Source organism: Canis lupus, chromosome 6 (genome assembly GCF_003254725.2).
Source record: "Canis lupus dingo isolate Sandy chromosome 6, ASM325472v2, whole genome shotgun sequence".
Lineage (NCBI taxonomy): Eukaryota > Metazoa > Chordata > Mammalia > Carnivora > Canidae > Canis > Canis lupus.
The window spans coordinates 76,378,704-76,522,882 of NC_064248.1; positions in this window are offsets into that span (position 1 = coordinate 76,378,704).

Here is a 144,179-nt window from a genome sequence, read left to right on the forward strand (position 1 = left end):
CCAAACAATTATGAAACACTATTTTATTATATTCTAACTTTGAAATAATTGTAAATAACTTGCATATCCTAAAGTAAAAGATAATTAAATTATCTCCTTAATAGCATATTGAACTGTAATTAAATACGATATTCATAATTAATTTTCAATTATCATTAAAAATGCTTGTATCATATGATAAGTGGGAGGTAAGAAAGGAATTAAATTCTACAAACAATAGGATTACAACTATATTCTTTTTTTAATATTAAAAAAAATCATATCTGGGGAGAAAAACATCCAAAAAACCCCACATAGATAAAAATAATAATTATTTCCATAAGTTAAGAACATGGCAAGATGGGAATGTCTCTGCTTCTTTTGGGCTTTATGATTTTTTTTTTTTTTTAGGAGTATGTACTCTTGTTACAACAACAAAAAAAAGAATCTCTCATTTTCTTTAAAAATATGATCAGTATTTCTAGGGAGACTCTTTTTCTATCTTCAGGGGAAAATATCAAGAAAATGTGAGTTAAAAGCTCTGGAGTTTTCAGCAAAAGAAGGAATTCAGGCATTTTGGTAATCTTTCTCCACTAGGAAAGTTTCCATGCCAACATTCTATTGGGGAGGATAAATTAGCATCTCACAGTTTAGATCAGCACCTCTGAACCTTCTCTCCACCCACAACCATTTATCCTAAGGGCTCCCATTTCACCTTATCATGGCAAGCTCTAACACTTGCCCAAGGTCTGAGGGGGTCAATTTGCTGTAGAAAATCGATTAGATGCCATCCCTACAGAGTACTTAAGTTTCAAGAGAGCCTTAAAAAAGGCTTGTATGGAATTGTTCACATGGTGGCTTTAAAGGGGTATGTGCTTTGAGGAACTGTCAGTACTGGAACTGGTATTGATCTACTCCTGGCAATAATTTACTGAAATTACATAAGGTGCTTTGTACAATTGTGAGTGTGGTGAAGAGAAAGAGAAACATAACTAGACCAGAAAGTACCTCTTAAAGGGCATATAGTGCTCTGCTCTACCCAGAAAAAGATTTTGATGAAAAGCTCAAAGCCATAGTGTAGAAGATTGCATTGGCTGAGTCAGTTTTCTTTTTCTTATTTCTCATTAATACCTTTCCAAAGCTTACACTCTTTTTTGTTTGTTTCAAGTTCTTATTTAAATTCCAGTTAGTTAACATATAACATAAGATTAGTTTCAGGAGTAGCATTTAGAGATTCATCACTGACATATAACACCCAGTGCCCATCACAAGTGCCCTCCTTAATGTCCATCACTCATCTAGCCCATCCACTGCCCACCTCCCCGCCAGCAACCCTCAGTTGCTTCTCTAAAGTTAAGAATCTGTTTTATGATTTGCCTCCCTCTCTCTCTTTTTTCTCTTATGTTCATCTGTTTTGTTTCCTAAATTCCATGTATGAGTGAAATCATAGGGTAATACACTCAAGCTTACACTCTATGGAAAAGCAGTAAAGTGGCCACACTTCCCCTTGGTCAAATTCACCCACTTCGCTTTATCTGGAGAAAGAGTGCTCTTCGTCTGCCCCAGCCAACAGAAATTCTTACTTCCAAGTCTCTGGTTGGGAAGAAGAAAGATCAGTGACCCCAAAATGTTTGCTCTGCTTTCCACCTGAGTTACCCCAACCTAATGAAGTAGCAGGGTAGGAGACTGGCATTTAAAAAACCACCACCATGGTAACAGAATACAAACTGAATTAGAATAATGTTTTTTTAGGAAGTGAGGGTGGCCCAGTCAGTTGACCATTTAATTTGACTTGGGCTCAGCTCATGATCTCACCATCAGGAGATCAAGCTCCAAGTCTGGCTCACACTGGGCATGGAGACTGCTTAAGATTCTCTCTCTCCCTCTCCGTCTGCTCCTCCACCCCCTGCCCTTTACACTTTCTCTATCCAAATAAAGAAAGAAAGAATAATTTTTTACCTATAAACTTATAGGAATTAACAGAAGTGTTAGTGAAGAGCCATATACCTGTGAGATCTATGTAAGTACTGTTTGACTCCTACATTGGACCATGCATAAAAGGGGAAAAAATACCAACCATGAAATAGACTTCTTACTCCTGAGACCCTAGCAATCTGGAAATAAAGGGAACAAAATTCATGGAGAACCTAGGTGGTCAGAGTCCGTGCTGTAACATTTGTTAAATATTTTGAATATCACTTCAGCTTTTCAGGCTCTAGACACTGCTAGTTGCTTTTCATAAACAAAAAGAAATCATCTCATTATTTTATATGTTCTTAATATTGTCATGTTCTTGCTCAAAGACACATAACTACTACAGTATAGAGATGGAAAGTGAATCCAGGATTTTCAAGTAAAGATGATGAACTGAATGTACATGTTCTTTTACCCCCTTTCCAAACTCCACTGAACCCACAATAAAGGAGTTTTTAGGCACAAATACACAGAAAGGGGAGAAAAGTGGAGAGAACATCAGCAACAGAATTATACAATTTTTTTAAGATTTTATTTATTTATGTATTTATTTTTTTTAAAAGACACATTTATTCAGCGTCATGATCAGACTATTACATTTAGCAATCAACAGCATGGGTGCAAAAAAAAAAAATCTACATTAAAACCCTTTGTTGGAATACTTTACACTTTCCACGGAACAGAAACTAAAATAACCTGTTATACAATTAGTCACAAATACAGTTCTTAAGTTTTTTGCCCATACACATGAGTATTGTCTAAGACGTGTCTTCTTTGCAGCAGCGAGGCCCTGCCACCACTGTGACTGGCTGAGGTCACAAATCTGCTGTAACCTGTAGCTTCCCTGTCACTTCTCTGGCTCTCCTCTCCTGCTAAGCTTTGTTTTCTGGCAGTAATGAAAACCTTCCGCCACTGCCATAGCTGCTGCTGCTGCTGGAATCGCCACAGCTACCATGGTTGTGTGGTTTGGCAAAGTATTGGCCTCCACCACCATAGGGACCAGAGCTTCTGCCTCCAAACTTTCCTCCTTTCATGGGTCCAAAATTTGAGGATTGATTGTTGTAATTGCCAAAATCATTATAGCTTCCGCCACCTCCAAAGTTGCTTCCATCATTACCAAATCCATTCTGGCCATCCCACTGCCACCGTATCCACCGCCACCTCAACTGCCACTGAAGCCACCTCGACCACTGAAGTTCCCTCCACGACCAAAGTTGTCATTCCCACCAAAACCACCTCCACGACCACCACCAAAGTTTCCAGAACCACTTCGGCCTCTCTGGCTGGATGAAGCACTAGCCTTCTCTTGCTTCGATAGGGCTTCCTTACTTCACAGTTGTGGCTGTTCACAGGATGGTATTTTTGAATGACAATCTTGTCTACAGAGTCATGGTCATCAAATGTCACAAAAGCAAAACCTCTCTTTTTGCCACTGCCTCGGCCAGTCGTGATCTCCGTCACTTCAGTTTTCCCACACTGTTCAAAATAATGTTCTTCAGTGTCTTCTTTAATGCCACCAACAAAAATCTTTTTCACAGTTAAGTGGGCACCAGATCTTTGAGAATATTCTCTTGAGACAGCCCTCTTTGGCTCCACAACTCTTCCATCTCCCTTGTGTGGCCTTATGCTCATGGCTGCTTCTACCTCCTGCACGGTGGCATAGGCGACAAACCCAAAGCCTCTGGAGCTGTTGGTGTCTGGAACTCTCACTACCACACAGTTGGGAAGCATCCCCCATTGCTCAGGATGGCTCCTCAGACTCCCATCGGTTGTTTCAGAGCTCAAACCTCCAATGAAGAACTTCCGCAGCTGCTCAGGCTCTTTGGGAGACTCTGACTTAGACATGACGGTGGTGGGGAGGGGAGACTTTAAGGATGCTTACTCGGCGGTGTCCAGGGGCAGAAAGGGGTTTTACTTATTTATTTTAGAAAGAGAGCAAGAGAGAATGAGCAAGGGAAGGGTGGAGGGAAGAGAGTGTGAATTCCAAGCAGATTCTTGGCTGAGTGCAGTGTCCAGCTCGGGGCTCAATATCACGACCCGTAAGATATGACCTGAGCCAAAACCAGACAATCAACTGAGTGAGCCACCCAGGTACCCTCCCAAATTATAGAATTTAAACAATAGATGAATGAAGGGTAAATAATTGAGGAGATTTGGGAATGGTGGGTCACAGGCTGACAGAGGTGAGTGGAGAACCTAATCAACTTAGGGCAGAACTTTCAAAAGGCTCAGGAATTGGCAGCTTGAGTACTCTGAAAGAGGGGGTAAACAGGGGCTACATTAGGAAGACTGCTTGAAAGTCTGTTTAGGGATCAGTTATAAAAATCAGATCCCTTACAGCACTCCATGCAATCAGGCAACCAGTTACCACCCTTTCCCTGGCAAAAACAAAACAAACAAACAAAAAAAAAAACTGAAGTTTTATTTTCTAGAAATAACGACAAAATCTTTGTAATGTCTAACCAGATAGAATTGGGGCTTGATGTACCACACGGTAAAGAAGAAATGAACATGCATTGTTCGTTTGGATGTTGAGACCCTGAGCACCCATCCCCAGTGCTGGCAGGAGGGCCTATACCTGGATCCCCCAGACAGGAAACTGGCAGCAAACTCCCTAGGAAAGTGCTCAGCCTAAGAAGGACTTGAGAATCTTAACATTGAAGTATCATCAACTGAATGGGCCGGCTAGGCCAACGTAGTGAAAGTCATAGGAATAATGTCTATGTGCACGCGTACAGCCCTCAATCTGCTTTTTAAATCATAGATTATCAGATGTACAATAGTTCTCACAGTAAGGTTAAGTACTCTTACCTAAACTGCTACTCCTGTGTGATGTGTGAATGCCTGTGCCTGTGTGATATGTATTGGATCCTGATATACAAAGTATTTATCGAGAGTCATAGTCAAACATTTTTGAAAGTCGAAGCTCTAATTTGAATGATAACTAGAAAAAAAAAACTGATAAAAAAAAAAAACCTGGAAGAATCAGAGTCTATACAAGTAGAAGAAAACTGAAATGGATTAAGAATAAAAGACCCTTAGTATATGCAGAAAAATTATCATCACATTAATGAAGTAAGTTACGAAAAAGCAAAAGAAATACTTATAAGATCAAAAAAAGCCTTTGGAAGTTACATAGTACCATAAGCCACAATAGTAATTTTAAACACCATAAAACAGTAGGAAGATAATGTGAAAGAAATTTCCCAAAAAGCTAAGTGAAATATCGAAACTTTATTGAGCAGTTATTATTTTTTAACATGTATTAATTTAAATCCTCACAATAAGCCACAGGGTCGACACTGTTATTATCACCATTTTATGGGTGAGAAGACTGAAGCATAAAGAGGTTAAATTATTTTAAAATGTTCACACAAGTAATACGTGGTAGACCCGTAACTTGAACCAAGTTATTGCAATTCTCCTCTGCAGACTAAAATTCTGAAATTATTCTGTCCATTCTAGTCCTGATTTTCTGTCCCACTCAGATACTTACTGAGCATTCTGCAAGTGTTTTGAACCCTTTTCATAGATAGATAGACTATGAGTGCATTCAGCAAATGCACACCCGAAGCCAAGCACCTTGCTAGGCTATGAAGATAAAAGATGAGTAAGCTGTTATTTCAGTTAAGTTATATATATAGTGAGAGAAATCCACGTATTTCCCTCACTGCTGTAATTCTTAATTCCAGATTTATTGAGACGTACTTCACATATAATATTATGTAAGTTTCAAGTGTAAAATGTAACAATTTGATACATATATATGTAATATATAATATATTAATATTGTATATTATATATAATATAATATATAATAATTTGATACATATATATGTATATATAGCAAAATGTCCACGGTAAGTTTGATTTAACACACATTTCATCTCATATAATTACCATTTTGTTGTTATTATGGTGAGAACATTAAAGCTCTACTCCCATAGCGACTTTCAAGTACACAACACGGGATTGTTATCTATTATCACGGCGCTGTACCTTAGATGCCCAGAACTTATTTTTCTGGTAACTGAAGGTTTATACCTCCCACCACCATCTCCCCATTTCCCCCACCCCTCAGTTCCTGGCAACTCCTGTTCTACTATCTGTTTCTAGGACTTTTCGGTGTCCATATAATTAAGACCATATAGTATTTGTCTTTCTTCATCTTATCTCACTTAGCATAATGCCCTCAAGGTCTATCCTTGTTGTCCTAAATGGCAGGATTTCCTCTTAATGGTTGAGTAATGTTCTGTTTTCACCTGTCCGTGTGCACACACATACACACACACACACGCATCACATCTCCTGTATCCACTCACCCATTTACAGACACAAGACATGTTTCCATATCTTGGCCTCTGTGACTAGTGTTGCAATGAACATGGAAGAGCAGATCTCTCTCTAATAATAGTGACATCATGTCCTTTTGATATAATGTTTTTGAGAAAAGTAACTTATTTTGATCACCTAAAGCTCACCAAACAACTTTCTGGGCATAGTAGAGACTCAGAAAATGTTTATTTTTAAATGAGTTGAACATCCCACTGAGGTAAAGCCTAAGTAAAACTATAATGCAGAAAATGAGTTGATTAGATTTGCGTCCTCCTAAAACTAGTAAACACCCCTAATTGTTTCTATGCCTTCCTGGCCAGGGTAGAGCTCAGCCCTCCTCCCATTTACCTCACTACAGTGTCTTCAGAAAGCACTGCATAGGCCACCTCATCTAAGCACAGGGGACGAGCGTGTGGTCATGAGGCCCTGGCTCCCAGATGTGGGCTTCAGTCCCGGTAGGATTCCTAGCTGTATGTCCACACGGGAGACTTCTGGGTCTTCACTGCCCTCAAGGAGTCCATTCATTCAGCCCCAACTCCCTCACCAACTACCCCTCCTACTTAATCACGTTTGGCAGGCAGCTGGTCGATCCTCTGAATGAAAAGCCTTATGTATTTTCTCATGAGGATTTCAACCTCCTGGGACGCTGCCTGGAGATGGAGAGGCTGGAGTCACTCTGGATCCTTTCTTATTTTTATGGAACAATAGATGTAAAAATAAAGTGGGAAGATGACGATTTGCTCAAAATGCAGGCTTTAAAAAAAGGCCCCTCCAAAAAAAAAGCCCCAGAAGAGAAGCGAAGACAATACTGCAATTCCACTCCCGGGACATGGAGCTTGCTACTGACCCCTCCCTGCTCCTCACCATACGACTCGGTCTGCCCTCCAGTGGATGAGGCGGTTGGGCCGCAGCTCCGATTAGAATCTCTTGTATGGAGCCCTAGACTTTCAAGGTGGTACGTGGTACCTCTGAGACCAAATGAAATAGGGGATTAGGAGAGACCGAGAAAGCAGGCCCAGGGAACCCCACCCCTCCACCAATCCGAGAAACTCTGTGAACTCTGTTAACAAATAACTTTCTTATTTGTATAAAGTATCACTTGTGGGAGGAAGATTCTGCTGCAAAAGAAAGGGAAAATACCATATTCCATAATATCTAAAATCCTCACCAATGACTCTGTAATAGTTCTATGGACAAAGTACTTCTTAATCGTCTTTATTTTGAAAAAAAAAAAAGGAATTATTCAGACTGTCTTAACATTATTAGGCATCTCTCTCTCTCTCTCTCTCTCTCTCTCTCTCCTGTTTTGAGTTATTCCTTTGAGTGTAGGAGACTCAGAAAGAGAACATGCTCAATTGATATTTTCTTTTTTTTTTTTAAGTTAATTTATTTTTTATTGGTGTTCAATTTACTAACATACAGAATAACCCCTAGTGCCCGTCACCCATTCACTCCCACCCCCCGCCCTCCTCCCCTTCTACCACCCCTAGTTCGTTTCCCAGAGTTAGCAGTCTTTACGTTCTGTCTCCCTTTCTGATATTTTCAAATGAGTGTTATTTACCTGGTGCCAGGACAGTTATTTTAAATTATGAGTATATCCCCTAGGATACCATCCCTTATCAATACAGTACACAATCCATGTATTTTGAGTGAGAATTTGTAAAGCCAGGGGTTTTAGTTCAAATGACTGAACCCACAATAGGGAAAGAATGGAGAGAAGGAAGACAGCAAGAGAAGGTAAGAGAATGAAACATGGGAGAGTCGGATAATTAGCATTCTAGAGCATTACATAGCATTATATATTGCATTATAATTTGCACACCTACATTGAGCAAAGTCCCACAAGATGTAACTGGCGTTACCAAGACTTGAATCCTACTTGGACTAGACTCTTACGTCTATGTTCTTTCTTCTCCTCCCATTGAGTTTATATGTTATTAATAAACATTACACATCCCAAGGCAAATGCTTAGTGTGAATTTACTTCTTCACTATGCCTTTTCTGGTTACTTTCATGATGATAATGAGCAAAATTTTTATTTAAGATACTTTTTTTTAAAGACTTTATTTACTTATCCATGAGAGACACACAGAGAGAGGCAGAGACACAGGCAGAGGGAGAAGCAGGCTCCCTGCAGGGAGCCTGATGTGGGACTCAATCCAGGGACCCCGGGGGTCATACCCTGAGCCAAAGGCAGACACTCAACTGCTGAGCCACCCAGGCACTCTATTTAAGATACTTATGGACTTCACTTTGGTCACAATCTCATCAGTCTTCTGGTTCAAGCACTTTTCTCACATATTCATGTATCTTTTCTATGCAATCTCAGTCTCTTCCATGGTTTAATCTAGAACCTATGTTCCTTCCACTCTCAACTCTAACTGCCACTCAGAACTCCTTCCTAAAGTTCTAGACCCATTCAGGACTTCACCTGAGTGTCTTAAAGGACAATAAATTCAATGCAAAATTCATTGCCTTCTCCCAAATTTCCCCAAACCAGCTTCTCTGCCATTCCCCACCTCAGGTAACAGCACCACCATTCATAAAGATAGAAACCTCAAAGTCAGTCATGACTCTTACCTCCCCAACTTTTCATGTTCAGTCATATCAGTTTCTGCCAAAGTGACTTCTAAATATCTCTTTTTCTTCTTTGTATCTCTACTACTATTGTTTGGTTGATGTCATCTTCCTTTCTCTCAGAGTATGATGACTTCAAGCTGATTTTCCGGTTTCAAGTTTTGTTCCACTTAGTTCCATTTCTAAAAGCAAAATTGATTATATTTTATCCCTGTTTCAAACTCTTCAAATTGGCTATTCTCTACCTCGTGAGATTTTCTTTCCCCTTAGCCTTCAGGTTACACATTTCTTGGTTCCAACCTCTGTAACAGCTCCTCCTTATTTTTATTCATTGGCTTTATTTCGTTTCCCACTTTAAGTGTTCTTTTCTTTTCTTTCAGAAATTTTCCTGTTTGTTATACACTCTTCTCCTTATATTATCTTCTTCTTTTACATGAATTTAACTACATCTGTGGACAACACCTGCATCTTTATTTCTAGCCCTGACATCTCACTCAAGCTCAAGCTCTGAATTTCTACCTACCTACTGAGATCATTATTTTTCCCATAAAACCCAACCTTCTGAATTATTATCAGTGCCAAACAATATTACAGGTCGTCTAGTCTCCAAAATTAGAAGCCTAGAAGAAAACCCAAATCTATGTTAATTCTTCAGTCCCAGAATCAAGCAAGTCATCTACTACCTTCAAAAGTCTCTTAGGAATATCTTCAAAATCTAGACTCTTCTTCATCTACTTTGGCATTGTCTTTGTCCAGGTCTCCACGATCTTTTACCTGAAATGTGGCAACTATGTCTCTGAATAGAACCTCTCACTTATTTACATTTATTCACCTATACCAATGTTACTTTCCTCAAAAATAAACCTAGGCAGCTGAGTTTGATCTTTTAAAAACCTGCAGTTACTCTTAATTATAAACACTATAGAATCAGATTTATCATACAGGGTCCTTCACAATTGCCTTGTATCTTTGGGAAAGAAGCTGTGGGAAAGAAGCTTTGACAATTTGGACTAATCAGAGTCTAGAACAGTGATTGGTTACAGTTACTAGGGAGTGAATTCATTATTTGTAATGGTTATTCTCTGGCTACTCAGCCTTCACACCCAGCAAGGTCTTGTGCTTCACTTTCTCTGCACTGGGAATTAAGTGAGTAAGGTGAGTTGGACACTGGTTTGTAGAAACAATCATGTCAGGTTCAAAAGGGGAAAAACAAAAACAAATAAAACAATAACACCACCAAAAAACAAAACACAACAGAAAACAAGCAGGTGACCTTACCCCTAGCCCGTGAAATGTTCCCCAAATGAGGTTTTGCAAAAGAGTACTAAAGTAGTACCCTAGATGTCAGTCTTTGCGCAACTATTAATAAGTTTTAAGAGTATGTATGTATTTGCATAGATGTTCACATATACATACATACATACAGCTATTGTCCTTCATGTAGTCCTTTTGGTTAAAAAACACATGGGACAAAGGGAGAAAACTACAATAGAAAAAAGTATTTCACCTCTCATTCTTGGCACCACAAATCAAGAAGGAATCTATTTTTTGTGAGGCCAGGCATTTATGTAAATTTGAGGGTCTTTGCTAAGAAAAATTTACATAATTATAAACACAAAATCATGATAAATTTTTAAATTTAGAAAGTTGAAAATCTAAATATAAAATATAATCCAGAAAATTAATGTTTTTTTATTAACTAATATCCTTTGTTAATTTCTATTTTTCTAAATCTGGAGGCTGGCTGCAAATTCTTTGATTGCAATGATTTTTAACATTTTCTGTGGAATGTCAAGGTTTTCTGGATAGAAATTCAGCATGGTTGATCTGGATTTCATTATTACTATTATTATTATTATTATTATTATTGATAATTTAGGAATGCTCCTTTTCCTTTCATCTATAACTTTGTGGTTCTGTTCTGGTTCTACTTCTGGCTCAGCAGCAAGCCAACTGAGAACTCAGTTGCTCTCCCTAGGTCTAGCACAACCCGGGCAGCTCCTCACTTATCTCAGCACCCCTCCCTTGATCCCATAATGTCCTATTGTGATGATCCTGGAAATAGGGGAATTAAGTTGCCATAATTGGGATCAGAGTGACCTGGGATCTAAGATAGGACTGGGATGATCAGTGAAGCATTCTGGGTGCAGAGTGCTGATGAAGACCAGGGAGAAGGAGAAGTAGTGCTGGCAACCTTCTGTCTCCACCCAAAGTCCCAGGACCATCATCAGGGGCAGATTTCCATGTTTTCAATACCCCATTTTTCTGTTGATTCCTATCTTCTTAGAGAAAAACACATGGAAAAATAGAAGAGGAACACTCAAACAAGAGGTCCTGAAATTTAAGCCTGTATGTTTCATAGATTTACCCCTTGCAAATCTCTTCCTACTGGTTCTTTTTTCAGGCATGGGAGTCTCCTTGCTTTTCTCTATTTGCCATATCCCGGCTCTTTGTTCCATATGCAGCTAACCTATTAGCTCATCTCTGGAGATGCCTGCTGTGACATGGCATCGTATAGTATTTTCTCATACTTTTATCAAAATATTTACCTTGGAATATTGTGATTTATATCACTATATATGACAAATGTCTACCTCTACATGTCTACCTCTCTCACTAAATTGAAATGTTATAAAGGAACTATGTATATTAATTTTATATTCCTTGCCTTTACAAGCTCTGTCACAAAGTCGACTTTTAACAAATGATTGCTAAATGAAAAGTAAAATGTCTTATCTCCAAGTGTTACCACCTCTAAGTTTCTGTGACTCGTTCACACAGAATTAATCCATTATGTCCAGCAGTGTATACATATTGAGTTCTTAACAAATTCTACAGCAGAAGTTTGTGTATGGGGCACTTGGGTGGCTCAGCGGTTGAGCCTCTGCCTTTGGCTCAGGGCATGATCCCGGGGTCCTGGGACCTAGTCCCACATCGGGCTCCCCGTAGGGAGTTTTCTTCTCCCTTTGTCTATGTCTCTGCCTTTCTGTCTGTGTCTCTCATGAATAAATAATAAATAAAATCCTTTTTTAAAAAAGAAAAGAAGTTTGTGCATGTATTTACCATAACCACGAGAGTATTAGAGTATGAAAGAAAAAATCTAGCTCTTGGTCTTTTCTCTCAATATCAAACATAACAATTGACATGGTAATGGAATCTGAATCTATCTTAGATAAAGGAATGTGCTGCTTTACTGAGATAGAAAAAACTGACATTAATTGAGTATGCATTGGGTACTAAAACTGTTCCAGGTGCTCTCCGTGAAATATTTCACTTGATCCTTGTAGCAACCTATAAGCTAGGATTTATCCCTCTTTTAAAAATAAATAGTAGCTTTGTGAGGTTCTATAAACATACTAGTCACATAGTCAACAAGTAGAAGAAAGGGAACTCAGACATTGGCAGGCCGAATCTATAATCCCTGCTCCTAACCCCTTTATCACACTGTCTTCTAAGACATCAGTATTCAGTGGTCCAGGTCACTATATGACCTATTTTTACTGTTGCTCATGATTATTGAATGTACTCTGTGACTTTTATTTAAGTCATGTGCCATAAAATATCAGTCAGCTAGAAAGCTTGTAGCATCTAGCTAATTGAATTTTTTTTAACATTTTACTATCCATTCCCCTGCCTTTGTAAATAGAATACAGAATTCAGTGGAATTCTTATTTTCAAATTTAGAATCTCCTAGGTTCCCAAGCACATAATTTTAAATCTTAGTAATTACTGTTCCACGCATAACTGTAGGAAATCTAGAAAATTTTCTGGATATTAGATAAACTAGAGACAGAAAGAAATGATTCAGAAGGGATGCTATAAGTTCTAAAAAATGTGACACATGAGGAATGTCTCAAAAAGCCTTATGAGAAGACTTTGGTTGCCAGTTAAGTTAATCATGACATATTAGCATCATTGGTCCACTTAGTGCAGTGCTTTCAGGTCTCACCTGCTCATTTATCCATTCAATAATTCATTTCATTTTTTTTCTTCATCCTCCAGTCTTGCTCCCCTCCCCCCATGGCAGCATTCTAATGAATTTAATATATATTCTTTTCTTTTTATATCCTCTTGCAAAAAAACATATTGGCATTTTGTGCACATATATTTCAAGTTTATGTAAAAGGTATTTTATTAAATATCTTGCTCTTTTCACTCAGCACAATTGTTCTGTGTACTAATCTGTTTGTAACTGTGGCATAGGTCTTCATAATGTCCATCCACTATATTTTATCTATTCATGTTGTAGGCCTCTGAATTTCCTCCAATTCTCTGCTATCACAATGACCTGGAGTTAATATCCTTTTCTCTGTCCCTTACAGACCTATGTAAGAATTACTTTGGGTCATAAATGCAGGCAGATGGTGGTCTTCAAAGAGTATACCTAAAGGGCTATCATGGACTCAGTCTTTGCTCACTAGTGAACCCACAATATCTAAAACAGTGCATATTTATAGAAGTAGGCCTCAATAATGGACTCTGTTCTGTCTTCAGATTATCTCTATATAGTATCTGCTTAACAGACGAATAAATGAACAAATATTCTGACCCCAAGAGCTGACATTCTAGGAGTGGGTGATAGACAGTAAATGAATAAATGCAAATGCAAATAAGGTGATAAGAGCTATAAACAAAAATAGAGCAGAGTATAAAGAAAAAGAGTGATGAAGATCCTCAGTTTAAATATGAGGTCATGGAGGGCATGTCTGTTAAGATGATTTCTGAGCAAAGACATGAAAAAAGTGAGAAAAAGAACCATGGGGATAACTACAGTAAAAGTTTTTCAGACACAGAAAGCAACAAAAAGAACGACCCTGATATGGAAGTGCTCTTGGTATGTTCAACAAACAGCTCAGAGGTTCAGAGGTTAAGAAACAGTTTGAACAGCACAGTGGAGCTAGATTAGAAAAAGTTAGGGGGAAATAATTGAAGAGCTGTACACCATGGTAAAGACTTCAGGCTTTATTCTGTAGGACAGAAAGCCACTGGAAAAAATTGAAAAGACAAGTCACATTATCCAACAGGCTTGTAAAGAATCACTATGGTCTCTGTGTGGAGAATAGACTGTAGGGGAAGCACATAGTGGGTGATGAAGTAGAAGGCTAGAGCTATTTTCCAGCCGAGAGATGCTTGCATAAGGAGGAATGGTAGAGGTATTGAGAAGAAGCAGATTTGTTCTGGATACACTTTAAAAGTAAAGCAAACAGAATTTGTTGTTAGAATAGATGTGGGACGTGAAACAAACAAACAAAAAAAGAACTGAGTTGAGGATATCTCCAAAATTTTGCATAAGCAACTGGGTGGAGAAGAGGAATAAAGAACAGATTTAAGGTAGGAGTTAGATCGGGAACTTAATTCCAAATGAGTTAACTAGGAGGTTAGATATAGGACTTAGATGTATGGGATCAGGGGAAAAATCTCAGTTTGAGTAACACTTCTGAGAGCCACCAGCATATAGAGATAGTTTTTAATCTCTGGGACAGGATGAGATGACCTAAGGTATGAGAATAGATAAAGCTGATTAGATGTCCTGGGATTTGGAAATTCCAAAGATAGAAGATTCAGGTTAGAACAAAAACAAGCTACTAGCAAAATACAAGAAAGGCTAGGAGAATATGATATCTAGGCAGCCAAGTTAGAAAATCCAGATAAGCTTTTGAAAAATCAAATAAGATAATATCTGAAAAAATTGATGTTACAGACTGAAATGTGTCCCCCCACAATTCATTCATACTGAAGCCTAACCCCCAACCCCCACCTAGTACCTCAGAATATAACTTTATTTGGAGTACGGTCTTTTAAGAAATAATTAAGTTAAAATTAAGCCATTAGTATAGGCCTTAATCCAATATGATTGGTGTCCTTATTAGAAGAGGAAATGTAGACATAGGCATGAACAGAGGGAAGATCATGTGAAAACATAAGAAGAAGATGGCCGTCTACACGCCAAGAAGAGAGGCCTCAGGAGAAACCAACCCTGCCAATACTTTGATCTCAAACTTCTAGCTTCCAGAACTGTGAGAAAATGAACGTGTTATCTAAGGCTCCCGTCTGTGGACTCTGTTGTGACAGCCCTAGGCAATTAACACCGCTGCTCATTGTAGTTAGTGATGTGGATGGAGGTCATTGGTGACCTTGAAATGAGCAGCATCGATAGGTAAGTGGACACAGAAGCCTGACCAGGTTTTAGGACACCAGCAGAAGGCAGTTAAAATATGTCCACTAAAGAAACGTTTATAAGGAGATAGATTTTCTTTTTTGGCATTTATGTCATTTCTAACAGCCTAAATGCTGAATGGGCTACGTAAAGGGGCTGGGACTCAGTTTATGATTAAGAGCAGAGTTTGGACAATTACTATGCCATTAATTCCTTTTTTTTTTTTTTATTTTGAAAGTCTTACTTTATTATTATGTTAGGACAATTATAGAAGGAAACTTTAAAGTAACCAGATCACTCATCTTTTAATCTACAGAAGTGAAGACTATGAGGAAACATATGATATTCTGTTGATTGGGTTTTGATTATTTTCAGCTTCATTGAGATATAATTAACAAATAAAACTGTAAAATATTTAAAGTGTACAATGTGATTTGATATACATATCCACTGTGAAAGGACCCCCTGCATCAAGTTACTAACACATCTATCCCCTCCCTTTTTTACTTTCTCTTTTCTTTCTTTTCTTTCTGTTGTCTTTTGGTTTAGTTTGGTTTGGTTTCATTTGGTTTGGTTTGGTTTGGTTTGGTTTGGTTTGGTTTGGTTTGATAAGAACATTTAATTTCTATTCTCTTAGCAGATTCCAATTATAAAATACAGTACTTCAATTAGTTACCATTAGATTCTCAGAACTTTCTCATCTTATAACTGAAAGTCTGTACCCTTCTGGCAATCTCTCCCTATTTCCCCCAGCAACCAGAGAAAGACAAATACTGCATGGTATCACTTATATGTGGAATCTTAAAAAAAAAAAAAAAGGAGAGAGAGAGAAATCCAACTCTGATTAATTACTTTACCTTCCACAGATAATGGGACAAATTTCAAAGGCCTCTTATGAACCACTGAGGTAACTTTATGCTGGCTCATTTTCAGGTTTATAAGGTCAATTCCTAACTTACATCATGATTTCCAGATACCAAGGGTTCATTCTGTCAAAAATATTCTGCTGTGTATATATATATATTTTTTTTTCTTCCCAAACATGAGCTCAAGAGCACAGTCTTTGCTGGTATATCAAGTAATAATTTAGAATCAGAACAACTTTCAATCGGTTTGTTCATTCTACTCAGCCACATTTGTGAGCATTAAATTCCTTGGAAGCAGAAGAGAAGATTTGTGTTCTTCCTGTTTTTGATCCCAGAATTCATTCCTATGATATGCCCAGAATGCTTCTGATGCATGGAATAATGACACTACTCACTACTAGGATTACTTTCTCTTTCAGAGGACATTTTTGAATCAATCAGAGAAGAATGTTCTCTTTTTCTTGGTGGGTTCCAACTCTAATACCACATCACTATGCTCCTGGCCAAAAACATGATAATAAAAATAATAAGAACTCCAAATTTTTAAATATAATCTGGTATTCTGTTACAGCAACCTGGTCCAACTGAGACAGAGGGTGTCAGTAGTGGCCAATAATGTGAGGATGTTTGACTTGCTGCTTGGCCCACGATCTAGAGGCCGACCGTGTTACCCAAAGAGACCCTGTGCCTCTGAACCATGGATGCAAGTTGAACATGCAGGCAAAGATCCTCCGTCTTTGCTTCTAAACCATGACCCCAAACTGACCCCAGTATTTTGTTCTGGAATATGGATCAGGATGGTATAAGTAAGACACTGAACTGAGAAGGTATAATGAATATTGTTGCAATTTGGAGGGTCCCCGAGGACCTATAACTTAGGTCAATGTTACCCTAGTTGACTCCTTGAGGCTGGGCTTGAGGTATTACAGCATGTAGTTGAATGATTCATAGTCACCATAAAATGTTTTTAAGGACTTTTAAGCCTGACTGGTCTCTGGTATCTCATGGAGGTCACAGCTATAAGAAGGATATAAGTAGGAAGATTCACACGCCATTAAAACCTTATCTCATTCCACGTAAGAGGTTATTACACAAAACAAGGACTGTTGTCACTACCTTTGACAATCCTCTGTGAGTAGCTAGCCTTTTTTTTTTTTTCCCCCTCACAGAGCAGCAGAGGTGACACTAAGACAGAAGGTGATAAATTAAAAACATACTTTGTTCAGTGTTTCAGGCTTCATGGTAGAGGTAGAAAGATGTTCAATAGTTTTGGAGTTAGAAATCTGGATTCCAACCCATCTTCCCTAATTCCAATTGAATAATTTATTTATCTATTAATAAAATATTTATTTAAGCCAAGTCTCAATTTTTCTAGCTACAAAGTGAGGGCAATAGTGAGAAAAAATATCTGTAGAAGATCTAGCACAATCATTACTATACATTGATACTCAACGCTATTTTTATCTTTATTCTTTCTCTATTTAGATAACTTTTTGTGGAAATCAAAAACAATATAAAACAAAAAGCGACAGATTCCATGAGGACTGAAAAGGACAAAGAAAGATTAGTTATAACAAAATTCCATACTCAGAACGTCTTTGGTGGAAAATAACCTTAAACATCATCTACATACTTTCAGAGTATGAAATTTTTGTTGTCTTTTTTTTTTTTCTCTTCTCAGTCTTCCTGGAATCTGTAGCTCTCTCCCTCTTATTAGATTTCCACAAAAACTTATCTGTAACCATTACAGGGGTGTCAATTTTTTTCAAGTCCACCTATTTGAAACTATGCTTTCAACCATAACTGGAACCCAAATCACAGAGGAAAGGAACTGAAATGCATGTAGCCCATGAAAATTAGGTATGTTCTAATCCCATTCTTCACGTTGCCTCCCTACTCTGTGTCTGACATGAGATGATAAAATGATGGCAGATATTCAGCTTTTACATGTTCTGTAACAGTTTATAAAGCTCTTTTTACTTGTGTCTTTTTTATCAAAATATTCTTGAGAAATCTATGAAGTAATCAAGGCAGATAGTATTACTATCTCCATTTAATTTCATTGATTTTTTTTTAAAGATCTTATTTATTTATTTGAGAGAGAGAAAACAGAAGGAGAGCGAGAACCAGGTTCCCCCCACCACCACCAGCAGAGAGCCCGACATGGGGCTGGATCCCAGGATCCTGAGATTGTAACCTGAGCCGAAGGCAGACACGGAGCCCACGGAGCCACCCAGGCGCCTCATACTACTCCCATTTTAGATGAAAAAAAAAAAAAAAAAAAACCCAGCCTCAAAAAGTCAAAGTATCTGGCCCAAGGTTAGGTACTGAAGCCAGGATCCAAATTCAGGTTTAGTTGATATTCAAGCATAGTCTTTGTCCTTTTTTGCAGATTCGCTTTAGAATCAGTTAAATCCCCTAAAGCTTCTTTCTCCCTTGAGTGCTCTTAAGTCAGCTTCCCCACATACAGAATTGGTATAGGAAAATGCTGAACCTAAGTGAAAAATGTCATGTGTATCCCTTTCTAAGTTTCACCTTGATAATCTCGAACAAAGTTGTAGTCTAGGAATCCCTTTGAATCTCGTTTCCAAAGCTTTTTTTTTTTGTTGTTGTTGTTGTTGTTTAATCCTTCCCAGCTTTTGTCATCTACAGATTGACCAGTTGACCAGCAGGCGGGCCGAAATGCCTCCATCTGGTCATTCCAAGGGTTACCTGGCGGTACAGATATGGGAACAACATCCTGTAGCGCATCATTGAAGAGACGCTTCAAGTTTCACACCATCTACTAGTCAACATGAAATACAGATTAATAGTTGAAATCATGGCTTCTAGAGTCCGGAGACCTAGATTTTACCCCGGGCCTGCCACCTATGGCATAAATTTTAAGGAATAATTTCACATGTCGAAATCCTAAGGGCTTTCATCTGTGTGATGGAACTAATAAGATATCCTCACGAAACTTTATTGAAGAATAGATTAAAAAATAAATTATGTCATAAGCAATAGCATCGTGATGGCACATATTCAGCTTTTTTTAATGTTATTATTGTTCTGATTGACAATATACTTTTTTTTTTTTAATGTTTTCTCATCTCATGTGTTTTTACAGCCTGGTTTTTAGTTCAAGTCATCCTGCTACTCATAACATGTCCTTCACCCCATTAACAGGGAAGGTGTGGTCAACCTGGAGATGGTCACCAGATCCTCTCTAAGAAACACTTTCCTGCCTAATTTCAGAGAGAATAACGAGCAACTTAGAACTGCCTCCAACGTTTTGCCTGGGCCTCAGGACCACCCTGCCTGGCCCCCCGGGATGTGGGCCCCCGGGACCATGAAGACGCGGGCACCTCAGGCCACCGGAATCACGCAGACACTAGTCTTCCCAGAGCCCCGGACAGGTGCGGGCATCCCAGGGCCTCCTCCTCCCGCTGGGTCGGCCTCAGTCCCTACACCTTGCGTCAGCATCTGCTTCTGCAGGACTCAACCCATGACCCGCGCCGTTGCTGAATGTGTGGCTGGAGCCCAGGCGCCTCGTGTGCCCCAGCGCTCCTGCACCCCCAGCACACAAACAAACAAGCGCACACACACAAAGTCAGTAAGCTGGCAAGCAAACACGAATGGCTTTGTTCAACTTGATTTTTACCTGAGAATCTCTTTTCGTGACCTGGTAGTTACCAATTTTTCCCAAGAACTGACACGCAACTGCTGAGCAACTGCCCAAGGCCTCGAACCTTCCCTCCCTTTCCCGCCTGCCCTGTCCCCCTCTACCTCCTCCCGCAGCTCCAGTTCAGATCTTCATCTTTGCTTCCCTCTGCGAGGACTGTCATAGCCAAGTACTGCAGACCGGGTGTCTGAAACAACAGAAACTCATTTCCTCACACTTCCGGGGGCTGGAAGCCCCCAGTCAGGGTTATGGCCTTAGGTGATCCCCTCTTGGATTTGGGCTGGATCGGACAATTTGTGTCTAATGAACAAAACATGGCAAAATTGATGAGCTTTCACGTCCAAGAGTAAGTTACAAATAGACTCTGTTTCCTGCCTTGCGCATCCTCTCTCGTTTGTTCTGCGGGAAGTCAGTAGCCCCCCTATGGAAGCTTATGGGTCAGGGAACTGATGCTTTCCGACCCCAGCCACCAGAGACCTGGGCCCGGGAACCAGTCACAGGAACGAGCATGGATGCCTTGAGATGACTGCAAGCAGGGCCAACAACCTCGTTTCGGCCCCATTAAGTACTTTGAGCCAGAGACACCCCGTTAAACTGTACTGGGATTTTGACCCATAGAAACTTTGAGACTATAAATGTTTGCCGTTTCAAACTGTAAGTCCAGGAGTAATCTATTATACAGTGACAGACAGCTAACATATCATCTCTCCTCTCTCGTCGACATTACTACGATAGCCTTCAAACACTTCTCTTTGCCCATGGACTCGACTCCTCCCCGTACATTCTTCATGCAGGGTCAGAATTATTCTGGCATAGGTCAAATCTGTTATCTTCTAACTTTAACAAATCAATAATTCTTAATTGCCTCTTGATTAAAGTCCAAATTCTTACTACGGCTCTTCAGAATCTGATCTCAATCCCTTTTCCCCGTCACTATCTTCTATTATGTCCTTCCAGAACCCTGCTAGGTTCCAGCCAGAACAGAACAACTTCTCGTATTTTCTATTTCATGCTATATTCTCAGTTGAGCCTGCTGATATCCATGTTCTCCTCCCATCAAATTCCTTATCTTTCAAGGAAAATTTCAAATGACACCTTCTTGACAAATGGACTCAAAATAACTCTGATGAAATGAATTTCCATTATCCTCTGTGTTTCTCCTATCCATTGATTTTATTGCAACAATAGCTCCTATTTTAGTTCACTTTGTATTGTAGACTAGGATATCCATATGTGCTTGCCTATTTGAAGAGCCTCTCTGAAGAGACAAACTCTGTACTAATAATCATCTTTTTTACCTCTATATTTTCAAAAGGGTATTTTGCTTCTGGTAGGTAATCACCAGTCAGCTGATCCAATTAACTCTAAAATTATCTTAGGGAAAGATTTATCTATCCATGGTCTATGTCTTGCTTTCCTAAATAAAATATTCTAATATCCCATAGGCCACTCAGTTTATACCTAAATCTGGGCCCCTTGTCATCCTACTAATTATAAAATTTGCTTTGCTATCCACTCAGCCTAGGGGTTAATCAAGGTCAAACAGAAAGAGAGTAATAGTGGTGCCTGGGGACCTCAGTCAGCTAAGGATCTGACTTCAGCTCAGGTCATGATCTCAGGGTCCTGGGATCAAGCCCACATCGGGCTCCCTGCTCAGCAGGAATCTGCGTCTCCCTCCCCCGCTGCCCCTCCCCCACCATGGTCTTGCTTTCTTTCTCTCAAATAAATAAAATCTTCTTAAAAAAGAAAGAGAGAGAGAGAGAGAAATGTAGGGGTGCCTGGGTGGCACAGTTGGTTTGAGCACCCAACTCTTGGTTTCTGCTCAGGCCCTGGTCTCAGAGTCATGAGATTGAGCCCCACGTGGGGCTCCACACTTAGAGCAGAGTCATCTTAAGTTTCCCTCTTCCTCTGATCTTCCCCCTGCACATACACACCCTCTCATAAAATAAATAAATCTTTTTTTTTTTAAAGAGAAAACAATGTATATTTAAAAGGTATAAGTAAAATCACATGAAAGAACAAGAATTTTTCATCCAATTCCTTTTCAGCATGGTGGTGAGAGGGAAAAAAAAAAAAAGGAGATTTAATGTAAAATAGACCTAAAAAACAAATACTAGAGACATCTTCCAACTTAAGGTACATTGGTCTCAATTTCTTCAAGTGGAAAAATGAAAGCAATAAGAATAGCTGTGATGTAAGTTGTGAGGGAAGTGAGAGAACCTGGTTGAGATATTCCACAAGGATGGGTGTTCTTTCCCTTTACTTCCCTGAATGGTCCTGGAACTTTATTTCATTTCCAATTGTTTCAGTGTTGTTCACTGGCAACCAAATAAATCTTAAAAATATGCAAGAAGTAAATGAGAGGGAAAGAAAGCTGTGGGGGAAAGTGGGGAAGAGAGGAAGGGCCAGAGAAGAGGAGGAAATAATGAAGTACCCACAGATTTATAGGGATACTTATGCATTTTATATTCTCCAGCATGGCATGGGGACACTTTGGTATTACGAAGAACCATCCCAGCTACGTATGGCATGTAGAGAAGTCGTGCTGGCAGAGCAAGAAGCCCAGCAGGAAATCTTTGTCATCACCTGTTGTAGTTTTGCAAAACCCACGGTCACTATTTAAAAAAAGAAAAAATTGAAGTGGTGGGTTTAATCTGCCAGCTAATTTCCTTGATCTCATAGAGACTTCAAATCAATGCAGAAAAGATCACATCACGCAGCATCTTAACTGTAATTTTCAAGAAAAAATCCCCCATTTTATACTCTGTGGGGCTCCCAAAGAAATCTTGCAAGCAAATGGGTTTCCTCCTACAAAGACTGATAGAGCGCAGGGCCCTGAGGCTGCACAGCACTAAAGAGAGTGAACTGGTGGTGCTTCGGAGCTGAGTGAGTTTGAGGCACAGAAGTAAGAACTGACGATAGGTACAGCTTGAGGTTCTCCAAACTGGCCTGTTCCGTCCTCTCTAAGTGCATGTCATGCTGCAGTATTGAATTATCGCTCTTTTTCATTCTAGCATCAGGGGTTTTTTCACCATAAAATCGACCATTCTGTTTAAATGGCACATTCTACTCTGTCTAAAAATGGAAACTCAGAGAAATATGCTATTTGAAGAATCATAAAATTGACATTTTTTAAAAAACTCATTTCTCCTCCTATAAGCACGAAATCCTCAAGACGATCATGGGAAAAAGTATTCTATCCCGTAAATGAAATAGCATCCTTACTTATTTTATGGATGACAAAATTCAACAACTTATAAACCAGCAACGAATATTTCATGGAGACCTTCAGAAAGAAGCTATAACTCCCAGGGGTAACCCTATTATACTAAGAGACCCCATTCGTGGTGCTGCTTCATCTCTAAAGCGTCAAAAGCTGTCGGGCAGTTTCCCGGGATCTGGACTCACCAACGTGCCCGGAACCGGGACAGCACGAGGGGCTAGGTGAGGGCGACGAAGCGGGAGGAAGGCCAGTATTCTGAGGTGCGAGCCCTGGCCCAGAGCGTGGCTGCAGAACTGCCCCACGACAGACGGGGGGATAACGGCGACACAGCTGGAGAAACAAGCGGCTTTTCCAGAATATGCAATTATTCCTTTTGACTTTCTGTACTCCAGCCCCAACCCCAAGGAACTTGATGGAGTTTCCTGGACTTAAATGCCCAGTCACTCCTACTCCTAATCCATAGCCATGCCTTCTAGGATAAAAATGAAAGTTTTACAATAAGACTGGTGTTCAGAGCTCTGTGCCTGTACGGGGGCCATGGCCAGTTCTCTTCTGCTGCTTAGCCACAGAAGGAGACATGTGACGCCGATCCACGCATCCGCTGTAGCCTACGGCCAAGCCCAGCCTGACAGCCAAGATCCGCAAACCTGGTCCCTGACTCTCAGGTCCATGATGAGAAAAATAAGTATTTGTTGATACGAGCCTCTGAAATTTTAGAGGTTGCTCGCCATGTAGTATCACTGCAGCAATATCTACTACACTGCCACAGCAATCTTCATGAAAAATAGTAATTTCCATGCTTACACCTTTGAAAATTTATCTAATCAACAGAGAAAATTCCAGAAACTGCTCCAGAATAATTTAAGGAGACTATATGCTGCTATTGGAGAATGGTGTTCTTATCTCTTCTACTCGAGCTCTCCTAAAGACACTTAGATAAGTTTCTAATCAATGATCCTAGGGGTGAAAAAAACTACAGTTAATAGAAACACAAAGAAATGGAGACGTAAAGTGATTAATGCCCTTTACAGCCATGATATTGAAGCATCGTTACTGACCTCTGACCGGGTTGACTATTATTGAAGAAACGCATTTGTGAATTCCTTTATTTGAAAAAAAACAAAAAACAAAAAACAAAAAACCTTTGTCTTCTTTAATAGCTGAATTATTTCTACCTCCCATTGATGGAACCATTTTTCCTTCTTTTACTTTCATTAGATACTTTGAACTGAGATGAAACCTGTGTATCTGAGGATCTGAGAAAAAAAACATCATAGTTGTTTTTACTGTGAACTATGCTTTAGAATCACGTGAGAAGCTTTTCTTAAAAAATACAGATGCCGGGATCCCTGGGTGGCGCAGAGGTTTGGTGCCTGCCTTTGGCCCAGGGCGCGATCCTGGAGACCCGGGATCGAATCCCACGTCAGGCTCCCGGTGCATGGAGCCTGCTTCTCCCTCTGCCTGTGTCTCTGCCTCTCTCTCTCTCTCTCTCTCTGTGTGACTATCATAAATAAATAAAAATTAAAAAAAAAAATACAGATGCCTAGGACTCTCTCCCAGAAATTCTGATTTTATTGATCTGGGTAGAGCTGGGGCAAAGGTACATTGTGATGTACCTTCTAGGTGATTCAAACAGGTAGCTAGGGGTGAAAACTACCATCCTTTAAGGAGGTAAAAGACTGACCCCCTCAAAAAAAATGTTAATCAAAAAAAATCCTTACAATGAAAGATAACATTTTAAAGAACACTTTATAATAACAACAACAAAAGTCTCAGGAAAGCATCCTGGCTAATAAAATGAGAAGTTAAAAAAAAATAAAATTAAAAATTAAAAAAAATAAAATAAAATAAAATGAGAAGTTGAGTTTGCCACCTTTTCAATTAACACCTTCGAAGTAAATCACCAGCTGAGTGATTAACACATCTCACCCATTCTAACTAGGAGAGAGCTGATCCTGACAGCTGGAAACTGCAGTATCTTTCATATTTCTCATTCTTAATCACTGACTCAAGACACGAAATGGATTTTCTTTATTTGAAAAGTCTTTATAATGGAGTCCCTAATCATCAGTGAACTACGTGAAACCATGGGATTTCGATCGTTGCTTTGCAGATGTGGAATATTTTCTGGCTTTTGGAATAAGAACGGGTTGTTGCCCTTTGGCGTTCAAAATATTTATCACCTGTTATCAGCTCGGAGCCACAGCGACATTTCTGGCCCATCCATTTAAAGGAGGTTCTAAGGAGCTCAGTTCCAACACATGACCCATCAGAGCACAGGGGGTTCTTCCTAAGTGAGGTCTGCTATGTAGTCTAAGCACTTATCACCAAGCTTCCAAGATAGTGAAAGAAGGGAAATGAATATAACGCCACACATTTACTGATCACAATTCAGGAGACCTCGAGCTGGAAGGTGTCATTTGCAGACTGAAAATTAAGTGCTGAGCTTATTTCAGAGATCAGTTTTGTTCGCATACTTTTCCTCTACGTTATTTCCTAAATCCAAGCACCAAGTTCTAAAGATTCTCCTCCCTCCCCCTCTCCCTCCCTCCCTCTCAGACCTGTCATTCACGCACAGCTTTGCATCTGCAACACAGTCTTTCTGCCCCTGGTATCATCCAGTTCCGCATCATCCCTGCTGTCATTCCAATGCATTTTCCATACCACCTCGGGGGGTTAGCTTTGTAAAACCTAAACATGACTTGGTAGTGCCATTCATGTAACTGTTTTGGTTTCTTACATCAAACAGTATCAATTCCAAAATTCAGAGCGTCGCATATATGCTCATTTACAATCTGGGCCCAACCCATTTCAACATCACCTCTTTCTGTCCCGTGCACCCGATAGTTACCATAGCACGCCTGCTTCGTGGTTGCTCCAAGGGTGCAGTTACTCAGGGTCCTGTCCCCAGACGGGCCCTTCACTTGGTTTAATGCACTGTTGTTGCCTTCTTGGAATTCTTAATAATTTTATCTTTGAACTCTTGTTTATGTAAGTCCGGTGGAACCATGGGGCGGGTACATGAACAGGGGAGACACACATTGCGTATGTCTGCAGTTCTTTGCTCCTGTATCCACATGTCGCATTTGTGATGCCCCCAGTAAGCACAGAATTCCAGGGAACCCACAATGGGTGGGGGTTCAACAGGACTCAAAGGAATTACAAGCTGTGTGTGTTATATCTAAAAATAATAGTTTCACTGAGAGCTTGGAGAGCGCATGCCTTGTGTTGGAACAAGAACTTACTTCAAATGCAAAAAAAAAGAAGGCAATGGTATTCTGAAAAGCCCAAACCACCAAGAAATCCTACTCTAGCCTTTCTTATTTGTGTTACTTCCCTTTATTAACTGGCTACGTCTTGAATGTGATGATATAGGAGGAAGGCAGAGACAGGGAAACCTTTAATTGCCTTTCAGTGCTTTTTACTCAGCAGCACGCTGAATGTGCACTTATCGAGATGTGAGAAAAGAAACAGCTGAGTGAGTTTTGTGTGCCATTTCGATTGTTATGGTAAGAACACATTATACATGCATGTTCTTGTTCCTTGTTCCTGAAAAAATTGTGTAAATTTTGGTGATTTCATGAGTGAGATGCTATTGTATTTACACTTAAAGCTGGCACTGCACGACATAAAATGAATGGGAAAACTCAAAATATTAAAATGTGTATTTTTCTCCAATTAGGACAACATTAAAAGCCAAATTTAAAAAACACCAAGACAAGTCAAGAGAGAGTCTGCAAGAAGCTTTTAAAAAAATTTTCCCAAGCCGTTAGGATAAAGTTGGGCACTTTTTCCCCCACTGTAGACTGTGAAGCCCTTGAAGGAGGGCCTGGGAACTATGAGGGTATCTACCACACGAGAAGGCATTCAATTAAAATTAGATATGCTGACTAAATTGTGGTCGTGCAAGCTAAGTCGAAAGGGCTTTACGTCCTAAGATCTGCCCTAGAATCCTACACTCGGGGATCGCGGTGCTTTTGTCACTTGGACTCACACTGCTGGTCTAATGAAAGCCCTTGTAATTGAAGATACTTTTGTGCTTACTGAGTCAAGACCCCTTCATATTTTCCTTTGGAGATGAGAGTGTGACTGGTGCAGCCAAAGGTGATCTTATTTCCAGCCATTAAACAATGCTAATTTCATGGGCTACGGAGAGAAGCAGCTTATGCAAATGACTATGATTTTGCCCGCATACAGTTTATTAATATGAATAGGTTAGCAATTCATGATCCATAGCCTTCCCCAATAGGTGTGATTCAGAAGGTCAAGGTTATTTTTTTTTTCCTGAAAAGAGATTCGTATCAATGTGCAGATGACTTCTCGGAGGTAGGCTCAGGACCACTCCTTCTAAATAGCTACGTCTCCCGTATGAGAAGTCAGCGAGCTGCAGGGCACCTATGAAAAGAAAATGCGAATGTCTCAGTGTAATCCCGTGGAATCCGGAGGGAGCACAAGGGTGCTACCTGCCGAACCCGATCCGACTCTCTAACCTATTCAGAAACCTTCACTCTAATATATAACAGTCCTGAGAATGGAAATACAATTTTTCACAATGAAAGATGCTGATGGTACTTCTTGTGCTCCTGCGAAGCCTTAATAGTTTCCATGCATCAGAGGGACGCGCAGGATATGGATCTCTCATGTTGGTATCCGGGCAGCATATAATACGAAATCTATGCGGGAAGAACGAAATGAAAGATCATTTAGCCAAAATAGGTATTTATCATATTGGAGATGTACTCATCCTTCTTCGTTGAAAGCCATTTTTCCTAGAGAGAATACTGCTAACGTGATGGCCCTGAAATGTCAGTTTTTGTGTCGATTCAGTAAAACTGGGTGGGCTGGGGTACATCGCCTGGCTCTAATCTGGTGTTCCTGGAAATTAAACTGTACAGTTTTAGATACTTGCCAAGGTACATTTTGAAACCATAAAATGGATTTTCTTAATTGAGAAATGCCTGAGAATATATATGCAGATCTACTTTAAAAAAATATATTTTTTTTATTTATTTATTCATGAGAGACACAGAGACAGAGAGAGAGAGGCAGAGACACAGGCAGAGGGAGAAGCAGGCTCCATGCAGGGAGCCCGATGTGGGACTCGATCCCGGGTCTCCAGAACCAGGCCCTGGGCTGAAGGCGGCATAAACCGCCGAGCCACCCGAGCTGCCCCAGATCTACTTTTTGATTCCAGACTAATAGCCTGATAGTCTGACAAATCAGGATGATCAACCTAGGCCCCAAATATAAAGGTCGGAATTCTCAAAACTGGAAGGGAGAAAAGCATAGATTATTCAGTCCATCTCCTTAGTGATGCTAGAAATCTCTCTACAGGAGGAGATCAACTGAGGAAATGTAAATAGACAAAACATGCTCGAGGAAGACACATACAATTAATAAACAGAGTCCTGCCAATTCTCCTTTCAAGATTTTACCTGTTTAACTTTCCACCTCAACTTCCACAACTTAAGGAAGGTCAACATTGAATCACATCTGGATTCCTTAAAAATTCCCTTAACGAACATGCCTCCCGACAGCCTTCTTCCAGTTTTACACACTCACTATAACCAAAGTACTACTTTTATTGCAATTATGATCAATGGCCTGCAAAGCTTAAATATCTGCAGTGATCCTTCCATTGTCCTCAAAGCTCCAAATCCTAAATGTGGCTCTGGAGGCCCTCCTGGCTCCCAGTACTGCTTTTATCTAAAGCTTTAGCTTCTATTACTTTTTTCTAAATCTAACCTTTGTCCTCTAAAATTCAGTCAGTCTGAACTCAGATCCCAAATCACCCCTCTCTCCATTGTGGTCTGGCTAACCTCTACTGAAGAGACAAGTAGCCCTTAAAACTGATGAAGTTCAGAGAATTTCCTGCCCTCCAGATTAGATCCGTAGGACACAAATACTCTATCACCTTATATTTCCCCTTTCACAATACTTACCACAATGAGGATTATTCGTCCAATGCCTGTATTTTCTACTGTCTTCAAGATCCGTGAGGGTAGGTATATAACTGGTTTACATAGCTCTCCATAACTAGCATCTAGCAGTGTTGGACAAATAATAAGTGCTTACTATTTGCTAAGTTAATTGAAAAACAAGGTTGCAAATGCTAGCTGAGGTCATACTAGGGGGCTGTGAACGCCAAGCTAGACATTTTGGACTTGATTCCATGAATGAAAAGCAAGTAAATGTGTTTGAGCAAGGAAATTACAGAATAAAAACCATTGTTTAGAAACACTAATCTAACAGCTTTCTGGAGAATGGTCACAGATAAAAGGCTACTACAATAATCCAGTTGGGACGAGACAACTCATAACCTAAATAAATTGTGTAGGGGGTGGGCAGTGAAAATGAAAAAAAAAATAGAAAGATGTCATAATTTCGCCCATATGGCTTGCTCTCTTTCCTTAGGCCACTTTATAAAATTTTTGTTTTGTGACAGTAACGTGATAATCATGTCATTGGCCACCAGAGCTCAGTTATCAGTGTGTAAGTGGGGGTCAAAGCTACGTACTTTAATGAAATCAGCCCAGAAATATATGTGGCAAAGACCTGAAAACTAAATATTTTGTTATTCCCTTTGATTGACCCTCTCCTCCTATGTTTCCTCTGGTATGCCCTCTAGATGTCTTCCCATATCTACATCTGCATATTATTCTTAGAGTTTTGTTCTTCCCTATGCTCTATACTCCCAATCGGTCATCAAGCCAGCCATCAACACCCACAGCTTCCACAATGATTTTCAAATATTCTCCTATGTTCCCCTGTCAGACCTAAACATTGAACTGCCTACCGAATGTCTCCGTTGAGGTATTACACAATCACCCCTGACCCAGTATGGCCTGAATTGTATTTTTTATAATTTTTTTCAGATGTGAATAGACATGGTGAGATATAAGTAATACGAATATATGTTTGTTAATAGTTTGTAGAAATTTATAAAAATTGCTTCTCTCTATAGCATTTAGCACTAAGTATCCTTTTGCCTACTTACTGGTAAGGAAATAAGGCAGAAGGATAAGACAAGCACTTCTCCCCAAGGGACAGAAATTAGTAAAAGGTAGAAACATAGTATTTACTCTAAAGTACTAATTTGAGAAAATACCAACATTCCTTCTGAACTAAATTTAGAAAGGCTATAGTTAAAAAGCCTGAAAGCATTCCCTGAAATGAATCCATTTTTAATGTAATTTCAAAAGCCTATATTATTCTTAAATAGTGTGCAAATGGAAGCTTCCATTTTCTTTATTAATGGACTCAAAATACTCAAAGTGGCTACTCTTACTATTGAAAGATACTAGATGGCCAGGTATTGATCCATGGGAAAGAGGAAAGGAAAGGGAAAGGGAAAGGGAAAGGGAAAGGGAAAGGGAAAGGGAAAGGGAAAGGGAAAGGGAAAGGGAAAGGGAAAGGGAAAGGGAAGGAAAGGGAAGGAAAGGGAAGGAAAGGGAAGGAAAGGGAAGGAAAGGGAAGGAAAGGGAAGGAAAGGAAAGGAAAGGAAAGGAAAGGAAAGGAAAGGAAAGGAAAGGAAAGGAAAGGAAAGGAAAGGAAAGGAAAGGAAAGGAAAGGAAAGGAAAGGAAAGGAAAGGAAAGGAAAGGAGATAAGAAAGGAAAGAAAGAAAAGAAAGAAAAGAAAAAAGAAAAGAAAAGAAAGAAAAGAAGAAAGAAACTACTTGCTTTTCAAAAAAGCAAAACTCTGAGAGTAGCATTGATTTTCAAACATTCCATCTGCTCAAATATTTGTATTTCTCTGAGCTGCTCAGTCAACTTAGGTACCTGTGTGTGTGCAGATGTGTTTATCCATTCTGTTTCTCCATCTTTAGAGGTCTAATCTTATACGTTCCATCTGTGTATTTCTCATGCCGTGTGACTCTTGCAGAGCTCACATGATGTAATTAATACAACCAATGCGGTTTGGCTTTTATGTGCATAATTTAGACACTCACCCGTGCTTGTCGAGGGAGTGAAGCCCTCCAATTGACCGCTAACCCTGAGTGATCAGCTCGCTCCTCACAGAACAACCCATTGATCTCCTTTCATTCCTCAATATTTATCTTTATTTTCATCTGCCATTTTCCTGGCCACTTGGCTTACAGCCGAATCCAGAGATTCCATACTCTGTCCACAGCTTGGGACTGTTTATGCTGCTTCTATTGCCTAAAACGTCCTGAACCACATCCCTGCCACTGTGCCCGTGAAAACTAATCTATCATCAAAGCACCACTCCAAACACTGCCACACCACTGAACCCCTCCCTGTTCACTCTATTTGGTACTTCCTCCCGCCTCCAAACACGTATTTGCGTCTTTCCTACGGGACTTTTCTTTCCACCAGGCATTCTAATTTTCTATAGTTTATCATGCCTTCTAGAATACAAAATTCTTAGAGGCTGGATCCATAGCTCAGTCACTTTTGTCTTACCCTGTGCGTTGCTTTAACGCATAAATATATTTTTTAAAAAGAATTCTTTCTATCTGTTAAGAGAATCTCTTGGATTCATTAAATCAGAAAATACAAAAGGCAAACACAAACCTCTCTAACTATAGTTCACTGGGGCTATTCACACGAGAGCATATAATCCCTATATTCCTGAGGATGCCAGTATGATGCAAGTCACGGAAATAACTGGTGTGCGTAAAATATACCCTGAATCTAAATACTTTAATATGTTATTATTTATTAATCATATCTTAATAATACTAAATTATACTGGTTCACTACATATACAGGGAAACTTTTAATAAATAGTTATAATATTAATACATTATTCATTGTTCAGTTATAATAATTCAATAAATTTTCAGAAAAATTTAACATTTACAAGGCATTTTTATATCTACTAACACTTAATCTTCACTATGAGGCCAGAAGATAGACAGATGTTAAATACACCAGGTTTTACAGAAGAAGCTGAAACTTAGTGAGTCAACTAAGATGTTCCAAGGTCACACAGTTAAAAAGTGAGAAAATCAGGGTCTTAGTGTCCAGCTCCAATGACTAAAACAGACCTCATCTCCACATATGGCCTGATGAGACACTGAAAAGCCGTAAACAAAAATACATGAACAACAAATGAAAATAAATAGTATTTTTTTTAAATTTTCGCTGATGAACAGAGAATAGAACCTTTTGACATAAAGTGACCAGGGAAGACAGAAATGGTTATTTTTAGGCTAAGGCCTAAAGAATAAGAAAGAGCCAGATATGAATAGAAACAAATAAAACCAAAAAAAAAAAAAAAAAAAAGGACATTAAAGTATAGAAACAGACTTGTGCAAAGGCCTCAGGAAAGTTCTGACTTCTTACCATGGCACAAAATACCCTCCGTGAAGGGGCTTCCCGGCACTGATCACGTGCCAGCTGTTCTTATCCCTTCCACCCTTCACATTCAAAGAAAACACCCTGAACATTTTCTGAACTGCATATTCCTTTATGCTTTTGCATATATTTCCTCTACCTGAAATACCCTTTCTTGGCATTTCTACACAGAAGAAAAATGTATTTATTCTGAAGACCTATTCTCAGGTAGCATTAGTTCTCTCATAGATTCTCTATCTCCCCTCATTCAATCTAGCTGAACGAATCTGTCCTGTATACTTTATTTTTTAATTTTTTTAAAGATTTTACTTATTTATTCATGAGACATACACACACACACACAGGCAGAGACACAGGCAGAGGGAGAAGCAGGCCCCACGTAGGGAACCCGACGTGGGACTTGATCCCGGGTCTCCAGGATCACGCCCTGGGCCAAAGGCAGGTGCTCAACCACTGAGCCACCCAGGTGTCCCCGTCTCCTATATATTTTAAAATTCACCATAATTTTTATTAACATTTTTAATGAGGAATGATTTAAATGAAATAACATCACCCATCTGAAGTATACAATTCAGTAACTTTGAGTATATTCATGGAATTACGCAAGCATCATCACCATCTAATTTTAGCACATTTCCATCCACTGAGAAAGAAACTGCAGGCCCATCTACCTTCCTTCCCCATGCCCATCTTCAACCCTGGGCAATCACTAATCAACTATCTCCATAAGATTTACCTTTTCAGGATATATTATATAAAGGGAACCAGATAATAGGTTTTCTTTTAGGTCTGGCTTCTTTCACTTGGAATAATCTTCTTTCTTGAGATTCACCTGAGTTGCAACATTTTTCGAGACTTCATTCCTTTAATTAATGAATAGTTTTCTGTTGCATGAATACACTAGATTTTGTTTATCCATCCACCAGTTGATGGATAGTTAGCATAACCCAGCTTTAGTCTGTTGTGAGTGACGCTGCTATGAGCCCTCACATGCAATTCTTTGCAAGGGGATATGTTCTCACTTCCCCTTGGAAGTATTGGTATTGCGGAGTCACGTGGCACCCCAGCTTTCTTTTACTTCTATGCCTTCTGCACATTCTATTGCTATGATTGATTTTTGTTTTTATGTATCTCCTTTCCCCTCTCAGGCTACAGGCATCATTACCACAGGCAGCACGGCTCAACAATGTCCTTAGCCCCAACAATAGCAGTTATAGATAGACAGTAGGACCTCATAAATTTGCTAAACTCTGATTCCCAAATCCCACTCTTCAGGATGAAGGCATTCATGCCTACAGCTGCATTGAGTGCTGCCACTGAGGCTCACAGATGAGCCCCTCCCCAGGAACTACCCTTTGCCAAGATGTTGATTTGCACAATGGTATTCCCTCTCCCTGGGGGCAGCGTGGATCCAATGGCTGATCTACGTGAGGATACAAAGACCTGATTTCTTGCCTCCATTAGGGGCATGGACATTCCAGCTCCACAGCATTCTGTTAAACCAGCCCCGGCCACTGTTCATACCCTCTTTCAGCCCAACCTCTCTCCTGTTCTCTAGGTGTGTGGTGGCTGAGAGCTCGCCTCAATAAGCCTCCTGCAAGCAAATCTGTCTCAGAATCTGTTCCCTGGGGAACCAGACTGCCCACCTCACCTGGTGAATTCAACCAAGAAAGCCGGCTGTCAAGAAGGTGATAATCTATAATACCCCTTCTTTCCTCACAGGCAATTAATCTAGTCAGTTGTTTGTGATGGAGCTGTAACCTAGATGTGATCTACCGTCCACCTGACCTTTGAGGGCCAGATAAGATCAGTTTAAACCCCTCCTCATTCCACCCCACTTGAAAATCAAAGCTCTGTCTGACAGTTTTATAAAGTATTGACAGATAGAATAGTAGTGTTCTCAGACTGTCACGGTCCATTTGATTAGTTTGCATATTTTACATATGCATAGGTCCTGTCTAGTGTCTTTATTTTGAACTATATCACTCTAGACAAAACCTGCCTCAATTTTTACAAAAACCGCAATCATTGATGAATTGACTTTGTTGAGTATTTGAGAACATCAAGAAAAGATTGACTTTTTTTTTTATGTTTCTTTTCTTTTTTTTTTTTTTTGTAAATAGGATTGACATTTTAATAAAGCAAATATTTTCAATTGACTATTAGATTTTCCTGGCCTTGCATTTTCCTTTGGCCTTCCCATCAGGATATTTTTTACATGGCCATTTCATTCCAGGGAGTGTGGCAGGATTATGTCATTTTGCTGGCATTTGTTTGTAGGACTACCTCTTGTTTATGACCACCACTCTTCTTTTCTTTCCTCTTTTACCCTATCTCAGGAGCATATTCCTCCCATTTTCTTACATAGACATTAAGTAACTCTTTATACTCATTGCCTTTACACTTACATACTCGGTCTCTGTATCCCAAACAGCTTTCAAGACCTTCTCCTACACAAAGAAGGCTATCTTCCAAAAGGAATTCTAGTGCCAGCCATTAAAGAAATATATTTTCCATCTTCACTATATAGAAATACATTAATTCATTCTGGGAAAACATTAATATATTTATATTTTAATATTTCTGATTAAGGAATTAAATAACCTTCCTGACGTCTATACTTTGGGCACTGTACTAAACCAGGGCATTCTACCTTAAAAGTCTTGCTATATTTTGGATAAAAGTACTGTGTCAGGGGTCCATAAGACCCTTTCAGATTTGATGATTCACTACGGGGAGTCCTGAGACTCAGAGGATGGTAGGTATACTCATGGTTATGGTTTATTACTGTGAAAGAATATAGAAAAAATCAGCAAAGGAAAAAGGCAGAGGGGGCAAAGTCTGGGAAAAGCTAGCCACAGACTTCCAAGTGCTGCCTCCTAGTCGTCACCCCAGGATGCACTTGATTCTCCCAGCAATGATGCATGACAATACATGTAAAGCATTGCAAACCATGGAAGCTCACCCAGCCTTGAATCCAGAATTTTTACTGGGATTTTGTGAACTACTTAAACAGGGAGCACCTGCATGACTAGTTCAGCTACTCACATTTCAGACACCCACCCCCGCAAAGCAAAAACAGGTATTCATCTTTAATCACTTTGCTAACATAAATTCTCTGGTCAAACTGCTACAGCATGCCCAAAAACCTCAAGTATACAAAAACACTTCTCAGGCAGACATTTTAAGGGTTCAGAGTTCAGCTCCCATGGACTGGCCAAGGTTCAATCCTGAAAACGGCATTTTCTGGAGAATTTGCAGAATTTGAGCAACCCAGGTCTGCTGAGTTTAACACTTTCCTACACAGGTAGTATGTGACTGAAGAGTCTAATCTCAAGTCTCAAGTTTCTAAAATCCCATTCATTCCATTTCATTTATTCAACCAGGCATTGTGATAGGACAAATATCTCAGAAATGCATCAGAAGTCAGCCATATGGTATGTGTCAGTTATCAGCCAAAGTCCCCCAAAGAGAACATCCACTCCAGAAACGAGCCACGCACCTGTTCAAAGTGGGGGATAATCACACATTCTGAAGCTTTACTGATGGGAGTGCAGATCGGATCCCACCTGATTCTATTGTGTATCTACCAGTGTCCTCTCCACCTAACCCTGTCCATTGTTTTGTCCTTTTGTGTCCATCATGGTAAATGCCATCAGCATCAGTAAAAATACTGAAGCTTTAGAAGGTAGGGAAGAGTATGGAGGTAAATCAACACTCTTTTTCAGGGGCGTTGCCCTTTGTACTAGCACACTGAGAGATAAGGTCAGTATCCCCTTTGTAGGCCACAGAATTTGCTAGGACTTGGGAGTCTGTCTACATTCAATGCTCTTTGTACAAAGCAGATCAATAAAACTGACCCTAGAAATGTAGGGCAGAGACAAAAGCAAGCAGCAAGTGCTTCCTGCTGGTGTAACTAATAGACTGACCATTCTCACAGGGCTTCACTGGCTGAAATCTGTCCTTGCCCCGTCACTTCCTTCCCTTTCTCCTTCTTTCCCTCCCTCTCTTTCCTCTTCTTCGTCCCCTTCCCCATTCTATCTCTTTCTTTATCCTTCACTTTCATCTTTCACAAATATTTACTGAGCTCCACGATGTTCCAAGGACTGAACTATGCACTAAGACTCTAACAACAAGTGAGACCAACAAAGCCACTGTCCTTAGGAAACTTCCTTTCTAGCAGGAAGGAGGCTTCTAGAACACAAAGGCTTCAATGGCCAGCTGCTCTTAGTGTCCACCTACCTGTTTTACCCTCAGGCTTATCTCTGGTCACTGACCATCATCTTCTTAGTCCTTAGCACCTCCAGCCAAACTAGGTAAGAGTCCTGACTTGCAGAGCCTCACCCGTGCAGTTTCTTGCTCTAAGCTCTCCATGTTTCACATTCTGTCTTTCAACACCCTTTCCGCCTCGCCCCTTGCATTTGACCTAACTTCCTCTATAAATCTTTCATGTTTCCTCTTGGTACTGACTCAGGAAAGCCTTCCCCGTCTCCTAAGATCAATGCTACTTCGGAAGTGCATCCATGTTGCTATGTGGAAGCCACAGGCATCGCAGCTATCATTTCAGGCTCCATGCCTGAGCCACACAGGAAAAACCTTTCCTCTGACACATCAGATCCACCCACAGGAAGCCATTCCTTTAAATTCTTCTAATTATAGTATACACTTGAGTGATTTCTGCAGCAAATAACTGCTCTCTCAGGAAATAGGAGAATGTAAAACAAACAAAGAACCAACACCTCATTTCTGTGGCTCTAGGGGAAACAGGCACAGAAAATTCTCTTTTTATGAATCCATTTCCCCCATTCTTCCTTCCCTTTAACCTCATTACTTGTTTAATTCTATACCCCACATACAAATGTTCTCTTCTCAGAGTCTCACACAGTCTTCTTGTCAGCCGCTGTATTCTTTTCCTTTGTTGATGCGATGACAAATTACCATAAGCTTTGTGGCTCAAAATAATGCAAATTTATTTTCTTACGTTTATGGAGGTCAGGAGTCTGAAATGGGTCCCAGCAGGTTAAAACCAAAGTGCTAGCAGGGCTGTGCTCCTTCTGAGAGAATTCATTCCCTTGTCTCTTCCAGCTTCCAGAGACCAGCTGAATTTCCTGGTTCGTGGCCCCTTCTTCCATCTTCAGTCAATCTCTCTCTGCCTCTGTCTCTGTCTCTGTCTCTGTCTCAGTTCTGCTTTCATGGACACTTCACATTCCCTCTTGTTTAAGGACCCTGTGATTACATTAAGCACACTCGGATAATTCAGAATAACCTCCCTGTCTTGAGATTCTTGACCTAATCACACCTGCCAAGTCAGTTTTACTATATAAGATAACGCGTTCCTTCATTTAGAAAGGGGGACATGAACCACTCTGGGGGACTAGAGGACTGCCCACCACAGCCATGAATGCTTTCCTCTGTAGCAGCTGGAGACATTCTTTCTACCTCCTGCCACGAAGGGCTTTTAGACGATCGTGTTCTGCTCTCATACTATAATGAGCGATGATGTGAATTAGTCTTGGCACAAGCTTAGTGTGTTGGTTCTGGGTTTGTTTCTTGTTTCTTCCTCCCCCTGCCTCATTGGCCTTTCTACTAATGCACTGCTACCTCCAGGAGGAGGCCTGACTCCAGGTTACTACATATATTGATCAAGCTGATGCGGGCCTGCCTGATTCCTTCAGTCTCTTGGAGTACTCCTCGTATTGTGACACTTTGATCCTCTGTGGTAACCTAGAGAGTCAGTCTTAGTTTTCAATCCCGCCCTTTCCATGAATATGCTGCGTGACTGTTGGCAAATGAATCATCCTTCCTGGGTCTTAGTTCTCCTCATCAGCAAAACCAGCAAAACCATTATTATCTACTGCAAGGGAGATGATAATATCTACCTTGCAGATTTCCTGTAAAATGGAGGTAACACTTGGAATGCCCCTTACGGGCTAGAGGCTGAAGGAATTCTGTATATTATTGCTATATTGATAAGCATGGTAACACACAGGAAAAAAACCATGAGGTATTAGAGCGAGAAAGTGAGATAAGGTAAGGTTGTGCAAGGCCTGGAATGACCAGATAAACAGGTAATGCGGTACCTAAAGTCAAACTTTAAGGCTTTCCTCAGCCCACATCCCTATATTTTGGGAGCCCTACTCTTGAAGAGTCCCTCTCCTTCACCTCAGACTATTTCTCAAGTCTCACTCCATACCAGCTTTTCGTGAGCAATCAGAAGATCAGGAGTTGTCTCAACCTACTTCTGAAACCACAATTCACAGGTGTCTGCTTTCTCAACACAATCCAAAGGATGCCCTGATAGTCCCCTCCTCAATACTGCCAGTATATTGGACCCAAATAGGTTCTTGATTTTCTACACAACTAATAGTTGTGTAGAACTATTGTTCTAAGAAATATTGTTCTAAGAAACAACCTAGCCCTAGAGTAGCCTCCTATTCAGAACAATGAGTCAATTAAATGCTCACTCGGGTGCTATAGCACTTTTATTTATTTACTTATTTATTCAATCAAATGTTAAACTAATTAAAAAGAAAAAAGAATTCTACGAGGCTACTTCCCAATAGCTATCCCTTCTGACAAGAATCTCATTTCCAAAAGTTTAAAAGTAAGAATAACAAATCTAGGAATTTTCACAGGACACTGGTGTCTCATATTTGTGCCTCCCTCATAGCTTTAAGCTCAAATACAATCAGTTTGCAAGTCAAAACAAGATTTTAGCAACTGCCAAGTCATCTTGGCATCTGAAAAATCAAGCTGCGTTCTGATGTTTGCTTCATAAATTAGAACCAACAATAAAGATTCTGGAATCGGGGCTTAAGTGGCAATTTTGTTGATGATGCATGACGCAGAACAGAATGCATTTTGTTCGGCCACATGGTGCTGTCTTTGCAAGGCTGGCAGCAATAGAATGTTTTCTGTGTAGGATGTTAGCTAAGGTTTGTAAAAGGCCACCAATTATTTACCTTCTAGCCAAGGAGATGTTTTTCATAGCTATTTATATACTTTAATCCTAAATGGCCAAAATTCCAGGGGTTATCAAGGGCAACAGGATCTTTAACAAGAATAATAATCCAAACTCCCTTCCAAATTACACAGATAACTTACACGAAACCAGATGCAATTACTCTGACAAGCTTTGGGAAAAGGAGTTAATTCATCATTATCAAACGACCAATGTGAGTCAGAGAAACACCCAACAAATTGCTCAAGGTCACATAGGTAACCTCAGAACTCTGACTAGGAGTCATGGTTCCTAATCCACTCCTTCTTTTCCAGCTACTTAACCCCAACCACAAATGCAATTGTTTGTTTCTCATTTTGAAAAGTTGTAATTTGAGTCTGGATCTTTGCTCAATAAGACCCCATTTTGCAACTTTTCACTTCCAGACTTCCCTAAGGTAATCGTATCCATATCTTTATTTCTTCATACCATTGTTAAGTCCTATAATCTGTTTCCATAACTTCTTATCCTTACTAAAATTAGCCCCTAAAAGCCTCTAAATTTGTTTCTTTTTGGCAATCAAGAAATATGTATCATCACTATAATTTAGAATTAGAAACCAGAAAAATGGAATTTGACTTCTTTCCGCTCAAAACACATGCATGGTTCCCTAGAGGTGATAATCTCTATTTATTATTACATTTAGTGACTCCTTCCTTGAAGAAGAAGAAGAAGAAGAAGAAGAAGAAGAAGAAGAAGAAGAAGAAGAAGAAGAAGAAGAAGAAGAAGAAGAAGAAGAAGAAGAAGAAGAAGAAGAAGAAGAAGGGGAGGAGGAGGAGGAGGAGGAGGAGGAGGAGGAGGAGGAGGAGGAGGAGGAGGAGGAGGAGGAGGAAGAAGAGGAGGAGAAGAAAGAACAAAAAACCACCAGCAGAAAGCCATAAACAAAATTAGAACCTGATTTAGGATTAAAAAATGATATTAGAAAAAACAAAAGATTTATAGGGCACCCAACCCTGGCTCACCTGAATACTATCACAACTAATACAAGTTTCTATTGGTAGAGAGCAACCCTAAGCCACATCCCAATTTGGCGCCCCAAATCAAGAGGATTCAGCACCTAGCTGGTCTCCCATTTACTCAAACTCCTTCTACATCACCTGCCACTGGAATATGCGTTCTTATCCTGGCCTTGCTTTCCCTACCCATCATGCTTTGGAGAATGCTACCATCCATGGATTTGTTAGATTCTTTGAAGACAAAGCATTTATTGTCTTCACAATAGCATTGTCTCTAACCAAAGGACATCATTTCACAATGAAAGTTGGAAGGCAATGGCTAATGCCCTACAGGTAACTGGAATTATTAGCAGCCTATCATGCAAAAACAAACAAACAAAAAATGCTAGCTTCATTGAATGGTGGAAAGACCTATGTAAAACTTTCCTACTGAGACACCCGGGTGGCTCAGTCAGTTAAGCATCTCCCTTCAGCTCAGGTCATGATCCTAAGGTCCTGGGATCAAATCCTGCATCAGGTTCCTTGCTCATCAGGAAGCCTGGTTCTCCCTCTGCCTGCCCTCTCCCTGCTTGTTCATTCTCTCTTTCTTTCTCTCTCTCTCTGACAAATAAATAAAATCTCAAAAGATAAAAATAAAACTTTCCTACCAAAAGACTGACCTGTGAATTGCTGTGTAACTTTAAAGTCACAGGATTTGAACCAGTGACCCATCAATGATGCAGCTTCTTCCAACAGCCAAATTATATAGGTCTGAGAATCGATCATTTTCAGATTTTGTTTCCCATCCCAACAACTGAACTCTGCTGGCCTATATTTTTTAGTTCCCAAGAGAATGACATATCACTTTAGGCACACAATAATGCTTACGTTGAATTGCAGTTGGGATCGCCACCTGGACATTTCTAGCTTCTTGGGGTATTGATGTAATCACTGGGGAATAGTTCCACTATTGGCCAGACTATATTTAGACTAAGTCTAAAGAGGTAACTGGCTTCTACACTACTTTGTGCTTGCAAGAAGTATGGCTAGACCCTGGAACTGGAAGACGTCCTGTGCAACTCTTTGTATCATCACATCCAAGGGAGCAGGTTAATAGAAAATGACCTCAATTTCATATTGGCAAGACTACCAAGGACTCAGATCCCAAAGGAATTAAGATCATTTCTCTTGAAGCAGAATTCCTGTCCAGCTGCTGTGCTGTCTGAAAGTTAAAGGGATATAGGATGTGTGGCGCTGAAAGACACCAGTCCCCTCCCTCTTTTTGGTTTTAAACACAAGAGCAATGAAGGTAGTCATTACTAGTTTAATCTTCTTTTTCAGCTATTATATATCGGGTATGTGACTAGTGTTGACAGCTACCATTTAGTTTATAGGTTGTGAAACAGTAAGGAGTAACAGTCAGACGGTATCAGGATGGATCTAAAGGAAGAATTAACATCACCTGGAGTTTGTGGAATGAAGATAGAGCTTTTAAAGGGATTTCATGATATAACCACTGAATGAAGTGGTTTTATGTCATTTTGAGCTTCTTACTGTGGACAAGGTGAATGCATTAAAGTTGTATGCTTGATTGCTGGATCATGTGAGGTGATAGCATCTGTAAAGCTATTAGGAAAAGGAATAGTTGAGAATATTTTTAGCCATCTTAATTTGCACATAGTCTATCTATTTTCATTCTCCCTAGACAACCTAGGGAGCAACCATGCTCCAACTGAATTCAGTATCTTTTTAAAAGAAGGCATTAGAATGCTTATGTATTGAGTATGGTGAGTAAAAGGGGGAAATAATTGAAAAGGCACCAGTTTACTTTTCTTATCCCATGTCCTCAGTCCCCAGACAGATTTTCCTGATTTCAGTATTCTTGCTCAGCATGTAGCCTGCAGCAAATTGACGACAATGACCCTTCTAGAACCAATACATGACTATTGCTTGGATCCTGTTACCAGTTGCTTACCTAGTTTTTAGGAAGGAAATGGAGTGGGGCCAATTTGGGTCTTAAAGCCTCCCCTTAAGATGTGCCTTGCAGCAACCACACCTGACTTAGACTCAGCCCTTCCTGAATGTGTCCCTTCCCTTTCCCTCAGTCTGGACCATTAGGACAAAGCCAACTTCTCATCTGGCTTGCCTCTCTCTCCCAAGATGGAAAGCACAGAGCCTGACACAGGGCTGGATCTCATGACTTTGAGATCATGACCCGAGCCTAAATCAAGAATCAGGCACTTAACTGAGCCACCCAGGTGCCCCATGCACTGTATATTTTAAGAGAATCAGAATAATCCATCCATCTCTTCTTCAAGGAGGTGTAGGTGAGAAATATAAAAGCATCCCACGAATAGATCCCCATCAGACAGGCTAATAGCTGCATTTACTATTTCTGCTTCTGACCAAGTTTAGCTAATCACAAACACACTTTACACAATGAAGGATGTGAGAGGATGGAAGTCAAAGGAAGAAGTACACTAAACAGGCTCGTTAAGTTGACTGCCATGCCCAGCTTCCCTCTTCCAGCTGCAACTGTACCCAGGCTTCCTACTCCGGGAGGCAGGTATGGCCTCTGCGCATCAAAAGTAGGCAGATGATCGAGACACAGATAATCCACAGGCTGAGTAGCAAAGTATTTCATGGCCTGTTCCCAAAGATAGTTGAAGTTCTCACGAAGGACGCATGAGAAACTGGACTGAAAGAGTAAGAATTCGCTAGTTGGGAGCAAAGAGAGATTTGCAGGCATTTGGAACACAGCTAAGTCCTATTATGTCTGTGCACGAGGACAAAGGTGCCCAAACTCCTGCTGCTAGTGAGCCACCACATGTACTCAGCACGACCTCTGATCTAGATGCCAAACAACACGACGAGTTCCTTGACCATTGAGATTCTGGATCTGGATTTTCCAGATTTCTCATGTTCCTCATCGGTACATATGTATATTTGAGAAATCTTGAATTGAGTTAACATATATCCTATGCACTAAATAAGCCTAAATAAACTGATGTTTAAAAAATTTAGTTGAGCTCAACACATACTTAGAGTTAGTTAGAAAGAACTTCCTAGGTTTCGAGCTTCGTCTTAGATGCTGGAGACTGGAGACACAGTGATGGAAAGTTCACTGAAAGCCTCTGTGTCTGTTTCTCACTGTCCAGTATGAGAGAGAGAAAATTTCTGTATTATATTAACTTTTATGTTCCAGACACTATGCTAGGCGTGTACTATAGATTAGTTAATTTTATCTTCACATAACTTGAAGAAAATAGTGTTTTGTTTTGTTTTTTTTTTTTTTCACTTGGCACACTGGGAAAAGCAGTTCTGAGAGGTGAACTTGCCTAAGATCACAGAACTGGTAACGAGCAGAGAGAAAGTGTACAGCTAGTTGTTGTCCATTCAGATTCAAGCCGTCCACACTATTCCTTGCTGCCTCCCCCAGGTAACAACAACCGTTTGACATATAATCTGTGAGCTAGATGTTTTACACGTGTGATCTCATTTATTCCTCACAGAAATCTTACAAAGTTAGTATCACATCTCTACTCCTATCTTACAGCGAAGAAAACCAAATAGTACTACAGAGGTTATAACATAGATGGTAAAGTGATGTGTTTTGTGGAGTTATGGCAAAAACTGAAGACTGCATCTGTTTGAAGAGAATTTGGAAACTGGAGAGGCATGGGGAGGTGGGCACCAGGACCATCTAGTGTTGCTTCTTAAAATGTTTCCTCTGCGTTCATTTCTTCCTAATTTAATTGCAAATCCCTTTATGTCCTGTATCTTAAACATCTAGGCATTTATAATCTAAGCACATCATAATTAAATTTAACTACAATTCAGACTAGCTGGAAGCCTCCTCCTAGCAAGGATATTCTCGTATCCTTACTCTACGTAGAAGCCTAGTGACTTAGTTTGGTACTTTGAGTTCTTACTGACTTTATTATAAATACAATTGCTTTAGGAGAGAGATGGCAACCCAGACAATTTGAAAAATATGCTTAGTATCTGCGTTTTGATTCATGAATCTCAAAGAGAGGAAGGAATAAATGAAACTTGGATTTGAAAGCTAATGAACAATAAAAGAATCAAGGGACTCCCCAGGCAAGATCGCCAACAACCTAGACATCTATTTATATATTAATTCAACATGTGGCTCCTGAGTAATATTTACAAGCTGGGCACATCAATGAATGTCCTACTTCCCAAAAGCATGTAACAGTGCTCTAGGACCTCACATATTTAATTACATCTTCCCCCACTCATCCTGTAGTTGAAAAAAAATGTATTTTTTAAGTAGTGTTTACGTTTTCCATTATTACAAACTAACGCTACATGTAATTCTCAAATGTTCCTTCTGGTTGGCATGACACACCCAGGAGGTTAACTTAATTGATATAATTTAAATCAAAGGCCAAGCAACTTGACATTTCAGTTAGCCTCGGCAGGACTGAGTGGGAAATTTTGTGATTTTAAGTTTATTAAAACATGGAAAATAGTTCGTAGCTTACCAATTCCCTTCTCCTTAGCAATTTCAGGTTCCAAGGAAGTGAGGGTGAGAAATGGAGAGCCAGACAGTACATGACGTTTCATCCTTCTAGGCCACTAGACACGACATCCTTTGGTCTGGAAAGTTTTCCTTTCCCTCCCTCTTCACTTGCTGAGGTTGAGTTTCAACACAGGCTTCTCCGAGAAGAGCATCCGCACGTCCCTTTGCTCCCCAGATCCCGGGCAGGTTTCACTCCCACAGGCCCCCATTGTCAACAGTTAACAAAATGATCACGGAACTTACTGTGCTGCACGGCCACTGATTCCATCTCTCTTTCACTAGACTGCGAGATCCTTAAGATTAGGATGAATTATTTTATCTCTTCCTTTGCACACAATTCCTGGAACCTGGAGCACTAATAATTGCCTACAAAGTAAAAGAGAGAGTAGAGAGGGGAAGTGACTTGTCAAAGATCATGCAGTTGGTGACAGAGTTAGATTTGAATCTAAAGCTTTTTCCATGAACATGTTGGATCTCACTGTAATGTATTTTCAAGATCAAACAGCAGACTCTCATTGGATATTCTTTCATTATAGACGCGCTGTCTGGTGGGTACATCTCAAAGCCTCATGTTTCAAAGGTATTGTTTATATTCTTTTTAGCAAAAAAAAAAAAAAAAGTGAACAATACATACATTAGCAGTTTGGTTGACAGGCAAAGTGATTTAAGCGGTAGTTGCCCACCTCGTCTTATATAAGGAATTCTCTTTAATGCAAGAAATTGTAAAAGACTGGTACATGATAATATCTGTACTTCTGGTGTACATTGATTAGGAAACACACACACATGCACACGTGTGCGGCTCCTTGTACTCCTTGTAACAATTCTACGGTATGTAGAGAACCATAACCCAGAGGCTAAGAATCACAAGTTTATTGGAAAGATCACCAAGTTGAAAGTAGAGAAATTTGGCTTCTGCTTCAACTCGGCTGTAGCCTATATGACATTGGCCTGGAACCTGCCCTCTCTGAAGCTCATATAGCTCTTTCACCTACAAATGAGGCACTGGACTAATGCCTACGTCAGGCTTTGCACTGCACAACTGCACAACCCCAGGAGTGACATTCACATTGATTACAATGCAAATGATGTCCCTTGGGGCCGTACAATGGAAGAGCCCTGCTTAAGAAACTCCCAGCCCAAATAGGCTGACTTCTAGATAGGCTCTATTCTAAATGGACAATGGGAGATTTCAATCACGGTTCCTAAAAGTGTCAGCGATTCTCATTACCCTCTCATAGTCTTTCACAGCCAACCTGACAATTCAGAAATCCCATCAGGAAGCCCTCTGGTTCTGATCTGACATTGATACCTTTTCTACGAACCACCCTGACACTGATCCTTTTGTATTCCTACTGCTGCCCCTCTCATCTCTTCTCTTCCAAAACACTCTTTATGAGCAAAATGACACAGAACAATTCTTTTGGAGTCCCCCGGGGACCCCCCTAAGGTTAATCAGGCATTCTCAAGGGGTTGTTAAAAGCTCTGATGCCTTCTTCCAAAGCCAAATGTACATGTTTTCTCTGAAACACATCTGGCCCTTGTGTCAGTTCCAGAAGCAATGATCAAATGATCATGGAGATTAGAGGAGATAATGACACATTAGCTCATCGTCTCCGTTCCTCTGGCACTGCTCTGGAGAAACGACACGACACTGGACAGGAGCTCCTGCCCTCCTACTCCTCCTTGTGGCTCTTACCATTAAATCCTTTGGAACATATTTCTTATTTTCCCTTAAAAAAAATTCCTGAAGGATAAGCCCCAGACTTGCATAAAAAGCACACTAAGAAGGAAAGAATATGAAAAGGAGAGAAGAAAAGACAGTAATGAGAAGAGAGATGAAGGGAGGAAGGAAGGAAATGCAACGTTTCAGGCATTTCAATCAAGTTTCAGTTACGTTATTTTATTTAATCCTTTCACCTATCTTGTAACTTATGTATTGCTGTTTTCCTTATCAAAGCTCAGAAAGCAATGCTCTCAGGTAATCAGTGCTCACTAAAACACGTGCATAAAGTTACACAGATTTGAAATAATTATTTCAGGTGGTATCCATGCCTTGCGAAAATAGCAAGGTCTAGTACAGACAAGGAAAAAAATGCTCATAGATTTCTTTTTCATTCACATTTATTTATTTCCATTGCTTTGACCAAACCTCATCATTTGACACATGATAAAAATGAGGCCAAAGAATTCTAGAATAATATCCAAAATCACTCAGTTATTTATTGGCAGGGACAAAACAAGTACTGTGGCCTCTTTAAGTACCAACAGCTTGGTGATTTTGTGCACAGTGTGGAATAGTCTTTACGGTAAGAATGTCTCGGACCTAAATTCTACCTCCAGAATTTACCAGCTGCTTAATTTTGAGCAAGTTTCTTGGCTTCTCTCCATGGGTTCTTGTTAGTTAGAAACAATAAGAAAACTCATCATAATACATCTGGAATTTGGAGTGGTTTATGAAGACTAGAAATACTCTGTGCACAATGTCTGGCACATAGAATATGTTTTCGCTGGAACTTTTTGGAACAGAAACTGACATATTTATGGTCTGTAAAGATGTCAGGGACACTCTCATGAGTACCAGAGGGCAGAAGACAAAACAGAATGGCCTCATAAACCCTGGTCCTTTATGGCCTAGGTTTTAAGGCCAAGTGTCCTTTCTCCATCTCTCAGAAGACTCCCCTTAGCTCTTCTCTTTGCAAACCCTACACTTGTACGCTCTGCTAAATAGATTCCATTTCTGCATTTTATACGTGCTCCATTCTGACCACCCGTTGTGGCTGTATCACAGCTTTCAGGTGCTGTGTTAACCACTTCTTTGACAGAACTCACAAGATAGATAATCAGACTGGTTCTTATCCAAACAATCAATTGGTGGCTTTAAATCACAATTCCATCGTGTATCCAACTAAAAGTAACCAGTTAGGAAAAAAACATGAAGGTCAGGATGCATCACGGGAAAAACTCAGGTTCTATGGTCAGACTAACCTGAGTCTGAATCCAGATGGCTCAATTTTTTATTTATTCACTGTGTGACCTTGATTAAACAGCTTAACCTCTAAGAGACCTCACCCTTAAAATGAGAATACTACAACCACTTTCTTCAGAAGGCTGTTATAACAAATAAAAGAGATCTATGTAAATCATAGAACACTTTAGTGTTGAAAACCATTGGCTAGTAAAGGTTGTACTTCCAGGCCTGTGAGAAAGAAGTTTCTTCCCTTCATCTTTCCTGTCCATCTAATGCCTGTCCATCTTTTAGTTCTCAGCATGGCTCTCCTCCAGAACGCATGATCTAGAACGCCGTAGGCTAGTGTAGGTGCTCCTCTCTTCCACTCCGGTTCCTTAACTTTATCAAATGTATACCTCACTGTACTAAAATCACCTAGTGAACCACATTTTGTTTGTTCAGCTGTATTAAGTGATAACTGACAAAACCGTAAGCTATTTAGAGTGACAACATAGTGGGCTGATACACATATGCATTGGCAAAGGATTCTCTCCAGGTGTTAACTAACACATCCATACCTCATATACTCACTTTTTTTTTTTTTTTTGTAAGAACATTTAAGTTCAAAAAAAAAAAAAGAACATTTAAGTTCTACTTGCCTACCAAAGTTAAATCATACAATAAATTATTACTATACAATAAATTCACAACTAGTATATGAGATATTCTAGGGCTGGGAATGTGGTCTAGTCACCATTATATCACCAGATAGGACAATGTTGCATGCAGTAGTACCCAATATATACTTATTGGATTAGTTAATTAATGAAAAAACATCATGAAATAACACCTCATGTCAGAAAAGAGGTATATCGGATGATATAATTTTGGAAGGAAGACAGAAGCAAGCTCCATCTACGTCATGAATGAATACATTCCCGCTGAACTTGAGAGCATCTCTTTCTATTTGACAGTGTTTCTGATTAACTGTGTGACTCCAGTTGGAAGTGCCCAAGCAGAGAAGCAACAGCTAATAGATTCTGAAACCTCATCTAGGGGATGACCACACTATTTGCTTCTGTCACTGCCCTCCTTTCCAAAAGTGGCCAAGATTCCCACTGAGGAACAGAACTCAGGAGTTTATACTCACCTTTGTCAGCAACCTCAAGACCCACCCCCTCCTTCAAGGTTCAAGGATGCCACGTCAGTGCCCCTTTCTTCCCACAGACCAGTTGCTTGCCTATCATCGCCTCTACCTCTGATAGGTTCAGAGCTCATCAAGCCTCCACTGTGGGCCCTATGCTGAGCACTCAAGACACCAGGACAAGAAACAGACTCACTCCTCTGAGACCACACTTCCATTTTTAAAACCCTCTCTGTGAAGACCAGGGAGAGAGGCCATGACTTAGGAGTGGTATTTGTCTTTTAAATATTCAATAACATATCTGTTCAGTCAAGAGGGCTGAATGTGAGGGATTTTCTGGAGATTAACGAGTCAACCGCACTATTGGCTTCTACTCAAATTTATCACAGTTTTCCCCAACTACCTTGTCTCAGGTTGGAATAACTGTGGAAAATGAAAGGACGGAGTACGGACCAAGGACAATGAATGGTTTATGTATTTCCTAATTGGCCGTGCAGTAGGGATACAACATACCACGGACATGACCCATATCGTGGCTTTACTAAATGCGTCCCCGCCTCTGCCCCCGCCCACCATCCAGTGTCGATTGTGGAGCAACCTGTGTGTCCACCTCCACAATCAGAGAGAAGCAATAGCTCTACCACAAGGTCTAACTTTCTTAAATGTGGAAACAGAACTCAGTGTGAACTGCTCTGACTTGTCTTTTTATCTTTTCTCAAAAGGATTTAATAGCCTGGCTTTGCAATTACCTAAATAGTGGATTAAAAATACATGAAAAGCACTGTGCAGTCTCTTCTTTAACAAACATTTATCACTGGTATTTTAGAAGTCTCGTCTCTGCAGAATTCAGGCCACGTTCTAGACATTACCTAATGCAACCTGCCATCACTCAGAGATATCAGGGATCCTTTCTGTTTTGCCTCTTGGGAAACTAAAACATAAAACCTTTTTGGAAGATATCTGAGTCAGAAACACAACAAAAACAAAAATCACAGAAACCCTGGAACCCTCCCCAGACAGTTGCAGCAGAATGCTTCCTATAACGTTCCTACCAGTACTCTAGCTGTCGCAACACTACAACACGGAGACCACACTATCCTCAGGACATACCTATCATAACAGAGCATCAAAGCAGCACCTTTATTTAGTAAATAGGAGCCTTTTGAAGTCCTACTAAGGAGGGTGAGACTTAACTCTGGGGCTAAGGAGGTGCCTTAAGGGACAGAAATGCAGTAATTGTATAATGCAGTATTTTCCAGAATGTGTTCTGCCAAAAAAAAAAAAAAAAAAAAAACACAACAAAACAACCAAATGATGTTCCATGAGAAAGGTCAAATACATATAGAAATCACCGTATGTATATTTAGTACCTCCTTCTTTAAAAATTTACACCAGTGTACAAAGGAATTTGAGAAATTGTAACCAGTAGAAAAACAAGCAAAAAAGATACTTAACTAATCTTTTTTTGGGTTCTTTGATTATAAGCGACAGATACGGCCCTGATTCATTTAACCAAAGGAATCTGTTAGAAAGAAACTCTGTAGAAAGCTCATGGATTCCAGCAGGGAATAAAAGAGTCCTCTGGAAGGACAGGGGCCAGTCAAGGAGGATCTGGGCATCTTCACGGGAATTAATGGACTTTCTGTAGGCGTCGGCTCTCAGATACCCAGGCTCCAGCTTTCGTCTCCTTTCCATTCCGGTGTTTATATTTACTTTACTTGAATAGAAAGTCTGACTAGGGCAGCCCGGGTGGCCCAGCAGTTTAGTGCCGCCTTCGGCCCAGGGCCTGATCCTGGAGACCCCAGATGGAGTCCCACTTTGGGCTCCCTGCATGGAGCCTGCTTCTTCCTCTGCCTGTGTCTCTGCCTCTCTCTCTCTGTGTGTGTGTCTCTCATAAATAAATAAATAAATAAATAAATAAATAAATAAATAAATACATACATACATACATACATACATACATACATAAAATCTTTAAAAAAAATCTTCTATTAAAAAAAAAAAAGAAAAAGTCTGACTAGCTTAGTTCTCTGCCAAAGAGTTTGCCCTGAGTTACATTTTAACCTTGAGCAAATCGCCAAGTCATTACTATGCATGATGGACAAAATACTTCAATAACTGTAACTCTGAAATTATAATCTAAACAGAATTTTAGGACTTTTACATTTCATGGTGATCTTAAGAAACCTCCTGAATGTTCTGGGTTTTCTTCCCCCAAACCATTTCTAAACTGTGCTGTACTGCGAGGCTCACTCAACACAGTTTAGTTTTATTTTCCTCTGTAATGTTTTTCCTTGTGAAATCTGAAATGTGGTCAAAATAAAGTGAAGAGAGACTTAACCTCTAAAATGGAAACTTCACTGGAAAATTCCTCTCACTGTAAAAGCCAATAATAAAAAGTAGATGGAAAAAAGAAAATGGAATCTGATTTTATATTTGGATTCCAACTCCCAAAACTATATGCCTCCATCAGTTGGCCACACTCCAACATTTGTTTGCTGTCACAGCAAAAAGGATTAGTCACTCTTTGGGCCAAGTTAGGCTTAACCATTCCTGTAAAGGTTCAATGAAATAAGTACAGCAGGCAGGAAGCAGTGGGAACGCTCCCCACCCTCTCTTTCCTCTTCTTCCCAAAGAAAAGGAATGTTAGTCAGATTCCAAGTCACCGGTTGGGAGGCATTTATGAATGATAGGCCGCCACATTATATGAAAATGAGTGTGGCTCTCTTCTCCTCTGCTTTTATCCATACAACCATTGCAGCAAAGTGACCCCGGACACTTTTTTCACTCGAAAAGAAGCTCGGCTATGCCTCTGATATTTTCCCACTTCTGTACTCTGTCTGTGGGTTGCAAGTTTTTTCTGGCTGTCATGCATGTTCTTATCTCTTGCTTTATTCCATGTAGCCAGAGACAAAAGAATACCATGGCCTTTCCCCCTTAGGACAGGCCCAGAGTGAGATAAGAATCTAGTATTATTAGATGGTAGAGATAGGTCAACCCCAGGACAGACTGCCAACCCTAGCAGACCTGGACATTTCTACTTAGAAGATTGAACCTGACCTACTAAACTGAAGTGTGACTTTATTTCCATTTACTAAGGTTCTTGTTTTTATATTCATTTTTTCAATAATATTTATTAATAGAGATCTTTAATGTGGGGTATAGGATACCATCATATGTGGAAACATGACTCTTGACTTTGGAGAGTATACAGTTCTGTGGAAGATAGAGAAATCAACCACAGGTAGAAAGAAAGATGACATTCTGAAAAATAACCAAGTCTTCTTGTTTGTTTGTTTTCTTTTTTTGGTGCTTTTTGTTTTGTTTTCCTCAAACTCATCTTTCTTCCCTTGGACAAGTGTGAATCAGCTTAGAAAAAAAGAAATCAATTCAGTTTCCGAATGGATTTTTTAAAAGCTCATTGTAGGGAGAAGAGTCCTGAAAGACAAGAGAGAAGAGGTTCAAAATAAAAGCTCGCCTCTGAATACCCAAAGGAGGCAACATCTTAGGGAGGTGGGTGCAAAGTTCATCTATAGCTTCCTATTAGAAAGGCAATCAAGGAGGAGCCAGGTTTCATCTGGGGTAGGAGCTCCACAGCTGGGACGGAAAAAGAGTGAGCCTTTGGTGGTTGTGCATTGCTGAGAAGAGACCTTTAGCTCGGCCTCCTCCTGAGCCAAAACCGTAGATAAGTTAGGCTAGAGCAGGGCCTTGCTGCCCCTGTTGCCCTCTGGGAAGAAGTTGAGGCTCATAGGAGAGCTAAATCCCAGCATGTTTCCACAGCTCTGTTCTGGCTGTGGTTGAGTACGGGGTCCTGGGTAGGTGAGCCTGGGGGAAGCCTCACCGCATGCAGCAGACCACAGCAGGGCAGAGAAAACCGACTGAGTTTGAAGGCAACCTCCACTTCCTGCAACCACAAAAAAAAAAAAAAAAAAAAAAAGTCTTAAAAACAGGTCAGTAGCCTCCTCCGGGGTGGAGATTGAAATGAGACAGAGAGTATGGATGTGGCAACCAGAGGTCACTGTAGGATCAGGAGTAGTAGCAGCAGAAAATGCAAGCACCAGGAAGAAAAAAGGACAATAGGTAGATCTCAGCACAGGTTATAGAGAATAGGGAATTATTGTAAACAAGGTACCCCCTTCCCCATGAGGCCCAGGAACTCCTATGTTCCTAAGAGAAGAAAAGGAGATAAAGGAGGGGAAACTCTTGAACTGAAAGAATTCTATTTATCTGAAATTGAAAAAAAAAAAAATCTGGAAGTGACTTGTGGCAAGGTTTAGTTGCACCACAGACAGAAATGGACCCCCCCCCCCAAACCCTGTTGAACAGAAGTAAAGAAAATCACGTTTGCACACATCTGAACTTTTAACTCTGAAAATTCATGACCACGCAATTGACTTTTACAACCTGTGAAATATTCTATACAGTAAAAGTACAGGGTGTCACACAGGAGGTCTAGTCTGGAGCCTCTAAAAAGGTTTCCCTATGGAACTGACCATTGAGATGAAGCTTGAAGGATGTAGGCGTTAAACAGGTAAGTGGAAAAAAAGAGTAGCTGCTTAGACACATGGAATGGCAAGTGCAAAGGCCCCAAGGACAGGAGGGAGCTGATATATCCAAAAAGTGATGCTCAGTGCAAGTGGCTGTAGGATAGAGAGCTTGGAGAGGTAGGAGACTGGTTGTAGACCTGGGGTATGAGGACGGTGAGGAAACGTATCCTATAGGAACTTGTCAGCCATGTTATGCGTCTTGATTTTCATGCTGATGACAAGACCCCTTTGAAATATTCCAAGTGGGAGAGTGACACAGATTTGTCTTACAGATGCTATACTGTGGGCAATGAATGAATGAATTAGGGGCAAGAGCAAAATGGAGTATTTAGTGGGTTATTACGGTGGAGTAGGGATGAGATGACAGAAAGGAGGTGGAAAGATGTCGATAAATTTGAGAAAAAAAAGCAAGTGCTAAAAATGAAAAGGACTTCTAGACATGGATTGCCAATGAGAGTGGGGAAAAGGCAAGAGACTCAGTAAGGAGAGTGGTGGACAACCGTGTCCCGGCACGCCTGGAAAACTTAGTGCTAATATCATGAAAACCATTTTATTCTCTCTTATACACACGGTATTAATCCTGAAAATATTGAGGGAAGAATCATGAATTATGCTTCATATGACTTCCTAAACACAATGGCTTATAGCTCAAAGTCCAAAAAGCAGTTTATCTAAAAGAATACTTAAAATTACCAAAGCTAAAAATTAATCATCTTATAGTTTAATCAAACCATTTAAAAAAAGTTCACCTTAAATTTCCAGGTCATTCCTTTTAGATGTAAAATTATAATTTCCATTTCACTTCATTTTTCTATTCTGTTACATAAACCAAGATTAGTCCACACATGCATACACATAGAAACCCTCAAATACATAGATTCATCACATACAGAGGTAATATCATTGCTCTTTTTTTTTTTTTTTCTGGCCTTCTCTCTGGTTTCACTTAACCCTCTTGTTTGTTTACCCAAACTTTAAGAATATAAATATGCTCAAATGGAGTATAATACTCTGCTTCTTGTCAATGTTCAGGAAATGGACTGTGTGCTTTCAAAACTTCTTTTCAAAGTGGGAAAATAGACGCATCTGTGGAGTAACAAAGACACACATTAAAAATTCTATGCTTGTCTAGACATAATCAAACCCATTTCATAGTAGGTGTTAAATACTTCTAATTGAAGTAATTTAAGATTTTCTTTTAAATTCAAGAATGGTAGCAAAATGTTAACGTTCAAATATAAAAATTCTTATATTCTTCAGGATCTACTTTGGTCTCCAGAGTAACCAGATTACTTATTTACTTATTGGAGTGACTCTCTGCTAATTTATATATATCTATATATTTGTATATGTTTTGACAGTGAGAACAGATCTTTAAGTCGTACGCTAACATCTTCCTTCTTCTCCATGTTTCCCCTGATGTCTCTTCTTTCTCACAGTCTCTTAACCAAAAAAGATTGATCTTTTTCAGGTGGGTCTGACATTTCCCAGAAACACTTCAGTGGGGATGATAGACTGGAAAGAGAAAAGTGAACTGCTTCTCTCTCACAAAGGGGGTAAGGCCACAGAATTTGACATATTATTATGTCACTTGCAAAAATTGGATAAAGTGCATGACTTCCTTCCCGTTAGACAGGGTAGCCACCCTTCCTTTCATCTGAGCTAAAGTATTGCCACCTGGAAGCATTTATCTGAAGATAGTACTACACAGAACAGCAAAGATGGTTCCATAGGATAGATGTGTCTGCCTCATTCATGGAGGCTGGTTAAGAATTAGAAATGAGTCATATTACAAGTCCCTTTCCACCACCACCCCCCCCCATCTTGTCAATTCTTTCTTGTGGCTTCAGCGATATCTCACTGCAACTCCTTTTGTCGGTTACACAAAACATACCCTTGTAAGTCCTCCTCATTTTTTCGTGATCTCAAACCAGAAAAAAAAAATTTTTTTTTTCAATGTACCATTTAAACAGAAACCACTGTTGAACAATGGAAAGAGAAAGATCCAAGAGGACTGGGAAGAGAGAGAGAGAGAAATAGAAAGCAAGCTTGAGGCAAAATGGTATAGAATCTTAATTCACCTTGACGGTTATTCATTTCAAAGATCTGGTGAATTTTCTAAGACAACCTTATAGAGTTCCCTTCTACTACAGTGTTAGAGACTTAGACTCAGCTCCATCAAAGGCGCTGATGACTCAGAAGATTTGTTTGTTTATATAAACTGTTGATCAGAGGAATCTTTCAGGGAGGCATGTCTTACTTTTCATCTGGATTCCAGTTATTATTTCATCAACCCCAACTGGTATCCTATAACCTTCTATAGCAGTCTATGGAGCATAAATGTAAAGAGTACAAAGTCCATAAAATCCATAGAGTATAAAGAAGATGGCTACCCTGCTTCACAGTTTTGCACAAATCTGTTCAAATACTTTGGTTTTTACTGCTTAGTTATTTTAACTTCCTGCAAATTCATTCATAATATAAAACTTACTCTGTCTCAATTATTAGGTTAGGCTAGGTTATGAGGTTAGAATAAGCAACTCCAAAGTATCAGTGGCTTAAAATTAACACAGGTTTATTTTTTGTTTATGGTGCATGGTTAGTGTGGGCTGGCAGGTAGGGCTCTACTCATGATAAAGATTCAGTGACTCAAAAAAAAAAAAAAAAAAAAAAGATTCGGTGACTCTGTCTACTGGAGGTTTTACCATATTAAGACGCTACCTACCACTGCAGCAGAAAGTCTTGAGGAGTTGCCATTTGGAGCTGAAGTGAGAAAAGGGGGCAGGTAAGAAGGAAAAAGTAATTCAGTGCAGAGGACACCACAGGAGCAAAAATCTCCAGGTGTGTAAATGACTGGCTTGTATGCAGATCGGGAATAGTTTGATATATAGTCAGAAATGTCCAGAAGAAGCCCAGAGCTGGAGTTTTTCAGGCCCCATTTAGTTCACAGATGTATTATGTTTGACTGTACAACGATCATTAAAATTCCGAATTAGCTAGCCACATTGAAACATGCGTGGAGTGATCCCTAACCTATAATACATGCTATATACATAGTTGCTATTAATATTTCAAAAACACTATTTCTGATGAAACTCTAGACTTCCAACTTTTCCTGAAGGATCAGAAGTAGGAAACCATTGCAACAATCTAGTGGAGAAGCTCCTTCAGGAAGGGTGTGCAGTCTCCTAATCACTACGCCCCAGGGGCACCGTTCTTAGGTCTTATTCTAGCCACGTCAATACTCACACTACTCGCTTCATCCCTGTAGCCGTTTGTCAGGTTAGACATTCAAGTTCAATGTCTGTTGTTAACAGAGCGTGTTGTTAACAGCATGCTCCTGTATATCATTTTAGGGAGTTTGGACTTTTTCATAAGGACAATAAAGAACCATAAAAAGATTTTAGGGCAAGGAATGACACGATTTTATCCATGTTGTATTAAGTTACATGAAATTGTCTTTTTTTTTTTCGTGCTCTACTCAAAAATAGTCAAATCTTAGCAATTTCCTTTGATTCAACCGAATAGAAGAATCATTCGTGTTACACATGGTAAATGAAACGGAGATGGGAAAAACTGAAGGCAGGAAACCAGGTAGGAAGAAATTTATAATCACCTCAGTATGAAATGATGAAGGCCTGGTTTGGAATAGTGACAGTGGAAATGAAAGAAAAGAACTGAGATTTTATACAGATATATGAACCAGTGAGACCTTTGCCTTCTGACTACCTGGTTCATACCTTCAGAAAGAAAAATCAGAATAAAATGGAATATTTTTAGAAAGTAAATTAAACATGCTTAGCTTCTTCTCCATGAGGCATATATTTTTAAGGCTTGCTCCACTTTAATTGAAGATTGCTTTTGCTAGAAACCATTGTTACTTATGAAAATGAGTACACCCTTCAAATGTGTTGGCACAGAGAAATGTTGAGGACTAAGCCACTTTGGGGATTGATTTATTGTGGACTCAGTGAAGAGACACGAGTAACTGATGGACGTGGGGTTTCAGCTTTGCTCACTGAGCAGATGATGATGCTTTTAATTTAATTGAGGTGGTCCGACAAGATTTTTTGTTGAGTGTCAAACATATTTGAGAGTCTGACAAAGAGTTATATCCTCTCACCTTAAAAATAAGCTCATATACTCAGCAATTTGGCAAACGATTTCCAAAGGTTAGCAGAATTTTGAAGTTCACTCATCAGTTCCCTGGGAAATAGGAACCCCCAGGGTTCTAGGAAAAAGAAGCCCTTCAGAATTTACACTCTACTGTCTTTGGATCGAAAGATTACCATGCCCCATGTTAGCTTTTTTTTATTTGAATTATTTCCAGGCATAAGTATTCATTGGCATGATGCTAAATATCAAATGGGGAAAAGTAGAGAAAAGACAGCAGGAAAGAGATCCTTAGATCTCCTAATCAGACTACCTTGCATTAGGATATTTCCCCCTCTTTGTTTACATAGAAACTCTAACCCCCAAGAGAATAGTGTGGAGGGCTTTCTGGCTCAAGAGCACTCTTAAATAGTCACCAAATACACTGACTTGTTATCCTGAGGATGATAAAGAGGATTCTAAACCCTATTCACTCCAAAGTTCAGGTGTAGTTGTTTCTTTATATGTCCCTTACGTCTATTTTTGTCTTGTTTTGCTTTGTTTATAAGCATATTTAAAACCGTGCTTACCCAAACCATACCATCGGCTCTTGCAAGTCCTCAAATTGAAAGTGAATAGATATTACACATTTATCATCATTTCTTTTAGGACAGAAAAAAAATCTTTATAGTCTTCACCCTTTCCCACCTGCCTGACCATCTACACCATATTACATTGGGCGGCTTTTGCTTTACCTGGAGTATAAGGCCTACCCATTACATCTCATAACCTCTGGGAGTAGTCAAAGTCTAGAGGGGAAGACAAGTTTTGTCTACTTTCTATGGTTACTGAAAGATACAAATAACACCCTAAAACAAATTATTTGTAAAACTGCTTTCAGGGGTGCCTGGGGGGCTCAGTCAGCTAACCATCCAATTCTTGATTTCAGCTCAGGTCAAGATCTCAGGGTTGTAAGATATAACCCCATGTTTGGCTCCATGCTGGGTGTTGCACCTGCTTAAGATTCTCTCTCTGCAGGATCCCTGGGTGGCTCAGCAGTTGGGCACCTGCCTTTGGCTCAGGTCATGATTCTGGGATAGCAGATCGAGTCCCACATCAGGCTCCCTGCAAGGAGTCTGCTTCTCCCTCTGCCTGTGTCTCTGCCTCTCTCTCTCAGTCTGTGTCTCTCATGAATAAATAAGTAAATAAATATATTTTTTAAAAAAAGATTCTCTCTCTCCTTTTCCTTCTGCCCCCCTAAAAAAAGTACAAAATATTAGGATATTTTATATAAAAATAAATATATAAAAAATTTATATTTTATATAAAAATAAATTAGGATATTTTATTATAAATATAAGTAAAAAAAATCATTGGGAATTAGTCCTGGGTATAAGATATGATTGAGGTTTACTTGAAACGATTGACTGGATTCGGGATAAGAGGCATGAGGAGATTAATCCTGAAGATCCCAAAGCAAATAGTGGTGAAGAAATTATCAATATATAGGGTGGGGGGCACAGACTGGGGTAGGAAGGATATTCCCTGAAGCAAGAATATTTCTGGGCCTCTTATTTATTACTGCTGATAAAGGTTACGATACCCTGCAGAAGAATGGTCTTTTTTTTTTTTATAAATTTATTTTTTATTGGTGTTAGAAATGTGGTCTTATTTCAAATATGGGAACTCTCTTCTTCCCTGCATTCTACAGGGTGATGGTCCTACACCAGCCAGGCTAGATTACTCCTAACTTTTGTGATAGCTGCCTGGAAAATAAGAATCTATATCACAATCTTATGAACATCCTCAATAGTGGTCAATCCTTGTGCTCTGATAATTTTAGAAATATCCAGAAGTTCTTCAGAGTAGAGTTACTGAACCTCTGTTTGCATGTCTACCTCCATGCTTGACTATCATGTATCTACGTTCAGATATATCACAATTATCTGTATGCCCCACGTATCTAACAGAACTTTTTTTTTTTATTACAGTGTTGAAGCTAAATATTTTAGTATTTTAAAAGTTTGGATCATATCTATTTAATGACATGCTCTAACTTAAAAAAAAATAAACTTAGGTCTTAATGTTTTCTAAGAAGGACAAACACTTCCCAATTTAGGGCAATGAATATTCAATTGAATTCAACATATATTGAATAACTTCTTTTATAGATGAAACAGTGTCATTTAGTAAAAGGGATACATACATGAATAAAGCATTGTTTCTGTCCTTGAGAAACAAACTTTCCAACAAAAGAGTTGAAATTCAGAAACAAGTCAATCAATCCAATCAATTATCATTTTGGAAATGTTTAAGAGATTCATTGATCCTGAGAGCGGAGCATTCTTTATCTACACCCTTTGAGGAAGGACTGGATTTCTGATAATCCAATCATTTTAGAGTGACGACAGTCTAGCAAGTGTCCCAGTAGCATGGTTGGTGGATGTTGTGTCAGGAAGTTCCTGGTAGCTAAGTTATAACATCGACAATGACAAAATACCCTCTTCTATTTAAATATTTCATATATAACTTCAAACAGAAAAGGAAAAGAGAAGCTAAGTTTCTCCTTGGAATATGCATGCTATTTTATGGGTTATATTATACATAAAAAATGCATATGTTCTAACAACATCCTTGGTAATTTTCTGAGTCCTACTGAGAAGTAAGTGCTTTGAGAACTTGACAAAGGGAAAAGAAGGGAGTTTGGCAAGAAGAGTTAACAGAAGTCACACCTCGTCAGTGGGAGTCAAAATAATACAATTTACATGATTCTGGGAACTAGGGGGTTTCTGAGCAGCCACCAATAATGCTACATATATTAGTCAGCACGCCAGCCCCCTGGTGAACTATCAGTTTGTAGATGAAAGAAAACACTGCCTCAAAGTAACTTAAAATTGCTGTGTGGGCAGGGTGATGAATGATCACCACAGATTGCTGCCCCCACACCTCTTAATGGGGCTTTATAAAATGCAGCTCCATGTACAAACATGCTTTATTTAAAAAATTCTCAGCCATGAGGAGGTTTTAGTACTCATGGAATATAGATTCTATGTGCTTCCTCTGTGTCGCCTGCTGGATGGGGCTTGAAGCAAAATAGATGAGCTCACCGAAAGGTCCCAGTGTGTCAGGGAAGAGCACAGTAAGGGGCAAGGATCTGAGAACCTCATCTTATGATGTTGGGTTGATGCAGGTGCACATGATCTGAGAAGGGGGTTTGAGTGTCCATTGGAGCAGTTCTTTCTGGCTAAGCCTATTTCTATCTAAGGGTGCTAGTTTAGTTGTCCTTCATTCAAGTCATATTTTCAAGGATTTAGTATGTGGCAGGCAACCAGTAGGGTACCTAGGATAAAGCAATGAATGAGATCGTAGCCCTGCAGATCTTCTAGTCCTACTTTCAGAGAAGGAATGGAAATATGGCACACTAAATGGCCCCACAGCAGAAACACAGAGTTTATGAGAGCTCAAAGAAGCTGCTAACCTACAGGTGAGGGTCACAAGAAGACTTCTGATGAAAGAACATTGAACCTAGAACCAAAAGGATAAGTAAGCATTATATGGTGAAGGGTGGCAGAGGGAAGGACATAGAAGGAAAGTCTGTTGCAGAGACAGGAAACCACATGCGCACAGGCCAAGAAGGGGAAAGCATGGAGTGTTCAAAGAAGTAAAAGAATTTCCATGTAATTGGATCAAGTATTATCTTTGCTTCTAGTGATGGGCAGGAGAGGAGAAAGGGTAGTTTCCAGAGATGAAGTTGTCAGGATAAGCAAGGTCTGCCTATGAAGAGCCTCGTTGACCATATTAATGAATGTGGACATGTTCAATGGGAGGGCTAAAGGATGTTAGCAGAGCAGTGACATCATTCCTCAAAACGCGGTATAGTACAGTGTTGTGACCACAAACCCTGGAATCTGACTTTGAAGTTATGCAACCTCTGGCATTCAGTAATGACTATTTAACCCTCAAAAAGAAAAAAAAAAAAAAACAGGTACCACATTCTGTTGTTATCTGGGTCAAAATCAACAGGCTTCATTCCTCTCTTACTTCTTAAAATCTCACCCTTGGCGTAAATTCCAAGAATCTAACGACATTCGAAAACTTGCTTCCATTCTTCTTCTGAATCCAAGGTAGTTCTGTGCCTTGACTCTTACCACATTCTTAAGAAGCCAGTGGACACGACTTTGCAAGCACCTCCCAGGACAGTCCTCTGAGTCCAGCATCTCTGACGAGTTACGACCGTTAGCCAGGAAAAAACAGAGTTTCCAAAGCTTGTAGAGCCAAAAGCTTCCTAGTCTTGGATATTTTAAGTGAACTCTCCCCTCTTCCAATTCCCAGGTATCCAGCAGTCATTAGCTGCCTTTTAATTTCAGAGATGCCCTCCAACAGCCTCTATGAGTCATTAACACAAAAATAGAACCTAATGCAATTAAACCTCTTGATCTAACTACCTATTTACAGAAAATACAGAAGACAAAATAATGTTTTATAGGACATCATGGCGATCCAATCATCAAAATCTAGAATATGGGTGTTGTCAATATCAGCCTACAGAATTAATGATACCATTTCTTCACCAAGTTAATTTTTAAGGAAAAAAAAAAGTGAGGGAGAAGAGACATGTATAGATTAAAATAATCTTAGGAGACGCACCAACAAATTCAATGTGCAACATTTGTTTGGACCCTGATTTGAACAAACCAACCAACTCCTAAAAAAAGAAAAGAAAAGAAAAAAAAAGAAAAGAAAAGAAAGGAAAAAAGAAGAAAAAAGAAAAGAAGAAAAGAAAAGGGGATCCCTGGGTGGCGCAGCGGTTTGGCCTCTGCCTTTGGCCCAGGACACGATCCTGGAGACCTGGGATCGAATCCCATGTCCGGGCTCCCGGTGCATGGAGCCTGCTTCTCCCTCTGCCTGTGTCTCTGCCTCTCTCTCTCTCTGTGTGACTATCATAAATAAATAAAAATTAAAAAAAAAAAAAGAAAAGAAAAGAAAGAAAAGAAAGAAAAGAAAAGAAGAAAAAGAAAGAAAAGAAAAGAAGAAAAGAAAAGAAAAGAAAAAAGAAAAGAAAAGAAAGAAAAGAAAAGAAAAGAAAAGAAAAGAAAAGAAAAGAAAAGAAAAGAAAAGAAAAGAAAAGAAAAGAAAGAAAAGAAAAAGAAAAGAACCACCACCAACAAAGCAGTTTGGAAAATGTGAATACTGAATACTTATGATATTAAGAAATTATCAATTGAAGGAGTGTGAGAATGAAATTGTTACTATATTTTTAAGACTTCTTATATCTTAAATATACTTTCTGAATTACTCATGAGTCAAATGATATATGAATTCTCTTCAAAATAGGAAGGAAGAGATATAGATTAACAAGATTGGCCCTTAAAAACTACTAAATTGGCAGCATGAATGGATGGAGTTTATTATTCTATTCTACTCACTTTTTCTACATCTGAAGTTTTCTGTAATAAAAAGTTACAATGCTCCCAAATATAAAACTGCTTTAAAAAATAATTAGAAGCTCATTCGTTCAAAATATACTGGACCAGTACCACTCAAAAGCAGCGCATTTCCCGGAGCCCTGGTGCAAACGTAAAAGGATTGCTAAGCCTCTGGCAACCATCATGGTGATAACGGAGTTTCAGGAGTCTGCACAGGTGGGAATGGACCGGGCCCAGGCAAGAGAAGTACTACCCCCCGCTGACCCGGGAGCTCCTCAGAAATGCAGGATCTCAGCCCCCCTCGCGGACCTCGGGCATCAGAATCTGCATTTTGATGACCTTCCCCGGGAAAGACACGCACATTCAACTCTGGGGCTCCGTGAGCTCAAGGCCAGGGAGTATTGCCAACGTGTGTGGGTGAAAGAGGAGGAGAAAGGAAGCTATGATCTATGAAACCGTGTCATTTCTATAACAGATGCCATCTCATTTATTCATTCATTCAACGTATATTTATTTTTCTTAAAGATTTTATTTATTTACTCATGAGAGACCCAGAGAAAGGCAGAGACCCAGGCAGAGGGAGAAGCAGGCTCCATGCAGGGAGCCCAATGTGGGACTCGATTCCAGGACTCCAGGATCACACCCTGAGCCCAAGGCAGGCGCTAAACCTCTGAGCCACCCAGGGATCCCCCACATTCAACGTATATTTCCTGAGCACTGGCTACACGTGGGGCATGGTTTTATGTGCTGAGGAGACTAGGAAATACAGCCAAAGTCACTAACCACATGGAGTTTAGTTCAATAATGACTGACTCACTCATACCGAGTGTTAAAAATCGCGTTAAGCCTCTGTCTCTCTCTCTCTCTCTGTGACTATCATAAATAAATAAATAAATAAATAAATAAATAAATAAATAAAAATCGCGTTAAACCCTTTCGATGTATAGTTCACAAGGGAAAAAGAGGTCAGCTGCTGACAAAAAAAATGTTTATAAATCATCAGGTCAAAACATGATATTAAACACTGAGCAGGTGGGGATCCCTGGGTGGCGCAGCGGTTTGGCGCCTGCCTTTGGCCCAGGGCGTGATCCTGGAGACCCAGGATCGAATTCCACATCAGGCTCCCGGTGCATGGAGCCTGCTTCTCCCTCTGCCTATGTCTCTGCCTCTCTCTCTTTCTCTCTCTGTGACTATCATAAAAAAAAATAAAAATAAAAAAATAAACACTGAGCAGGTGCACCTAACCTTTTTTTTTTTTTTTTTACTTTAAAAAACAAGGAGAAAAAATTACTCATTTTTAATGATGGCCGGAATAAAACTTATTCATGAATTATATGCACGTATTGTGATTACTGATCAAACCTTGATTACTTTTTTCAACCTCAGTAGATGATTCAGAAGGGAGGATAATGGGTTGAAGTGGAAGGGTGGCAGTGCTGGCAGGTGATGCGTAAGGAGGTCAAGACCAGTCCAGTTAGGTGTGGATGGCTCATTGGATCCAACATCAAACATTGAGGTGCCCCTAACCTTAAGAGCAGAGCTGACTGGCACTCCGAATCCATCGCCCGTTGTCACCCTGCCCTGAGGTCTGGCCCAGGAGCCCAGGGCACCTCGACGTCCACGTGCTGCCCTTGGGACCTGCCATCCATCCCGGTCCCTTAATTCCTAGAGTGCTCACTGCAACCCGGTTCTGCACAGGGCCGCATAGGGACGGAAGGGACTAGACTGAGAATCTACTCTGTGATGGGCGCTTTATGAAAAGCACTCATTGAAACTCTCAAAACACCACCACAAAGTAAATCTCTCTCACATTTTACTGAAAAAAATTACAATTCAGACTAAATAATTAGCCCAAAGTCAAAAATCTTCCAAGGGGTACATCTTCTATATTCAAAGCCCAGGGGTTCTTGTGATTAATATGTATCGGTACCACCTGCAGCGCGTCGCTAAAACCCACACCACGGGCTCCTGCCCGGGGTTTCTGAGTCTCTGGGTCTTGGCCGGGGCCTGAGAATTTACATTTTTAATAAGATTCCCCACCCCACCCCCAGGGGACAGTGAGGCTGCCACTCACACTCTGAGGACACCAGCTTTAGTGCACATTTAACTTACTTCGTCGAGTCTCTTCCCTCTGCTGTAAAACAGGCCTTCACAACTTTTACAGAAGCGATTTTGTCAGTTAGCATGACCTGAACGGTCGTAACGGACATACTTCGAAATGCAGAATGGCTCAAGTCCAAGGTGGAAGAAATGTCCAAATAAAGGGGATTTACTTCTCACTCGTGTGACAGTCCCGGGCTGGTGGCTGTGATAATAGGACAGATACAGCCGTCCCCCCACAAGTGGACACTCGGGGACCCAGTGTAAAGAAGACGGGAATCTTTGACCTATGGCTTCCAATGTCACTGGGCCGCCCCCATTCCAGCCATCCAGAGGGAGAAAAAGTATAGGATTTCTGTATGGGTCAGTCTGGGAGGGCACAGGGAACACAACGCTTTTGCTAAAACCCAGTCCCACCGTCTCATCCAGCTGCCCTGGGCGTGTGCCTGAGAGGGAGAGGAAACGGGTCTAGTCTAATGTGCTACGGAAGAGAAAATAATGCCATACAAGTCCTGTTCTAATGGGCTTTGGGGATCGTAAAATACACATGAAAGAAACAAATTTTTTTTTTAAAAAAGGCTTAAAATCATGCTTTGATTCTTTTGTAATTAAAAGTTAAAATAGTCAAGGTTGGCTATTGGAAGAAGACAGAACTTAGGCTATGGCTCAGTAGACGCCGCGAGTGAGAAGAGAGATGAATGCACTTGGGGAGCGGGGGTCCCACTGCACAGATGCTCAGGTACCATATTTAACCAGCTACCAGTCCATTAGGTGCTACCTTTCCCCAGGCAGTATTTCTCCTCCTGGTCCATCAGGCTATCCTGAGAGTGCGAGACGCCTTGCTCTCCTATTTTCCTTTGTGTGAATGTGCTTCAAGATACCACCAGGGCTATGGGTACCCCGCTGAGAACAAGAGAAGTCAACCATTAAAGTTAACCTATTACCCAAAAAATACTTTCCTCCAAGGCTGAAGTGCTGTTGAAATGCTACCTTGTCACGGCTGGACAAGTGTGACAGAGCACAGAAGGCACAGAGGCTGGAGTTAGTGGCACCTGGGACTGTCATACAAGCTCTGTCCCTACCTGCCCAGTCACTGATTGGACTTGACGCGACTCGTCAGCACACACACGGGCCGAGGAGAATATCAATCGGCATATTTCCTTCATTCCATCAGCAAACATGTACTAGCTACCTACTCACATCCTGAGGTTACAGAACACGGTGAGTCAAGTCCCTCTTGAGGGACTCCTACGCCTACAAGAAGAGCAGACCCAGAAATGGACATTTATGACACAACGTGGAAAATGCTCAATGTAAGCACAGAAGGAAACATCCTTAATCCTCCATCGGGGATTCAGAAAAGCTTTCACCCGAGAGATAAGATTTGACCAGGTCACGTTTAAGGAGTCCAAGCTCAAGAGTGGGCTGAGGGGACCTAGGGCCGAAGGACAGTCGGGCAGGGTAAGCCATAGCAAGCAATGTGTGCAGCCCTGCCCAGGTTGCTCACATTCAAGAAATAGTGAGAAGATGGGTGTGGCTGGAGTGGGTCAGGGAGGAGGCAGGGGGCGGTGGGGGGAAGCACAAGGAGACCCACTGGGGGAGGACGGCAGTGCTGATACCGTGTCAGGGACCATGTGAACATGTTGTAGTCTATCCTAGAAGCGACAGAGAAACACCAGCAAGTTTTAAGGCAGAAATATTGAGGTCGCATTAACTGAAAAGAGGATCCTCTCATGTTTGAGACAATGTGAGTATGATCAATAACGCATGAAACTGGCATAAAATAACGTGAGAACTTGACTGTTCCACCGCCTGGTAGCTATGCGACCTTGGGTAATTAGCATCCTCTAGGAGGCCCCTTATGCATAAAGTGGATCCGACAATAGTTTACACCTAGACTTTCTGGAATTGAGTCTGAATAAAACAAATACCCATTGTGGTAGTGGTTTTCTAGGTCTAGACTATATTCTATGGACTCACAGGCATGCACTATTATTAACAATAACATCAATAACAAGGTCATATTTATTGAGCCCTACAATATTATATGTATGGTGATACTTACCTCACAAATATTTCAATTTTTATCTTATCTCTAGGGAATAGATATAGTATAATTGTCATTTTCTATGTGAAAAGAATGAGATTCAGAGATTCTAAATAACTTGCCCCCAAGCAACAGGCCAACTATCTGGTAAGGTCTAGAACAGAAACAAGCATTGCTCCATTCTACTGTACTATTGCTTGGCTTTAATCAATGACATCCTACCATCCTTCTGCAAATATCTAAGCCAAATGTATTTTTGAGTGCCTGGTATAATTAGGCATACTGTGCCACGGGGACTAAAACAAATGCTGTCCTTCCTCTTTTACTTGCTGTCGCATGAACCAGTAAAGAAGCAGAGATTTTGTTCTGCAGGAAGCTGCTCTCATCTTATCCTTTCCCCCCCTTCCAACCGGGCACCGAGTAGGCCATCTTTCGTTCTGCTCTTGCATTTTTCGTCTTTGGTGCAACAAGCACACAGCAAAGATGTGCTACGTGGACCATGCTGCCATTTGGGTGGATTATTGTCACAACTTCTACTAGAACTTGGCCTTCAGACACATGTGAGAGAGTCTGTCCATTTCCAAGGAAGGGATCGGGGAGCGGATTGCACTGGGACCCCCATGACTGGGACTTTGGGCTCCGGGCCCTGAGTCTGGAGGCTCCCGATGACTTGGCTACCCAATGAGATACCTGCTTACAATCTGGCAACTATTTCAATCATCAAGACCTCTCAGTGAAAATTTTCATAGAGGGCAAAGAGTGAGTGGTGGGAGTAGGGCCTAAATGTCCTCTTCTGAACCCATTAAACGTTGGGGTCAGAGAGATGAGCCAAGAATTCCAAATTTCTACCCTCCAGATGTGCTCATTCATCACCGTGCGGTGATGGGCACATCAGACAGACACGACTAGGCTCTAGCTCCTTCTATGACTTCTAATTGTATAACCGAGGGCTGATTATTTAACTTTTTTTCACTTTCAGTTTCCTGACTTGCAAAATGGAAAAAGAAAAAAACTTACTTTGTAGGGTTGTCATTAAAATTACGTGAAATAAAGTCTGTCGAGCACCTAGTAGAGTGCCTGTCGTCCTGAAGGTACCCGATAAATGGAGGCACCCTGTCCTAATGATCATATAGTAATGACGCATTTCCTCAGACTGCACTGATCAGATTTAAGCAAAGAGTGGGAAAGTCTCCACTTCAGAAGCTGCTATGAAGACACGACTTAACGGTTTGAAAGCATTATTTATGAAAGAAACATATAACACGAGTTATCCATTGTTTTCCTTTTGAATTATTTATGAAGTGTTTGGTAATAGGCATTCAGATCAGTCTGTATAAAAGCAACGAGCTGATGTTTACTGTGCTATGCTTTAAAAAAAAAAGTTGAGTAGCTTGAGAAAACATTATTTCACAAATTGTATTCTCGCTTAATGATTTAATCACTAAGGATACGCGTTAACAATCACTCTAAATAAGCGCTTGAAAGAAAAATATACTGTTTCTCACCACCCACCCGACAATCTGTAAGGTGGCTCTTTGGAATTAAATGGTCATTTAAAACACACACACAGAGACACACACACATCCTGTGGCAAAGCCTTAAGAAGGCAGAAAAGAAAAAGGGAAAAAAGAAACCCACCTCACTTCGTGAACTGAAAGCAGCATCACCGCGTAGGCAGGACACCCCGTCCAGGCGCCCATGACAACGTCCTCAGGAGAAAACACGCCCCACTGGGGAAAGGGACTGAGGCCAAATCTAGCTTTCATCTACCTGCCGTTGTCTTCATCATCCAGGAGGTCATGAAAGCCCAGGATCATGGAGTAACCTGCTTAGGGTCATGGAAGGAGCGACTCTAAAGAGAGCTTCCCCTGTGCTCTGTGACACGCTGCACCCTCGTCGGGCCCACAGATGGGCTGGCGGTTGGCTTCGCATGTCATCCAACCATCAACGGAGATTTAGACAACGGCGACCTACCTATCAGCTTACGGTTCCCATAAATGCCATCACTACACCCTTAGAGAATTTTCCAAGGTTCTAAAATTTATTAGCAAGGGAACTTGTGCCAAAAATTATTGACTGACCACGTAACAGCCACCTGATTCTTACCAGCACAGCCTTGCACTTGTCCAGAGTGGGGGCAGGTACTCAAGGGTTAGTGAGTTTAGGATGAAACTTCAGGGCTCCTTCACTTGCACGGCTGCTTCTAAGGCCCAAAGAAGGGCCCTCGCAAATTTGTGTTTAGGATTTTATATTCCTTTACTTAAAAAATCTTCAGCTTTGTGGTGTCTGGGGGGCCCAGTCAGTTAGGTGTCTGCCTCAGGGTCCTGCGATCGAGCCCTACATTGGGCTCCCAGCTCAGTGAGGAGTCTGCTTCTCCCTCTGCCCCTCCCCCTGTTCCTTCTCTCTAATAAATAAATAAAATCTTTTAAAGAATAAATAAAAACCTTTACAAAAACTGAATCCATCCCTGCACTAAAGGATACTGAACCTTTGTCCCAGATCTGAGAAATGAATCATGACTGCTAAAGCCAGAGAAATTGTAGTTTTCTTCACCCCCGTAGTTCGGTCTAGAGAAAGTCTACTAGAAACTTCTCGAAATATCACTGGTCCAAAATAAAATAAAAAGCCACATAAGGAAAAAAAACCTCTCTGCACTATTTACTATATAGCATCTCTCCTCTTGTTTTAGACCTTGCGGTATGAGGCCCCGAGCTATGTAAACATCTTAGAACCATAAAGAAATGCCAAGAAATTACACCCAAGCCAAATGATCATCCTGCTATGACAGACCAACCCTGGGAAGCCCAAAATTCCTCGTGAAGAACGGTCATGACCACTGCTTGTAGATATGATCACCACCTGCGTGTGGTCCACTCACCAGCTGCTGGGCCTTCAGGACCACCTGTGGCTGGTAAGGATAGAGCTGCTAGGATCATGTCTGTGTGTACACTCCTGCCTCGGGCATTCTCTTGGGTACATTGAAATGGAACTGATGGGTCCCATCCTAATTATATGTTTATATATTAACCTACCAAACTTCTTTCCAAAGTGGTTGTGCAATTTTGTATCACCCACAACAAAGGATGAGAGTTGCAGTTGCTCTGTATTTTTGCTACTTCGTGATAATGTCAGGCTTTTTCATTTTACACATCCTACTGTGTGGTTGTGGTTAGATTGGTTTTAACTAGCATCGACCCAATAACTAACGAGGTAAGCATGTTTGCGTGTGCTTATTTGCCATGCTTACATCTCTCTTTGCAAAATAGCTAAATCTTCAGGTTTTACTGTCTTTATTGAGTTGTAAGACTTGTTTATTCTGATTATAAGTTCTTTATCAGATGTATGTTACGCACATATTTTCTCTCAGCATGCGGCCTACCGTTTCAGATTTTTAACAGTGCATTTTGAAAAGCAAAGTCTTCAATTAAAAAAAAATACAATAAAACGTGTTTATGTGCTATGCTTTTAGTATCCTATCTAAGAAATTCTTGCCTAACCCAAGGGCACAATAATTTTATCCTATAGTTTCTTCTAGAATGTCTATAATATTAGCTCTTATATTTATATGTATAATCCACTTCAAGTTAATTTTTATATATACTGTAAAGAAAGGGCTACAGTTTGCACGTGGATATCTGATTGCTTCAGCATCATTCATTGAGTCTTTTCAATATATCCATGAATTACCTCAGTGTCTTTGTCAAAGATCAACTGGCCTTCCATGCTGCGCCTACTTCTGAGCTCCATTTTATTCCATTGACCTATATGTCTGCCATAGGTAACACCACACTGCCTTGTGTGCTGTGGATTTATAATAAGTTTTGAAATCTGTTAATATATGACCCTCAACTTTGTTCTTTGTCAGAGTAGTTTTAGAAATTCGAAGCCTTCCCTTTACCATTTCATATGAATTGTAGACTCGGCTTGTTAATTTTTATAAAGAAAGCCTGCTGACATTTTTGCCTGGGACTGCATTGAATCTACAGTCAAATTAAGATAGAATTGACATCTTGGAAATACCATGTCTTCTAAGCCATGAACATGATATATCCCTCCTCCATTTATTTAGGTCATGTTGAATTTCTCTGCAATGTTTCATGGTTTTCAGTGTGGCAGTCTTGTACATATGTCACTAAATTTACCCCAAAGTATTTCATAGTATTTCATGCCACAGTAAATATTTTTAATTTCCAATTGTTTGTGTTAACCTGTACATATAAAATTGATCATTGTCCATTGATCTCATATCTGTGAATGTTCCAAATACGGTTATTAATTCTACTAGCATTTTTGTAAATTCTTTCAGATTTTCAGCAAAGATCATCATATCATCTGCAAATGAAAACAGTTTTACAAAAAAAAAAAAAAAAGTTTTACTTTTTTTTTCCATTATAGATACCTTTTACTTCTCATATGGCCTTAATGTGCTGGCTAAAACCGAAGGTTAAATATAAGTGGTGAAATTCTTGCCTCATTGGAGGAAAAAAATCATTCTTTAATCATGATGCTGGCTATAGGTTTTTAATAGATGCCTGTTGTATAGATTAAAGAAATATCCCCCTATTCCTAGTTTTTGAATTTTTTGTAATTAATGGCTTTTGAATCTTGTCAAATGCTTTTCTTGCATCTGTTTGAGGTGATCCTATGAATTTTTAGTTTTCTGCCTTTTAACATTATAAACTTGCAATGATCGATCTTTGAATAATGAAATAGCAATGATTTGGGGGAGAAAATGTACTTGGTCAGGAAATATTATCCTTTGTATGTATTGGTGAATTATGTTTGCTAAAATTTTGTTAAAGGGTTTTGCACCTATGTGTATTAGGGTTATACATTGTTTTTATTGTAACATCATTGGTATCAGTTATAATGGTGACCTCAAAAAATGAAGTCAGATTTATTCTCTCCTTTTCTATTTTTTAGAAAAGTCTGAATTAAATTTATATTATTTTTCCCTAAATATTTGATAGAATTTACTACCAAAGCAATCTGGGTCTGCAGTTTTCTTTGTGATTTTTTTAACAAAAAACTTAATTTCTGTAATAAATAGCGGGCTATTCAGCTATTTCTTCTTCAACGAGTTTTGATAGATTATACCTCTTGAGGAATCTGTTCATTTCATCTAAACTGGTAAACTTATTAGCATAAAGTTTTTCACAACATTCTTTTATTACCTTTTTATATAAGTAGTGCTATCGCTTTTCTCATTCATAATACAAGCGGTTTCTTTTATTCTTTTCCTCATAAATTTGGCTAGGGAGGTATCAATTTTACCAATCTTCTCAGAGAACTAACTAACTTTTGGTTTCACTTATTTCTTCTATTGACTCTTTTTTTTCTATTTCACTGATTTTTTTCTCAGATATTTATTAGTTCCTTTTATCTACTTGATTTGAGTTTCATCTGCTCTTCCATTTTTAGTTTCTTAAAGTAAAAGCTGAGATCATTGACTTGAAATCTTTTTACTTTTTTCTAATGTGGACATTTAGTGCTATAAATTTCCTTTTAAGTCTTACTTTAGTGGTATCCACAAATTTTGATATATTGTGTTTTAATTTCCATTCAGGATCATTTTTTACTTCCTTTTGAATATTCCTTTAATCTATGGGATATTTGAAAGTATACTATTTAATTTGAAGTATTTGGAGAGTTTCTGGATATCCTTATATTACTGATTTCTAGTTTAATGCAGCTTTGATCAGAAAACATTCTTTGTATGACCTGATTGTTTTAAAATTTATAAAGACTTGCTTTATGCCAAGAATTATATAAGAAAATATTCCATGTGCACATGAAAAGAATATATATTTTGCTCTGTTAGGTGAAGTATCCTGTCAATGTCAAATAGGTCTACTTGGTTGATAATGTTGCACAGGTCTTGTGTATACTTACTGACGTTTTGTCTATTTGCTCAACTGATTATTGAGAGGGTGGTATCAAAATAGTCAAGATATTTGAGATGTATTAATATAGTCACTAAACTCTTTTTGTTAGTATTATCACGGTATATATATTTTTTGAAGATTCATTCATTTATTTGAGGGAGAGAAAGAGAGTATGCGAGCAAGTGTGGTGGGATGAGGACAGGGAGAGGTAGGGAGTTGGAAGCAGACTCCACGCTGAGCTGAGTGTGGAGCCCAACATGGGGCCTGATCTCATAACCTGAGCTGAAACCAAGAGTCAGACACTTATCTGACGGTGCCACCCAGGTGCCCCTGTCATGGTATACTTTTTTTGATCATCATTTTACTTTTAACCTATTTGTGTTTTTCTATTTAAACTAAGTGTTTTGCAGGCAACAGAGAAGTTTATCATCTGTGATCACCTCTATCTTTCAATTGTGGTATTAGACCATTTACATCTCAAATTAAGACTGATATGATTAGGTTTAAATCTACCTTAAATTAACTTTCATAATTGCTCACCATTTAATAATAACCTTCTCCCTCACCTTTCCTCAGCAAAAGGCTTAGCTTGGTAAAATCAGGAGACAATGGAGTAGGAAAGGTTTGTGACAAAGGTCAGCTGATCCACAGAATCTGTGGCAGAGGTCCCAGTCTTCAGTGAAATTTGGGTACATTTGACCTCAACAATCCAAGAGTAAAATCAGAAAATGGGAATAAAAATAATTAGAAGCCAAGTCACATTTCTGTGGATTATCAGACATTAACTATCCATAACATATTCTAGCAATAGAAAAAATTTCATCCATGGAGTATATTGCGAAACAAAGGATTTATGTGAACTTAGAATTTTCATTTATTTTTTTTTTTGTTTTTTAAATTTTTAAAAAATATATTTATTTATTTTTTCTTTAGAATTTTTCAATAATATTCTGAGAGTAGTTTCTGAGAGTAGTTCCCTTGCCTCTGATCAAGCTTCCCCGTATAAACATACACGTAGAGTATATGGTGGAAGAGTGGCACTTGGGAGAGTATTACCCTCAAATGAATAAAATTCAGCAAGACAAAAATAATTAAGCACAAAGTTAAAATAGCCCCCAAATGGTATTTTTTCCTAAAGGCAGGAACCAAATAATATTTTTACAAAGTCTTCCCAATACATTAGGCATTACACTGTGATTGATAAGAATATTCTAATTGCCAGAAGTTACCAGCTTTGCTAAAAGGTCTTAAGTTGGAAGAGGATACTCTGAGGAGCCTGAAAGCATGTCCTGGAGGACGAGGAATTTTGAAAAGATCACACCAGTAATCATCTCAGGATGCATAGGGAGCCTTGCAATATATCTTGTATCTTCTCAGTACTAAATGTAAGGTTAAAAGATGAAAATTCCAGAGAAGACATCAAAGAATTCTAAGGCCCATGTCACATAACTGAGTGGATGGTTTTTCCCCAGTGAACTGATCTTTTACAAGCAAAATTCTTCTGGATTAGAAGTATCTTTTTTATTATTATTATTATCATATAGCCTATACTTTTAAAAAACAGTGATGTTAATTTAAAGAAGTTATCAGAAATAATAGTTCAGAAAATCTCCTTATAGGGAAACTGAGAATTGGTATGGGGAAATAGATGTAGTGGGAACATGGGACCCCAAATAGCGTATAGTCCAGGACAAAAAGAAAAGAAAGAATTTTAAAAAGATCTGGAGAGAACTGCCTCCACCCGGCTCCACCCTGGAGCTGTCATCTTCTGGCAGCGTTACAAGGTGTCTTGCCTGCAACGTGCAGTGGGAAAGCGAGAGTTGTCTGTGAATCATCCTGGCAGCGGTGATTTACTGAAACACGCAGAAGCAGCAGCCCCGCAGAAGACATATTCAACTAATAAAGAAGAAAGAGGACTGTATCTTTCTTTGTTATTAAGTAGATAATACATGTGCAAAATGGTACAGACGATTAGCTTCTCTGAATAAACAGAACCTCCCCGATTGGCTGTGCTGAGACAGCGCGTACAATCAGGCAAAATAGCATCGGGTGAAAACACACAAACAGACACCACCGTGATGTAATTTCTGCCCAGAACACTTCACAAACCCGCAGGTCACGTGTGGCTCTCATTTTTCTGTATGTAAATCGGCCTCCAAGATAGCCTGTGATCTGACCCCTCTGTGGCTTCTTGGGGATCCTGAACCGCTACGAGTGTGATTTCCCTAGAACTCGCCGGATGCAGGTACACCATCAGAGGCTGGGAGGGGATCCTCAAGGGCCCAGGGGTCACCGTGAGGCTGAGGACATGTGACTAATCACTGTGGACGTGGGACGGACCTGGTTGACGCAAGGGCCTGTTCGATGTTCCTGCCTCATTGCTCACAAGACCCCACATCTCAGATCCCATGTACTACCAGCCCATCCCTAAACATGCTGCTTTCTTGCTTCTTCGTCCTTAAAGATGTTATTCTTTTAATAAGACCATTTCCTTTGCCTCATCCTTCACGATACATCTCATGTTAGAGCCTCTCTGATGCTTCTGTTCTCCCCTCACACCCCCAGTTTAATTCTGAGCTGCTTAGACTTTGCACTTACCTCTCACAGAAATGTATACTGCCATTGCTTCCTTTTACCAAATGTTTCCCTTTTGAAATGATTCTTGTTTAATATATTTATATTTGTTATATGCCTACCTCTTTCCACAAAGGACTTGAGGTGGTTTATAATGAAGGATACTGCAATCAAGTATTTAGATGGAAATTGGAAACAAAAACCAAAGAAAAGAAAAATATAAAAATGCCAAATATAAAGAACAACAAAACCCCCCTGTTTGGGTTTCAAATATTTCGAGAGCTTCTCAGAATCTGCTAGTAAAAAGATTCTCATCAGAAAGGTGGAAAATATTGTTTCCTTTGGTTCTTCAAAGGAAAACGAAGTTATTCCCAGCAGGGAATTCTGAAGTAAAGTTCACCGTAGGGGACTGTATATAAAAGACCCTCATCCATACAAAAGACGATATTCTCAACATTGATGGAGCACAAAAGCCCAGATGAATCACAAATGACTGTTTCTTATCTCCATCTTCAGCATAAATAAAGCTCACAATATTAAAATGCAATGCGGCGTTGGTGATTCTGCAATAGTCTGAATTAAGATAAGCGAACCAAGAGGCCTTGTGGTGATTTAGTTTGCTACAGGGATAAAACTCCTATAGGGTGTGTGTGTGTGTGTGTGTAAGATTTTATTTATTTATCCATGAGAGACAGAGAGAGAGAGAGAGAGGCAGAGACACAGGCAGAGGGAGAAGCAGGCTCCATGCAGGGAGCCCGATGTGGGACTGGATCCTGGGACCCCGGGGTCAGGCCCTGGGCCAAAGGCAGCTCAACCCCTGAGCCACCTGGGCGTCCCTAGGGCATATATTTAAGACAAGTTTCCCCAGTACTTTCTCCAGATGGCCCCTTAATAAAAAGAAGCCAGAATCTCCTAGACCAGCACTGCCAACACTGTGTGGGTATTTCCCCTAAAGGTGGTGATGGGGTGGGGGATGTGGAAAAATAATTTGACAAACACTGGTTTAAACAAAATTAAACAGACTCCTTTCTATAGGAATTCTCGGAGAATTAAATTTGCAGATATGTTTCATAAATCCCCAAGAAGAGGTTACAATTCATAGTAGCCCTCAAATTTATCTGACACGTAAATGATACAAATTTATACGGCACCAAGAAAATCTTTTTTCTTCTTCTTCTTTCTCAAGCTATTAACTAACAACGGTCTGAGAAATATTGTACTGGGGAACCCGCGCATCAAAGGAAGGGAGGGATCAAGTTCTAATACACCTGCCTGCGTAACTAACAGTGGCCCTGGGACCTCAAAAAGTAAAATTTTTAAAGTTGACAACGGAAGGTAAAGAAAGTAAAGTATAGATAGGTGTCACACTGCAAGTGGGCTTAGAAGGAACAAGACTTGCCGGGACTGTGTTGCTGATCACACTGATACACAACTAACCAGTTCCAAGCAGTATTCTAAGTGTTTTGCATTAAAAAAAAAAAAAAAAAAAAAAACTCCTTTAATTGTCCCAACAACCCTGAGGTAGGTACAATTATCTCCATTTTGCAAATGAGAAAACTGAGACATTCGGAAGTCAAATAACTTGCTCAAGGTCACACAGCTGGGAAAGTGGATTTGAATCTGAGCTATCCGGTTCCAAAGTTTATACGTGTCGTCGTCGTTAACTAGAAAGGCAAAAAGGCCTAGACCTTGAGAACTTGGCTACGGAGGCCAGAGCTGTAGAAACGACCCGGAGGAGGGCGTCCAACAGGTGAGGAAAGCTCATGGGTGGCTCAGGTCGTCATGAACTAGAGGAAGAGATCACAGGCCTGACTTGAAACCCAATGGGCAGCTCTAGCGGATTCTAAGGGACCGACCCCTCTGTGGCAACGGAGTCCTGTCCCGCTGAGGGCCTCGCTTTCCTCGTATATAAAACAGTGCTAAAATAACCCGTTTTGGAGAATAGCTTCAAGGTCGGAAAACGTAAAGCCCCTTGCACGGTGCCTCGTGAAAGCAGGCCTGCCCTGGAGCACGGTGATCACCAGCCAGTGCCCATGACCACGGGGGGAAGTGCACGTAGCTCCGTGTTATACATGAGTAGAAAGACTCACAGATGTCGAATAACTTGCCTAAGGGTCCACAGCTGGTGAGCGGAAGAGACTAGATCACATTCTACTCACTTGACGTCAAATCCAATGCTCTTAGCTCTCTGAACAAAATGGAAGGACATTAGAGTTTCTAGCTCGCTGGCTATAAAACCTGAAAGCATCAGTAAAGGAAAAACTGAAGTAGAAAAAAAATATATATATATATATGTATATACACACACACTACTAAGGAGATATGAGCAATCTATCCAAGGGAGAGAGAAAGAAAGGTGGAGAGTGGTACATAGGCAAGAGAGAAAAATCTAGGGCCAAGGGAGATTCTATGGCAGTGATCAAAGATCTACAGGAGCCCCCCCAGGAGGCCTTATGAGGTTTGTAGTGAATCCTGCTGCAATGAATGGATTTCCACCACCTAAATTTACCCCTGAGTTTCTACATAGGTGCGTACACACTGACGTTCAGGTTCGGAAGTCATTCTTTCTGTAGAAGGACTGTATTTGGTTTCTAGGACTTTGCAGAACTTTTAACTATGTAGAGACAGATCAGAAGTAGCCAAATTACTCTTCTTGCAGGAATTCCTCACTCAGTTTAGGACAATAGCATTGTTATGGTTTCTGGAAAAATCAGTTTTGCTACCCAATGGGTTGGGATAGCAAGCATAGGTTTTTTCCCCCAATATCTATGCATGCAAATACCATAAAAGCCTTAATTCTAATTTAGAAAGAATTTTTTTTGTATTATGTATTAGCATTCAGTCTGAAAGGCAGCCGCTCCTCCTTGGCCATACATTTACTTCAAAACTACCTTCCTGCTATTCTAGTTTCAGTTAACTAGCCACACGCTGAAATGCAGAAATGTTAATGGCCGTATTCATTCCTTTAGGCTTGAACTATTCAGGTGGAAATGGATGAATCTTTGAAAGTTGCGGAAGTGCTTGTAATGTTCCTAAAGAGTCTAACTATGGGGCTACTGTGCACGTTTGCAGAATCACAACCACAAAAAAAGAGAGGAAAGGACTAATAGTTACACAATTAATAAGCCTAAACGGACAACCAGTGTTAAAAAGAAATCAGATGAAATCAAATCCATTATAAGTTAGTGAATGGAGACGCCCTGGGGGGGTTCAGCTGTTGAGAGGCTGCCCTAGGCCCAGGGCGTGACCCCAGGGGTCCCACATCCGGCTCCCCCCACAGGAAGCCTGCTTCTCCCTCTGCCTGTGTCTCTGCCTCTCTCTCTCTCTCTCTGTGTCTCTCATGAATAAATAAAATCCTAAAATAAATAAATAAATAAATAAATAAATAAATAAATAAATAAATAAGTAAGTTAGTGAATGTCTATAATTCTTCTTTACAGAATGGTAAAGAGAAATGCCTAGCTTCAAAAATGGATGAGTTACTTTTGCTGATAAAGAATCCATTGCAGTGATAGAAGGTTTATCCATCCTGAGCAATTAACCCATATCTAGCCTTTCGATACTGTTACTCATCAAGACCTAGGCTTCAGTTACCTGTTTATAACATAAGTGATGAATCACTATGTTGCACACCTGACACTAATGTAATGTTGTATGTCGACTGCACTCAATTTAAAAATAAATAAATAAACAAAACAAAGCCTGGGTGATGGAGGATGAGAGTGGACGGGGCCTCCAATTCTAAAAGTCCATCATTCAATACCAACTGTCAGACAAAAAAGGAAACCTATAAAATCAACTATCATTGGGAGGAACACAAAAAATAAGCCCCAGAGAAAAACATATCTCTTCTTTAGCCAAATCTAATCATGCCTATTTTTCTTCAAGAAAACTTCATTTCCACATGTAAAAGAATTTATAAATAATCAGCTCACCAAAAAACAAACATGTCATTGAAAACTAAATTCATCGAGTCTTACTAAATAAACCGTATACATCTTCCTCTTGTTCTTTTCGGAAATAAATGTTAACAGCAGAAATAAATTTTTTCCTCAGTGTTTTTTTTTTTTTTATGATTCAAACTGCAAATAGGAAAAAGAGAAAGAAAAAGAAAGACATTAACAAAGTACATAAGAACTGATTGTTAATATTAGGACAAGCCAACGAATGCCTTTGATAGAAATACTAATTACACCATCAAAGCTATAAAACAATTCTGTTGGAAAGACACACACTCTCTCTGAGTTTCCCAAGTAGAGGGGTAGACGCAGTCTCCAACTTGCAGGAAACTCTAGGGTAAAAAGTGAGAAACAGTGGAAATAGTCCTTCTAAGCTTCTCACCTACGGCCTGCCTCAAGCGAGGTGTGCCGTCTCCTCTCTTTTCTGCTTGGAGTCCACTGTCTAAAATGGGAAGAGAAGGAAGCAGCCAGCTGGCTTACGAACACCACAGTGTGAAGATCTTCCTGGATCCAAAGTGAAATTTCCCAAGGTCAGTTTTCTGGACTCACGCCCTCAGCGATGATCCTACTAGACCCAACGCAATAAGCAGCTACCCCAAATCCCCAGGAAGTATTTGCATTTCAAGAGACAGCAAACAGCCCCAAAGTCCTTTCAGAAGGACGCGTGTGTATCTATAGCTACATCTCTCTCCCCACGGAGTCCAGGGTTTAGAACACCGAGGGCCGAGGGCCTGTGAATTCTCACTCTGCCTCTTTGTAGGACGCTAAGTGGGAAGTCACCTTTGAAGCCCAATGTCTGGTATATAATAAGTATTGATCCAAATGTTAGTTACTGAAAACAACATCTGTATGGGAAGGGCTTTCTACACTGAACTTTAGAGAAAATCGTATCTATAAGTGGGGATTGCGACTTCCCTGTGAGGTAGATATTATGGATGAATCTCATTTTATAGATGAGGAATCAGAGCTCTGAGCTGAATTGACCAATTTAATTTTTAAAAAATTAAGAAGCTGGCAGATGACAGGGCCAGAACCCAAAACAATGTCTTTGGCTCTACAGCCCAGGTTCCAGCCAGTACCCCATAATTCTTATTCTCAAAACAGGTGTAAATACCTTTGAAATGAACAAAAATGATGACTGAGTACCTTCCGTGGAAAACTTTTCTTATTGCCTGATTTTATAAGGCCTCTGTGTCTTGCATTGTCCTTGAGCCCTTCTACAACTCTGTAGGTTGCAGGTAACTGATAATGCAAATAACTCTTGTCCGTGTACGCGCAAATGGTTTTAAATGTCAGCACGTTGGTTTTCTTCCCTCACTGCAAAAGTCGGTTGTGCATCTGTTAAGTGCATTTAAGCAGCCTAATTGCCTATAACTATTTCTGTTCGTTGAATTCTTTCAACCAGTTGTAACATCTTATTGGTTCCTCCACTAATTAATGAATTAAGATCATTTACATGTGTTCACATTATATCTATGGTAGCCATGATTTTACTGGTTTGTTTGGTTTGTTTGTTTAGAAATTATCCTTTAACACAAAGAAGATTTCAACCACCTCTCATACCCTCCTCTGGGAACGCAAGGGAAGTCTCCCTGGGGAGTCTCCAGCACATGAATTTTTGTGGCAGAAGGATGACTTGCTATACCAAATATTGAGCCTAATTCTCAAAATGTGTAAATGGTTCTCCGTTAGTCACTTTAGGAGACTATATTAACTCTTATGGTACAAGGATGTGATGAAACAAATTTAGGGCTTTGTTCCATGGGTCCAGATTAAGAACAGCAAGAGGATCAGAACAACGGGAAGAGGTTCCATTGGTCTTCTCTCTTAATCCCTCTCCTTTTCTCAATCCCAACACTCCTAGAACATAGAATGGTCACGGCATCACCATCCTTCTCCGCCTTGGCCCCTAGTTGAATACTTGCACCCTGTTCCAGCAGCACCTACTCACAGCTGATCTCTTGGAGTAGCTAAGCCTTTCCTGAAGTCTAGCAGCCTGGATACAAATAGGACACAGCACCCACCCTAGACTCCCTGTGTCCCAGCAAATCCAGGACAGAAAATGCTGGGCTTTCAGAACCCAGCCCCTCTCTCGCAACAGGAAAAAAAAAAAAAAAAAGTCCCTCTTGCTCCCCCTTTCATGGTTCTCCATGCTTCACGTGGTCCACATCCCGGGGGGGGGGGGGGGGGGGGAATGAAGCCCTGTGCTCATTTATAAGGTAGGGGAACAGATGGGGCTGGCTTAGTTTGTGAAGACAACTAGTTATCCTATAAGTACAGATGGAGTAAGTAGCACAATTATTACCAGAGAACTGAGGCTGCCAGATGGTTTGGGTAAAAAAATAAAAAAATAAAAACCATGTCCAGGGTGCCTGCCAGACTCAGAGCCGGGACGGGCCTACTCCCAGGGCTATGGATTCACAGATTCAAGCCACGCTGCTCCTCGTCTGGGAGGCTCTCCTCCGGAGACAGGGTCCCGGGGGGCTGCAGGGGGCCCGGAGGCCGGGTCCCCGGGGCCCAGCGGCCTCTGAGCGACTTCCCAAAGGGGAAGGGGAGGAAAGGGAAGGACATAGCTTTCCCCCAGCTATGTCCTTCCCCCACGTGTGCACAACAGAGGTGGTGCTGGAAACCTGCCTTCGTAAGAATAGGAATTAAGCTTTAAAGGGCAGACTGGTGCAAGATGAAGGATGTGTTCGGTTTTGTTTGTTCCTCAGGTCCCATGTTTGCCTTCAGACTCCTCCTGTTTCGGCAGTCTCCCCAAGAGGACGGGCTTCCCGGCTGATCGCGGCTCAGGCTCAGCACCAGGGGCTGAATCACTGGTGCCTCTGGGTGGAGTTGTCTCAAAGCACCGAGGTAATTGGTCTAGCAAAAGTAAAAAAATCACTTAAAAAAAGGGGGGGGGGGGAGTCAGTTTACGCAAACTCCAGATGGTTGATGAAGCAATCTGAGTCCTGAGGCTAATTTTATAACTTCTAGGGAGAGTGGGCTTCTTCACCCTGCAGCAGCTCCTCCGTGGAGGGTGAGGGTGGAGAGAGGTATCCAAACACCAACGGAGCCCTTTGAGCTATCATCTAGTCGTGTTCTCCTCCATATTATCCATGTGGTCGCTTGCCTCTGCCTCTTGTCCTAAAGGCCATGCTTATTTTAGAGTCTCAAAGAAAACTGTCACCCGATGAGCTGACCCCACAAAACCCCAAATGAATAAAATGACATTCCAACCTGGGGTGTCTAAGGGCAGGCCAGGGCTAGGACTTGATGCAGACATTAGAGCATGATCGTGGAAGATATGTTATATGGCCTCTGAGCCTTTCACTCTTCTCTTTGGTTTTTAATCTTATCTTCATTTAGAGTAAGCTTTTAAAAAATTACTGAATGAACAGCTATGTCCTTCCCTCAAACTTATACATCCTGATTTAGTTACTCATTCAACAAATGTGTATGGAATCCTGCCCCTGTGCCACGGCCTCTGCCGTGCTGGAAGCACATAGTGCAGCTGCTGCAATATTGACTCTAAAGGCAGAGAGTGCTGGGTTTGAATCCCAGCTCCCCGCTCGCCTGACAAATTCTTTTACATTCCTAGTCTTAAATTTCTTCAGTTATGAAATGAGAATAATAAGAGTATATATTTCCTGAGGTTTTTATTAAAGTTTTCAAGGCCAAAATACAGCATAAATATGATTAACAATATTCCTACTATGTAGAATTTACTCAGGCAGCAAGTAAAAGATTTATTTCTCACACTTGTATAAACATTCAATTCTTATTCTGAACTCCATCCTGCCTCCTTCAATTTTTCTGATTTCAAAGGGTCTATCCGATCCAATATTTTCCAAGGCTGCTTGTAGGTCATTATTGGTCCAAGAGAATGTAGTAGACTGGCATTTGCAAAGGAAGAGTCATGGTGTGACAATTTGGCAGAATAATTTTTACTTCCAATGTGGTCTTTCCAGAAAGTATATGTAGTGAAATATATATTATTTCTTTATAAATTATTTTTTCTGTTTTCTGCATTATATATATATTATATTTGGTAGGCTTAAAAAAAATTGTCTTGACTTTACTCGACATGCAAACTTTACCCTGGTATCCCTTGTGGAGGCCTTAATCTAGTCTCACTCTGCCAACACCACCCATGCCAGTTGCGATCACAACACAAAGTACCAGGCTCCATCCTCCCCAGCGCTCCACCCCAGTATATCTGTACCTCCTCTCCTTTGTTCCATCTTTCCTCTATTAGCCACATGTCCTAATTTTTCTATATTATATTCTCCAAAATAGTAACAAGTTTCTTCTACTTCACTTCTTAATAGGTCACTCCTCTCACCCTTTCTTGTCTCCCCATTCCATGAGGATCTCCTTCTTTGCTTCATACAGCTCATCAGTAGCATGGGCACTCTCCCGATTCCATGGTGCTAATATCCTCCTATCAAAATTCCAGTTTTCCTTTGAGTTGATGCATCTCAGTAGATCGCCCTCACCCCTTATTATCATTGTCACCTAACCACACCCTAGCATACTGTCCACATTCTTTGTGTAGCAGTATAATTATCTTCCCTATTCTCATTATTTTCCTACCACTCATGGCTTTCTAAATAGTGTCTATAAGGAGAAAACAGATCGAGATCAAATAAAAAAGTCAATGGAAATATCTGAAAAGATTTTTGTAAGTTTATAGAAGTAAAGAAATCCTTTAAAGTGATAGGTTTTCTAGCCAGACTCTTGAGAAAAATATTACTGAATTCTAAAATCTTCCTTTAATTATGAAGGGCCATAGCCTGGTCAAATTAGGATATTTGAGTATAGAGTTTATACCAAAAGCACGAGCTTAAGCTTAAATAAAGAAGTGGCAATGTCTTATACCTAAGTTATTCCTAAATTCTGTGAGAGAAAAATAACAGGCCTCTATAGAATGATATAATTCCCTAATCTAGATCGAGAAAACAGGAATAGTCTCTTAGCGTAAGTGACCTGGTATGGAAAAGACACAGAGAACATTTGGAGAAATTATTCTAAGTAAAAAAACATTTACAAAGGCCTGCAATATAAGCTAGATGGACACAGGAGAGTGATCACTGAGAGGGATATATAATTTAGGAGGTGGATGGGAATTTATTTATTTATTCAATAAATAAGTTATTGAATCATGTTTATATACTGTCCATTGTTCTATGTATTGAAGATCCAGCACTGAACAAAATGGATAAAAACTCCTGCTCTTGTAGAGCTTATAGTTTAGTCATGAGAGACAACTAGTGTAGAAAACAAATTAGTAAATTATGTAGAATATAATGCTAAGGAAATAAATGAATTAAAAAACATGAATGGGAATACAGTCTACAGTTTTAAAACAGGGTGGTTAAGGAATATCTCAATGAGAAAGAACACTTTAAACAGACTTAAGGGGGATGAGGAAGTTAATAAACAGGGGAAATCTGTTCCAAGCAAGAGAAACAAGTACAGAGACGGAGTTGAGAGAAAATCCTGTGTGTCCTGGGAAACAAAGAGGTTAGTCAGTATGGCTAGAAAAGATGTACAAAGGAAAAGAGAAGAAGATAAAGTTAACGAAGTAATGGGAGCTGGATTCTACAAAGCCTTGCAGACCACATTAAGGACTTTTTTTTGCCAAGTGAAGAGGAAAGCCATCAGAGCAGAATAGAGAAGTAACGTGACCTGATCTATATTTTAAAAAATCATTTGGCTCTGTGTTGAGAATAGATCATAGGTAGAATCAGGAAGGCCTGTTAAAATCCATTGCAATAACACAGGAATGAAATTGAAGGTAGCTTGTATCTGGGAGGCAGCGAAAGGCATGGTACAAGTTAAACAGATTTTCACACAGGATTTCCTGATAGGTTAGATGTGAGCCATGTGGGAAAAGGAGAAGCTAAAATGACTTCAGGGTTGGTTTCTTTCTTCTCCCTAAGCAACTGGAGAACAGAGTTGCCATTTGAAGAACAGGAATTGCAATTTACTAAGTTGGAGAAGACTTAGAAGATGTTTAAGGAAGAAGATCAGTATTGAACATACTGAATTTGATATGACTAATAGAGATCCTTCAGACGTGTTCTGGTAACAGTGACACAAAGGGTCTAGCGTTGAGGTGAGAGCTCCTGACTAGAGATTTAAATCTAAAAATTATCAGCAGATAGATGGCATTTAGATAAGTGATAATCAGTGAGATCCTCAAGTGAATGTACAAAGAGAAGAAGGACTGAAACTTGAGAGATCAGCAGAAAAAGGGAGCAAAAGTAGTTACTGAGTTAGAAGAAATGCAAAGTGTGTTGCACTAGAAACAAAGTGGCAAAAAAGTTTGAAGATTGAAGGAATGAACAACTATCCAATTGCTTTAGATTGGTCAAGTAAGATGAGCCAGAGAATCAGTAACTGTATTAGACAACATGAAGATAATGCTTGACCTTAAGAGAGTAATTTTGTTAATGGTGGGTGCAAAACCGTAAGTGAAGTACATTTAATGTGTGGGAAATATCAGAAAGGGAGACAGAACATAAAGACTCCTAACTCTGGGAAACAAACTAGGGGTGGTGGAAGGGGAGGAGGGCAGGAGGTGGGGGTGAATGGGTGACGGGCACTGAGGGGGGCACTTGACGGGATGAGCACTGGGTGTTATTCTGTATGTTGGTAAATTGAACACCAAAAAATTAATTTATTATAAAAAAAGAAGTATATTTCAAACAGCATGCAAGGAAAATAGTGGTCTAGAGAACTCTTTAAGAAATATTCCTGTAAATGGAGACCTGAAAAATGAGACTATAGCTAAAGAGAAAATCATGGACAAAGACCTTACTATCACCAAATAGACTGAACCAGTTAAAGGAGAGAAACTGATGGTGTAAGAGACAGGAGACAATTGATAGGATAACGTCCTTAAACAGAAGGTTAGGCTAGGCAATAGGTAGAGATACAAACCCCTGATTGGAGCAAGACCATTCATCCATGGGAAAATAAGAAGAGCAAGCATACAGGTGAGGCTACTGATGACGTGAAGGTAGGACCTTGGGGAAGAGTAAACCCTATGTTTCCTAGAAAATATGTCAGTTCCCCGAAAGCAGGAGTACAATGGTTCACCACTCATGTTGCCAAAAGTCCCATATAAGACCTCAACAAATTGCTCTTCAAAAAGAAAAAAGACATACCACCCAGACATACACACTATATCTTCATGTACGTAGTTATTCAGATCCTTCCCACCACTTCAGCAAAAAATGTCTTCAACTGCCCTATGAGCATTAAATATCAAGCTCAAGTGTAACAAAAACCATAAAGGAAGATGTGATACAGCCTCCTCTGTATGAACTCATATTCAATGACCTACTTGACACTCAAGCTTACCTCTCACACCAAGTCACTTTTACCTTAGAACATGAGCTTATTTGCTAAGCACACTCAGTACCTGCTCACACATACTAATACTACTATAACCTCTTAAAATGTTCAAAACTGAATCCAAATTTTGTTTATTTAGTATTTGTGTGGTCTTTTTTCATTTAAAAATTGATTGGATAGCTTTTTAAATTCCCTGACCAACCAAGCAAGTACATTTAAATTAAAAACATTGACTCATTCTATTTCGAGTAAAAGTGTACTTTTACAAGTAAATAGGCTGACTTCTGTTTCTGGTGCTGTGGCCACTCTACACCCTTATTGACTCTTCCACTGTAAGCAACTAAAAATAATGTATAAGATATTTTGAAACTTTTGATGTATCAAGGTACCAGCGAGTAAAACAATCAGAAATAACCAAAAAAGAAGTGAAAACAGCTAAGCTGAGCTAGTGAACTCGAGCTTTGTTTTTGGTGAACATAGAGAATGGAAGACAAAGCTTTGAACCAATACATGATGTAGAATCTAATAGAAGACCATCCTGTGTAAATCAAGAGTGTCCATATAAACTAGGGATTCCAGGGAAGGAAAACTAGAAATAATTCTTCTCCCTCTCTCCTTCTCCCTCAGGTCTTGCAAGGCAAATTACTTTCTTGAATTTTATTATTAAATGGATTGGGGATTAAATTTTCCTTTGATAACTGAAACCTCAAATTTGTCTTTACTTCACTTTATTGGCTGAGATTATACTATAGATGGGCTCATAAACCTCAACATGAGAATCTAATTCTAAAGGGACCCATATTTATAGTATCTCCAGGTGCCTAAAATAAGCAAACACAAATCTTGTTTAGAAGAATGCACTTCCATCAAAGATTTCAAAGAATTACCAGGGATAAAGTTCTAAGAACTATCATAGTCTAAAACAATCAAACTGACAAGAAATAAAATCTATGCAGAAGAACTGGTAGAAACAAAGAAACGGAAAAAAAAAAAAAAACGAAAAAAAAAAGAAACAAAGAAACGATAAAATTATATCTGAAAAAATTCTTAATTTGAACTATCAAATAGACTATAAAGTGTGTGAAGCACCCTCCAACTACAAAACAAGATCTTTTATAAAATACAACTTTCTTGCATTCTAAGTTTAGAAGAAGTAAGGGAAATTCCCAAGAAAAACATATCATGTAAAACAATATTAACAAGCACTAACTATATACAAAATATAGAGTGATCATAAGGATAACTGCTATTTGGGGGAACACTAAACTTTGAGGTAGTATCAAGTTGCTGGAGCTAAACCTGAGTCATAAGATTATGGACAATGGAAAGAAGCAAAAAGAATTCAAGGATAGAAGGTCCCTGTTGCTGAATGAAGCAAACACTAAGCCTCTGAATGAAGTAATAGTTTTAGTTCCCATGTTCATCACAGATTAAGATCAACTAAGAATGGGCTCAAACCAGAGAGCAACATATATGTATGAAAACAACATTAAGAAATTACTAATAAGGCAAAAATCCTCAAAGCTAGATAGACTTCAGAAACATAATATTTAATAACTATGTATGAGTTATTTAGAAAAAGGATAGAATAAAAAATGAGTAAGCAATTTGGATTATTCCAAATAAGATAGGTAGATTATAAAAATAATAACTAGAATTCTCAGAAAAAAAAATATGTAGTTATTTTTTTTTAATATATTGGTTGGGAGTGAAGAGCATATTGTCTACCATCAAAAAGAAGATTAGCAACAAAGCTAAAGAAATTACCTAGAATGCAACAGAGAGCTAGAAGAGATAGAAAAAATTGAGAGATTAAGAGATATGGAAGACAGAGGTAAAAGGTCTAACATATAGCTAATTGAAATCCCAGAAGGAAAGGATAAAGAAAATAAAAAAGAGACAGTGTATAGAAAAATAATGGCTTAGAATTTTCTAAAACTTAAAAAAGGTATGAATTCATGATATCAGAAGCATAATCTACATCTTGAAGAATAAATAGAAGTCTATGCCTAGAAATATTATACTGAAACAGCAGAAAACAAAACACAAAGAGGAAATATTAGGACTGAAAAAGAAAAGACAGCTTACCAAAAAAGGCCAGATAGGCTGATACTAGGCTTCTTAATAGTAGCAGTGGAATCTAAAGATAGGAGAATAATATATTCAAATTGCTGAGAAAAAGTAGCTATCAAGCCCCACTTTTATACCCAGAAAATCAGAATAATGGCAAAATAAATCCAGCAATCAACCTAAAAAACAAAGTATGCTTAACCAACACTCATGTGCTAAAATAATTCTAAAGGTATATTTCATTATAAAAGAAAATTATCCCAGAAAATTCTGAGAAGGAATGGTAAGCAAAAAGTTAATAAACTTGAATGTTAAGAAAAATGGTAAGGAAAGAAATGTATTAATTTGTATGTAAGTCTCAAACACAGAATAATATATTGTTGGAATTGCGTCATTAAAGCGTTTTAAGGTCATTGGATTATTTGGGGAAGGAGCTAAAATATTAACTTTTGAGTTTGTTAGGTAACCATGCACCAAAAGGTTTTTATGTTAGTCACTAAAAAAGAGTAATAGGGTATATAATTTCTTACAGTAGGGAGAAATGCATTAGAAAAATTAACAAACAAGAATGACTATAAAAGTGACAAAGACAAAAGACTTGGTGTGGAGGATGGCACAAAAAGCACAGGAAAAGTTGGATATATGAAAACCAAAAGAAAAGTGCTATAAACAAGTTCAAATAGATGAATATTGATAACAAATACAAATGGGATAAAGTCATATTCAAAAAGCAGACTATGGGATTTATTTATTTATTTATTTATTTATTTATTTATTTATTGGATTTAATTTTGTAGAGCCACACAGGCTGTTTAAAAGAACTACTGAAAATATAAGGACAAAAATCGTTAGAAGTTTAAAACTGGAAAAAGCCAGAACTTAACAGAGAAACAATAAAGGATGACACTACAGTCTATTAATTTTACTGGTGGTATTACAGAAGAACTGGGCAAGAGGCATTTAGGACATTTGCTGTAGACAGTTTTTTAAAAACATAAATAAAGAATCAGGCAAATCTCAACTGAAGTTAACAAGGCATAATGGTAAAGACATGTGGCCGTTAAAGACCAGGATGATTTTATGAAGTGTCAGAACTTACTTATTTGAATAAGTATGTGTGCGACAAAGTAGGTGCGATTGGTCATACCTAATATAAAGAATAATGAAATAAAGTGATAGCTTTGAAAGTAATGATACAAGTTTCAGCTTCTGGAAATAGCTAAATAAATAGATCTCAACAAACCAAACTTCCTGCCAATAGCAACTATAGTTTGGAGGGTAGGGGGGAAGGTGGAGGAGGAATGTGTGTGTGTGCATGTGTGCGTGCTTGAGAGTGAACAGAAGCAGGCAGGTAGGGCAGCCCAGGTGGCCCAGAGGTTTGGTGCCTCCTTTGGCCCAGGGCATGATCCTGGAGACCCGGGATCGAGTCCTGCAGCGGGCTCCCTGCAGGGAGCCTGCTTCTCCCTCTGCCTGTGTCTCTGCCTCTCTTTCTGGGTCTCTCATAAATAAATAAATACAATTAAAAAAAAAAAAAAAAAAGCTGGCAGGTAATGGGAAAGGGAGGTGACCAGTAGTTGGCAGAAGGAAAGGGCATTGTTAAGTTTTTCCATTTGCCTCAGGGCAGGCCCTCCTCAGTTCTATCAATTTAAATGGGAATATTTAAAACAAGATAAATAAATAAGCAAAATCACTGTCTTGCTGACATTATGAACCAGGAATGTGATGCCTACAGCATAATTTACAAAATGTGCTCAAAATTTGAAGAATTCATTTGATATTTTTAAAGGGGATATGTAGATGAAATAATCATATAAAAACAGGATCTACTCAAGAATTAATACTGAGGACCAGCGCATATCCAGCATTGTGAAAAGGTGCTAAGTTAAATCTGGCCCTGGTTCTGCCCTCAAGCAGTTTGTGGCTAATCAGCTGGTAACTCAGCAGTCCTCCCAATACGATACAGATAAAGTCCTGTGAGCTTTCAGAACAAGGGATGGAGAAAACTTTAGACAAAAGGATATTTGAGATGGCTCTTAAAGAATGGAAAGTTCTGGATTTTGCAAAGAAGAAAGGGCACTGCAGGGAGAAGGACCAGCGTGGACAAAAGGAAGGGGCAAAAGGCAATGAGGAGATGGGGAATAAGGAGGAGCGCATTAAAATAGGCAGGATTGAGAATAACCGGATGTTACCAGCAGGAAACTGTTTGGATAAGGTGGTCGAGGCCGTGTCAGTAAAAGCCCCAATGCCAACAACAACAACAACAAAAAAACGGCCAAGATGCCTCTATTTCTTGACAACCTCAAATGATGATGATGATAAATAACAGCTAGAAATAATCTTTAATTACTACTCTTTTCAAAGAACTCTAAATTTCTAAAAGGCCAATAAAGCAGCTATGACTTCAGTAAGGATATAAAAGAAAAAAAACTTCAGGTTCTGAGACCGAGACTATCTGAAATACATAGTCTATTGATATGTGAGGTTAGAAGGAAAGAGCTATGTAAACAAGGAAGAAAATGAAAGAAAGATAATAAATAGAAGGTACGAAGGAGAAGGCACGTACCTCTTCCAGAATATTTATGAGAAATATCAGGTAAGAGCGAAACACTGTCCACTCAAATCCGAATGCAAAGAACCGGGGAGCATATGGCAGGGCCGCTCAGCCTCGGCCTAGTATCTGTGTCAGCAGGGAGTGCAGGGGGGGGGGAAGAGCAGGAGCAAGAGGTAGTCCAGTGCGCCGGGAAATTAATCATTCCTCAGCAAAGAATCATCCAGGGATGGGAAAAAAGGTCTCATCGGTGTGTGTAGCTTAGGTCAACTAAACACTCTAAATAATTGACACTTGGTGTCTTCTTCTGGCAATTGCCACACGTCCAATTCCCGAACAGAGCGTATCGTGCTGTTGCTTGCATGCGTCTGTCTGTCTGTCTGTCGGGAGCTGACTGCCCAGGGTGTTTTCTAGCTCCACTGCATCACCCAGGTCTCTCCTGCAACGTGTTGTAGTTCAGGTGGGCTTGATTTTTAAGACACACCACTCACCCACACACGTTCTTCTAGGGGTGCCGCTACTCAACAGGGGAGTGACGACAAGCAGAGCACACAGCGGCTGACGGACGCTACTTAATGGAATCATCCTTCAAGAAATGGGGACAATCTAACGAACCGGCCTGCTAAGCACAGTCCGGGCACGTCCGCGGGGGCAAGATGCCCAGTTTCTCCGATACCAGAAAACATCGGTCCTCGGGGCACAGGGGCAGGAAGGTCTGGTCAGCCAGGTCAGCTGAGTTTCTCCTCTCGTGTCCAGGGCCTTCTCTGTAACACGAGCATTTCCGAACCTTCACGGAAGCCGTTAGCGTGCAACAAATACAGACCAGCAAGAGACACTGTTACGGACCTTTTCTAAAGACTAAACCAAACGGGAGTGAACAGACACAAAGATTCCCAGACAGACAGACAGACATGGAGTCTGTGTATCTATGTTACTAGGGAAAGCTGCGTGATGGGGGTTCAATTCCCCTGCCACCCTGGCACAAAATAATAATTAATTGCCACCTGGTTCTGACATAAAAGTTCATCTTATTTTTTTTTTTTTTTTGTATTTAATTCAGGAAACCTCTTCTCAGCTTGTAAGACTTAACTCAAGTGCCACTCCTGTCTTAGGCCATGCCAGCGTGTGCCCTGCATATGCCAAACCCGTACTGACAGACGGTAACGTCAATGCTGACCTGCCTCCTTATGTATCTGAATCCTACTCATTCATCGGTCTCATGAAACAAATAAGCACTGTAGAGAGCCGTGGACACTGCGGCACAAAACAGAACACTTCATGAGTTCCTTTTACGGCTTTGTCCATCTATCAGCACGTATCGTTAGCCAGGATTGGCAGGTGCAACATTCGTCCCGCGAACACTTGTTGAGTGTCTCTAGGGCCACGCTGAGTCCCAGGCCCAGTGCTGCTGATGGGGATCTGCCAAGGAATAAAGCTTAATCTCTACTCCAAACGGACTTAACAGCTGACAGAGGGTAAGACGACGAATGAGGTAGCAAGACGAGGTCAGGGATTTTTGACTCGTTAAGTTACTGGTATATTCCAGAGCTCAGAGTGATATCTGGCACATACGAGGTGAGTGAACGAAAGAAGAAAGTGTAGGAGGTTATGGCAGCACATTGGGCAGGTGGTACTGAACCATTCACTACTGCTACGCCTTCAGAAGAGCGCTCTGCTGGCAGACTGACCTCGATTATGTCCACCTGACACCACGCTCTTCTCACCTAGCCAGACCCCGGCAGTCAAAACCTCCAGACACCTGCCCTCTCCGTGTTGCCCCTCAACGCTACACTTCACCATAGCAACGATGCTCCTAAAGGTCATTACCGTGATGACAAAGAATATCGGGAAAAGTCTGATAACCAAACGTCAGCTTGAGAGCATGGGGCCCAGGGCACGCTGGTTCCACCCGCCCATCTTGTGTACCAGGACTGAGTCGTAGCCCAAACCCTCAGGGGCAAAACATTAGGAGGTTTCAGGGCGCCTGGGTGGCTCAGTCAGTTAAGTGTCCAACTCTTGATTTCGACTCAGGTCATGGTCTCGGGGTCATAAGATAGGGCCAGCTGGGCTCCGTGATCAACAGGCAGTCTGCTTCTCTCCTTCTCCGTCTCACTCTGTCTCTCCCCTTGCTCACATGCACTCCCTCCTCTCACTCCCTCTCTCTGTAATAAATAAATATTTTTTTAGAAATTAGTGTCATCACCTCTGCCCAGATGCCTGTGAGCTCCATTGAAAGATTGAGTACGTTCATTAAGGTAAGCGATACTGAAAAGTGTCTGCTATTCTCTGCACCCCTTCACTTTTCCCATAAGAAGAAACTCTGACTTTTCTAAGTAAAGAAATGGGAAAAAAAAAAAGATGTCTGAGTGTGCACAGCTCAGCCCCATCATTGGCTCTCTTTGGATTCAACCGGGCTTCAGGATGCACATATTCTTATCTCCTCCGAGGAGATTTGTTACTGAGGTTGGGGGAGGCCCTGCTTCTGAAGGGAAGAGCTGTAGTAATCCCTACCCCAGAACTATGCAGGTTAGTAAACTACCATAGTGATGATCATGAAAATTATTAAGAGCCGTTGAACCCCAGATGCAAGCTAAGCTCTCCATTGCATTTTTACTGGCAATAAGTGGATGTTTTGACCTCTAAGTAACTCTAGTCTCTCTCTCTCTCTCTCTCTCTCTCTCTCTCATTCTCTTTTTCCAGAACTTGGAGAAAGGAGTATGGTTAGTTGGAAAGGGAACTGATATTAACTGAGCGGTTACTATATATAAGTGGTGTTACTGCTGGGTACTGTTTACATAATTTAATATTTACAGCAGCTTTGAATAGTATTAATCCCATCTTACAGGTGTAGAAATTGAGATACAGTGAGATTACATGTGTTCATAATTGCATAACAGATCTAGGACTCAAATTCAGGTCTGTATGAATCCAGAACCTATGCTCATTCCACCATACCATCATTCTTCCTATTTATCCAGGGTGTTTGAAAACCACCACCTGGCACATCACTTAGCTTAAAAGGCTGAAGGCAGGAAGAGAAGGATGAAAACACTGTATAAAGTTGTATTGAATTTGAATTTATGAGCAAGAGGTTCTGTGTCAGTGATCTATCTTCTCAAGTGCAACTGATCCTAAGGTCACTGATTTCATTAGATAACAGGTATAACTAATTATACCAGAATAATTGTAATAGTAAAATGCACATATGGAATTATAAATAAAATTACATTTATTTAAAAGGTCTTATAAAAAAAAAAAAAAAGACATGGCTTTGGTGACATGGTGTTTATATTCTATTTTGGATCCCCAGTCACTAACCTAAATGAAAACCCACTTGGTAGGATGATAAAAGTGAGGTAACATGATCACCTCACACCAGTCAGAATGGCTAAAATAAAAAAACTCAAGAAACAGTAAGTGTTGGCAAGGATGTGAAGAAAAAGGAAACCTTGTGCACTGTTGGTGGGAATGCAAACTGGAGCAGCCACGGTGGAAGACAGTGCAGAGGTTCCTCAAAAAATTAAAAATAACTTTTTAAAATATTTATTTATTTATTCATGAGAGACAAAGAGAGAGAGAGGCAAAGACATAGGCAGAGGGAGAAGCAGGCTCCATACGGGGAGCCTGATGTGGAACTCGATCCCAGGACCCCGGAATCATTCCCTGAGCCAATGGCAGACACTCAACCACTGAGTCACCCAGGTGCCCCCCAAAAAATGTTTTATGAAATCTTTAAAAAATATGTTTTTCTTAAAAATTCCTGGAAAATCCCATCACCCTTATTAAGAGTACAAAATTTTGCAATTTTCTAAAATAAAAATATCATTTACCAGCCTGTATGTAACCTGTTTATCCTATTCATCTTTGTAAGAATACGTATTCAATAAATACTATATTATTATAATCATAATGCATTAAATCATTTCAAGGGATAGCAGATAAAATTTAAATTTGCCTTCCCTAAAATTCATCCTTCTACAACATTTAATTTAGTAGTCCCAAATGTATTAGCATTTCTCAGATACATCTAATTATATCAATGTTTAGTTTTTATGTCTCTACCTATGTCAGAATTAGTGAAATCAAAGAGCGTGTCAATATACGCAGGCAGTGGTTTAGCCACACAGTATTACGGAATATAATATTTTTATATGTTTCTAAATGCATTATCAACAGTGAATTAGATGTATTAATTTCTTTCTGTGAAAATCCTTCATAATAAAATACCAAAAGCCAATAGTCAGTGGCTCAAAACAAGTGTTTATTATTGCTCATATGTCTGTGGGATGGCTGGAGATCAACTGATGGAGGGATGGCTCTGCGGATCTAGGCTGGCTCACTCACGTATCTGTGGGCTGTCTGGTTGGCTGAGAGAAGCTGGTCTCCCGGGACACCTCTGCCATATACTGCACGTGTGCAGTTCTTGTCTCTCCACGCGTTTGTGATCTTCCTTGGACCACCCAACTGGCCGGAACATCCGCTCCTTAGAGCAAAGGTACAAAAGAGGAAGAAGGAAACATACAAGGCCTCTTGAGATTAAGCCCAAACGTGGCCTCATGTTTCTTTTCCATTCTGTTAGCCAGAGCAAATCATGTGGCTGAACCGAAAGTGAAAGGGTGAAGAAATAATCTCCTCTCCTTTAGTGGGAGGAGCTACAAGGTCATGTGGCAAGAGGTGTGAATACAGGAAGGCATGAGGCCAACGATGTAGTCATCCATCCACTCCAGATATTTATTAAAATTCAAAATCTTCATCATTTAACACTATGGTTCTAGACAAAAAAGGACTTACTTATTCATTCAAAATTTTGTAATATATTTAGCACCTACTGGTTCTAGCTTCCAGAAATAAAATAGGAGTAAAACAACACAATTCTCCACTCTCATGAAGCTTCTATTCTAATTGAAAAGAATGCTTTCAATAGAGAAAGAAAAAAAAGAGAGAGAGAGAGAGAGAAATAGCTTAAAGTACAACAGTCAAATAAAGGAAACTTTCAGTCAAATGACTCTGGGCATGAGGTTAAAAATTCCTCAACTATGCTAGAGTATTATCATACTGTTCCTTTGGACCAGTGGTTCCGGGTCCAAGTCTCAGCTCTACCACTTACCAGTTTCATGACCATGGTCAAGTTATTACCTACCCCAGGACTAACTTTATATATGCAAATAATAAAAGTATGACCATCTTCTTTGCCACATTTTGCGGTTAACTGGTCACAATCCAATCACTTAGGATGTGAAGGACAGTGGTAAAGAAACGCACGATGGCTGGGAACCCTGGAGTTATAACCTTGCCTTTGCAACCGATTCAGTGGGTAATATGGGGGAAATCTACCCTTCTGTGCTATAGTTTACCACCCTGGAAAATGGGACTAAGAATGCTCCCAGAATTAAATATGCTATAAAAATGGATGATAGACATTTCTAGCTACACAGCATCTCAGTAACCCAGCATTGCTACGAATACGTTTATAGTTGTGGTTAAATTGCAGTTAGCTAGTGGATGACAATGAGGCTGAGTATTTGCAGTTGTGTACAAGTCGGCTTCAAGTTGGAACAAAAAAGTGATGAGCTCAAGTAAAAGAAGAACTTGTCTTAGTGCCTCAGTTTAATAACTGATTCGATTATTTCCGGAAGCCACGCAAAGGCAAATGATGAGCGCATCCCTACAGAATGGCAACCAAAAGATCACCCTTGTAGTTTTAAATCAGTGACTGGGACCAGTGCTGTGGTTCTGATTCTGGTTCTCAGCTCTATCACTTACCAGCTGCGTGAGCTTGACCAAGTTTTCACCTAATCTAGGACTCAGTTTCTCTAAATAGAAACAATAGAGCAACATAAGGTTATTTTAAGGATTAAATGTGAGTAAATATGTAATTTTGGCACATAAGTCTTCAATAAATATTGTTCATGTTTATTGACAATCCTGCCTAAATCCTGGGGGGGGGAATACTCGCAGAAGTCCAGTTAGAGAATAATAATAATAACTGACATCAATTGAAGCCTTTAAAATGCCAGCTGCTACCCTCAGCACTTTTTAAGAATTATCTCAGTAAATCTTTGAAATAAACTCATGGCCACACCATGAATTGAATTTTATAAATGTGTCTTTGCTAACTTGCCCATAAGCTTTCAGCTGGAAAGTAGCAAAGGTAGGCATCAAATCCACATCGCCTTGCCTTCCGAGTCTTTGTTCCTAACCCATCACACACTGTCCTCTCTTCCTCCAAACATGGGTCGGGGGAAAAAATTAAGTAGCTATGTTTAGAGAGGGCATTTATTTATTAATTCACTCAAAAATATCATATCAAGTATTGTTAGGTTTTTAACATATTAAGTATTGTTAGATATCAATACAAAGATAAGTAGGACTCAGTTTCTACCTTTGAGGTGCTCACATTTTAGGCAATTTCAACAAGAATTGAAGGCTGGCTGGCATAAAATTCAGGAAGACGCTTCATAGGCAAGATGATATTTGACATGTAAATGGACTTTCCTACCTAAAGACAAATCGGTACTTTGACCAAATCGACCTGAAATGATCATCTCCAACCAAGAGAAGACGATATAGCAAGCTATCTAATTCAACTACAAGCAGGAACTTGTACCCCAGTTTTTGGTCCTGAGTTTGTATATGGGGTAAACATTGCTAACGCTCATCAATATCCAGTTCTCCTGGGATCCTCGGGTGGCTCAGCAGTTGAGCTCCTGCCTTCGAGTCCCACATCCCTCCCTGCGTGGAGCCTGCTTCTCCCTCTGCCTGTGTCTCCGCCTCTCTCTCTCTCTCTCTGTGTCTCTCATGAATAAATAGATAAAATATTTTTTGAAAAATATTCAGTTCTCCTGCCCCTCATGAAAAAAGATTACACTTCTTGACTTCAAAAGATGCAGAACCATGTGACTCATTACAGTGAAGGAGTGGAAGAGACCCATCTCTCTCACTTCAGGCTGAGAGTAAGAGGCCGTGAGAACCATCCCGGCTCTCTCCTCTATGCCATACTGGTCTGGGCGGCCACTTGTTCCTGAGACCGCGTCACATGTCGGCAAAGCTTTTGTCAGCTCGGGTCATGGAAAAAAATAAAATAAAATTATGTCCAGCCTCTAGAGTTTGGGAATTATTTGTTCCTTTAGCATAACCTGACCAACTCTGACTAACAGAATAAATCCTTCAAGACACATATTACTGATAATATTAGATATCCAGGACAGAAGTTAGTGCAGGAAAGTATACTTCCTGTGGGACAGAAGAAAGGAAGGAAGCCATACTGAAGAAAGAATTTTCAGGTCTCACTGAAGCCTCGATAAATCAAATCCTTTCAAAGAAGCTTTCTTGGGATCCCTGGGTGGCGCAGCGGTTTGGTGCCTGCCTTTGGCCCAGGGCACGATCCGGGAGATCCAAGATCGAATCCCACGTCGGGCTCCCGGTGCATGGAGCCTGCTTCTCCCTCTGCCTGTGTCTCTGCCTCTCTCTCTCTCACTGTGTGCCTATCATGAATAAATAAAAATTAAAAAAAAAAAAAAAGAAGCTTTCTTTATGGTAGGTTTTGCAATAACTTTTTCAGTAGAATACAACTGACCTTTTTAATCTTTATTTGGTATTTCTCAATACATTAATAAAATGTATAATTAATAATTACCATTTATAGCAATCACCTTTCATTCATTGAGTTCTTAGCATGTGCCAGCCAGAGACCTAGTGCTGGGGCTATAACAGTGAACCAGAGACAGTCTCCATTCTCAAATTGCTTAAATTCTAGATTAGAATGCAGCCAGATAAATAAGAAGTTACAATCCTTTGTGATAAACACAGTATTAGGGAAAGTACAGGGATTACATAAGAGAAGCACCCTTCCAGACTAAGGGAGGCCTGGACCTAAAGGAGGAGCAAAAGTTAGGCAAGTAGCCATACTAACAAGGATGACATGACTCGTATTTGCATTTTGGTAAATAATAAGAACCGACACTTCTATTACACATACTATGGGTCAGTTGGGACATTTTGTATTTTATATATATAAAGTAATTTAATCCTTACAATACTTTTCAGGCAGGTATAATTATCATCATTCCTATTTTATAAATGTGTGGTTATTTTCCAGAAAAAAATAAAGGGAGGTGGAAAATACAAACTAAAGGGCATCTGAGTGGCTCAATGGTTGAGCATCTGCCTTTGGCTCCAGTCGTGATCCCAGGGTCTTGGCTTCTCCCTCTGCCTGTGTCTCTGCCCCTCTCTCTGTGTCTCTCACAAATAAATAAATAAAAATCTTAAAAAAATATATATGAACTGAAAGACACAATTACCTAAGATACAGAGGTATGAAACATTCATAGTTCAGAATGATCAAAATGTAATTTATGTGGTTGGGGGACAGTGTGAGAACAGGAAGGGAAGCCTAAATCTAGAAAAAGGGGTCCTGTGGCCCGGAGAGCTTTTCTCCCAGGTATCTTCTTGGCCACGGCCCCAGCCTGCTTTACACATCTGCTCGAAGTTCTCCTTCATGGGGATGCCTCCTCTGATTACCCTCATTTAAATTGAGCACTAATTTAATTTTCCATCCCCTTTTCTGCTTCTTTATTTTTTCCACAGCCTTACTACTGCTTGACAAACTATATATTTTGCTTATTCATCTTGCTTATTGTCCTGTCTCTCTTTAATACAATATAAACTCCATTGGGGCAAGTATTCCTGGCTGCAGGTTTCTTCTGTTACGTCCTGAATGCCTAGAACAGAGCCTGGACATAGGAGGCATTCATTAAGTAATGTTGACTTGAACTCAACTTTATCCTCATTCTACAAATGTGGAAATTGAGGCACAGTGTAGTAACTTGCCAGACTCATAGTTAGGAAGTGGCAAACTGGGAATATGCAATGTGCCATGGATTTTATAGTTTTTAATAACTATATTGACCTCCTCCTCCTGAAGCACTCATTTAGTAGGGGGGAAGAGAAAACAAAGAATTAAATTAATATCAAATATAAAGGCAAGTGGTGATTCATCTAAAAAGGAAAAAAAAGGAAATTTCAGGGTTAAGCAATGGATGGGGATGTCATTTTATTTATTTTATTATTTTATTTTAATTTTATTTTATTTTATCTTATCTTATCTTATCTTATCTTATCTTATCTTATCTTATTTTATTTTATTTTATTTTATTTTTAGGGGATGTCATTTTAGATTGGGTAGTTAAAGCAGTCCTCTCCAAGGGTGTAACATTTGAACAATAACAAAAAACCTAAACGGGTGGAGCAAGCCGTGGTCTGCACGCTAGTCTGGGTCACACAAATAGATCCCAGAGCCATCAGCAATATGATGCTGTGAAAATAAACAAGATCTTTATGATTGAAGCTATCAAAAAACATTTCATTTTTTTTAAAATTTTTATTTACTTATGATAGTCACAGAGAGAGAGAGAGAGAGGCAGAGACACAGGCAGAGGGAGAAGCAGGCTCCATGCACTGGGAGCCCGATGTGGGATTCGATCCCGGGTCTCCAGGATCGCGCCCTGGGCCAAAGGCAGGCGCCAAACCGCTGCGCCACCCAGGGATCCCAAAACATTTCATTTTTGACAATGTTGAGGACTAAGGACCGAATCCTGGGAACATTTACATTTAAGCAAGATGAACAACAGAAGCTAGAAGATGCAGAAGTAGGAATATTAGCAGAGAAAGGTGTCATGTTAGTAAATCAAGAGAAAAGATGCCCCCCAAGGGCTCAACATTGTCAAAAATGAAAATGAGATCACTGAACATAGCAATTAAACAGGATGCATTGATTTTGGCAACTCAGCTTACCGGGGGACAACGGGTTACAACATGGTTTAAGAAGAAAGTAGAGCATTTAAGAAAGGAAGGAGGTCACTGAGGGTAAACTTGAAAATTCAAGAAAGAAGTAGGGTGCAAATTCTAGAAGAAGCTAAAGGCCCAAGGAGAAAAGTAAGAGCCCACATAGAGGCCTCAGCCTGGATCAGAAAATGGGGCGACTGTCTGTGAAGCCAGAGGGTAGAGGGGCTAAGGGCAGACCCAGGTATGAGTCCTGACTTCTCCAAGTGATACTGTTTAACTTCAGACCAGTTAGACCTGTATTACTCAGTTTGAGCTCCCTTCGCAGAACTCTACAGAGTGTGTGACCTAAACAACAGGAATTTCTTCCTCACAGTCCTGGAGGCTGGAAAGTCTAAGACCAAGGTGCCAGCCACGGCAGATGGCTGCCTTCTCACTGTGTTCTTACGTGATGGTAGAAAAAGGGGTCTCCTCTTAAAAGGGCCCTTATAATCCCAGCACGAGGGACAACCTTGTGACTCATCTGAACTTAACTACCTTCTAAAGCCCCATCTCCAAATACCATCACACTGGGTATTAGTATGTGAACATTAATATATGAATTTGGAAGAACACAGTTCAGCCATAGCAACTTCTTTGTGTCTTTATGTGTAAAATGTGAACAGAAATAGCACCTGCCTCAAAGAGTTGGGAGGATCAGTCTGTGTAAAGTGCTCAGCATGTAGTACGAGGCCAGGAAATCTTATGTCACTGTGCTGAGAGTAGAAGATCACCGTGATGAATGTGATCATAGAGGAGTCGACGAGGGTGCGGTTGGAAGGTTGAGGGTTTTCAGCTCTGAGCTCCCAAATGCGCTTGGTAAAGTTGGAAGCAGTGTCATCCCCTCAGGTCGTAGAGGAATGTGGAGCATGAGAGAGAGGTAAAAGTTTTGAGATAGTACTCGTGTGGATGAGAAAGGAATTGCACCAAATAGTACAGAGAAACAAGCTGATATTGCAAAATACCTGCAGCACAGCTGAGAATTACTTCGAAATATCTAAATCCAGAAACTTCCTTTTCTCAATTAAAGAGAGGACCCAACAGATGACCTTAGGAAGCACGGTAGGTCTGATTCTAAGCTCTGCCAGAGACTTGGGCCAGTCCCTTAATGTCCTTGAACTCAGTGACCTCATAACTTGGTAGTAAGGAAAATGTGAGAATGTCAAACAAAAGTACAACACTTCACCTGCAGAAGGTACCCGTGCGGAGTCCTCTCCTCCCTCTGTCTCCTCTGTAGGGTCACGCATAAGATCCCGGAGCAAACACTGGATGTCCTAAAGACTACTGTCCTGACCTCTGACCTTCGCCTCACTCACTGCCCACAGGGCACTGGCTCAGCACCACGGGGGGAAAGAGGGGGTGGGAGCAGCTTGCTCCCTGGGTATGAGGTGGCCAAGCTGCCCAGGCACAGCCATCAAAGGGTATCTTGATGATGACTGGGCAGATGAGAACGGACACCATAGGCTTGGTCCTGAGCCAGCCAAGCTAGGCCTCTGCACGTGTCCTTAGCTCCAGGCCGCCCTCCAGTAAGTCTCTAAGGAAGGTACCATCAGTATTTCCATTTTTCAGATGAGGAGCATGGGTAGCGGGCCTCTTCCTACCCCCAGAGTTTGTGCCCCCACCGCGGCCATTGCCCTGTGACCTGCTCTCAGCCACACCTGACTGTACGGTGTACACGGGTATGTCGCCCATGCAGCTGTCATGCTGACATTAGGCGGTCAGCCCGTGGCCCAGCCCCTGGCCACCACGACGGCCTGAGGCCCGAGGGGAGCATCCAGGACCTCCGACCTCCAGAACACTCAAGGGACACCGGGGCTTCCCTCCTGGGCCTGGGGGACAGCACCCGAGCCTGGTGAAAGCACCCGGGGGCCCTTGTCCCTGCGTGGCCTACCTCTGGGTGGGACTAGGGCAGTGGAGCAGCGGGCCTCTGCTTTCATTCTAACAGTTTCCTAAGACTTCTGTTGCCTTTTTCCTTCCTTCTCCCCCCTCACACTCACTCCACACTCGCACGCACGGGGACAGAGATCAACAGAAGTCGGCCTTCGAACGCTGCAGGTAAGCGACTGCCAGGTGGGAACCGCCAGCCGAACGCATGGCTGCAGGTCGAGCCCAGGGCCCGCAGAGCCCACGCGGGAAGGTGCTTTGGAGGTCCTGCCTCGGTTGGACAGTCCGCTGGGTGCCGCTCCCGGTGCTGACTTTGGCCTAAAATATCCTGAGGAGGGAAGAGCTGGTGACCGTGCTGCTCTGTTTCACCAAGCGCATCCTGAGAAATCAGATTCTGTGACTCTTACTTTAAAATGCCCACAGTGTTCAGGGATCCGGAGGTTGTTTTATTCCCCTCCCCCCAAAGCACTTATTGAGAAGCACAGATAAGTATCAGATGCTGCAATTCTGCAAAGCTGTGTTTCTTTGAAAAACCGTATAAGCAGATTTACCACCGAAAGTATATGTTCAACTACGCATATCGGGAAGTGGTCCATTCAGTGTATCCGTGTCCCTTCTGGGAGGAGGAAGCATCTGCGATGGCATCAAGAAGCGCTTCAAAACGTAACATGAATGTACACAAGTGATAAAACGAAAGCACGTGCCGCTTGTCACGCACACGTGGTCATGAGTACGCGGAGGCCATTCCATGACCTGACCCGCAGGAAGGAGCGCCCTTAGCCTACGTCAGTGCCCACTCGAGTCAATACAGAATTTCGGACCAATTTTTTAAAAAGTAAATGAATTAAACTTTCTTTTTAAGAAAATCAGATAACCCAAAAAGTGTAGCTGGACCTTTAAGACAATTTTACAGTTTCTGGAGAGTCCCAGCTATTTTGGGTGGTGACCGGCCACCGGCATAGCAAGGCAAGGCATGTTTCAGTGCATTTTTCTGGGGCTCCTTCCATCCCTTTTAAGGGTGAGCTGCCAAGAACAACTCAAGGTGCTTTAACAGTCTTTTACTGTATTGCTGTGTCGGGGCCATTTCAATACCTGGAGCAGCGTGGGCAAAGCCATGGCCAGTCCACGGATTCGCTCTCAACAAGAATGAATGCAGGACGAGATACCAAATCCCAGCATTTATTTTCCTACCTCCCTGAAAAATGACCTCCTTTTATCAACGCTTATTAAAATATGATGGGAAGAAAGACGAGCAACCAGCCCCCTCCCTGTTCCTTCTCTTCAGGCATCTTGGCTCATACGCCAGCCTGGCTGGGTCTGAAGCTTGTCCCTGCCACTAAAAAGCTGTGTGAACTTGGACAAGCGCCTTAACCTTCCCTTGGCTCAGTGTCTTCATGTGCTACAGGGGACTACAGGCGTACATACAGCGTGGAGTTTTTGCAAGAACTACACGCACTGATATCTGCAAGGCACTTAAAATACTGCGTGGCGTGTGGTGTTGGAAAAGCACTAGTTAATATAACGATCATTGCATACACAGGCTCCATGTGTTCTTGCTCCACGCCGTCAGGCTCCCCCAAAGCTTCAAATATTAGCAATATTCCCTGGCAATTAACCTGCATATCCCTAGTGCCAGCGTATTTCTTAGGTCCCGGTCTGCATGATGATTTGACTGCCTCCTTGCATTATCTGCCCTTGATCGTCAGGTGTGCACGTCCTTCTGCTCTGGGTCCCAGTCAATGGCGTCCTCATCCCCTGACTGTCTAAGCAGAAGTCTTTAAGATTAGCCAGTAGTAAGTCCCCGCTCTGTGTTCACTAGTGCTGTTCACAGTAATCAGTGTTGAATGAGACAGATATGACCACTTTATGGAATTTACCTCTCTAAAGGGGAAATGGAACATCGAACCCATATCGAATAACAAGTATGACCTGGTGTCTACGTTCTGAGACCCAGTTACAACGACAGCTCTACAAAGAGAGTCTCGGAAAGAACGAGGATTCCTACTACGACGCTCTTTTCCCTGCGTTACTATAACAGTCTGCTCAAGGATGCCTGATAAAATTTTTTCTGGGCCACCTCATCAGAAGGGAAGACCAGAACAGACCGATAGTGATTCTGAGGGACGGGTGACTTTTGGCATTCGCTGAAGGCTGAGATATTGGAGGGACGGCGTGGTGCCGCGGTGGCACAGTGCCCGCCTGTTTCAAAGGGCCTGTCCCTTTGTCCATATAAGTACACTCTGGGTTCTAAAGCTCTTAGTTATACAGCTAAAAATTTTCCCTTCTTTGGGGGAAAACCAAATGCTTATCCCTAATACCTATTTCCAATCAGAAGTCACTTCAATGAGAAGCCACATTGATGGTGATTACTTATAGTTGCATTCAGATGCCCTATTTCCCAAGCTTTTAGACTTCAGGTAAATAATGCTTCCTTCAGGGATCCCTGGGTGGCGCAGCGGTTTGGCACCTGCCTTTGGCCCAGGGTGCGATCCTGGAGACCTGGGATCGACTCCCACATTGGGCTCCCTGCATGGAGCCTGCTTCTCCCTCTGCCTGTGTCTCTGCCTCTCTCTCTCTCTCTCTCTCTCTCTCTATCATTAATAAATAAAAATTTTAAAAAATGTTTAAAAAAAAAAAAAGAAAGCATTTGCTGGGTCACATGTAGTTTTGTGGACTATCCTAGGGGGACCTCATATTCTCTTCAGGGCAATGTAAGACGTGGATGAGCTTAAAGGGAATGACATTATTATAAGATTTTGATTTTATAACAAACGTTCTAGCTAAAATAAGTGGCGAACAGGACCCAGAAAATTAGAGGTCAAGATACCAGCATGAAAAATAAGCCGATATTTCCGGTACGTGGTGAAGGGTATGCCTGGTGTGATGAGGGATTAGGAGGCAGGGACCAGAGTAAGGGGAACGTAGAGTAGGGAGAAACTGTATCGGAAAGATAGCGGAGGTGAAAATAGTCGGATGTCGTTACTAATTAAACACGATGTTAAGAGTAAGGGAGCGCTAGGTTCCGAGTTACCTGGCTCAGACAAATGAAGTCAAAGATGGCATCATTCACCAAGACGGAGGACACAGGGTAAAGAGTGGTGGTGGCAGCTCAGGTCCCTATTGGATACGGGTTTCTACACCTCTCGGGGCTCCTGTCAATGACAGAGGCACGTATTAGCAAGCCTGCTAACCACCACCCTACTCTCTGTTATGGGCTAACTTGGCGTTTCCCCCAGATTCATGTGTTGAAGCTCTAACCCCCAGGACCTCAGATAGAACTGTTTTTGGAGATGAAGGCTTTAAAGAAGTGATTGAGTTAAAACGAAATCTTTAGGGTGGGCTCTAGCCTAACCTGACTGCTGTCCTTGGAAGAAGAGGAACTGTGGACAGACAAGAGATGTGCATACCCGAAGGAAAGACCGCGGGAACACACTGTCTTAGCAAGCAGGCGGCCGTGTGCAAGCCACGGAGGGAGGCCTCAGAAGTACCCAGCCTGCAGACACCCTCATCTTGGGCTTCCTGCCTCTGGAGCCGTGAGAAAATACGTTTCTGCTGTGTGAGACAACCCGTGTCTGGTATTTCATTAGCACAGGCTGTGTGTAGGGCAGCCAGCGGATGTGTCCTCCGAGCCGCCGTGTGCCGCAATCACCAAGGAAGCTCATTCAACTGAAAAGAGGGACAGACAGTGACTTGGAAGTGGGGAGCGAGGCAGGATTCCGTATTGTATCAGCTCCGGGCGATGGCACGCTGATGTCAGAGTCATGGTCTGAGCCGCAGCACGCAATGAGTGTGTCCCCACGAGTGACCGAGTTGCTCCTGCTCCCCAGAACCGTCAGGCAGTAACACGGGCCAGGGGCTGATCGCTTGCTCGTCAGCCAGGGTCGCTCTGCCCTGGGAAGGCCCGGACATGCTCTGAGGCCTCAGGGCCTTGTGGGCAGAGCCCTGGCCTCCGGTCCTGGGAGGAGCCCACCCTAGGGACTGACGCTAGACTTGGCCTGAGAGCGCTTCTCAGGCACCAAAGAGACTTGGGAAGAGCCTCCGGGGCTTTTGAGCAGTATTTTTTTTTTTTTTTTTTTGCATACGAAAGGTGAAAGGTGAGGGGAAAAAAAAGAAAAACAGAAGAAAAAAAATGTAATGACACTTTGAGGCCCCTTGCAAGGACTGCGGTTTGCTTGGTTAAGGGGGGCCCCCGCTCCCGCCGAGACTCTCAAGGCCGTCACCCCACGCTGAGGCCTGCAGAACCGCAGGTCGGGACAACGGCGCCTCTGGATGCCCGGCCTTGCTCCTCTGCGCTCGCCCGCAGCTCCGACCCGTCCTCCTCCGAAGCTCCCCTCCCGGCTCCTCCGCCCTGCAGCCAAGGCTGAACCCGAGCTCCTGCGGGCCCTGCCACCCGGCAGCCGGGAGGGGAGGCCGTGAGGGGAGGCCGCGCTGCAGGAGGCAGGTCTCCTCGGCCCTCCCGCTCTCGCCGAGCTCTCCTCAGCAGGCCTGTTCGTTCTCTGGCCCGTCTCCTCCATCACCTCTAGGATCCCCTCAGGTAATAAAATAGAAACAAAACAAAACAACTTCGGTTTTACAAACGAATGAAAAGTTTCTGGTCCGTTGCTGAATTAATTTTCCACCTGTTTCCTTTGTCAGCCTGAAAAATCCAACTCGCTTAACCCCAGGGCATCATCGGGGAGAAGGGGCCAAGAGCACGGCGGCCACGGCCGGCCCCAGGCCCAGGCCCAGCTGCCTCTCCCGCTCGCCCTCACTCGGCCATGCCTCGGGCCTTGGCTCACTGTGAAGCTCACTCACTGTGACACTTCGTGGGGGGGGGGGGAAGTCAGGGACAAACGGGGCCAGGCAGGGCTAGGCAGGGGGCCACGGGATCAGACTCACAAAATCCCTGAAAACGTGGAGATGAAACGAAACTGGAGATGACCAAACCCAACTGTTGGGCCCCAGGTGCCAGAGGGGGGGTCTCGGGACAGCAGGCACCGTGACCAACAGAGAATCCCCGGGCCCTAAATAGGAAGCGAGCCATTGGAGGCGTCTGTACTATCCCTACCCAATGGTGCCATCAATGGAGATGCTGGGAGGGTTTGGGCTCCCTGATTAGGCTCCCAATGAAAAACCAACCCTACAAGCCCTGAGGGGCAACCCTGTGGGGCCCCCCACTCCTGAGAGCCTCCTCTGTCTCCTCACTTCATAAATGTCTGTCCCTTGACTCACTCCTCTGTGGCCACAAGATTCACTCTTCAACTAGGTGGGACGAGCACCAGGCCCCCCATATCCATGGGATGAGCACCAGGCCCCCTGGATCCATGGGGGCCACCAGGGCATTTCCCTTGCGATGTCCCAGTTCCTCATAAATCCCCACCAACGAACCAGAGCTCTGGTCCTCTGGCAAGAGGACGGAGCTGAGGGCGTGGGTTTGCCAACCCCAACCCGCTCGGCTGGAAGGGTAGTTGCTATAACTGTGGGCCTGGGGGAGCAGTGAGGTGGCAGCCAGAGGCTCCTAAGCACCGAGCCTAAGCTGCAGATTCTAATTTAGTGATAAAGTCCAGGATTCAGAGTTAGAGCTCGGTTCGTACCGAGGCTCGCTTACTTGTTTGGGTGGTTTATCCAGACATTCCGAATCTCGGCTTTCTCCTTTGTGAGATGGAGTCCTCCTCCTGGAGGGTCCTCGGGAGGGTCACGTAAAATCATACACACAAACCACTAGCAGAATAAGGAGAAATTATTAAATGTTAGATAAATAAATGGCGAACAAAATATGAGTTCACTCATTACGTCCAAGAAGACCAAGCCAGTTTCATTACTGCAAAATGTCAGATCCCTAGGATTAAGCTGACCCCCGCCGCCCCCGCCCCGGAACGGTCAGCAGCAAAGAGGCGTCCGTGACACCTCAAAGTCTGCAAGTGCAAGCTCTGCCAAATGAAAGGCACACCTAAAACCCTGATGTGGACGTTCCGCGCTTGGCTCACGCGCCTCTAGGAGGGAGAGCGGTTCTCGTCCTTTAATGAGCCCTGCAGTCTGGGGACGCTGGGGGACCATCAGAATTTTCCTCTGCAAAGTGAACAAGGCTCGTGGTTCCATGGTAACCACAACTGAATAATTCAAACTGAGGAGTCTACAAAATGGCAATTCACCCAAGGATGTTTTTACGGCCCCTTATGCCGTGATCCTACCGAAAGGGCCTCTCATCAAGGCTGTCCTCGTTCTAGGAACAAACACACACTCGCATATGCACCTTATTCCCAATATTTTCTCAGGACTACACAAAAGGATATTTGCAAGTGAGCAAGGGTTCTTTCCCGTGAGCGACATCACGTTGCCGCGCGGTGCGTGGGACCAAGTTTCATTTTGAATCACAGCACAGCTGGGTCACAACTCGAGGGAGGGGAACAACTGCAATCAGCAGGCTCAGTGATCACACCTGTGACGACGGGCGGACATGCGCCTGTGGGCACCAAGTCATACACGTTAGCACAGAGCACACACGGCCACTGCCCCTCAGCCTACCCGTGCTCCCAGAATTCCCCAAAGACATTTCCCCTAAATTCTAGATTCAGAGGCTCCACCCCTAGAATTTCTCCTTCTGTGTATTTGACGCGGAGCCCAGGAAGAAGTACTTTTAAAAACTTCTCTTAGATGACGTGGAATACGGTTTAGCAGCCATTCCCTCCCTAACCAGGTGTGTATCACGCTGCTGGAACAAGGACTAACGTCCGGGGAGGACAAGTTCATTAAGTCCAAGGTATGTGCCATTAGAATACGTGGGTGAAGCACGAAGGGAGGAGATGTACTTGTACATCACCATGTTGCACTGCAAATGCTAAGACCCTCCCAGATTCCATTTTTATAATGAAATAACCAGAAATGCACTATGCAGATCACTTGATGAGCCAAAATTCATTCCTGTAAGAAAAGGAGGCAAACATTAAAAAAAATAAGGACGCTAAGGGGACCACTTTAAAGAAATCCCCTCCTGAGGTGGTGCAGATTCTGTATGGCATTCGCTCTCCCTGTGAGCTCAGCCGCCGGCTCCTCGGCCCACTAGCGCGTGGACAGTCGGGTGTGCAAGCTCGGCATCGTCGAAGCAACGCTCAGCTGCGTTCACCCCGCTGGGCCGCCAGCCTGCCGCGTCCACACTGCTCTGTAGGCCGCACAGCCTCGGGGCCGGGCCTTCCCAGATGCTGGATGCGAGCGTGGACCTCCTACACCCGGTTCCCCGAAGGGTGTTAAAAGATGAAATGCCTCGGCCGGCAACTAGTCCAAAATAAAGAGTCGGGGTTCTTTCTACCACTTGAAAAACCACGGGATGGATTATTCACTGGCAAATTAGGAAGGAGATTGGAGTATGTTCTGATACAGAAGTTGCACCCGCGGCTAATTAGCCTGGAGCAACAGGCTCCCCGCCCAAGAGCACAGGGAACGCGGGCAACGTGCCCTGGAAGCTCGACCTTCAGTGACCTGGGTGACCTAGGCCGGAGGTCAGCCTCTTGGACGCCTGCTCGGGAAGAGAAGACGGCGTTTTTCAGGCTATTGGTGATAGAAGTAGAGCAAAGGCTTTTCTAGTGAATCTTCAGTTATGCGGAAGACCCAAAATGGGCCGTGTTAAGACACTTCAGGCTTCTTACTTCATTTGGTTCACACGATATTATTTAGTAACTCTTTTTAAATCTGTTTTAGGGGTAAGAAAACTGAGGCCCACGTAAGTCACTTCGACATAGAAGAAACACAATGAATTTTCAGAAATGAATTAGGACGCTTCTTTTAGTTCCTTAAACATCCTAACTCCTCCCCATTTCTTTCTTTTTTTTTTTTTAAGAATTATTTATTTATTCTGGAGAGTGGGAAGGAGGGAGAGTCTCAGACTTTGTGCTGAGCGAGAGCCCAATGCAGGGCTCGGCGTCAGGACCCGAGCCGAAACCAAGAATTGGATGCTCAACTGACTGTGCCACCTGGACGCCCCTTTTTCCTTCTGTATCTGTTGGCAAAATGCAGTCCTAGATTCATGGTATGACTGTTTATTTAATGATTTCTCCCCTCCTGATCTATGGGAGCCATGGGAGCGGGGACACACTCTCTTTTATTTTCTATTTACTCGGAAGCCCACAAAATGCCCGACCTCTATATAGTAGGTTTTCAATAAATGTTTACTGACTGACTGACTGACTGAATGAATGAATGAAATCCTGACTGACTCCATAACCCATGCTTTTTCCCTCTGGCTCCATTCTTTTCCATCACCTATTCTGGCCACTATGAGCTCCAAATAACCCATCCAGTGACATGTTGGGGGCATCTTTATTATCAGCAACGTGTAGAAAATTATTCAGTTTACTTCCAAATTTTCATTGGATTTCTCCTGTCATATAAACAAAACCCCAAGGAGACACCAAGAGGCCAGATAATGTCCAATTTTCCTAGAAGGTGTGAAACTACAGACGACCCCGAGAGAGAACGATTGCAAACAGTATGTATTAAGGAGCTGAAAATATAATCCCGGTCTAGACAAAAGAACACACAAACATCTAGATTTTTAAGTCTTTCCAAAAAGCACTTTCTCCAAAATTCATTTTCTTTCAATCCTTTCCCTGGTTGGAGTCAGCTTGGACACATACACGCCTATCTACAAACGAGCTTCTACATTTCTCTATTTTTTTTTCCATCATATTCATACAGAGCCTGCTTTTTTCTTCCTTTTTAGGGCTTTTGAAGATCTCTCATAGGCAGCAGCTGAGGAGTTTCCATGGCACAGCTCCTCTCCCAGCTCATTTCAATTTGAATTCCTCCCCCTCAGACTGCAGCATTTTGGTTGCTTTCATGAAAATGGTATTTGGAAGTTCTTATTCAGGCTTCTTACTTCTCTGTTTCAAGGATGATAGCTTTGTATTTGTGCTCGATATGCAGCGCTTCGTACGCTTTTTTATCTCCCACTCTGCCCCAGATGAATCAATGGACAGAAATACATGTGGCATTTTGTTTCCTTTTATGGCTGATTACAATCAGCAGAGCCAGTCAACCCATCTGCACCAGCTTAGAAGGCTCTGGCTTTCGTTAAATAGCAGGAGTCGGGGTAAAGACGGGGTGCCTTCCCAACGTTTGATTTAAGCACGCGGATGATACGTTGACTTCCTTTTTAACGTGACGTAGGATATCCTACAGACACAGCCCATCTCTTAAATCCTTCCTGTTTCTTGTTTTGAGATGCTTTTACCTGTTTTTAAATCACATATGTTCATATTTTTAAAAGCACTCTCTCAAGCTCATTGCACACTTTAACGTTCTAATATGTGTTTGTGCAAAACATTCACAACTGAAAAGGGCATCTGGATGTGTGGACCGGCTGCTTACACCCCGGCACAGCAGTGCAAATCAACAAAGTACGATTTGAATCTGAATTGTGTGAATTTTACATATTCACTGGGAAAATTAAAACTCTGGTATTCCTAGGAGCTAACGGGGGTAAAAGGTACACTCCAGAACCTTTACGCGGGGCCTGCTATATGCCAGGCATCACGCTGAGTGTGAGGGACACAGCGATTACTAAGATGGAACCTCTGTCCTTGAAGCGCACACAATTTAATAAGAGATCATTGAAACCGGTCACTGACGTATAATCTGATATGAGCTCTGATCGAGGTGTGAAAAATACAGAAATTCCCACATTTGCCTAAAATCGGGTATCTTCAGAATGAACACTATCCCAGGACTAAGAGATTGCTCCAGTTGGACTTCTCCCTCCTTTGTTAACCCCGTATTTTTCTAGGAAGAAAGTACTTGGGCGGCAAAGGCTCTAACAGGAAGGATGGTTCACTTTCTCATCTCCTACCTTCTCTTACAGGTGCGTCAGGCCATCAGCAAACACCCATTAAGATGGATTGGAGCCAGGGGAGTGGGAATAAATAAAACCACAGCGAGGAAGACAAATGTCGTTGATTCTAAAATCTTAAACAGGGAAATCATTAAGTCTCAGAGAGAGGATTGCAAGCCCTTCAAAACCTCACAGCAGAGAAAGGGATCCACAGGGACGCTGCGGCCTGCTGTGTCCCTGGGACGTGACAGGTGGGAAGCCGCTGGAACCCGAAGGTGTACAGACGGAGAGGGGAGACTGCGGACAGGGTGACAAGAGGGACTGCGGCGTCCCAGGGGAATGAGGCTTGCATTAGCCACGATGCGAGTCAACAAGAATAGAACCGAGGGAAAACAATACTTAGTCTGTCCTGAAAGCACTAAAAATAGCCCAGGCACAGAGAAAATGCAAGCAAGAGACTCTGTGGCCGAGCCGGACTAAGGGGGGCCCGGAGCAGAGGCAGGGGGGGAAAGCAATGGAGCGACGCTCCCGTGTCGCCAGCGGCATCACTGCTCCTCCCGTGGGTGCAAATCTGATCAGAGCACAGGTTTCTGGGGGCGCGTCGTGTGTGTCATGTTCCCACCAGTGACCGCGTGCGGGAGCAGGGCCCACGGCTGTCCCCAGGCCAGGCGCTGCCCCGAGCCACTGGGCCAGCTCTGCACTGTGCGCAGGACCAGGGGCCACCCCAGGCCCTTCACCCCCCAGGGCCGGGGGCAAACGTGTCCCTCCCTCCTAGGGACAGTGCAGACACCCCCCCCCCCCGCCAGGGCCACAAGGCCCTCCACGTCCCTGCGGGGCCCAGGGTGTCAGTGCAGGCAGGGAGCAAGCCACACTGCACAGTCTCGGAGACCATCAGCGGTCTTTCAACCGTCAACCTTCCTTACAGAGAATCAAAAATGACAATCAAGTCCCAAGAAAGGGTGTCACCTCCCCCCCACCATCAGAAGACAACGCAAGCTGGGAGCTGTGGTGCCACCCCAGGAGGCACCTGCTGGGGCGCGCTCGCTCCCCCACCACCTCTCTTGTTCCCTCCCTCCCGGGCCCTCTCACTCTCCTGCTCTGCTGCCAGGAGTCTTCTCACATCGAGCTGTTGCCATGGGTGGCAACCGAATGAGCCAAAAAATGGTTTTTGACTGAAATGAGGAGTTTTTTTTTTTTTTTAAAGAGGTTTTTATTTGTTTTTCTTTCTCCCACTTTCTCTCTTCCCTCGGTGCAGTACTCCTGGTTTGTGAGACTCGATTTGGCTGTCAGCCGCCCCAGAAAGGTTTTCATAACTTGCCTGCGCCCCCGAGCTGTGGACGTTTCCGCAGTACCTACATATTAGAAGGTTTTTATTGTCTGAATCCCCTAAAAACAGTGAGTGGGGGCGGGTGGGGGGTGGGGGGGTAGGGACAATTTCTGACCTCCAAGTCTTCAGCTCCTCCTGAGATGCTTGGCACAAAGTGAACTAGTATTAAGTATTTACTGAATGGCTGAATGAGTGTTACGTTCTTTATTTGATCTCTCTCTGAGACAAGTGAGAATTTTTATGTTTTAGCAATAGTCTTAAGTCCCCAAGAAGGAAATATTCCCCCAATTCTCACTTATGCATTCCTCCCTAGATCAAAAGGTCATTTAAAAAGCATTTGGGGAATGATGGAAAGAACACGGGGTTTTTCAACTCATCAGACTTGGGCTCATGGCCCGGGTTCACCAATCATGAACTATCTCTGGGCAAGTTCCTTAACCTCTCAGAATCTGAATTTCTCTCTCCTGGAAAATGGAGAAGATGATATCTAGCCATAGGATGGTTATTGTGAGAACTGGATGCATCATTGGTATACAGCATTTGGGACAAAATACCTAGCCCGCAGTGAGCACCACAGAAATGGTAAACCGTTATTAAAACGCCCAGAACAGTGCTTGGCACAAGGGAGGAGCCAAGTAAAGAACAGGCCCCTCCCCCATCGCTTCACATCCACCCAAGGCGCTGAAGGCCAAGCACACTGTCTTTATAGAATGCATATTCCAGTAGCCGAAATAAGGTATTTCCCCCATAAATCACATATAAGTTGGTGATAGATGCTGTGATTAAAAACAAAGGTCCAGGGGTCCTGTTTCATCCCTGGCTTCCCAGGAAGGTAAGATTTAATTTGATACAAGGAAACGAATTTTTCATAACCTGCTTTAGGATATTTTAGGCAAAGATTTAGTGCAAACCTCAATTCTACTTGTGCCTACAGAGATTTATATTGTGCTTCCAAGTCAAATCATTTAGAGTCAACTCCATTGCATATATTAGGAGATAAATACCCCATAAATACACTCTCCGACCTATCCAGCTCCCCGGAAGCTGGAGGTAGCCATGAATTTTTGTCGCACTTTTCATTTTTCAGAAATGGCACGTGTAATAAATAAATAACTACTTGAAAGGCAAATCAATACAATATAACCTCGTTATGAGAGACTCTTCCACGGCCATTTTAAATAGGCTGTCGTGAATGCAGAATCGCCGTTTCCTCCTGCGACACCATCTAGCCCTCGGATTTAAATGCTGAACGCAAAGATGGACAAAGCCGCATGATCCATCATATTCACTTTTTAAACGATCTCCGTTTTAAATGAAAACTAGTACAGTTCCAATTAAGTAGCTCCATAAAGGGCATAAGAGATCTACACGCACATGTTCCTCATACAGATAACTTAGGAAAGAATTAAGATCTACCCAGTGGACACACAAAAGCCTAGATTTCATTACTATTACTGGTGACACTACTCGATCAGAGCGATGAGAGCCACAGCAGGTGCTCCTCACCGAGTGCTCTGCGACGTCAGTCTCCGGCTTGAGGCTCTTTCATCCTTACAGTTGCCCGAGCCGGTAGGTACAGTCACCCCCACTGCAGAAGCAAAGTAACTCAGACTCTCACATGGACTTTCTGCTCACCCTGTTTCTGCTTGGTAACAGGCACATTTTATATAAAATAATAAAAGTTTAGCTTTCACTCGTCCTTTCACACTGATCCAACCTGACCTGTGTGTTGCCTTTATCCTCCTCTTCCTGGGTATGACCCTGCTGAGACGTCGAAACGAACTCAGATCCAAAGTGGCCAAAGCAACACAAGAACTCAAAAACATCTCAGGGGGGCCGTGCTGGCATAAGCTAAATCAGTTTTACCAAACCGTCCCTCTCCCCTTGTAAAGGTCCAGAGAGAACAAAATAGCCGTGTTCAAATATTGAACACGGTGGCGACAGAAAACACGTTCCACATGTTCTATTAATTGCCGGATGATAGAGCTAGGACCATGGGTATATGTTATAGGAAAACAATGTGACTTAAAAAAGAAAGTTTTAGGCCTTTCCTTCTAATGATCAGGGCAATTAGTTCTCTATTGCTGGTAGATTAAGACAGACTAAAACACAAACACCCAACCCATCACCTGCTCCAGCGTTACAGGATTTGAGTGTCTGCTGGTTGGTTCTGTTGAACATCTTTTCAGGCACTTTCTAACCCTGAGACTCTATCATCCTTTCTTCCTTACTTTAGAATAAGAAAAATTCTTTTTTTTTTTCTTTTTAATGATTTTATTTATTCATGAGAGACACAGAAAGAGGCAGAGACATAGGCAGAGGGAGAAGCAGGCTCCCTGCAGGGAGCCCGATGTGGGACTCGATCCTGGATCCCGGGATCATGCCCTGAGCTGAAGGCAGACGCTCAACCACTGGGCAGACGTCCCAGGCGTCCCAAGAAAGAAGACTTCTAATGTTATACCGCATGTTAGGCCAGCAGTTACTTGATTTTCTCTGTCACTGTTTTAAAATCCCTTCAGAAAAATAGCCAGGATGGGAGCAACCCTAGAAGCTTTCTCTGAACAACCCTGCACCACCTACCGCTGGAGGGCAGTACTGTTCCTACCCGACATAAAGCCCAGAGATGTGTTCTCCATTTTTTCATTTCTTCCACATATATCATTGTATAAGGTTGAGGGCTTTTTTTTTTTTCACTCTCATTTGGTCTCTAGTCCCCTTCTACCTCTTATAATACTCTTAAAGTCCATCTCACTGATACTCTGGGCCCATCTGGCTTCCTTACTCAGGGTACATGAGCAACCATTTCAAAAGGTGCTCATTCCCTGGCTCTACTTCTGCACATTCACTCTTCCTTGATCTTCTTCCCACAAACTCTACAGAGATAGTAGCTACATATGACAGAAAGCCAAGTGCTGCTCTAAATTTTAACCCATTTAGTCCTCAAGGCTATGCTGTCAGTATGGTCATTATCCCCATTTGAGATGAAATTAAAAATCTCAGACAGACTCCCCACTGAGCCCGGAGCCATGGGGCTTGATCTCAGGACCCTTAAATTATAACCCGAGCCAAAATCAAGGATTGGACACTTAATCGACTGAGCCAACCAGGCACCCCAACCTCCCGCTGTGTTCTTAATGACATGCCTCATTTCTGCGTTTCCTCGATCCATGCATCTTTGATCCTTCCCATCTTCAGTCTTAATCCTCTCCCTGCCTTAAAAATTTTTTCTTATGATGAGAACTTTTATGATCTATTCTCTTAGCAACTGTCAAATAGGCAACACAGCATTATTACAGAGCCTAAATCACAGACTAAATTTCTTGACCTACCAGATGAAGCCCTCTCTTTCAGCTTCTCAATATCCTTCACCTGCCAAACCTACGCTATACACTGTCCTTTAAATATGCCCTGAGTTCCTTGTCTCTTATCATCTAATGCGGTTAGAATAGACTGCTATTCCTGGGGCATCTCGTATCTCCAGCTACCAAAATTCTATTTGTCCTTAAAGATTAACTCTCAAGCCTACATGTCTGTGATCTCTTTCTTTACTGTTCTATCTGTAAGGAGATAACAAACTTCCTCTCATCTGAATGCTCTCAGACCTAGTTTTACACCTTGTTTGATAAGTCATTACGTATTTGTCCAGTTACCAAATAGATTAGAAGCTACTTAACTTCAAGAAGATAAATTGTATCTTATCTTTTATCTCCTGCAGATGTAGCAAAATATTTAACATAAAATAGACACTCAGTAAATAAACATCTGTTATCTCAACTACGGTAACTTTTCCCTCCAGTTTCTACCCTAAATGTCGGAACAGCTGAAGTCAAATTGTAACATGTAGAGATCAGTACTCCTAACATAATGTTTGATTTAAAAAAAAATCCCTTAGTTTTCCTCTTTTTATTTTCCCTTTGTGAGTACTTGAATTTTGACCTTATTAATCTTGAGAAAAAAATACCAATACAATTCAAAGAAAGATTATTAAGTTTTATGTGAAGCCAGCCAAAAGTTATCTGGATAATTACACAGACATGAAATGAAAACATAAACCTCACCATTGCCATGTTGACTTGTTAACCTTTCAATATGCCTCTGTGAATTTCAAAACTTGAGAATATGTCCCAAACTGAAGAAGGCACTTAAAAGAAAGGGGAAAATTTTAGAATAGCCAACCAAAAAAGCACTTCAAAATCATACAAAATTAGAATTTATATTTCCATAGTTCTCTAGTCTTCCAATACTTATAATTTTGGAACTCACAAAAACAAAACAAACCAGAAAAACAGTCTAGGCATTCATTTAAAAGAAAGTTGAGGGGCACCAGGGTGGCATGATTGGTTAAGCATGGTACTCTCAGTTTTAAGTCAGGTTATGATCTCAGGGTCTTGAGATAAAGCCCTGTATCGGTCTCTGAGCTCAGCAGAGTCTTCTGGAGACTCTCCCTCTGCCCCTCTCTGCTGCATGTTCACTCTCTCTGTCAAATAAATAAATAAACCTTTCTTTAAAAGTTGATATTATCAATATATGTAATTTATTCATGCATATAATTTAATTTACATATTATAGATCACATATTTATTTATATATTATAAATCATATATATTTTCTTTGAAAGTTGCAGCACTAAAGTTTTATTAACTCTATTTTATAAATAGGGAAAATGAGGCTTAGAGAGCTTATATAGCTAACATGTTGTACAGTTAAAATTCAAGTCAACATCTATTTCTTTTTTTTTAATAATAAATTTATTTTTTATTGGTGTTCAATTTGCCAACATACAGAATAACACCCAGTGCTCATCCCGTCAGGTGCCCCCCTCAGTGCCCGTTACCCATTCACACCCACTCCCCCCTCCTCCCCATCCACCACCCCTAGTTCGTTTCCCAGAGTTAGGAGTCTTCCATGTTCTGTCTCCCTTTCTGATATTTTCTACCCACTTCTTCTCCCTTCCCTTCTATTCCCTTTCACTATTATTTATATTCCCCAAATGAATGAGACAATATAATGTTTATCCTTCTCCAATTGACTTATTTCACTCAGCATAATACCCTCCAGTTCCATCCACATTGAAGCAAATGGTGGGTATTTGTCATTTCTAATGGCTGAGGAATATTCCATTGTATACATAAACCACATCTTCTTTATCCATTTCAACATCTATTTCTGAAGCTCTTTCTATTATGATACTATTTAAATGTAAATTCAAGAGGAGTAGAGGAGTAAATTCTCCTCTTGTATTTTAAAGGAAAACCAAGGATAAGTAGAAATATTAAGTAAAGAAAAATGTGGATTAGACAATAACTTATTCCATCAGATCCTCTGAATTCCAGAGCCACTTCACATTATTCTTCTATTCTTATATATTTGAGAAAGACAAGAAGAAGGTAGATACATGATTTTTAACATGCAAAAGGACAGATTAGAGGAAATTTGGAAAAATAAAGACATGGTAAAACTCACCAATAATCATGATTCTTTCAGGCAAAGGCAATAACTGTAGCCAGATTCTAATTACATCCTATTCAAACAATTGTTATTTTACAAATACTTATTAGAGACCTGTTCTAGATATAAAGACTACAATATTAACCAAGCCAACTTAGGTACTTTCTCTCATGAACTTATATCCTGCTTATATTCCTCAGACATTATCTCCTTTGAACGTATTCTCTGATATCACCTGCTTTAGCACAAAACAAGATTTTTGCATCTGCTCTCTGACATCATAATATTCTGTGTAAAATTCTGTGTTATTCATATGTTATAATTGGTTGTGCTTATGTGAATTCTCCCCCCACACACAAATTCTGATTAACTTGAAGTTAGAGCTTGCAACTTATGGAACTCTGTGTTTCAAGCTCTTTCCATACTTACTGGCACATTAGAGGTAGCCAAAAGAGGCTTATAAAATGATTAAAATAAAGACATTGTATTTCCATTTTCAGGACTATGGTATATGAAGGACCTGGATAGACCATCTTATGTGAATGAATTTATGATGAAAGATGGAAGGTCTTCTTAACTCATCTTAAATTTATCCATAAATCAACAAAAACATAATGAATACCTGCAGCTAAAACAAGAAGCTTGGAATCTAGGAAGGTAAGACGACTATTTAAAATAGTTTTTGTGAAAGAGTATTTGCAAAACCAGGAAAGTTAAGCCTTGCTTCTTCAGCTTTATAAATCTTGAGGCATGAGAAAAATGCTAGGGCCCAATCAAGGTGGGGATTAGAAGATCAGCCCATTCAAAAAATGATCACCAATGGACAACACTCTATCATCTCCAATCCAATGAGTGATCAATCAATATCTCAAAACTTTGTGTCAGTGAATGAAAAGCCATATTCCTTGAGAAATTATAACTAAAAGCTAGACTTCCTTTTGTTTGCAAATTGAGTTCATACTACATTAGGGGTCAGAAAAGTCTCAAGCCAAGAATTTGTTGGACGTCGTCTTAATCTAGTAAGAACTCCAGATACTTGGCAGAAGCAAACACAAATTCTATCGGGCTAACCTGCTCTTCTCCAAAGACTTAAAGAGTTTCCACAGAAGAAATATACCTAATCATCAAGAGTTAGAAAACAGCTAAGGATAAAATGTATCATGAAGTACAACCAAGCAGAATAAACAGAATCAGATACATACTCAATACTAAATTTAGCAGAAACAATATATTGACCACCTATGTTTAATATTTATAAAGAAATAAGAGGTTTGATATTATGAGTAAAGAGCCAAATGATTTGAAGAGTGACTAAAAAGAACTTCTGGACATTGAACTTGAAACTAAAAGCTAATTAGACATACTTAAAAGCAGATTAGACACAGCTAAAGAGATAATTAGTGAATTGAATGATAGCAATGAACACAGCAAAGAGAGATAAATAGATGTTAAGAGACATGAATGATGAAGTGAGAAAAGCTAACACACCCTAATGGAGTTCCAGTTGGAGAAATGACAGAGAAAAGAACAAAGGCAGTACTTCAATAGAAAATGGCTGGGAACCTTCCAGAATTGAGCAAATATAAAATCACAAATTCAAAGACCCCAAAGATCTCAAACCAGAGGAATGCTAAAAATAATGGATTTAAGAAGATCTTAGAATCAGCCAAAGAAAAAAGACAGATTGCCCTCCAAATTTTCTAGTAAGCTGATAAATAATCAGATGTTTTGGCTGGTATCAGTTCTGTTCAACATCCATGTGGAATGATCAGAGCTCACAGTATGCTGGTATTAAATATTTTGAACAGAAATTGTGGGTAAATGTTTTTAACTTTGATAAGAAATGGATATACATTGTAATTTCTTAGATAACCATGAAAAAGTATAACAGAATAAATTGTTTTTCTGCAATAACAGAATAAATTAAATCTATTAGGGGGAAATGAAATAATAAAAAACAAAAAATATCCAATGAATCGAAAAGAATGCAAGAGAAAACATAGAACAAGGAAAAGTAATAGAAAGCACAAAGAAAGATGGTAAATTTAAACCCAATTAAATCAGTAATTGTTGAATGTAGTCAACTTAACATCTGTAACATTTACAGTATAGAAAATATATATCAATAAAAAATACTGACTAAATTCTTCAAATATAATGTCTTTCTTATTGAATTTTTAAAGTCCAACTAAGTACTTGTGCTGCAGTCACCTGAAACATTAGAAAATTAGTACATGAAAGCAAAAGAATGAAAACAAATATTATTATACAAACAGTAAGCCAGGAAAAAAGGGGAAATATCTTCCAGGGAAAAAGCCTTGCAAAAAATAAGACTGCACTACCTAATAACAAAAGTTTTAATTCACCGTGAATACATAATTCTAAAATCATATATGTATACTCTTAAATATATAAGGTAAAAATTTGAATACTAAAAGAAATTAACAAACATCACTACAGTAGGAGATTAGCATGGATTAGTATAGTGTTCTCTGTAATAAATAGAATAAGCAAAAATAAATAAAAATAAATGAATAAGAAAACTGATCTAATGGCAATATATAGAACACTGCTATCAACACCAGAGAAATATATATTCTTTTCAAGCATAGTGAAACATTGATGAGAACTCATACTATGCCATGCAAAAAGGCAAACCTAAGTATATTTTCAAAGGATTAACATTATATGCCACCATCTATGACCACAATAAAATTAACTTAATCAGTAACAAAATGTTAACTAGAAAAACACCATAAGTTTAGAAATGATTAAACAAACTTCTAAATTTATGAGTTAAAGAGAATTATAATGAAAATAAGAAAATATTTAGGACTTCAAAATATTGAAAAATACTACAATTTAAAACTTATAAGGGTATAGTCAAAACTGTTCTCAGAATGAAATGTGTAAGAGCTTAAAATTTAGAATTCTCAAGAAGTCACATAACTAAATGTTTTAAAAATGTAAGGTAAGAAAAAAGATTATCTTTTTAAAAAGAGCAAAAAAAAAAGAGCAAAAGAGTGAGCCTCAAAAAATGCATGTTGGAACTTTCAACAACTGTCCAACTTGACAGTTTATCTATTGATAAAGCAAAAGAGAGAAAGTGAAATTAAGCAATATTACAAATGAAAAAGAGACATAATCACACATTCAGAAGGTATTTAAAAGATGAGTAAATACTCTGAACTTGATACCAAAAGTTTGAAATCTTAGATGACTTAGGTACATTCCTTTAGAAATGCCACAGAACATACTTGAAGTAGAAAGCCCAACTGGGATTAATGACAACCATTAAGTAACTGAGTGGGAATGTCAGAGTCTTTTCACAAAATTAAAGGTCCAAATAATTTTGCTTACGAACTTGAATATTTTTTCAAAATACTCAACAAGCAAATCTAATACACAAAATATCATAGATGACAGAGTAAAAGAGGAACCAGTTATATCCCATGTGATAAGCCTAGGTTAATTTTGATACCAAAGCCATGAAAGTCTAGAAAAAGAGAAGAAAATTAAAGACCAAGCCTACTCATGGACATAGATACAAACATCCTATACTAAATTTAATACCAAAACTTAAAAAGAATGTAAAAGAGGAAAAGTAAGGCAACTTCACTCAAAAATAGAGATGCAAATATTCTAAGCTGAATATTAGCAAATGGAATCCAGTAATAAATAAAAAATATAATATCTAATAATTGGGCTTATATTAGGAATGCATTAGTTTATCATTATGAAATAAGTTAACATAATTCATCACATCAGGAGAAAAATCAAATGACTATCTCAGTTGAAGCAGAAAAAGCATTCAATAAAAGTCAATATGTGTATTTCCAAAACCTCCAAAAGAAAAGTGAAACTGAAAGCATTCCCTATGTGAATGGAACGAGGGTGCCCTCTCTTACCACTTCTATTCAACATTATGTCGAGGTCCAAGTCAGTCTCCTAAAGCGAGGGGGAAAAACACAAGTTTAAAAATTACATGGTGCAAATATGAGATGCCTGAGTGGCTCAGTCGGTTAAGCATCTGCCTTTGGCTCAGGTCATGATCCCAGGGTCCTAGGATTGAGCCCCAAAATGGGGAGTCTGGTTCTCCCTCTTTCTCTGTTCCTCACTCATCTCATGCTCTCTCTCTCAAATACATAAAAATCTTTAAAAAAAATACTGTGCAAATATTTTTTACATTTTGCATAAATATGAAATGTTTCTTTTTTGCTATTTGTAATCAATAGTATTTTAGAATCAACAAAGGATGCTAAAGTATGTAGTTATTAGAAAGGTATAAATAATTAAGAGAAATATTGGAAAAAGTTTCTATTTAGAAACCTCAGATGATTAATAGCAAACTTTTAGAATTAATAGGCACTTAGCAAGGTTCTAGATACAAAATCAATTTTAAAAATGCATTTGTATGTCTTTATTACCAGTAATAACGAGGTAGAAAAATCAATACAAAGGTACCATAAAACTGACCCCTGATGTCGGATCCATCCCCCTCACTGGGGCAGGCCAGGGCTGCTGCCTTGTGCGAACCTGGTGGAGGCAGAGGCCCAGACGCTGGACCAGCATCCTTCCCGAAGGACTAACCCTGGAGAGTTGCCTGAGCCTTGGGCCACCCCCTACCCCTCTTATGTAGGGGTTTTGACGTAAGTCCTGCTTGGTCCTTCTCATGGCTTTGGATGTGAGGCACTTTGCCTTCGTCACTGTGAGGAGCAAAAGGATCTCACTAGGTCTGTCTATACAGTGGCTCCATTTCTTTCCTCCTTGGCCTCCGACCTTTCTGACTTCCTCATCCTTTCCCAGTGGGCCCTTGTTCCCTGGGAATCTGCTCTGCAGTAGGGGAGTCCCCTGGAAGGCTGGCCAAGGTGGGTAGACTACAGGAGGGACTAGTAGAAGTCTGTACTGCTCTGACCTCTCTCCCTTTGGTTAAATAAACACAAATGCTTGCATTTCAAAACAAAAGCAAACAGAAACAAAGTTTTCATAAAAAATAGCATTAAAATAAAAAAAAATATTTAGGAAAAAAAACTAAAAAATATGAGACATCTATAGAGAAAGTTATAAAGGTTATGAACTCTATTCCAAGACTTTTAAGAATCCAATAAATAAAAATGTATGTCATATTCATGTATTAGAAAGCATTTACCGATACGAATTGGACGCTACCTCTCCCTAAAGAGTGCTACAGACTCAGCGCAACCACTGTAAAAGTGACGCCATTCCCGGGTGCCTCAGGTGTGTGTGAACGTGTCATCACTGCGGCTGCATGACAGGCCACTTCAGAACTCAGTGCTTTAAAATGATAGCAATATTGATTTCATTCCTTAATCTGCACTTTGGGTTGAATTCAGTGGGAATCTCTCATTTCTGCTCAACTGAACAAAGCACTGAGATTTTTTTTTTTTTTTTGGCTTTGGCTTTGGCATACATCTGGAAGTTTTTGTTTGGTTTAATTCCAGTAGAATTAACCTACAGTGGCTTTGGCATACATCTGGAAGTTTTTGTTTGGTTTAATTCCAGTAGAATTAACCTACAGTGTTACATTAGTCTCGGGTGTACAATATAGTGATTCAACAATTCAATATATTACTCATGGTCATCATAATGTGCTCTTAATCCCCTTCACCTACCTCACCCATCTCCCCCTCTACTTCCCCTCTGGTAACCATCAGTTAATTTTCTAGAGTTAGGAGTCTGGTTTTTTATTTGTCTCTTTTTTTTTTCTTTGTTTTGTTTCTTGAATTCCACATAAGAGTGAGATCATATGGTATCTGTCCTTTTCTGACTGACTTACTTCATTTAGCATAATACCCTCTAGCTCCACCCATGTTGTTGTCAAAAGCAAGATTTCATTTTTTATGGCTGAATATTTTTCCCTTGTATATATGTGTGTGTGTATGAATATATATATATATATATATATTCATACACACACCACATCATTTTTACTCATCAATTGATGGATACTTGGGCTGCTTACATAATTTGGCAATTATAAATAATGCTTCAATAAACATAGGAGTGGATACATCTTTTTAAATTAGGGTTTTCATACACTTTGAGTAAGTAAATACCCAGTAGTAAAATTACTGGATCATATGGTAATTCTGTTTCTAACTTTTTGAGGAACCCCCACGCTGTTTTCCACAGTGGCTGCACCGGTTTGCATTCCCACCAGAAGTGCACAGAGGTTCCTTTTTCTCCACATCTTTGCCAACACCCATTTCTTGTGCATTTGATTTTAGCCATTCTGAGCAGTTGGGACCATCATGACAAAGGGGGTTAGAACAATCTGAAGATTTGCTCTCTCATGTTTGGTACCTCAGCTGGGTCTGAACAGCTGATGTTGAAAGCGCTGGGGTTCCTGCGGTGTCTCTCCCTTTTCATACTCTTTCCCTATGATCTCCCCAGCACAGCTACTCTAGGGTAGCCAGACATACATGTCTGCTGAGGAGGCCACAGGTACATGTCATGGGAGACAGAGGCGTGTGGGATCCCTCACAGCCTTTATGACTCAGCCCTGGGAGATCTTTATCACTTCTGCTATGGTCACGTAGCCATGAGATTCGAGGGGAGGAAACAGAAACCACACTCTTGAGAGAGGAGCATCGATGTCCAATTGTCAAAGGAACATGTGGGATGGGGGTAAATCAGTGGAGCCATCTCTGAAAAATACAGTCTTCAAGGAGAAAGTTACAAAACAAACCTATAATTTCTATGGGAGACCAAAAGCCACGATTAGCCAAAATATTCTTAAAGAGGAAAATGCCAAGACTTATCGTATATATACAGTGTGGTTTAGACACAGGGATAAATTGACCAATGTAACACAAATTTAAGGGATACACACACACACACACACACACACACATACACATGTGTATATTAAAAACAGAATACGGGGGCACCCGGGTGGCTCAGGGAGCATCGGCCTTCAGCCCGGGACATGATCCTGGGGTCCCAGGATTGAGGCCCACATCGGGCTCCCTGCATGGAGCCTGCTTCTCCTTCTGCCTGTGTCTCTGCCTCTCTGTGTCTCTCACAAATAAATAAATAAAATCTTAAAAACTAAATTAAAAAATATATACCTGTATGTATATAAACATATACACATGCGTATGTGTATCTTAAGTACATAGAAAACATGCGGTTTAATCACATGAGGAAGAAATGAAAGTGGACCCTACCTCATACTATACACAAATATCAATCCAGACAGATTAAATTTCTAGAAAAGATGTTCTGATTTACCTCTATTTATGAACATTTTTCTGTTTCTCCAAAATAAGCTGCAAACCACAAACAAAACAACCTGATGGGAATACAACCAACTTCGGCTTCTGTCTTTGCTAATTTCCTTGCTCTCTTTGTCAATTATCCGTAGGCTGCCCACTTGGAGTCCTTACCTGAGCCCCATTTAATTCAAAGAACCCGAATGCCATCGGGGTTAATTGTCCTGTATCATTACATCAGGAAAAAAAAAAATTGAGCTGTGGCCCTACCTTCCTTATTTTCTCTCATTTCTTGGGAAGGAAATGATCAAGCCTACATACAAAACTAGTGCACAATCTCACAATCCACCACCACTTAATTCAACTGGGAGTTTTGTTTTGGCTCTTTTTCTTTCCTCAGTTGGTAATTGTGTATAGGGATGAGGTAAAAAATGTGTTTAAATTTTGTTTGTTCACGAAGATTCTAAATTTCTATTTGGCAAGTATTATTGTCAAACAGCTCTGAATATTCAAGCTTCTCAAAAGCCCCACTGACTGAGGTTTTCTAAGAAAAGTTGCAGGGACATCCTGTATTTACTCTTACCATTGTGTCTTTTATTCCTTCATTCTCAATTCACTTTACATATGTCTAGCACTATCTCTAGCTCTTATTTCTAAATCATCACCTAATATTTATCAGACTTTCTTGTTGATTCTGTGTTATTTTTATTAGTAAACAAAAATAGACAAATCTTTTCTCTTCTGAAATTTAAATTCAAGTAGATGGAAACAGAAAATAACATTATAAATAATAAATCAATTCTATATTAAGTTAAATGACTAAAAGCTATAAGGAAAAGGACAGCATGGAAAAGGGTTGGAAAGCTGGGTAGCACTTGAGTTTATAAGGGATTGAATATGGTTGCCTGAGTAAGATACTTGAGGAAAGATTCGAAGCAGGTAAAGAAATGTGCAATGATTTTTCTTGCCATTTGGCAATGGTGGTGAAAAATCAGTCATATGATAAAACATTAGGCTCATCATCATGCTTATCCCCTTAGCCCTAAAGAATGATTTGTGTCATAGTAAAAAAATAAATACTTTGGAGTTATAAAAACTTAAGTTTTTGTCTCACCTCCAAAATTTACTAGTCCCATGTATCTACACAATTCCTTAACTCTCTCCAATTTAATTTACCCATCTGTAAAAAACAAAAGAAAACAATAACAGCAACAAAAACCAAGGTGAGTGTAATAAATCCCTTTCACCTGATTGGGATCACAATTAGTTTTATATGATATTAAGTTGATGGATATAATGCATATGGTTTTAAAATTCCTTAATATTCCTAAAGATATTTCCAGGATTAAAAAATGACAAATATATAAACGGTCCACAAGTAAAGTCACTAGTGAAAACAGTAAAATTATATCACAGTCTATTTAAACTAGAGTATAAACATAATAAAGTTTGTCCAATTATCTAATGTATTCCCTCAGATGATGGAGTGTCTACTGTCTGCCAGATACTGTTCAAGATTCTGGAAATTCAAAGATGAATTGAAATTTCTCCTTAGATGAATTAAAATTCCTCTTTAGGAAAGAGGCAGAGCTACAATTTTAATGTAATAATGATAAATGCTGTAATGTAGTAATACTAGGTCTACAACATAAGTGGAGGGAACTGCCTGAATTGGGGGAATATTTCAAAGAGGAGATAATAATTTGGGCTGTGATTTGAAGGACAACCATGTGTTCAGCAGACTGACACAGAAAAATGAATTTTATAGGGAATAGCAGGTATGATGGACCCAAAACATAAGAAAGCATAGCTTTTTCATGGGAGTCTAAGCTTTTTTCTCTGACAAGAGCAAAGAATGAAAAGATCAACAAATGCTGAGAACAGAGAAGTCAGCTAGGACCATATCCCAGCATTACTGATTTTGTCTTTTGTGTAATATAAGGAAATGACATGGTCAGTGTTGCAATGAAGCCCTACTACTCTGGTAACTATTTAGAAAATGATGAGAGGAGAAAGAGGTTAGGAGGCCACCGTTAATTTGTACCAGTGAGAACTGGTGAAGGCCTGAATTAAGAGAGTTAACTGTAATCAAGGGACGGAAATTAAAAAAATGTTTATGATGTAGAATAAATGAGTCAAAAACAACTCAAATTTCTGGATAAATTCTAGTTGATACTCATTTAGTTAAGACATGCAAAGACATTCATTTAGATCCCAGAAAACCAAGGACCGAGGATATTATTATGAAGGATGTGACAGTTAAAAGAGAGAGAAGGAGAGAAAAAAAATGAGAAGGAGTCTGAGGAAAACTAATGTAAACCTAAGAAGAAATACCAATAAATAGTGGTATAATAGAAGCCAACAGAAAAAAAAAATTTTTTAAAGCCATACAAAATCAAATGCAAAGAGAGACCAGCAAAATCAATTCAAAAAAAAAAAAAAATCCATTGAATTTGCTAGTTAAAATGGGTATTAGTGAGGTTTTAAGTGACAAAAACTCAAAGCAAAACCAGTATACATGGTTGATAAATCCAGAAATAGTGCTAGAAACTTAAATTAATCAATAGAGTGACTCTGCATCTCTCAGCCCTACATTTCTGTATATTGATTTCATGTCTTTGCCTATTGGGTCAAAACATTAACAAACAACAAAAATGTCTCTTGTCTTGCATCCCAGCATCTTCAGATTTATATTCTCTTAACTCCCGTGCTAAAGAAATAACACTAATTTTTAACAAGAGTCCCTTCAAACACCCTCTGAGTCTCAGGTGTAATTGGCTTAGCTATTTTCATAAAGCCTATCCCTGGGGCAACCATTTACCAAGGAGACACTATTGTCACGGACTGGGCTTTCATGATATGTGCCCCTTGCACTGACTGACCCACTTGAACGTAAACTCCATTAGGGAAAAGAAAATCTGCAATAAAGATTCCAGACTAGTACCTGCCAGATAGCAGGCAGTCAGTAGATCATTGCTGAGGTTTCCAGTTCTGGCTATAACAAATTATCTTGTATCAGACTAATCCCACCACTAATAAAACTAGGAAAACTGGGCAATTTTTCATTAAAATATTATAAACATTTTCACACACACTAGAAAGTTTCCAAGAGACTTCAGGGGCGGGAATCCTATAGACAAGAAAAGGGCAATGCAGTAAGACCTATACTTGGCACCATTTATCTTAAGTTATTTGCTGATTCACAAGTGAAGCTAAGAGGATGAGAAATTAAGGTAAACTTTCAGAAGCCAACTGAAAAGACAAACACTGGAGGTCAGATTCTTCTGGGGTGAAGAAACTCAGTAAACATCCCAGGCTTACAGTTAATACTCCTGAATAGGTACACCTTAAAATAAATAGAAAGTGGGAAAAAAAAATAGGAATTTAAAACTCTAGTCAATTTCAGCCCAGGCAAATAAAAAGTTTAGAAGTTGTCACTCCTATCACTTGATGTAATTGATATTTATAAAATATTCCGTTAAAAATGGCAGACCATACATTTTTTTTCAAGCACCACGACAGGCTATATTCCAGATTGTTAAACAAAACCTCAACAAATTTAAAAGAACTGAAATCATAGAGAATGTGTTCTCTGACCCCACGGGAATCAAATGAGAAATAAATAACAGAAATATACAGAAAATCTCCTAACACCAGATAATTCTAAATAATCCATGAACTTAAGTGAATTGACATGAAGTAGATCATAACAAATTTGTGAGACACAACTAAAACACCAGTCACTTAATTATGATGCAATGTTATAAATTCTACTATGGAGGAGTGGAAAGTTTATAGCACTAAATGTTTATTTTAGAAAAAAAGAAAAAGTATCAAATCAATAATCTAAACTCCCATATTAAGAACCTCGGAAAAGAGCAAAATAAATCCAAAGCAAGCAAAAGGGAAAAATATAATAAAAAGTATAAATCAACAAAATAAATGAAACAAAAACCCGATTCTTTGAAAATATCAATAAAATTGGCAAGCCTCTTGGAAGACTGGCAAAAAAGAAATACATAAATTACCAATATTTAGAATGAAACAGGGAAGATCACTAATGATCCTACCGATATTAAAATAACAGGGGATATTACAATCAAGTACAAATTTTATAACTTAGATGAAATGAACAAATCAATTCCTCAAAAAACACAGACTACTACAATTTATCCGATGTAAAATAGATTGTCCAAATAGTCCTATAGCTATTAATGGAAAATGTTTGTGATTTAAAAATTCCAACAAAAGAAATGACCAGGCCCAAATGGTTTCACAGGATAATTGTACCAAACATTTAAAGAATTCTATGCTATATACTAAACGTGCAATGAAATTAGCCAGAAATTACCTTCTTAAGCTTATATTTCCAAGGAAACAAAAACGTCTGTCCACAAAGAAACCTGTCCATGAACATCTGTAAAAGCTTTACTTGTAATAGCCCCAAAATGGAAACAACCCAAATGTCCTTCTCTAAGTGAATGGTTAAGCAAACTGGGGCACATCCATCTCATGGAACACGACCCAGAAATAAAAAGGAACAAATTATTGATACACACAACAACTAAGGTTGCATCTCCTTAGTCTCTGGATGAATCTCCAGAGACTAATGCTGAGTGGAAAAGACCAATCTTGAAAGGTTATATACTGTATGAGCTGGTTTATATAGTTTTTGAAAAGACAAAATTATAGAGGTGGAGAGCAGATTAGTGGTTGCCAGGAGTTAAAGAGGGAATGGGGGCAGGAGGGATGTGGATGTGACGAGGAAAGGGCAACATGAGGGAGCCCTTGGGACAGAAAGCTTCCATCTCTTGACTGCATCAGTGGCAAGATCTATGTTGTAATATTGCACCGTAGTTTAGCAAAATGTCATCACTAGGGGAAACTGGATAAAGCATTCATGGGATCTCATTGTGTTATTTCTTAGAACTGCATCTAAATCAATCATGATCTCAAAATAAAAAAAAAATTTAAATAAGTAGACTATTGTTAAGTAAAGGTGCCAACACCTCCAAACAATACGGAATAAAAGAAGGATGTTTTTGCTATGTGCAAACACACGACTCTCCAACACAGAACGCATCATCCAGCTCTGTTCATTCCTGTTATGTGATGTTGTCACTTCATATTTACATTATCATCAAAGACTTGGAAAAACAAGTATGTCTTTCCTCTACCAATGGTAATCATGGAGCTGCCCACTTCCTTAATTATACTCTGGAGAAATACACAAATATCCTACTACTACACTGAAGATGATAACATTTTTTCGATGGAGGAATGAAATAAAGTAAATTTACAAACATCTTTCTCTTGACCTAAGATATTTTATAAATTAGACAGTAGCACAAAATATCTAAATCCAAACCGCTGTTCAGAGTAGCTAGCTTCATGAGCTGTTAGTAGTTATCATTACAATATTTAATGTTCTTTTTTTGGGAGTGCTTGCCTCTAGATTCCCTGTGTTCAAATTGCAGGAGTCTGTCTTTGCTAAGCATGAGAACGAAAACATAGGGAATGGGAAATTGGCCAAGTTACCATTAGCATCAACCAGCATTCTTTGTACACTCATTGAGAGCCTGGTACCAGACTATTGAAAAATCAGAAGTCAAGGAACTAGATATTTCTTGGATTTACCAAAGGTTTTTTAACTGCCTCTACAAGTTAAAAAAAAAAAGTCATTTTACAGACCACTGAGAAGAGTGTGGTCTGCTTTCAACTGCTCATATTTATAATTGGATATGCCGCTTCACGCTACAGTGGTACCATGTTCAAGCATCCAGTGCAGGGAATAAGAATTGCTACTAAACAAAGTAGTTTACAGTCCTTGCTAGCAAGCCAAATACAGGGGTAGGTAATTGGCAAAGTGGCCGGTTAGGTCCCTTCCCAATTTAAGATTCCACAATTTCATAAATGGTATTAAATGTTCATAATGAGAACTCACATGCTTATGATGCTTTATGTCTGAAAAAGCACTTTGATTCCAATGATTCATTTCAATTCTTATAATCGACCCTATGTGCTAATTATTCTCTTTTACACATGAGAAAATGAGGTCTAAAGAGGCAAAGAGACTTTAGAAGATGAGATAACCCATGAGGAGTGGCAGATGGACTTGAACCTCTAGCTCTCTGACAACATCATATCCTGGTCACAAAGTATGTGGTACCAGAGGAGCAAGTGAAAACAAATAATTCTTCCAAAGAAGCAAAATTGGCTCTAAGCTCTCTTTCCTATGACCCAGTTACATATTAAAAAGTGACTTGATTACAAATCTGACAATTGGATAGTCTGAGGATGGTAGTCAGAAAACCACCCCCCACATCCAACTGCCAGTGAAGGCATTAATTCTCTTTATTTTTTAATATGCAGCATACTCTTTTATAGACCTCAAGCACATTTGCACAGCATATTAATAAAAGCAGTGCCTGAACCAAGGATTACAGACTCAGCATGTAAAATAAAAGCAAACAGAGGGGATATGTACTCACAGAGAGCTACACACACACACACACACACACACACACACACACCTGCTGGCATCTGAATGAAAAGAAGCTAACTGCTGACACTCAAAGCCAAATATAATGGTTAGTAGGTAAGAAGCCATTTTCCTAGAAAGCAATTTCTGAAATGGCTAAGATGGGTTCCTTTCTCAAGGACTGCAGGAGATCATTTTTCAAGGTTTAGGATCATTCTCCATATGAAATTCTGTTTTTAAAAACAATAAGCTACTATTAATAATTCTTTTTTCTATAACTATTTTGTATCGGGCACTGAACCAGGGAAAATTTACATATACTAAGCCTACTTATTACAAAAATACTCCAGGGTAGGCATTTTTATCCATATTTACCAGAAGTATAGTAAGGTCCAAAGAGATTAAAATTACATGCCAAAGATATTATAACTGATAGCTGGGACTTCAGTCTAAGTATGTTGGACTATAAAATCTATTTTTTTTCTTTCTTCTTTTTATTTTTTTATTACAAAGAGAGCACAAGGCAGGGAAGGGCCAAGAGAGGGAGAGAATCTTAAGCAGGCTCCATGCTTACCACAGAGCCCAAGTCAGGGCTTGATCTCATGACTCTGAGATCACAACCTGAACCAAAATCAAGAGTCTGACACTTAACCTACTGAGCCACCCAGGTCCCCAAGTCTACTTTCTTTTTACTATACCATCCCACCTCAATTTGATTCAGGGATATGATCACCCATCCTTTTCTATCTCTTGTCACAGATATTTGGCAGGCACCGGAGTTAAGAAAAATTGGATACTCTGTTAATGCCCCTTTTCTGTCATTTCATAGGAGGAAGAAACTCTTGCTTTGGGGAGGTACTCATGTGCCAAAATTAAACAAAGCATCATCAGTACGATGTAGTAATGTCACAGGGATAGACTTGTAGGCCAACGGAATACAATGAGAGTCTAGAAATAAACCCATACACATATAGTCAATCAATTTTGACATGGTTGTTAAGATCATCCAATAGTGAAAGAATAGTCTTCAACAAATTATTCCAGTAGAGATGGATAACAATATGCAAAAATAATGAATCTGGACCCCCAACTTCACACCATATATAAAATTAATTCAAAATGGATCAAAGACTTAAATGTAAGAGCCAAAACTATTACAAAAAAAAAAAAAACCACAAGGATTAATACTCATTACCCTGGATTTAGCAATGGATTCTGATATTTAACAGCCAAGTACAAGCAGCAAAAGGAAAATTAGATAAATTGAGCTTCTTAAAAATCAAAAACTTAGGTGCAACATTAGACATCAAGAAAGTGAAAGGACAACATACTGAATGAATGAAAATATCTGTAAGTCATATATGTGATAAGGGTTTAGAATATATAAGGAACTTAAACTGAATAAAAAAGGCAAATAATCCAATTAAGTAACAGGCCAATGACTTGAGTAGAAATTTCTCTAAAGAAGACATACAAATGGCTAACAAGCATATGAAAAGATGTTCAACATAATTGGTCACTAAAGAAACTAAAATCAAAACCACAATGATGAACTACTTCACACCCACTAGGATGGCTGTAGTAAGAAAAGGAAAGAAAGGAAGATAAAAGGGAAAAGGAAAAAAGGAAAGAACCCAGAAAATAACGGGTGTTCATGAGGATGTGGAGAAACAGGAACCTTCATACATTCCCATTGTGAATGTAAAATGGCGCAGCCATTTTGGAAGCTGGTTTTGTGTTTCTTCAAACAGCTAATCAAAATTACAGTAAGATCCAGCAATTCCACTTCTAGATATATACCCTAAAGAATTAAAACAGGTACGCAAATACTTGTTCCCGAGTGTTCGGAGCAGCACTGTTTACAACAGCCCAAGTGTAGAAACAAATCTCATGCCTGTCAACTGATGAATGGATCAGCAGATTGTGATGTGTGTACCTATATGTGCATATAATGTATAATGTAATACTACATCATACAAAGAAACCTAATAATGATGTATCCTATAACTGGATGAAACTTGAAAATGTTGAATGAAAACAGCAAGAACCAAAAGGTCCATGTATGATTCTTTTTATGTGAACTGTCAAGAACAGCAAATCCATAAAGACAGAAAGCCCTCAGTGGTAGCAGAGGATGAGGTCAGGGAGAAATAGGGATTATTTAGTGAGGATGTGGTAGGGATGTTCTGATGGGATTAAAAAAGAAGAAAGTTTTGTAACTAGAGAGAAATGGTAGTTTCACAATACTGTGAATGCACTAAATGACACTGGGCCATACACTTTTAAAAAGCTAATTGTGTGTTGTATGAATTTCACCTCAATCAAAGCAAGTGAGCAACTCCAGGCTTAGTCATGAGATCAAACATCTCAGATGCTTTATTTCTGGGATGCACTGAAGTAGACTGTGATCTCTGTGTTTATGTTCATATTCCCTGTCTGAATTCCTTGCTTTTATGAATCTACTTTTACACCCCTCAAAGTAGATTTCAAGGAGATCCAACCCCTGAGTTTATTTAGCTCCTGTACGTTTAAACGACCAAAATATATATCTTTATAAATAAAATGTCCTTATGTCATCAGCCTTTTCATCTGACATATTTTTTTTAATTTTGAACTTTTCTTCTTGAGTATCATGAGAAAATGTTTGATAGACAAATCTTTTTGTATTTCATCAGAGTACTGAAAAAATGACCATCCTCTAAGAGAAAAATATCAATATCAAATTAAAATCGTTAGCATTCTAACTGCCCCACAGAAAAACTAAGGAGACCTATTTTGATTTAACCAAAAGTTTTTGTGATTGTAAAATAAGATAAAAGGTACGATGAGGAAAATTGAAACAATCTGGAAATATTCATCATGTTCACAAACAGCAGCATCACACCATTGTTGCCATCTTGACATCAACAGTCACTGAGAATTATATGATTCTCGTAGACTGGCAGGTGTGGGACAGGACTAGATCTATCCTTAGAATTAAAAAAAAAAATCTCTTTGAAATCCAGGCTATGCTACCTTTTTGTTTGTTTTGTTTTGTTATTTTAACTTTGAAGAAGTTACTTAATTTTCAGAGAATTCCTTCAGGCACAAAATGTGACCATGTGCAAGAAAATGTTCTGTGAAATACTGAAAAACAAAAACCAAAATCTGAAAAGCAAAACAAACCCCTAAAAGCATAAAGTAGCATTCTTAACATACTGGTAAGGAAAAAAAAAAATAACAATTAAGGTGCTGTGTCGTGTAATGAGATTATTAACAAGTGTTTTCTTTCATTAAATATTTATCGTACTTACTTTGTGGAGGTAACACAAGAGGCATCGAGGATGTTGAGATGAATCAGAAAGTCTTTGACCTCAATTTATTCTCAGTATGATACGTGCTACCACTTGGGTAAAGATAGGACACAGTCGGAGGGCAGCTGGAACGTGGGGACTCAGGGAAGGGAGTGGCGGGTCAAAGGATGCTTCCTCTAAGACATCATTTCAAAGCATCCCTGCAGTCCTCAGACACGGGTTAGGCAAAGGAAAACTAAAACTCAATTTCCGGCTGACAGTTAAACAGGCAAAGGCAAAGAGTTAAGATAAAGGACGTTCTAGGAAAAGAAATGCAAATATTTCAATAAAACCAAGTACAGAAGGAAGAGTTCTATAGAAATTCAAGCTAAAGTGCTCAGCAAAGATCAAACCATGAAGGAAATCAAGTCAAGCTCCTTGATGAGGAAGACCACGTCCTTCGAAGATGTTCAAGAAGAATCAAATGTTTTGAACTAATGAGATACCTGAAAATATTTGCAGTTAAGTACATAACCTGAACTTCAGCCTAACACCCCGGTTGGAGAGACTTGGTTTCTGGCAGCGCTGAAGACTAGGAGGTCGATCAGGTCTGCAGCACAAATCCCTTCAGTACAAAAACACTGTTACGTTTCAAACAATGACTGTTGAAATTTAACTTACATTTTTAACAGTAAGAGATTTGGAAATAAAGAGAAACCATATGAGGCCCAAAATGTCAAAAGAGAATGATTTTTTTTTTTTTTTTTTTGAGAGAGAGAGAGAGAAGGAATGCACACACACATTCACAAGTGGAGGGGGAGCAGGGGGAGAGGAAGAGATCATCTCAAGCAGGCTCCACACCCAGCACACAGCAGGGCTCAGTCTTAGGACCCGGACACCATGATCTGAGCCAAAATCCAGAGCGGGACGGCTGACCTCCTGGACGTTCCAGCCGCCCTGAGACTGATTCTTGGATATAGGTAAGCTCTGTGGTCTTCATTTTCTTAGGGGGTTGGTAGCATTTCTCATCCCGAGTACTTGGGAACCTGTTTATTAACAGGCCAGCCACTCATACCTTTTAAGAATAAGAGAAACTGGGATCCCTGGGTGGCGCAGCGGTTTGGCGCCTGCCTTTGGCCCAGGGCGCGATCCTGGAGACCCGGGATCGAATCCCACATCGGCTCCCGGTGCATGGAGCCTGCTTCTCCCTCTGCCTGTGTCTCTCTCTCTCTCTCTCTCTGTGTGACTATCATAAATAATAATAAAAAAAAAATTGTTCTTAAAAATATTATTAAAAAAAAAAAAAAAGAAAAGAGAAACGGCTTGGTGCCCAATCATTGTGGGAAATCAGAGCAGAAACGGTCAAGGAAGCAGAAGAGAGACATCACCAAGTGGTAAATCCAAAACAAAACAACACAGTGTTAGAAAGTAAGGAGAGTTTGTGTAGGGGTGAGGGGGAAATCTCGAAAATCCCTAACCAGTGCTCATGGAGTTCTATAGTTTGAATGCGTACCATCTACGAGCCATCCTTTCTCCCAAGACGTCAGCATCATAGTTTTGAAGTAGCCCTGGTTGGTCCTGACACCAGTACTAGGCCAAAGGGAATGCAGATACACTATGACATAATACACCTTAAAACCAGGCTCAAGGAATTCCCACAGATGGAGTTCCAAGGATACTAGCCAATAATACCTGAAATCACAGAACAGCAAGGAAATACATCATGAAGAATGAGAATTCTAGAGGAAAAAATATATATACCGAAGAGTTGGAGCTACAAAAATTTAAATATATTATAAATATCAGACACAAAAATACAAAATACGTTTCAAGGAATAAAAGGAACCGAAGGATGACCAAGGAAATGACAAAAATTTTCTTATCTGAAAATCAAATATGACCCAGGCAGATTTGGGGAAAAAAAAAAAATCTAAACACCCTGAAAATAGTGAAATTATTGAATAATTGAAATTTCCACCTCCATAGACAGGTCAACAGCTAAAGATAGGAGTCATAAATTAAATAAGGGACCTTAAAAATATTAAGAATTCCACAGGGTGTGTGAATGAGATGATATGAAAACGATGTGAAGATAGATGGAGGAAGGACGGAGAAGGTCAAGTGATACCAGAGATGGAAGAAATTAGAGAGGATGGGGGAGGAGTCACATTAGAGATTCTGGATGAGTCTGTGGCCTATGGCTATGAGGAAGCTAGTATCAGACCACCCCTCGGACCCACAAGAACTGTAATATTAGGTCAATGAAACAAGCAGCTATTTAACACCGTCAGTGCACGACCAAGGCAGCCAGGCCGTGAAGAGCCACAGGCCCCGAGAGAAATCTCATTAACGGGGAGTTCGACTGTCCCCAGCTGATGTTCCCCCAGGACGCTGGCTGGTTTGTCAACATCTAGACTTCAAGCAATGGGACGTGGCTCAAATCAAAGAGAAGTCCACTTCTGGAAGACGGAATAACAGGAACTAGACTTACCCCCTAAAGTAAACAGAGAAAATACAAGAAATTACTTCCAAGACAGTGGACAGCAGACAAAAAAAAGAACAGTAATCCTGAGAGACGTGGGACAAATACCCGTTCTGCTTGAAGAGGTTCATGGCCGGGAAAGTGGCGGCCACACCCGAGCTTACAGAGGGTCACCAACATGGGAAGTGAAAAAGATTTTCATTCCAATTTCCTATTCTGAGAGAGGATAAGGATCTTTTCTTATCTTGAAAGACACTTTGCTGCATGCTTATGTCTTCTGCCAACTTTCTACAAGTCCTTTTTGTCCCCTCTAATTTTTAGATTTCTTTATAAATGGGGTTTCATTCTCTTTTACCTGAGCTGTATGTCACAAACACACTATATGTTTTTTGCATTTTAATTTGCATTTTTAATTAATACAAATATTTTATGAGTGATAGGTAAATGTATTTACTGTTTTTACTGAATCTGGATTTTGAGGCATAATTAGGATGTCTTTACCTACAGCATGGGATGTCTAAACCCCTACAGGGTTTTATTTTGTTTTTGTTTTTGTTTTAAGATTTATTTATTCATGAGAGACACAGAGAGAGGCAGAGACACAGGCAGAGGCAGAAGCAGGCTCCCTGTGGGGAGCTCCATGTGGGACTCATCCCAGGACCCAGGGGTCACACCCTGAGCCGAGGCAGACACTCACCCACTGAGCCCCCCAGGCATCCGTCTACACCAGGATTATACAGGGACTTATCTGTTTTCTTCTAATATTCTATTGTTTTACTAATTTACATTTACGTCTCTTCTCCATTGGTAATTCTTATGTAAATTAGAGATGTGAATTCTGTTTCATGGTGTTCACTTTTGTTGTTATTCAAATGTCTATCCAATTTTTTTTGAAGCACTTCTTAAGAAGATCACCTTCACCTACTAATTTAATAACTCACCCTCCTCGTAAACACAATTTCCTTGTTCATTTGAATTTATTTTTGAAAGACAATAGGAAGAACTGGCCTGTGTTCCGCTGACGTACCAGTAGCAGGACGCTTCAACAAAATGGGCTTATAGCACATCTTAATATCTGGTGGACCTAGTCATCTCTGACAGGGCTTCTTTTTCAGTTTTCCTAGCTATTCTGTGTTTCTTTTTCAATATTAGCTTTATTATCAACACATCGTTTCCACAGATACACTGACTTTTACTGGCATTGCTTTAAATCTATAAACTAGGGGAGAAACGAGATCTGCACTCTAGTTACCTTGTTTTAGAATAAAAACTATCTTCTTCATTTTGTATCTATTGGGATGTTATAAAGTTTTTTTTTTTCATTTAATTTCGGCATCTTCCTTGTTAAGCTTATGTCTACTACTTTGTCTTACTTGTAAGTAGGGTTCTCTACCATTTTATCCCCTATATGGTAATTGTGCTCGTGAGATTAATGATTTCTGTATGTTGATTCTACAACTGCTAGCTTGCTGAATTATTTTATTGTTTCGGTTTTATCTTGGACTATGTAGTATTTCCCAGTTATACCATCATATCGTCTGTGAATAGAGATTTACTTCTCCAGTGGTTATAACTCTAAATGGTTTCTCTTGTCTCATTTCACTTGCTAATACTTCTATTATAAATATCAGTGAATATGGTACGCATCCTGCCTTCATGATCATGAGGTACACATGCTTCTAGTGTTTCCCCATTAAATATGATGCTGGTTTAGGAATAGAATGGATATAAATACAGGCATAGATATAGATATTAAATTATGTTTAAAAAATATTCACCACTTCTATTTTTCTCCTTGGACCTACTAATATAGAATATTGCATATATTTTCAAATATTAAACCAACCGTGCATTCATGGGATAAATCCTACTGGGTGTTATATTTCCTTATTGTGGTGTTGGATTCTGATTGCTAATATTTACTCAGCATATTTAATATTGATGTTTTGGTGCCACATTAGTCAATCATTTTACTTTTTGTACTATCGTTTGTAGATTTAGCAACTAGCATATTTGCTTCATAAAAATGATTTGACTATTTTCCTTGATTTCTGTACTTTGGAACAATCTATGTAGCATTATGACTATGTAAACTTTTAAGTATTTGATAACTTCATAAGGAAAGTCTGTCTCTTGATAAAGTTTTATATTTCTTTCATGAAAGCTAACCTGTTTAAACTTCCCAACTCCAAAGGGTTCAATTTAAAAAATCAACTGTTTCCTATTTCATTTAGGTCTTCAACATGTATTTGTATAGGAGACAGTAATAGAATTTGTTTTAGAATTTCTTCTAGTTAAGTCCGTTCACATATATTGATAAAACTGATAAATTTTGGTGTTATAAATATTATATGTACTATGTTTTCCGTGTTTCCTTACCTAGATTACATAGAGTTTTTTGTGATTATTTTTGTTGTTATATTAAAAGATTTGTTTTGGTTATATTGGTTACTTTTATACTTACATAGTTGTGAAATGCCCCTAGATTTCTATTTTCTTATTTGACTTTTCCTATTTAGTTTGTCAGCCTTTAATAGTACATTTTGACTCCCACATACTGCTTATGTAATAATCAATGAGCTTGTTCTACTTTCTCATTATTTCTCCCTTTTTCCTTTTAGTTGCATTATACTTTCTAAGAGCATATAATATTTACACATTATTCTTCTACTCATCCTCACCTTTATTAATCTTATATTTTAAATTAAATAACTCTTTTGCTGAAATTACTCTAATTATTTTTTCTTTGATAAAGTTCACTTTCGTTTGACCCAAAAAGGACTCAAGGATACAGTATTCCTTCAATCACTGCATGTATACTATTTTAAAATGGTCATAATATTTAAATGATACCTTGGATAAGTATAATATCCTTGGCTTACAATTTCTTTGAATTTCTTCAAAATGATGTTCCTTTGATGGCTTGATTAACATGTTGCTTTTCTAAAGGCCCTGAGAATTTTCTCCTTATAATTATTAGTTTTACTCCAGTACCTATCAGAACTGATAATTCTGGGACAATTTTCTGAGGCACTGGTAAGTCATTAAAATACATTTTTTTTTAATTCTAGAAAACTTTTCTTACAATAGAATTTTAAATATGAGTCCTGTTTCAGTGTTTGAATTTTCATCTTCATGGATTCCAGCATGTTGGATCTTCCTTGATTGTATTAATTTTAAACTTTATCTCTAACAATTTCACTATATTATTGTTTTCTGAGTTTATTTAGAGTAACTTAGTTTTCATTCAAATTTATTCCTTCTAGGTATCTTGTAATTCGGTCTTCATTCCTGGCATCATTTTGCCATTACATATTTTTTCCCAAATTCAATCAATTCTTGATTTATTTATTGTTTTTGTTCATTTTTGTACTAAGTTTTTAGATATCACATATAAGCTATTTCTTCAGGTGGGTATTTGCTGATATATGGTGATATATGAATTATGCATTGCTGCTATCTTCTGCCTCCTGGTTGATTGGAGTGGGATTTTCTTCATTTGAAAATCTCTATTCATATGTTCTATTTTTTTTCTTATAAAACTCATATTTTTGCATTTCTGAGACCAGACTGATAGTTTGGGGTGGTTTAAGAGATTCCTAATTCAAGAACATTTTTCTGTCAGTGTTCTAACATCCAATTTCTTTAATAGGTGACTTTTTTTGAAGAGTTATATCCTTCAATCATTTAAAAATTTGTTTTCCAGGATCATAAATTTCCCCCTCTTGCTCTTTGCCATGTAGTTTCCAAAATATGCATCTTCCTTCTTTTTTCCTCTACTTTTCCCCAGTATTGCCCTTCCAAAGATATCTCCTTAGAGGCCTCCTTTACCTGTACATACCTTTCTTGTACTTAATGCTCAAAATTACCAGGACCCTTTTTTCAGTATTTCCTTACAGAGATTGACTTTCTGCTCCTGATGTCTATTTTAGTTCAGTTTTAGGCCCTTCATTTTCCTCTCTTCTCTTCCATAGTTTTTCTGGTCACATCTTGCTTTTTGCAAAGACTTGTGGTGAAGATCTGAAAAATAGCTCCATTGAAAATTGATGTTTATTTTTCTACTTAGGGGCATTTTGAAATATGTAATTTCTCTGACTTATAATTATACTAAAGGTACGGAATTTGTATGGTTATATTTGTTCTACTTCAGGAGCAGACACACACGGCTCCCTGGCCAGATCTAGTGCATCACCTATTTTTGAAATAAGAGTCACATTTATTTGTTTATGCATTTTTATGGTTGCTTTCACACTACAATAGCACAGTAAAATAGTTGTAACAGAGTCTTTGTGGCCCACAGAACCTAAAATATTTATTATCTGGTCCCTTTACAGAATAAGTCTACTAACCTCTGACCTACCTCATTTTTATAGTTTTTGGAGGATGTGTTAGAAGATTCAAATTTAGTTGCATGCCACTGACTCTTTAGAAATCCTCTGAGAAATCCAATTTTAAGAATTCAATTTCCGCAAAATGACACACCCTAAGAGCCTTAAAATTGAGACACTAAAATAAGCAATACCACACATAACCCTATTTTCTCTGGCAGCAGGAGAAATGTAAATAATATTTCTAAATGGCTACTATAAGATAGGCACCTGAGATTTTGCATATATTGTAATGTTCCATATAGAAACTCAAGATGTATTCATTAATTCTCTTTCCACAGATGAGAATCCTGCTTAGAAAGATTTTTTCCCCCAAGGGCTTTTTACTGACAAATAGAACAATTGGTATTCCAGCTCAGGCCTCCCTGGTTACAAGTCCTGTATTTCACCAGAACTCCTCTGCTAATTTATGAATGTGACTTAGGCAAATTATGCAGCTATTGCAGGTTAGACTCAAGAATGCTAGACGCCCTTTAAGACTATTACACTTTTCCATTTGAACTTTTTCCTATCCCTGATTAATTTGAACTATTTAATTCCACACCACACACTTCCAACCTTTTTTCATCCCTGGTACCTAACTTTTATGAGAAATAACTGTGCCTACACAAAGAACACCAAGCCACGCATTCTCATAATACACTGTCAAGCATGTCAGGAAACTATGCCTTGGGGACCTACCCATCTTTGTCATCAGAAAACTATCAAATTTAGCATCTGCTTTGGTCAAAGTGTAAGACGCTGAAAGCAAGGAAGATTATATATTTGAAGTCTTCT